The 126,595-nt window shown below is 42.0% G+C and overlaps 3 protein-coding genes across 4 annotated transcripts; 1 reads left to right on the top strand and 2 right to left on the bottom strand.

Annotated features, from left to right (window-relative positions):
• The first annotated feature begins 779 nt into the window (after positions 1-779).
• On the top strand, positions 780-4,694 carry LOC135696914 (glutamyl aminopeptidase-like). Its single transcript, XM_065216450.1, has 3 exons — positions 780-1,415; positions 1,819-4,286; positions 4,355-4,694. Exons 1-3 carry the CDS (start codon positions 780-782, stop codon positions 4,602-4,604), a joined length of 3,354 nt encoding a protein of 1,117 aa, XP_065072522.1. The 3' UTR covers positions 4,605-4,694.
• A 495-nt stretch (positions 4,695-5,189) lies between these two features.
• Positions 5,190-8,774, bottom strand: LOC135696928 (titin-like). Its single transcript, XM_065216470.1, has 6 exons — positions 8,725-8,774; positions 7,950-8,029; positions 7,821-7,883; positions 7,598-7,760; positions 6,478-7,540; positions 5,190-6,416 (listed from the first exon to the last, which is right to left on the bottom strand). The coding sequence occupies exons 2-6, from the start codon at positions 8,024-8,026 to the stop codon at positions 5,227-5,229; spliced, it is 2,556 nt and encodes an 851-aa protein (XP_065072542.1). The 5' UTR covers positions 8,027-8,029; positions 8,725-8,774; the 3' UTR covers positions 5,190-5,226.
• A 15,823-nt stretch (positions 8,775-24,597) lies between these two features.
• On the bottom strand, positions 24,598-122,530 carry Klp98A (kinesin-like protein 98A). Of its 2 annotated transcripts, XM_065216468.1 has the most exons (9): positions 121,312-122,530; positions 51,309-51,559; positions 47,952-49,738; positions 32,015-32,137; positions 31,741-31,863; positions 31,506-31,684; positions 30,316-31,439; positions 30,067-30,239; positions 24,598-26,113 (listed from the first exon to the last, which is right to left on the bottom strand). In XM_065216468.1, exons 1-9 carry the CDS (start codon positions 121,356-121,358, stop codon positions 25,868-25,870), a joined length of 4,053 nt encoding a protein of 1,350 aa, XP_065072540.1. In that variant the 5' UTR covers positions 121,359-122,530; the 3' UTR covers positions 24,598-25,867. The 2 variants fall into 2 exon arrangements, with proteins under 2 accessions (XP_065072540.1, XP_065072541.1); XM_065216469.1 differs by lacking the exon at positions 32,015-32,137.
• Positions 122,531-126,595: the final 4,065 nt, after the last annotated feature.

Here is a 126,595-nt window from a genome sequence, read left to right as displayed (position 1 = left end):
AAGCCTTGACTCCGCCATACTTCCACCTTCTGGCATACGTAACGATACCAACTGACGTTCAACATGTATTTTGCTCGAAAGAGATGCCCGCTTATGACAGTCCTTCAGAGCATCCCACATCTCCATTTTCAGCAGCTTTTCACGCGTCAATAGCAGCCGCATCTTGAACTTCCAGATGCCATAATTGTGATCGTTCAGTTTCTCAATCTAGACTTTCGTATCCGCCATTTTGTTTCCGGCACTACAATACTGTTCTTCTCGATATTTTTTAATACACTTCGGGTCGAACAACTAAACTATCGCACTTTCACGTTTAACTGGGCCCATAACCTATTGGACTTAGGATTACAGTGTAATGAAAGGCCAGGTTTAGAATACGAATATTGACTTAAGATGTTGTCACATCGAGAGCACATTTACGAATAAACAAAATGGTTCTTTTGCACTTTCTTCTCTCTGCTACGCAGTCGACCCTGCTGACATACCGATAGGGATGTACACGCACCACACGTATACTGTAGGGGTGGCACGATTGTTGCCTCTCCAATACTTTAGAGAAGCCCATAAATGTTTGAACTTAAGAGCACTGACGATAAATTTATAGATCTTCAGGGAAGCAACTTTAAAATTCACATTCCATGAATATCACTAATATCTCCAAACTTCTCAGATTTTCTATTCTATTTGTGGCATTCACTACTGTAGTTCATACCGAAATCCCAAAATCGAGTAGTATGTAGCTCCAGGAACACTGCGAAACCATCGGAAGCATTCTTCAGATGGATCCAATCTACACCAATGACCTGGATCGAATCGCTTCCCACAAAACCGTCTCGCTAAAACAGAAGAATAAAGCCCTTCTCGGTATTTACGTTCGGATAGTGCTCGCCGAACTAAACTACACCATCGCCGCCAAATACGAGCAGTACGGAGATGTAGCGATGAAACAACTGTTCAAGCTGAACAACACCCACTACATCTTGAAGTCGCTTCAACGCTCGAACCTAATCGACGTTGCTGCCCTTACGGAGCACGATTGCGAGCAACACTACCAGAAAATGACCCAAGACCTGAAGAAAGCCTATCTTAACTCGTGGTCCAAGCTGCTGTCATGCATCGCCCCACTGGAAGACGTTCTGAAACCGATCGGCGACCGGGTGAAAGACAAGGAACGAGCTACTATCAAGAAGCGGTTTTCCTCGTTCAACAAGGAACTGGACGAGGTGGTACGGACGCAGCGTGCCATCTCCGTACCGGATGGGCTGCTGCGGGAGGGCATCAAGCGGGACAACACCGAGCACATTATTCTGCAGTACAATGCGTTTTTTGAGATCTACTCCAAAGTACAGTTCAGTAAGAATCCGGATAAGTATGTCAAGTATCGACCGACGGATGTGACCGCGATACTATTTAAGGTAGTTGAAGTAATGGTTAAATTATGAATATTTAAAATACAGATTTATAAGGGCAGAGAAATAATTAGTAAAGGAATGTCATTTTTAATTATACCAAATTCCCCTGACTTCTTCAACAGAATCGATCAAAGCAGATAACACCTATTGACATTTTAATCTAGAGTTGAAAAACTGGTTGCACATTGAAAAACCTCAAACCTCGTCGGATCTACAAAGTAAACATAATCGTAAACAGGGATTCTCCACGCATAACTGCAGTTATTACTCATTTAATCACCGCTCTAATAGGAGGTGGACGTCCACCATAAATATTGCTCCATAAAACCCACCTTACCTGCCAAACGGTTAGATTTACGATCTCACCATCAGCAATTAACACCGCAACTAAACTTCCTTTAAATAGTCCATCACTTGCATTCAAACGATCATTCCCGTGACGATCAAGATGATCTTCCTGTTGACACTAGTGTCGCTTCTAGCGACTGATTCAACCGCCACGGAGCAAAATTTAAGCCGCCAAGGCTATCAGCTACCGTTCACCACCTATCCGGTACACTACAGTCTGCGGCTGGAGATGCCCGTTAATCTGGACTCGGTTGACCTCTACACCGGACAGGTCATCATCAGCATCAACGCCCCGTTCCCTACGAATCTCATCGTGCTGCATTCCGATTCCGGTATTGCAATCCATTCCGTCGATCTCAAGTGGGGCGACTCAGATGTGCCCATCGCGGCTGTAGAACGGGATGCCGCAACCCAGTTCCTCAAAATCTACACCTCAAATCCGATACTGAGCCTGGTGGACGGAGAGTACCAGTTGCTGATCGACTTCAGTGGGAACTTGGAACACCACGAAGGTCGAGGTTTCTTGAAGAAAAGCTACACGGAAACTGCAGAAGGTGACATTCTTATGGAGAAGCATTTCTACGCGATGACGGCCTTTGAACCGACTTTCGCTCGGAAGGCATTCCCATGCTACGATGAACCGGAGTATAAGGCGACCTTCGACATAGAAGTCATATCCAGTAGGAAACACAACGTTCACTCCAACGGGGACTTGATGGAGGAGCAGGAGTTGGACCAAGCTAGAAAGCTGGTTCGTTTCAACCGGACACCTCCGATGGCCAGCTATCTGGTGGCGATCTTGGTATCTGAGTTTGAAGAAACAGTTCGGGAATCTGATGGAGTGAGGATCGGGATACTGATCCAACCGGTTGACGGTGACGATGGAGCTTTGGAGTTTGCATTGAATATGACGGAGAAGTCGCTGCAGGCTTTGCAAGACTACACCGGGCAAAAGTACTCCCTTCCGAAGTTGTGCCAAGTCGGCATCGTAGGCTTCAGTGGGGGTATGGAGAACTGGGGATTGATTCTGTGTGATGAGGATTATCTGTTCGTAGACCAGCAGGCGGACATCTTCGAACAGATAGATTCGGCCAGATTGATCTCCCACGAGGTGGCTCATCAATTCTTCGGTAACCTTGTCGGAATTACCTGGTGGGATCATTTGTGGTTGAAGGAAGGATTTGCCACGTTCATGTCGGACAGGTTGACCTTGCAGTTCCTTCCCGAAGCCTATTGGACAATCAGATCCGAGTACGACCAGCGTACGTTGGCAGTACTGAACTACGACTCCAGTCCCCTAACCCATTCAATGCTCTACAGAGTTGAACATCCGGATGAAATTCAGGCGCTGTACTATGACGGAAATTATATGATTGTGTACGAGAAAGCTTCCCGAGTAATTCGCATGATGGAACAGGCACTGGGACCTGACGTGTTTCAAGCCGGAATTCAGAAGTATATCGCCACTAATCAGTTTACATCAGCCGATCCCTCTAGCTTGTACCAAAGTTTACATGAGCTTGTAGCTGCCAGTTCGATTATTCTGCAGGAAACTCACGTGGCCGAGATGTTCAACAGCTGGGTATACCAAGCCGGTCATCCTATAGTCGACGTTCAGCGTATTGGAAACTCGAACAAATACCGCTTCACGCAGCGCCCCTTTAGAGCATGCCCCAGTAGCCCTGGCAGTCGCTGGTGGATACCGATTTTCTACAGTTCGTACGAGTTGGATGAAGATTTCGGGGAAACGCCAGCTTTCTGGATTCCAGACAATACAGATTCAGTGATTGTGACCCTAGACGGAATGCTGCCGCTGGTGAACGTTGGATCGTATGGCTTTTACCGAGTCAGCTATTCGCAGCAGGGATGGAACGAGATCCTTGATAACTGGTACAGGATAGGCGGTTCAGCGCGAGCCAAGCTACTGGATGATGCCTTCAGTCTCCAGTGGGACCAGGAGGCGTTCTTTGAGCCTCTCTTTTTGATGTTGGACAAGTTGTGGAACGATACCGATCCACTGCCGTGGATAGCAGCGATGGCCGACCACAATCTCTGGCAGTTGGTTCGGCTAAGCTTGGGAAGGATGGATGTGGAGCAGGACATGAAGATTGTAGCCAAACGATTTACCTCGAATATGTTGAGGTTGTTCCAGAACGCTTCGAGTAACGGTGGCATGGAAGCTCGAATGCTGGCGCTGAAGTGGGCTTGCCGACTGGAGATGTCCAGCTGTCAGAAAATTGGAAAATCACTTAACAGTTACGATACCTGCTATCAGCTGTTGTCTCCGGAGTACGTGTCTGGATTGCAGTGCCATCTAAGATCGTTTAGGAAGTTGATCGACGCTGTTGACTTCGAAAGATGCTTCACCAGTTCGGAATTCTTCCAACAGTTCGTGGACAACGTGTTGCAGAACTTTAGGTGCCCCGCAATGCTTGATCTGTTCGTCGCTGTGATTAACACAGGAGTTCCTTACATAGACGAGCTTCTGGAGATATTGACTGCTGAAATTGGCTACCTCCAACTTACGTAAGTTTCCTTTAATCGATAACAAAATAAGATCTATAGGCATAACACAGCCAGGGAATTCATTACAGCATCGGAGGTCAGCATCTGGAAGTGTTCCTTCGAACGGCAGCCTATTACATCTACGATCCATACCAGCAACAGTTGATGATACGGTTCATGGAACACATAGAGGTGATCAGCGATGAGCAACGGATCGTCATTCAAAACCTGATGGCAGCTCACCTAGCCAGGGTTGCCGGAGTTTCGACTAGCTTGAAGCAATACCTGAACAACGCGGTGACTGTGGCAGACAAAACTGACTATCAATATGAGTATTGAAACCGTTTGCGTCAATGGCAGAAGACTTGTGGCAACTTGTATAAACGAATAAACGAATGCGGATGATCGAGGAAACGTTGTTGTGGATGATTTCTTAAGTTGAGATCCTGCAAACTGACCGTAGAATTCTTTCGACATCCTTTTGGAAGTTTGGCTAGTTTCTAAATTTTCTCAAAGCTCTTCCAAATGAATATCTATACTTTCCTAGGAAGTCTGTTGAGTATTGAGGAAGTCATCCACGGCAAGTTCAGAGGACTTCCGGAACAAAAATTGATAAATTTTTAAATGAGATGGAGAACCTTCTGGTTAGGTTCCAACAACCTTCAGATCCAGAATTCAGGGGAAGATTAGAGCGCTTCCTAGGAAATCACAGATTTCTTCTATGGCAAGTTCCGCAGACTACAGCCCTTATTACGAGTGTCACTTCACGATGAAAACGAGGTGAAGAGACCAGTTATCACGTGCCAGACACAATGGCTGTCAAAAGTTAAGCCACAGTTTCAGGGCTTTCTTTCCCATTCAAACCATCCACCATTCTCCGAAAGTGACAATTAAATTGCATTCGCCAAACAAGTACTTATATATTCAACAATCTAAACAAAGCACACTTACCTTGCCCGTCCTACTGCGTGGAAAAATCAAAGTCACTTTCATCGTTCGCCGAACTGATGGTCGTGTCCTCCTTCCCCGTTACCCCCTGCTTGACCGGCGACTCAGACTTCCCATCCGATTCACTTGCCATCTCTTCAACCTTCTCCTCCGTTGATTCAACACCGGCAACACTTACCGAACTCATCAGCGTCGACGAGGGCTCTCGTTGCTCCACTCGCACCTCCTCCTCATCCTCCTTACCCTCCTTGACTTCTTCCTGCACAACTTGCGGAGCAACGTCTACCACTTGCCCGTCCCCCTCAACGGCCGTGGCTTCATAATTAGCATATTCTTGCTGTTCTTGCGATTGATCATAGTACGCTTGATCCGATTGCTGCTGCTGATTCTCTTCGCCGTAGTACTGCTGCTCCACAGCATTGGGATCCTCGTAGTATCCCTGCTGTTGTTGATCCGACTGCTGTTCCTGCGGTTGTTCGTCATAATAGCCCTGCTCGAATACGTACTGCGTTGGGCCGGGATACTCCGTCGCTTGCTGGTACTGGTTCGGATCGACATCCGCGTACTCCTGGTACGGCTGAACTTGCGAAGGATCCTGCTGTCCGGATTGATCGTCAGTGGCGTACTGCTGTTGGTAGTACGTCTGTTGATCGACACCGTCTTGCTGTTGGTGCTGATAGTCTACGTTCGGATCGTACTCTGGCTGGTACTGAGAGTAGTCGTACTGCTGCGGATCTTCTGGGGGTGGTTGTTCCGGTTCGGGATCGACCGGGGCTGCCGAGTGAATTTCCGTCGCGGACAGGTTCTCCCCGGTTGGAGATGTTCGTTTCGATCCGGAAGGTGTAGAACGCTTCTCGTGGGGACTTGTCTCGCCGTTGCTGACGACTTCGTCGATCGTTTCCGGAGTGCGGGATTGGTTGGTGGTGGCATAGCTTTTGGTTCGGACGGCTTGGCGTGCCGTTGACCAGTGCGTTTCGTTTGACTGTGCGACGTCGGTTGGACCGTAGTCGTAAGCGTATTCTACGGGTTCTTGGGCGGTGTACTCTGGCGGTGGAGCTTCCTGGCAGTCTTGCGTTGTCGGCGGATAAGCGTCATCAGGGGGTAGATAGTGTTCCTGTTGGTAGACAACTTCCTGGTCGTAGCTCGGCTGCAGATATTCAGGTTGCATTTCACCAAATGCAGCTGAAGTGCTGGCAAGTTCGTCTAAAGAGAAGTAAAAATGGATTTGAGTCTAATGGGTAATCGCAAACAACAAGCAACCTACCCTGTTCAGACGAATGTGGAGCATCTTCTTCTTTCGGTAGCTCGCGGACATCAGTTTCCAAGTCGTCGGAAACTGCCGGAGCTTCGCGTCGCTCTTCTACTTCGGAGATTACCCCGCGAAGTGTTCGTGTTATCACATCCTGAAGCGGCGGCGATCTGATGAGTAGTGGTTCTTCAACAGTGTCCTGTGGTGGTACCGCCGAAGGCGGACGAACACTAGAGTTCACCTCAACAACTTTCTCCCAGCGTTGATTGATGACAGCGTCGTCCGATACCTCAAGAGACTGTATCTCGTCCAGTGGGAATGACGAATCATCGTTCAGCTCGAGATTAGCAGTTGCCTTCACGATCTCTTCGATGATGGGCGAATCGTCGAGGAAGCGACTCGTTCCCGGTGGTGGTTGTAGAAGATCTTCGTCTACGTCGTTTGTGAAGTCTTCCAGGTAAGCCACCGGAAGGGGCGTTGAAGCAATGGTTGGCGGTTCGATTACGATGTCTGGTGGTGGATCGTTGCCGGCTACCGCTGAAGCGGTAGTGGTAGATCCTTTCAAGATTTCGTTGTCGATGTATTGGATGAATTCTTCGTTGGATAGATCGAACTTCTTGGCGACTTGTGGAACGGTTGAGGGTGCACGATGAGGTGTTTGAGGGATTGGGGCGGGTTCCGTGGGTGGGTTGAGGGTGGTGATGTTCGGCGAAGGTGGGATGTCCCGAGGAGGAGGTCGAAGGAATGGATCTTGCGTGAAAGTTGGAGTAGGTGCCAGGAAACTTGAAGTGTACTGCTGGTGCATCGGAAGCTGCTGATGGTTGATGTAGTTGGACAGAGCCGTTGGCGGAGGGATGGGGTTGTAGGAAACCGTCTGTGCGTGGGTCATGTCGGACAGATATCGAACAAATTCCGATTTAGGGGACTCGGATGCTCTGGGAGGGAACTGGAAGGGGGTTGTTTGTTGAGGTGCCGGGAAAAACTGTGGCTGGAGAGAGTACATGGATGGAACGGGAGAGCAAGGTGGAAGAGCTCGCTGGGATGACCAGGATCGAATCAAGTACGATTCGTATTGAGTCTAGAAGAGAAGAGGATATTAGTCGAAGAGATTACATTCGACAAGCATCCGGATTACCTTCAGCATCTTCAGGCGATCGGTTTTGGCCGCAAGGGAAGTGGCCTGTTGATCGATTTTGTGCAACATCCGCAGTAAACTTTCGTTTCGATCCGCTCGCTGCCGGTCCAACTCCATCATGCGTTTGTACTTCAGTTTAAGCTGTCGAGCTGCAGCCCTTTCGCTGAAATTTGTTAACACTGTCTAGTAATTACGCTCGGGAACTTCAAACATAACCTTTTACCATTCCTGTCGCTCTCGCATCAATTGACTGAAACGTTGCTCCAGCTCGGCTCTTTCCAGTTCGCTGTAAAAAGGAACCGGTCAGTATAATCTCAAACCACTGGGAAGAAGTTCTAATAGCTAAACTCACCACTTCTTGATCTTATTCTCCATTTCCATGAACCGCAACTGGTAATTGTGGCGATTGATGTCCTGCTCGGGAAACATTTTCTGAAAAGACCAGTAGACAAACTAACACGGACTATCCTAGTCTCATTTAACGCCCCATTCGAAAAAGTGAGGTTAGGAAAGTCCTTTGAGGTCAAACGAAAATCTGCAGTAGTATGACCTCGCGTCACGAATCAGGTAAACAATAATTGCAATTTCTCAACCCCCACGCGATATAAATTCAGGCGCATCGTCTCCCCCTCATGGATATATGTAGTACCATAAACGGACGCAATACAAGGGTGGTAATAAATGGAAAATCGATTCGTAGCACTACCGTAGCGGAATTCGGTGACGTAGTCGAGCGCAAGGAAAACAAACTTATAAACCATCGACTATCGCCGTCATCATCATCATCAAAATGTTAATCAAATGTGTGTATGTAGGAAAGAAGCACATTCATCGTTGCACAGATGGACCTGCATTGTGCAGCGAAAATTTCGTTACGCTTCGAAGGGCATGCACGCAATGGCATAATGACCTTTGCTCCGAGGGGTTGTTTGGTTTGTCTCCTATGAGTAGGCCTTGAATTATTTTTATATGTTCCAGAAAAGATCGATTGCTTTGCTTGAATCGTAGGTCACCGAGATCCGTTACGTAACAGACTATCGTAGTTTTACAAAATTAAGAAACTGGTCAAATTCGTATTCTAATCTAACACTACCGCGTCACAATCAGTTCGCATTTGTCTTACTTACAAAACAAAACAGGCACAATTTGATAAATTACGCGCTAGCGAATGTGTTATTTCTGACAGCCACTATCCTCTGTCGCCTCCTGCGAAAGACTAACTTGAGTTGAGACTAGAACTTCCGATCGTCACCCACCACGGGGAACAGGATAACTGTTGGTCGGTCGGGAAGGTCCCCTCGCTGGTAGAATTACTTTCCGGCTCAATGCTCCTCCTCTGCCATGTCGCAGGTTTAAGCAACGGTAGTGGAACAACGTGGCGGTGGCGCGAAGGTCCTTGGTGGTGGCGAGGAAGTTACCAAGGCAACAGCAATCTATTGTTTACTTGTGCGCTCATCCAGTGGTGGTCTGGATCGTTTTGGATTTTTTTTTTAAATTATACTAAAGAAGGGGAACATGAAAAAATTGTCACAATTAATTTATTTATTTATTTATTTCGGAAAGAGCTTAAAATTCTCAATTATCCTGTTGATACTCTTAAGCTGGGTTTAGACAGGGCAAGCCAATTGATCAAATAAGTTGAATTCAACTGACTTGAACGCGAATTGAACGTGTAAACCATGCCATTCAACTGACTTGATCAACTCACTTGAATTGAAAAAAGTTGAACCAGGCTCAACTTTTCAAGCCAATTGAATTCAACTGAGTTGATCATTTGACTTCCCTAGTTTAAACCCAGCTGACTTGATCAATTGACTTGCCCTGTCTAAACCCAGCTTTATGGTTATGATTCTCGGTACAAGATGTTGTTACGTCAACAAGAAGTCAGAATTATAATTTATTTTTAAATCCTGGATGTCAAATTATTTTTCTGTGCCCAGGGTCTCGAAAAAATATCACCGCTTGGAATTTTGACCGAATTCATTTGATTTAATTGTAATCCTCCATAACATACCATTTATGAATTCTCCGAAAACTCCCATGGAACTCCCAGAATCATCTTCTTGTTATCCTCAATATGTCCATAGATTTCTTTTATTTATTAACTTGGAGTTCTCCTTAGAATTATCATGGTATAATCCTCTTTCTCGTTCAAATTTTCTCATATTTTCTTAAGAATTAACGTCAAAAATTGTTATAAATTTTCATTAAAATTAAAATTCAGGGTTGCCTAAGAATTCTACACAAATTTACTTTCGTATTCTTCTGAACTACCTCGAAAGCAGATTTCACGTAACAGTTCCTCCCAGAACAGTATTGTAATGAGTTCATTAAAAATTCTCATCAAATTCCACGACCCTTGAAATGTTTTTACAAGGTCCATATTTTTTTTTTTTAATAATTTTATATTCTCAAAAATGTTCTGTTTACCTTCAATCCATATTCATGAAAATGTCTACGAGCATGGCTGTTTTGACGTCCAGAATTTAAAAAAAAAAAGTTTAAAATTTGTGAAACCTGAAGTGAACTAAATAACAATCATTGGAAATCCCGTTGCGCGAATCGCCAGGATGGGATTTCATTTTCCCTTTGATTATTTGGACAGGCTCAACTCCAATTAATTTAGTCAATTCATCTTTGATCTGATCCAAGGATTCACCACTGGGCAGACCTTTCAAGACAACCTTGAACAGACGTTCAGTTTTGGTGTTGTAAGTGAAAAATGTGTGTTGCTTCTCAGTAAGGTACTTGAGAAGACGTTTGAATCCGTCTAAGGTTTCAGCCAATACACGGCATTCACCACGACGGCCAATTTGAAGTGAAAACTTAAATTGAACAAAGCTCAAAAGTTCCTTGCGAAGAGCATGGAAATCGGAAGTGCTTACAACGATAGGGGATGAATTTCATCAGAAGGAGGATCAAGCGATTGCACTTTTCATTTGCGCTTAGGCGCCATGGCGGCAGAACCAAGTTTCTCCAAATCGTCTTCCAAACAGATTACTATAAGAATCCCGAAGAATCGAAGAGAAATTTTCCAAATCTAGCCAAGCAGGATTACATCAGGTGGGGTCCAAACAAGGATCGAAGAGGAATAGGAGTCAAACAAGGTAGAAATTTTACAGGTTGAGCACTGAAAAGTGCTGCTTAAATTTGTTGTAGTTTTAGGTAGCAGTAACACTTCCTTCAGCAAAAATCAAATAGATCCGCACAGCAAGAGAGCACGATGCGGACTGATCAACTCATCGTTCATTGTTTGAATCCAATGATCTCTGTCAGGCCGTCGTAGAACTTCTTCGTAAGTCGTTGAATCATGCATCGCACATTCACCATTGGTTAAATCAGGAGGTAACTGGGGGGAATGGTATCACCAGAGTATGCTCCAAAGCTAATGTAATCATTGTATTTGCCTGGATAACTGCGCTCCCGATCACTGCGCCTTAACCCTTTCTGCGTATCAGCTGGTTTATTCAGTTGCAATGGGAGCACATTTTCAGCTGCATCCACAACCTCTTTAAGGTCTTCATCTTCATATCAAAGAGTATTATCATAGAGGTAACTCTAAGACTAGTAGGTCCCGAAATAACGTGCTCAACTTTTTGGCTCAGCTCTGGTACTATCTTCGGTCCCAAGCTAATCGATTCACCCCTCGAAACATAGGAAAATCCACGAACCCATCATTATATCTGTCAAACTTTCATAGCGAATCAAAACAAACATAGTGTAGTACTCGAATTTCGACTAGAATGGTGTACGTTAATCGATTTGCTTGGGACCAATATTCTAGTCAAGTAGTGAGCCAATTTTAAATCGTTAGTTTCGAATTGATTGTTGGTATTATCACCATCACATGGAACCGAGGGGGACTACTCTATCTACGATGCAGGAAAGATTGTGGTTTGCTGTGGCTAGCTGCGAGTACGCTATTTCAGATGACGATTCTGAAGCTTTCCTGCAAAAAGATGATGCGCGATGTAAGAAGATGCGAGAAATGAATCAAGAATTTTAGAAAATTGATTCGCTAGTGTGAGATTTTTCGAGCATATAGAATTTAGATTTAGATGTGTCATCCCCCTCGCAAGAAACAGCAGCGACTTCGTCTTGCTGCTCTTCACTGCTTCCATCAGCAGCGCTAACTGGTACAGTACTTGTTCGCTAACTGGGCGTTCTTTAATTGGGCTACGTCAAAAATATACGTCACATTATGTTTGACATATCGTTGTCAAAATTGGCCAAGGGCATTCGAATAGAATATTAAGTGTTAATATAAATAAATTTGAAATTATATTCATTTCACACTGAAATCAGGACAGGAAAGCGTTTTTAGCGCAATCGTTAAGCCTTTTTAAACTCGTAAAGTTGAATGCTGTGAAAATAACAGCAAAGTTTACGTTGCTTCAATTCAATGCATATTAATTTTTGTAACGCCGATCAAATAATCCTTTGCAATTCCCCTCAGTGTTTTTTTTTTACGTTTGACAAGCCAGCTCAGTTAGCGAGTGGAATTCGATAACTGGGCTGCACTTTTAGCCTCATTAGCGAACAAGTACTGTACCAACAGCTCTTCAAAGTGTAGCTCCAAGAACTCCACTGGCTGTGTATTTTGTGACAGTTTGAAACCGAACTTTTTGTCAGTGCAAACCTCAACCTGAGGTAGGTTTTAAAAACAAACGATCAAACTGAAGTTTGTCAGACAGGTTGAAATTGAATAATAAAAAAAATCGATATTAGATTCGGCTACTTCCAGACCACGCCTCTTCTGACGTCATGTTCTCCAATGACCGCGTTAGACATCGATTGACCAGATAGGTAGCTGTTGAAACTGTTTCCGCCCAAAATTGCTTACCAAGCTTTGCATCGTTGAGCATGCACCGTGCTTTCTTCATCAATGTACGATTCATACGTTCTGCAACACCATTATGTTTGGGTGTATACGGACACGTGGTTTGATACCGTTTGATCCGCACGCAAAACTTTCAACTTCTTTTCGCTTTGTCTTTCGGCTCTAGCTTTGAATTTCTTGTATGCTTCAAGCCTTCCTTTCGAGAAAGAACACCACTACCTTCTTACTGGCATCGTCCACGAAGGTAACACAATAGTGACTTCCTCCAAACGATGGCACCTCCATAGAGCCACACAGGTCGAGTAATTCCTTCGCTCTTGAACCACTGGTAGGAAACGAAAATAAGGGCCTGCTTGCCCGTGAGACACAATACACAATTTGTGAGTGGTTCATTCTTTCATTTTCATTTTGAGATGTACAAGGGGGTCAGGGGCCGTGTCACCGATGTGAATATTCACAGCATCCATAATACACCAGGGAAGGGGAGAGGAGTGAGCAACACAGCATTTTTACCCATGGGGGTTAAAAAAGTTTTGCGAGGTACACTTATGGTGAACCAGCTGCTCAGGGAATGTAGAAAGGAAAAGGGTTGGGTAGGTTTAAAATGCAGAATTACATGCCGTCGCGATTGAATGCGCATGTTTAAATAACGTTGATCCTGGTACCTTCATATAAATTTGCATATCATCCAGTTATGATTATTGTCAATAATACTTACATTTCGTCATGATGCTACCTACTTTACCTGTTATGTGATACTTATCACCACAGAATCCTTCCTTGAATCGCAGACCAGGTCCACTAACAAAACACTCGTTCCGAGAAGGGGCTCATGGTCATCTACTTCTTCTTCAGGTTCGCTCACCACCCGGAATGAAGGCTCGGTGCGGTTAGTAATATCAAACAGTGTTACATGCAAACGAAAAAGAGATACAACCAGGATTAGTTTTTAAAAGTAATAGTTTCATCTGAATACCCAATTATCTCAGCGACATTGTCCCGCTCTGAACCCACACCTAAAGCTATTTTGTGATTACATGGCTACTTTGGTACTCACATGAAATGTTGTGCAAGTACCACAAGTTCAACAACCCCCAACTATGGACAGCTCAATGTTAATACCATTTACTCTTTGAATCAGCGTACATCAACATGATAATCTACTAAGAAACACCTAAGAATGAATAGAGATAAAGCTCGAAAATACAATTTTAACTGATGGTACTTTATAAACATCAAACTGTCCAATATTGGACCCTGCCAACACACGGCGGTAGGAAGGTAATTTGGGCCGTCAAAATGGTTCATCGGTTGCGAAGTGAAGTGCTTCTCAAACTTAAGCGATACATTTCTCAATTTTTCAACGTTATCCTAACGTAAACTTAATATTATCACCCATATGCCCGTCCACGCCCGAAACCCATCCACCACACAAAATCAAATAAAAACGTTTCTGTATGACAAACACGCCCAGACATAAACGAGATTATGGGTGTATATCTTCACTGTAACAACTACGGGTAATCATCGAAAGCACTTGCATTCCACTCAGGCACTTTTGAGCAAACTGCAATCACTCTCTCATGCTCGAAATGTGCCACGACCAAATTGGCACAACGACGCCCTATACGCTATCTGACCAAAGCGCAGGGTACAATCGGCGAGTGGTTCATTCTTGAACTCGATTCCACTAGCCACTTCCTTGAGTTTCTTCAAGTTTTCTTCATTCAAATGGCTAAGACGTCTGAGCCACACGCGATACAGACTGCCTTCTTCAGCAGGTTGATTGCTTGCTAGGTCCGGAATGTTCAACACATTAACAACTTCCACGCTTCCTTCTTTAGTTCCCATAGAAACCGTTCCCGTTGCAACGGGCTTGATGTTGCTGTTGTTTGCTGTTCCGACGTCATGGTCCATGGCAACCGCGTTAACGAACGATTGATCCGAACGTGCCATGTGGCTGGTGGCACCGGAAGAGATACCACTCATCGGTTCTTACATCTCTAATAGTGAAAATACAGCAGAGCTCTTTTGACTTGCTTGTTTTCAAAAATGACTCATTGGCATTTCTTCCAAGCTTCCTTTGCAGTTACCGCATCCTGCACCAGGCTGTAGTTATAGCTCTCTAGAGTAAGGCATATCGTGGCCAGAGCCTACAACTTCACATCCTCACCGTCTCCGTCAATGCCAGACCAGCTTCCTTCACGGATCGGAATCATCCGCATCGCAAGTGCCAACGTCGTATAGTTCTCCCTTCCTTTTAGCTTTTCAATAGCTGGCAGCGCCACGTGATAGGAAGAAGAAGAAGAAGTTCAACGGAAAATGCCACCGTTGTGGAAAAACTGGCCACATGCAGAAAGACTGACTGCTGGCTCCTCTCTGCCTTCTGTTCGAAATGTCCCTCTCCGGTGGGGTGTTTCCTTCCTGCTGGAAATCAGCTGAGATGTTTCCAGTGCATAAGAAGGGATGCAAAAGAAACATCGACAACTATCGCGGCATCACATCGTTGTGTGCCATATCTAAACTGTTCGAGTTGGTCGTTATGGAACCATTAGTCTCTCACTCCAAGCAGCACTTGAGCGAAGACCAGCATGGTTTCATGGCAGGGCGGTCGACTAAGGCCTGTACCCGAAAAAAAAAATGCACCAGACAAAAGTGTTCGCCAAAAATTTATTTTAAGTCCAATTTTCTTGAAACTTTCAGGGAATGAACTAATACATATGGATTATGTTTCGGCATAATTACTTTATTCAATTTCCTTTCCATCGCTGAAATCCCGCACCTTTCCCTTAAGACCCCTCATTACATTTTGTGCAATGGTGGAGCCGACCTTTTTGGTCACTTTCATCCATTCTTTCTTCAACTCCAGCTCGTTCTTAAACATCTTGGACGATTTTCGAACTTTGGCCTTCATTATGACCCAAAATTTTTCCACCGGACGAATCTCTGGTGAATTTGTTATTGTCTCTGTACCAATCCAACGTCGATCGCGCGTAATGGCATGATGCCAGGTCAGGCCAAAATAATGTCTCGCCTCCGTGGGACCGCAGGAAGGGCAACAGATGCTTCTGGAGGCACTCGATGCGATAAATTTCGCTGTTGATGGTACCCATTGTGATGTACGGTTTACTCAGTTTACCGCATCGGCATATGGCCTGCCAGAGCAAGTATTTTTTTGGCGAATTTGTCCACTTTCTTCTTCCTTATGTCTTCCGGAACATCAAACCGTGATTTGGCAACGTAGAACTCCAGCCCCAGTATCTGCTTTGCGTCTGCCTTGATGTAGGTTTCGTCATCCATAACCACACACATCGGTTTCGTTAACCACTCTCGATACAGCTTCCTTGCGCGGGATTTGGCCGCCGTGTTTTGTTGATCACGCCAGTTCGGTGCCTTCCGGTCCTTGAATACATGCAGCCCAGCTCGTTTCATGGTTTGCTGAACGCACCAGGCGGAACACTTTGCCTTCAGAGACGCGGCTCGAAAGGTTCGGATTACGCTTGAAATAATCCAACACCTTCCGGGCCTTCACAGGCTCAGCTGTCTTCGATTTTCTTCCACTTCGAGCCCGCCACTCGGTCGTCTGGGACTCCTTAAACGATGTTACCACCCAAGACACAGTTGTATGGGTGATTCCCAGTTGTCTTCCGATCCATCTCAAGGTCGCAGTCGGATTTTCCATGACGGCGCGCAAAATTCTCCGGCGATTTTCTTCTTGTTTCGATGACATCTCAATAACCACTGAACCGATTGTTATGAAATTTTGCACATGTAAACAATTCACTCCAAACTAGTTATACCCAGATTTTCGTCAATTTTTCATCACGGATAAAAAAGTTACACACGGATAAAAATTGTACATTTTTTTCGAGTACAAGCCTTACTTCCAACCTTCTGTTGGAAGTTCTCACCTTGTACATTACGGAGAGTATGACAGACCATATGCAAACAGATGTCATCTACACTGACCTATCAGCCGCCTTCGACAAGTTGAACCATCCTATAGCGATCGCCAAACTGCATAGGCTCGGGATAAACGGCAGTCTCCTACGATAATTCGCATCCTGTCTATCTGATCGTTAGTTGGAAGTTGCAATCGACGACTGCCGATCTCCTTCGTTCCCTGCCACTTCGGATATTCCGCAAGGTAGCCGCTTCGGCCCGTTGATATTTCTTGTGTATTTCAACGACGTCAATTTCGTCCTCGACGGTCCACGACTGTCGTTCGCAGACGACATGAAAATCTATCTCCGAATCCGAGCCATCGCTGACTGCCACCTTCTCCAACTCCAACTCAACGCTTTTGCTAATTGGTGTCAAATGAACCGCATGGTTGTAAATCCAACAAAATGTTCAGTAATCACGTTCTCACGGAAGAAACATCCTAGAAACAGTTGTATCCTAGAAGGCGTTGACGTACATCGTGTGAATCACATTAAGGATCTGGAAATCATCATAGATTGTCAACTCACATACAGCCAGCATATATCGTACGTGATCAACAAGGCATCCAGAACGCTCGGCTTCATTTTCAGGATAGCTAAAAGTTTCACGGACATCTACTGTTTGAAGTCGCTTTACTGCTCCCTCGTCCGGTCGGTGTTAGAATACTGCTGTCCTGTATGGAACCCAAATTACACTAAGAGTAGAGTTTATTCAACGACGATTCATCTGGTTTGCCCTTCGATGATTGCCTTGGAGGGATCCTCATCGACTTCCAAGCTACGAAAGTCGGTGCCAGTTGATTCACCTGGATCCCTTGTGGAGTCGAAGAGATACGACAAGGGCCCTGTTTGTGGCAAACATTCTACAGGGCAGAATCGATTGTCCTTCTATTCTACAACAAATCGACGTTAACATTCAACCACGAGCACTCCGTAACAACGCAATGCTGAGGATACCTTTTCGCAGCATGAAAAAGTATGAGCATGATTGACCGCCCACGGTTGCTGCTCTGTTATTACCAGATCAGCTGCAATTACACAGATAACCAACAGATGATGTTTGGGACTAACATTCATCCTCAATGTGTAAGAACTGGTGATCTAATATTTAGCAATACCAGCGCCGGCCGTGTCCGAATGCAGGTCAACTAGGGAATGGGAAGGAATATGTTGACGTGGTACTCGCTGTGAAGGAAACCGAGAAATCCTCTGCGCTTCCACGAGAAATCACTGGGATGTTGGATGTGGGGAAAGGTTGCACACGCACACGCAGGGATCGTTTTTGGTAGAGCGATTATAATACACAAACACACACACACACACACACACACACACACACACACACACACACACACACACACACACACACACACACACACACACACACACACACACACACACACACACACACACACACACACACACACACACACACACACACACACACACACACACACACACACACACACGCGCGCGCGCGCACTCATCCAATTTCTATTTTTAGACAGGACCCACACTGTGGTAAGTGATGCGATCGGTGTTCAAGAAGAATTTGTTTTCATTAAAATCTAGTGGGTATAGAATAAGGTAAAGTGAAAAATTGCAAGGAAGGGAACGGGCCTGGGATTGAACTCCCGACCTTCTGCTCAGTAAGCAGAAACGGTAACCACTGAGCTACCGAGCCTCGTCACGCAATGCTGAGGATACCTTTTCGTTGTACAAACTATAGTTCGTATGGTGCTATCAATGGGCCACAAAGGGTTTTCAATCGTGTTGCTTCCTTATTTGATTTTCCACATGGCACGCGAGACGCTGCATCAGTGATTCCGTGATATTTTTTTAAGAATTAGGAATTAAGTTGGGCTTCACGGCCTTTTCAGCTTCTTGAAGTAACAAGCTGCAAAGGCCGTGAAGTCCAACTTAATTCTACTGACTATACATATTGTATTTCCTAGTATTGTTTAATCCATCATTAGGACTAAACCCAGTCTGTTGATGTAGAACCAAATAAACAATAAACGTGCTGGAATCCGATTTGGAATCTGGCTTCGAAGAAGAATTGTATTGCTTACGCCGCATAAAAGCAGATCCACCGATACACAATCCGGTTTTGAAAATCCTGGTGCGCTCCCTTCGCATCAAAGAAGTGTAGACTGTGAGGAGTCAATCACGAGGCGCAGCGAACGGGAGCGCAAGCTCCCAGGTAAGTTCCTGTATTACTTAACTGGCTTTCGAGCAACGTCTGCTGGTAGTGTTTCCCCTTTCACAGAACCACCGGGTGCGTACGACGAAATTCATGATCGCGACGATCGTGAGTCTTGGTTGGAAGCAGTCAAGAACGAGCTGGCTTCCCTGAAGTTGGTGAAGCGTCCGGTGTCAGCCAAACCACTGAGGTCCAAGTGGGTTTTCCGTGTGAAGGAGGATGAACATGGCAACGCTATCAAATGCAAGGCTCGGTTGGTCGTCAAGGGTTATGTGCAAAAGCCTGGGATGGACTACCAGGAAACATACGCACTATTTCTTCCAAAAGATGGACGTGAAAACGGCATTTCTTCATGGCGAGTTGCGTGAGGAAACAAGCTCTCTCTGGAATGGTGTGCCGTTTGCAGAAATCGTTGTACGGGCTAAAGCAGTCTCCCCGCTGCTGGAATGAAAAATTCAACGACGTACTTTTGAAGCTTGGTTTCGTGCGCTCGAAGCATGACTACTGCCTGTACACATGGTACAGCGAGGACGGCAAAGATGCAGTGTTTATCGTGCTGTACGTCGATGATTTATTGATAGTAGGCACGAATCTGAAGACGAACCAGGCGCTGAAGAAAGAACTATCTCATGTTTTCGAGATAACGGATTGCGGTATGTTAAAGCATTTCCTAAGGATTAGGATCAACTACGATCGCAACGCCAGCACCATGCAACTGTCCCAGGCAGTAAACATCACAAATCTCCTGGCAAAGTTTGGCATAGCTGATTGCAATCCGTCAAACACACCTATGGAAAAAGGATTGAAACTTGTTGTGAATGAAGGACAAACAACTGCAGAACCTTACCGTGAGCTGCTTGGAAGCCTCATGTATGTTATGATGTCCACCCGTCCTGACATATGTTACTCGGTTGGCTATTTGGGCCGATTTCAACAGCAACCCGGCCAACAATCGAAGAATTTTATGCTGGAGCTGAAGAGGAACGAGCAAGCCATGTGGCATTGAGTGCTTCATCGGATGAAGCTATCCTTCCATAGGACTATTAGGCGATCTTGGCTTGAAGACCGTCGAACCTGTTCCTATTTTCGAGGACAACCGAAGATGCCTCGGAATGGCGAAAAACCTCGGGTGCAAACGGGCCAAGCACATTGACATTAAACACCACTTTGTACGAGACCACATTGCTGCTGGAAGTCTGACTGTGGAAGTCATTCCGACTTTGGATCAACTAGCAGACATCTTCACCAAATCATTGGATGCTGATCGATTTGAAGCCCTAAGAAGGAAGATTGGACTAGACGATCGAGAGGTGGTGAAAACGCAGTAGGCGGTGTTTTTATTTGAATCGATCGCCTTGGCACCTGCTGGGTCACTTTTTAATTCGTTCTAATAAACCTTTTAAGTTACGTTTAATTCCACGTGTTAGTTTTTTTTCTGTGTTCCGGAAGACCGAAGTCCTTTTAAAATGAAACAACATCAACGAAAGCAGCCAACAATGTCTTCCAAAGTGGATCATTCATACACTTTTCCCGAAATCGCCGGCGCCGGTGGTGTAGTGGTAAGCGTAACTGCTTTCTAACACCCCAATGGGTCTGGGTTCAATCCCAGCCGAGGTCGGTGGGACTTTTCTGAGGCATAAAAATCTCTGGTCACGTCTTCCTTCGGAAGGGAAGTAAAGCCGTTGGTCCCGGCCCATGCATGTTATGAATGGGTACGATATCCTACGCAGGTGTGGAAGACTTTTCCCGAAATTCACTTTTGGCTATTAACTGCGCTTTATTGTTTATTGTTTATTGTTGTTTTGGCTGAATGAAGCCCAATGATGTTAACCATATCAACTATGGTAAAAAAATACATTCAAGCATGGTCATAACATAAAAAACATTAAAAAACATATATCTTATAGTCAGTTACTCCTGCAGGCAAAACTTTCGACGAAGTGCATCACGGGAGCGATGAAAGTCGAAAACAGATGCAACTCTGTTTAATGTTCTCTGCAGTCCGCAAATCGCACCGTGTGCTCCATAATTTGAGCGACGTAGAGGCAGTCTTAGCACAGACAAACAGACGTAACACTTTGAAAAAGTTTTTCTTGAAAACATAGTATCTCAAAACATAGGACCTCAGTAACGACATCTCTCTGGCTTCTCGCGGAAAACAAGATTGCTCGCTAACTCGCAAACAATATTGCATAAAAGTTCTATAGAATGTATAGAAACGTCAAAGTGATCCGATGCCAGCGCTACGACGAGTAGTTCGCGGAACTGATAATATTCAAATCAACCGTTAAATGCGTGAACGAAGATACACAATGAAGTGTTACGTCTGTTTGTCTGTGGTCTTAGCATAAGGTTATTACGAAGCGGTCAGGGTTGAACATTTAGGTCAATTTGCCTCAGGATAGCCTCGCAATCTGTTCTTCCTTGCAGGACATCGGCCACGGTTAGGACTCTGCTTGTGTCTCTTCTAGTCCGGAGAAGTTCTAGGTCGATAAGTTGACAACGGCTTTCGTAGCTGGGTAATCGAAACGGATCATTCCAAGGCAATCTACGCAACGCAAAACGAAGAAAGCGACGTTGAACAGATTCAATTATCTCGGCACCGTTGTTGTAGTTTGGGTTCCAAACCGCTGAACAATACTCAAGCGTCGATCGAACAAACGAACAATAGAGAGATTTTAGACAGTAGATATCAGTGAAGTTTTTAGCTATCCTAAAAATGAAACCTAAAGTCCTTGACGCCTTATCAACAACATATGCAATGCGTTGCTTGAATGAAAGCTGTGAATCCAAGATCACATCCAAGTCTTTCACCTGATTCACGCTTTCGATTGTCGAGCCAAGCAGGTCATAGCTAAATATTATCGGTTGTTGTTTTCGTGAGAACGTAATAGCGGAGCATTTGGCTGGGTTCACTACCATTCTGTTTAACCTGCACCAACTAGCGAATACATTCATTTGACGTTGAAGAAAGTGACAGTCAGCAATGGAGCAGATTCGTAGGAAGATTTTGAGGTCATCTGCATATGATAACCGAGGAGCTTCGATGACCAGATGCACGTCGTTGAAGTACAGTATAAAAATTAACGGTCCCATGTGGCTTCCCTGAGGTATTCCTGATGTGGCGAAGAAGCTAGCTGATCTGCAATCTCCTATGGCAACCTTTAGTTGCCGACCGGTAAGATATGATCGAAACCAACTCAGAAGATTACCGCATACACCGAGCAATCGCAATAGCATGGTTCAACTTGTCGAATGCTGCGGATAGGTCTGAATAAATAACGTCCGTTTGAACCCGATCCGACATGCTTTCGGTTATATACGATGTGAGACACAGCAGATTGGTGGTTGTAGAGCGGCCGACAGTAAACCCATGTTGATCAGCAAATACTGCTTGCAATGGGACAGCAACGGTTCCATAATCACTAGCTCGAATAGCTTCGAAACGGCACTTAACGATGTAATTCCTCGATGGTTATCCACAGCTCGTTTCCTTCCTTTTTCAGCAAGATGGATGGCAGCAACTTCTCCATTGAATTCCATAGACGATGGGGGACCGGATTCCCTGCGTCGCTCGTTCACGTAGTATCAAAAGGATTTCGGGTGTAGCTTAAGTTTGCGCTGGATGCCTCGTTGGAAACTTGAAAAGCATTCACGACTGACTCGCTGGTACATGTGATTCAGCCTCACATAATGTAGTTTCAGAGGAAGCGTGCGATACTTTGTAAATCTTCTCAATGCTGCTCTCTTGATTGACTTCACCCTACGTAGCTCTCTCGTCTGCCAGGGAGGGTGAGACACTTTGTGGTGAGTTCTTTTCGGGACGTGTCTGTCAATGACATATGCCAAGACATGTGAAAAGGTTTGCGCTGCAGCCTCAACGTCATCTGGATCAAGGATGTTCTCCCATACCATGCTAGACAATACATCTATGATGCTACGGTGGTCAGCTTTACGGAAATCATAAGAAACCGGAGCAGGATAGTCGTCGAAATCACGTACGAGCAGTGATAGAAAAGTTCGCGATAACTCACTATGACTCGCGATCTTTTCCCATGGTGAACTTCGTTAAATATCGCGAACTTTTCCAACACTGCGCACGAGTTTGTCCTCAACAGTGACAATAAGAGGAGGGAACTAGCTTAGTTAGTAACAAGGAGCAGAGGAAATTTATGGAGCCCTGTCCTGTGTGCTCACGAAGCAGAGGTCCAAACTACGATTATTTTCGTTAACTACATGGTTAATTTGAGAAAGCGTCGCTGCGCTGTAGTTGTCGAGAAGGCTAATAGCTCCTGCGTGAAATGTAGAGCTATCAGGATCTGGGTACAGGAATCCGCTATGAGATGGACTCCACGAAACGCCAGGCAGATTGAAGTCACCAAAAATGAATATCTCATCAACTGGAGTGGCACATTCGATAACTGTGAAAACTGACCGACAGTGAGTATCGATGAGTTCATTGTCGCGGACTCGATCAGCTGGAATGTACAGAGCGCATAGAACCACTGGATCTTCATGTCCGCTATGTGTCACTATTTGCAAAAATATCTAATAGCAATTACCTTATACCCCTACCGTAATACTTCCTTTAACGAAAACAAATGTTCTTGCATTGCCATTGTCATTTGGGAAGAGGTTCGCGTCTAGTGCTTTCCCCAGGAACCGTTCGTGGTCACCAGCTACCACCCGTCCAGTCTTGGGCGTATCCAGCGAGGCATCCTTCAGATTGCTCGCAATCTCCGACATCGGTGAGGGACCAGCAGCCGAGCACTCCTGCAAGCGAAAAACTTGCTGGTTCACGGCTACGTCGGCCACCGAATCACCACCGAAATTCGCGATGGACACATTATCAACAATTTCCCGGACTAATTCGCCAACAGGTTTCAAACTCGGCCACGGTGACGAGACTTTCGATAGAACTACACGCCGAAAGTGTGCCATCCGAACTCGGAGAACCGGCCTCCCAGGAGGCAATCCACTATAGCACAATTTCATGATCACTTATAACTCAATTACAGCACCAACAAATGATTAGGCCTATTCTGCGCGGCGTGTGAGGTGAGGTGACAGTGAAGTGATGGTGAAGTGACAATTGTCATTTTACCATCACTTCACTGTCACCTCACCTCACACGCCGCGCAGAATACGCCAAGATGTGTAATGCAAAAAGTTCCAAATCCACGTAAGAAAAACACGCAACAAAAATAAGCGCGTCAGCTACCGCCCGTCAAGCGCGGCTTACTACGATCATCGACAAAATGTTGCTGGCTGGTTGATTGTCGAAACTCAGCCCAGTGGTAGGCGCGTAGGCAACATGTTATACGGTGACAGCGGGCCCAGCACAGCAAAATAAATGATTTTAGCGCGGGACATGCTGCCAACTGTCAAACGCTGCTGTTGGTATAGGCCTTGTCACTGGCATGTCGAAACTTGAAGAAGTTGTTCGAAGTGTTCAAACCAACATTTCAGCTGGTCAGTGGGATCGGTAAGCAACTGACCAGTCGCATCTTTCACAGGCATCCACTCAGACTGTTAGCTCGAACCTTCGAAGAGGCAAATGGCGAGATCCATCATCAGAAATGCTGATGGCACGAACCACAACTCACCAATCGGTTCTCGCCCAGGCAACCAATCAAACTAAACGAAAAAAAAAAAGAACAGAAAACGACCCGTTCGGTCGCGTGCCGAAAGCCAAAATCATGCGACATTCTAACCTAAATATTTTGCAAACACTTTTGCTGCATACAGAGGGGGTTGTTCGGACAGTTTTAGCCAACAAAAACCAACAACCAACTCCATCACTGAATCATCGAGAAACTATATTACTGTTGTGTTGATGTTGTTGTTGTTGTACAACATGAAACTCTTATTGCAATCGCCGTTTGAATTGGAGTTATATCTTGTTTGAATGAAATGTGAGTGTTCCTACTATTTTGACGATTCATTTGATTTCAACATCAAATTCGCTAGTTTCCCCCAAGGGGTTTCTTTTTTTTTCTAGCTAATAGTAAGATTTTCTTTTGTTTAATTGTTAGACGACCATTGGTTGTTACATTGTTTAGTACCTGTCATTTTTCGTTACTATTATATTTGTCGCTACCTTTTTCGAAGAATAACGGTTGTCAACACTTACAAATACACTAACTAACGGGTTTGCCTGTGTCTGGAACAAGCTCTGTTTTACATTCTTCACCTACCAACTAGAATACATCATTGTGTTTTTGGGGGTCTTGTTGTTCACTTTAGTAACTATATAACGCGGATTCGATTTATCTTCTGCAGTTTAGCTCTAAACAGTAACTAGTTTTGATTAAACTCGTATATTTACCTAATTTCTATATGTCTCTCAGGTCTTTGTATGCGCAAATTCATGGATTACCCTCGGGTCCTTCTCTCGACACGTCGACAATCGTTCCGAAACAGAAAATTTAGTGATATGAGGGACAATGGGGGCAATGGAAAATCACAGCTGTTTCCTAAATATGTGTGTTAGGTGTCTAAATGATCACAATGGTCACGCAAAAAACATCCATATGGGTGTGTGTGTGAGAGTCAAGGCAATTGTGTGTGGGAGGGGGGGGGATGATAACTAACGACTACTCAGTACACGAACGAATATATGAAAAATTGACTTATCCGTCGTAAATATAATTTGTCTCTAAATGATGCTTTGTTAGCTTTGAGTTAATTGATCACTAGGCTTTGAATTCGCGGTTTTGAGTTCCGACCAAAACTGGATCAAGCCCGTTTTTAACCGTGACGATGTTTTAGACATGTGAATTTGATTCACAAATCCACTGAAAGAATGCGGTTGGGGGGGGGGGGGGGGTCAATCTCTGTCAACCAAAATGCAGTTGAAATCGAACAAGAGATTGTTGCTGTTGTTTTCAATTGAGTTGCTGTTGTTGTCAATTGAGTTGCTTTATGGTGTATTCCTGCTACTCAGGGATCTTCTCTTCATCAAAACGCGGGGTTTATTGTCGTCGATATTCCTGCTGCTGCTGCTGCTTGCCATCCTTCCTCCTATTGCTTAATCCTAGCAAACATTTTTTTGTTTTCTTTATACAATAAATAAAATCTGATAACGGGAAACGAATCTTCCGAGAACTACTAGCTACTAATTACACTGTTCCTCATGTTTAAAAAATCAGCCTTACATTTCTTGGTTGGCGCTTACCTTTTCTAAAAAAAACACACCCTTTCCTCAAAACCAAAAACAAAACCCTACGACGAGAGAAAAAAAAGGAAAGCCCAAACGCCCAACGACAACTCTTACCTCCTCTCTAGCCGGTTCCGTGTTTGCCCGTCTCGAACAGGCCCTTCTTGAAGAAGCCCGAATGCAGCTCGATGAGGGTGGCCTTGGTCAGACCGGGGCGTCCTTCGCCCTCGTAGATCGGACTGTGCGGAATCTTCGAACAGACGACCAACAACCGGCGGAGGTAGATTTCCAACTGCCGGCGGCGGGTTTTCGCCACCGATTCCGTGTTGGATGAGAAGAGCTCGCGCCGCGGGAACGGGATGGTGGCGACCTGTACGGAATGGTGAATGTTGGTGTTAGTCAAGCTTATTTTTGAGGAGTAGCAGTTTTGTTCAGAGAATCCAGGGGGGTTACCCTGGAGCTGGGTTGCAGGAGGAAATGTGAATGACCTCGAGAATTACAGTAGTAAACAGGGATGACAGGTGTATTTAGAAACAAAATCTTCAACGAGATGACCAAAACGTCTTCACGTATCTTCACCGATACCGGGAACTTCGTAGAAGTTCAGGAAGCTTTGTAGAAATTCAGGAAACTTCATATAAATTCTGGAAACTTCGAAGAGCTTCGGGTGACTTCGCAGAAATTCCGCGAACTTTGTAGAAATTCAGTGAATTTCGGAAAAAAAAAGAGAATTTGGTAGAAATTCAGAGAAATTCGTTGACATCCGGGGGTTTTTTTTTAAATATCAGGGAACTTGTAGAAGTCCAGGAAGTTTCTTAGAAATTCAGGAAATTTCATATGAATTCTGGAGACTTCGTAGAAATTCAGAGATCCTTGTATAAATTCAGAGAACTTTAGAAAAAAAAATGTGACGTTTGTAGAAATTCAGAGAAATCCGCTGACATCCAGAGATTTTTCTTTAAGCTACTTTGAACTTTGGAGAAGATCAGGAAGCTTCAAAAAAATTCAGGAAATTTCATATAAATTCTGGAAACTTCGTAGAAATTCAGAGAACTTTAGAAAAAATAGTGAATCTTGTAGAAATTCAGAGAAATTCGTTGGCATCCAGGAATTTTTCTTTAAGCTACTGCGAACTTTGTAGAACATCAGGAAGCTCCAAAGAAATTCAGGAAATTTCATATGAATTCTGGAGACTTCGTAGAAATTCAGAGATCCTTGTATAAATTCAGAGAACTTTAGAAAAAAATAGTGAATTTTGTAGAAATTCAGAGAAATTCGTTGACATCCAGGGATTTTTCTTTAAGCTACTGCGAACTTTGGAGAAAATCAGGAAGCATCAAGGAAATTCAGGAAATTTCATATAAATTTTGAAAACTTCGTAGAAATTCAGAGAACTTTAGAAAAAATAGTGAATTTTGTAGAAATTCAGAGAAATTCGTTGACATCCATGAATTTTTCTTTATGTTCCTGCGAACTTTGGAGAAGGTCAGGAAGCTTCTAAGAAATTCAGGAACATGAATTTTTCTTTATGTTCCTGCGAACTTTGGAGAAGGTCAGGAAGCTTCTAAGAAATTCAGGAAACTTCATATAAATTCTGGAAACTTCGTAGGAATTCAGAGATCCTTGTAGAAATTCAGAGAACTTTAAAAAAAATTGTGACGTTTGTAGAAATTCAGAGAAATTCGTTGACATCCAGAGATTTTTCTTTAAGCTACTTTGAACTTTGGAGAAGATCAGGAAGCTTCAAAAAAATTCAGGAAATTTCATATAAATTCTGGAAACTTCGTAGAAATTCAGGGAATTTTGTAGAAATTCAGAGAACTTTAAAAAATAGTGAATTTTGTAATAATTCAGAGAAATTCGTTGACATCTAGGGGTTTTTTCTTTAAATTTCAGAGAACTTCGTAGAAGTTTAGGAAGCTTCGTATGAATTCAGGAAACTTCATATAAATTCTGGAAACTCTGTAGAAGTTCAGGGAGCTTTGTAAAAATTTAGAGAACTTTAGAAAAAAAAAATAATATATTTTGTAGAAATGCAGAGAAATTTGTTGAAGTCCAGGGATTTTTCTTTAAGCTACTGCAAACTTTGAGGAAAATCAGGAAGCTTCAAAGAAATTCAGGAAATTTCATATAAATTCTGGAAACTTCGTAGACATTCGGAGATCCTTGCAGAAATTCAGAGAACTTTAGAATAAAATAGTGAATTTTGTAGAAATTCAGAGAAATTCGTTGACATCCAGGGATTTTTCTTTAAGCTACTGCGAACTTTGGAGAAGATCAGGAAGCTTCAAAGAAATTCTGGAAATTACATAAAAAGTCTGGAAACTTCGTAGAAATTCAGGGAACTTTGTAGAAATTCAGAGAACTTTAAAAAATAGTGAATTTTGTAATAATTCAGAGAAATTCGTTGACATCTAGGGGTTTTTTATTCAAATTTCAGAGAACTTCGTAGAAGTTTAGGAAGCTTCGTATTAATTCATGAAAGTTCATATAAATTCTGGAAACTGCGTAGAAGTTCAGGGAGCGTTGTAGAAATTTAGAGAACTTTAAAAATAGTATATTTTATAGAAATTCCGAGAATTTTGTTGACGTCCAGGGATTTTTCATTATGCTCCTGCGAACTTTGGAGAAGATCAGGAAGCTTCAAAGAAATTCAGGAAATTTCATATAAATTCTGAAAACTTCGTAGAAATTCAGAGAACTTTATAGAAATTTAACGAATTTTGGAGAAAAAATTGTGAATTTTCCAGAAATTCAGAGAAATTCGTTGACATCCGGGACTTTTCTTTAAGCTACTGCGAACTTTGGAGAAGATCAGTAAAGTTCAAAGAAATTCATGAAACTTCATATAAATTCTGGAAACATTGTAGAGCTTCAGATAATTTCGGAGAAATTCATTTAAATTTGTATAAATTCAGCAAACTTTGGAAAAAATAGTGAATTTTGAATAAAATTAGAGAAATTCGTTGAAATTGAGAAATATTTTAAGGACTACCGTACATGTTCAGAAAACTTCATAGAACGTCAGAGAGCTTTGAAGAAATTTAACGAGAAACGTAGAAGAGCAGCAAACTATTAAGATGCACAGCGATCTTCGTATTAGTTCAGCGAACTTTGTAGAACTTTAGCGAATTGCATACCCAAGTGACAATTTTGGTTTTATGAGAGTTCTGTTGAATGTTTGTTGAATGCTTTGAGATCTCGATGAATCTTGCAGTATTACTTGGGAAGCAATTTGAGGAACTACGTTAAACTTCATAGACGAGTAGGGAATATTATAAAAATCAGAAAACTTCGTAGAAGTTTGGCAAACTTTGTAGAAGCTCTGCAAACTTCGTAGAAGTTCAGGAAATTTCGGAAAAGCTAAACAAAATCGTTAAAGTTCAGCAAATTTCTTAGAACGTTAGTTATCTTCGTATCAGTTTAGGGAGTCTTCGAAGCAGTTCGTCAGAGATCTTACTTAAAAAAAAGAGCTCAATGAATATTCTAGAAGATTTGGAAACTTCATTTAATTTCAAGAAACTTCCCAGATATTCAGGAATATTCTTAGAATAGCTTCCGGGTATTTTCTGAAGTTTGAAGAAGTTCACAGATGTTCTGAGATCTTGATTGAATTAAGAGAGCTTGGGTAAAATATGGAACTTAAAACTTCGTAGAAATTGAGGAATATTTTCCTAGAAGTTAAAGGAATTTTGTAGATATTCAGAAAATATTGTATAAATTATAGGGAAGTCGTACAAGTTCAGAAAACTTGGTTGAAACCCAATGAACTTCCTAGAAGTTTGGGAAATTTTATATGAACTATGGAAAAATCGAACTTCACAAAAGTTGACGGACTATTCAGAAGTTCAGAGAAGCTCAGGTAAGCTTACAGAGCTTTGTAAACCCTTTTATCTCCCTAAATATGGCTTTAATCACGATTTGAGAAGTGTTTAGACGTTCGAAATTTCTCGGGTAATTTTGCCTAAATCATAATTTAGGTTTCCCAAATCTTTCTACCCATTTATCTCCGTAAATAAGACCTTAATCGCGATTGAATCGGGTATTTAATGACTTACAACATTATTTTTTTTTTTAATCTTTATTTAAGAGATTTTTAGCCTTAGGCTAGTTCATCTCTAAACAACTTTAAAAATCCTGTCGCAATAATTCCTACTTCAGGCTCACACACAAATTGTATCGGTGAGGCCTCAAGTTATTCTTAACATTCCTAGCACAGACGTCAGAGGGAAGCATCTGGAATATTTTCAAAGTCCACCCTCCCCTAGCACAGCCATTAAAATCGAGTAGCAAACTATTCCCAACACAGCCATCAAAACCTACCTTATCGCCATAAATCTTCTTCATCCTGAGGTGCAGCTCCCGGAACCGACTGTACCGCCTAAGCAGCGTCCACCTATCGTCGGGCAGGTTGAGCTTGACTTCGTATTCGTAGTGGGTCTGCTTGCCGGCTCCTCGGATGATGTACGTAGGAATATTGATCAGATGCTCCGAACCTGTTGCAAAACAAACAAACAAAAAAAAAGGCATTCTCAATCAAACACCCACTAGCGGTTCGTCGTTACTACTTACGCATCCGCTCGATCGACGCACTCTCGAACGACGGCAGCGAGCGCGTCACGCTCGGCGCATAAATACTGGTCTGGTTCCGGTGCCGCAAGTACTCCGGATAGATGCACGAGTTTATCCGACTGTCGTCACTGTCGGTGAAACTGCCCGGCAGATCCCGGATCGAATCGATTCCGCCCTCGTCCGACAGGCAACTCTTCTCCACATCCTGAACCTTAATCTCCAGCTGCACGATCCTCTTCTGCAGGTCCTGCAGTTCACTGATCTTGCCATCCAGGTTCGACTTGTCCTCATTGGTCTCCAGGATTTTCATGATTTCTGCCTTCTTCGTCGCTATGCTCTCCCGCAGCAGGTTCATCTCGCAGAGAATCAAATTCGCCGTCGACGAGGTTATCGAGCTGTTGTCCATCGAAGACGCGTGCGAGTGCCTCTCGTCTTCTTCGTCGTCACCTTCATCCTCTCCGCCACTCCGACTATTCAGCCGGAGCGGATGAATCCCGTGTCGGATATCGAAAATCTCCGTCCGCACACTGCTCTTATTACCGACTGCCAATCGATTGCTCCGGTTGCTGCTTCCTCCCTTGCCGCCATGATCCGAATTCTCATCCGACTCATCGCTGGTTGAACCATGCGCCAATTCCCCACCGCGACTTATTTCTATAGCGGTGCCGTTGACGATCAGCGTCTTGTTGGCATACTTCGGATTCGGAGTCGACGAAGTCAGTAGTAAGCAATGGTCATCCGATTGGAACAGGAGCTTGCCTCCGTTCAGCTTGCCGTCCCCGATCTTGTTCGTCTCGAAGCTAACGCCACTGTCGCTCATGCCTTGCACATGGCCGGCTTCCTCGTAGTAGTCGGATTCGTGATCGGCACCGGATTCCGTTCCCTCGGTCGAACTGGGCGTCGGGATCAGCTGCTGATTGAGGGCCTCCAGCACCGGGGTATTCAGGGCCGATACGAACGAACAGTCCGAATTGGCCGTGTGGAAGGTGTCGCAGGTTTCCAGGGTGCGGGACGCTGCTGCATCGCCGTTCGCCACCCGGAGAGCAAGTTCCTCCGGGTTTCCGCTCGCGTTCGGGTCCGTTTGAGCGTTCGAATCGGTCGTTCGGGTCAGGTTCAGGGTCATGCTGGAAAGAAAGAGAGACGTCGATTTCAAAAACATCTTCTTCGGAAGCATCTTTGGATCTACTTACGATTGTTTCTTCTTCTGCATATCCTCCATCTCTAGCTGCGTTCGCTGCTGCAGCAGTTCCTGATTCTGCCGTTCCAGATCGTCTATCTTTTGGTCTAGGTCGGCGATCTTGCGGGTGCTCTGCTCCAGCAGGGATTCCTTCTCGCCGAGCTCGCGTTCGTATTTGACCAGCTCCTCTCGCTGAAACAACCAAAATCAGTTAGGAAACAAATTTGGTTAACTCATGTTAAACTCACATTCCTCCGGATGTACTCCCGGATGTATTGTGCGGAATAGTTGTCCAACGATTTGGAAATGATGAGCAATATCTCCGAATAGTCCTCCGTCTGGGGAGCCTTCTGGATCAGCTCTATGCTGGCCTATTTTCCGGAGGAAAAAAATGAGCATGTGAATTTTCAAATTACAACTATTTTTTGAAGACCATACTTTCAACAACAGACCCAAAACTGAAACTGAACTAGAACTAAACTAGAAAACTAAATTAGCAGGAAAAAAAGAACAAGCAACTACCTCGTCCAACTTGCCGCAGTCCTGCAGCTCCTGCAGTTCTTTCGCAACGTACTCGTAGAAATCGCGCTTCTTCGTGTCGAGCTGCGTTTGCAGGGTCGATAGCTGTCTAACTACAATGTCCACCTGTTTTTGCGGAACGTACGTGAAAAGGGCAGGAAAAGGTGCGCGCAGCAAAACGGAAGATTATGTGGAAAAGAAAAACAAAACAGAAGAAAACGTAAAACGGTGATACATGTGGTATAAAATGAATGAAAAATAATGCGACATAACCAAAATGCGAATCAATAACTAAGAGTGGCCTACTGCTGCAGGACATATGAAAGCTGATTGTAATCCAATTTGGGACTACTTTACTGCCCATAATCGCATGGCAGTCCCATTCGTTACTGGGTTTCCTATCCATGTGGGACAGTCATACGATTATCGGCAGTTTGGAGCTTACTGAAGTCGTTCAGAATGCAAATTTATCGTGACGGAAAGAACTGCGCCCTTCCCCCGAAGACAATATATGAAGAAGACTGGCAACTTTGCTAGAATGCAAGCGACAGATACCGGAGCGCTGCGCTTGTGCGAAGCTGGAAGCAACGCATAGACAAATGGACGAATACACAACCAGGGGTGGGAAACTTTGCAATCAAATTTGTTCGGAGCATTTCACAATGAGCGGCGGATGACGCCAGGGATGCCAGGTGTATATTGAAAAAATCTTCAACGAGATCGACGAAATGAATTCACATATCTTCACCGCTACTTTTCGAATATGAGATCGGAGGTTGTTCAATATTTTAGATTTTCAAAACTGAGTCTTTACCCTTCCTCGGATATTAAGAAAAAGTAACACATAAGACATTAGGGTCATATTGACCCGGATTTCAACCTCTCGTAAAACTGTGAAATCTTAACCGACACGCAATATTTATAAGACAACTAGCTGAGTGTGCCCGGTCTTGCCCCCCCCCCCTATTATCTAAGGGGCTACCTCCTATTATTATCTCCTTATACCCCCACATGCCTAATTTGGTTGCATTTGCTTGATTAGTTCTCGAGTTATGCAGACAGACAGACAGACAGACAGACAGACAGACAGACAGACAGACAGACAGACAGACAGACAGACAGACAGACAGACAGACAGACAGACAGACAGACAGACAGACAGACAGACAGACAGACAGACAGACAGACAGACAGACAGACAGACAGACAGACAGACAGACAGACAGACAGACAGACAGACAGACAGACAGACAGACAGACAGACAGACAGACAGACAGACAGACAGACAGACAGACAGACAGACAGACAGACAGACAGACAGACAGACAGACAGACAGACAGACAGACAGACAGACAGACAGACAGACAGACAGACAGACAGACAGACAGACAGACAGACAGACAGACAGACAGACAGACAGACAGACAGACAGACAGACAGACAGACAGACAGACAGACAGACAGACAGACAGACAGACAGACAGACAGACAGACAGACAGACAGACAGACAGACAGACAGACAGACAGACAGACAGACAGACAGACAGACAGACAGACAGACAGACAGACAGACAGACAGACAGACAGACAGACAGACAGACAGACAGACAGACAGACAGACAGACAGACAGACAGACAGACAGACAGACAGACAGACAGACAGACAGACAGACAGACAGACAGACAGACAGACAGACAGACAGACAGACAGACAGACAGACAGACAGACAGACAGACAGACAGACAGACAGACAGACAGACAGACAGACAGACAGACAGACAGACAGACAGACAGACAGACAGACAGACAGACAGACAGACAGACAGACAGACAGACAGACAGACAGACAGACAGACAGACAGACAGACAGACAGACAGACAGACAGACAGACAGACAGACAGACAGACAGACAGACAGACAGACAGACAGACAGACAGACAGACAGACAGACAGACAGACAGACAGACAGACAGACAGACAGACAGACAGACAGACAGACAGACAGACAGACAGACAGACAGACAGACAGACAGACAGACAGACAGACAGACAGACAGACAGACAGACAGACAGACAGACAGACAGACAGACAGACAGACAGACAGACAGACAGACAGACAGACAGACAGACAGACAGACAGACAGACAGACAGACAGACAGACAGACAGACAGACAGACAGACAGACAGACAGACAGACAGACAGACAGACAGACAGACGAACTATACGTTGTATTCAGGGTACTCGTATGCAACGTATATTCGCTATAAGTCAGACAACACAGTAGTGGTAATGGCCTCAATAGTACCCAACATAATTGGAACTGGAATTGAAATTGTTGCTGGCCTAATATCGTGGACGTTAGGTATGAAAGTGGACAGTTTGGTTCGGAATTCTGAAACTACGTGACGCTAGTGTGCATGTAAAATTTAGCATTTTTGGATTTATTTTATCTCGTGTTCGCGTCGACTTAAAATGTTCGAGTCTTCAGCAAAGTTGTTCAGAAGACCAAGGGCGTCCGGAAGATGGTCGGTATAGCTCGGAATTCTCTCACTATGAGCATTTTTTAGATTGTTTTATCCTGCGATTCCGACCACCTAGTAAGTTCGAGTCTTCAGAAAAGGGACAAGGGCGTTCAGAAGGTATTTCAGCTTGGTTCGAAATTCTAACACTACGTGGCGCTACTGGGCATGCAAAATTGAGCATTTTTGAAATTATTTTATCTCGTGATTCCGACCTGATAGAAAGTTTGAGTTTTGAGCAAATTTGTTTAGAAGACCAAGGGCCTCCGGAAGATGATTAGTATTTGTTCCATCCAAGTAATCACTATGTTCCATTCAAGTAATCGCAGCGACCGAGATGGAAAAATTTGTGATTCGAAGTGTAGATGTCAACCTGAATAAACGTATAGTTAGAAGCACTCAAACTTTCTTTATTCTTTGAGAAGAACACTTCAGTTGGCGACGAGGATTTTTCTCGAAGCTCACAAGTTCAAGAAATTCCAGAATCGAACCGAGGAAGGATGGCGGCGACAAACGAAGAACTCCAAGCAGCGATTTTGCAGCTTCTCCAGCGGTTGGCCGTTCCACAAGCAACGAACCCAGAGCAAGTTTTGGAATCCCTGTCGACGAACATCAGCGAGATCTGCTTCGATCCGGAGAACGGCACCACATTCGAAAAATGGTTTGCCCGTTACTCGGATTTGTTTGAAAGCGACGCACGAAGTCTGGACGACGCAGCAAAAGTTAGGCTTCTGCTCCGGAAGTTGGACACGTCCTCTCACAGTCGCTACGTCAACTACATCCTTCCGAAACTACCAAAGGACGTCACGTTTGCCGATACCGTTAAGACACTCACAAAGATCTTCGGCAGACCGACCTCCGTATTCCACGAACGCTACCAGTGCATGCAGCTACTCAAGTCCGAGGCCGACGACATAATCACCTATGGCGGAAAAGTCAACAGGGCATGTGAAGGGTTCGAGTTCCAGAATTTGAAGATTGATCACTTCAAGTGCTTGATTTTCGTCTGTGGTCTCAAAGCACCACGCTACGCGGACATTCGAGCAAGGCTTCTATCCCAAATTGAAGGTGAAACGGCTGATGCTCCGGTGACAATTCAAACTCGGATCGACGAGTTCCAGCGGCTCATCAACATCAACACAGCAAAAAAATAATTTTGATATCACATCAAAGTGGATGCACTACAATCATGTCGAAAATTTCATGTAATTTTTATGACCACATAAATAAACAAATGCAGTAAAAGCAGCGTAATGTCAGTTCATGCATTGTATTAATGATAATTTTGTCCTTTTTAGCAAGTAATATTACACCATATTTTCGACATGATTGTAGTGCATCCACTTTGACGTGATATCAAAATTATTTTTTTGCTGTGAAGTCGGACACTACGATGATCGAACATCCATCAAATTCGAAGAATTCGGTCCATAGCATTTCGGAGAAGAAACCCGGAAACCAGCATCGTCCACTGAAAACGGAAAGCAAGTCCACTCCTCGTACTCCATGCTGGCAGTGTGGTCAGATGCACTACGTCCGTGACTGTCCATTTTCTGATCATCTCTGCAAGGTATGTAACCGCATCGGTCATAAAGAAGGCTACTGTAGCTGCATCAGGAAGTCTTCAAGCGACTCTTCAACTCAACCTCGAGAGAAGAAGCAGTTCCAGAAGAAGGCCGGTCCCAGATCTCAAGCCAAGGGAATTTTCGTGAAGCACATCGCAAACAGCAACCGGAAACGCAAGTATGTGACCATCAACATCAACGGTGTCATGACTTCGCTACAACTGGACTCTGCAAGTGATATCACGGTGATTTCCAAGAAAACTTGGCAGCAACTGAGACGACCAAAGCTAGCTCCATCATCGATCGAAGCCTCCAACGCATCTGGTGGACCACTCGCTCTCATCGGAGAATTCCCTGGTCAAGCGTGGTCAGTGTTTCGTAACGTCATCACCAGATCTCAACGTAATGGGTATTGATTGGTTCGACATGTTCAACCTGTGGTCGGTTCCGTTCGATACTCTCTGCAATCAAGTTTCTGCTGTATCCAGACCATGTTTCGCCGAAGCTAGAGCACAGGATGCAAGCCGAGCATCCGGCGGTTTTCGACGACTCGCTGGGCCACTGCAAGAAAACCAAGGTAATGTTATTCCTCAAACCTAACGCCAAACCAGTTTTCTGTTCGAAGCGACCAGTTCCGTTCAACAGGATTCCGCTGGTGGATGCAGAATTAACACGTCTTCAGTCTCTGGGAATCATCGAGCCGATCGATTTCTCAGTGCGAACTACTCCACGGGACTCAATGAAGCGCTTGAAGCAAACCACTATCCTCTACCTAACCCGGAGGAGATCTTCACACAGCTCAACGAAAGCACCATATTCAGTATCATCGACCTTTCCGATGCATACCTGCAAGTGGAAGTAGATGAAGAATCGAAGAAGCTCCTCACCATAAACACGCATCGAGGCCTCTTCCAATTCAACCGGCTCGCTCCAGGGGTGAAGTCAGCGCCTGGAACATTCCAAAGACTGTGGTTGACAGCATGATAGCCGACATTCCTGGTGTTCGGTCGTTTCTCGACGACGCTATCATCTTCGGAAGAACCTGGGAGGAACACAAGGCGTCACTAGACAAGCTACTACAACGTCTAGGGGAAAATGGGTTCCATGTCAAGCTGGAAAAGTGCCATTTCTTCCAAACCGAAATCAGATATTTGGGGCATATCGTCGATTGAAACGGCATCCGTCCGGATCCAGAGAAGCTTCTATTCCGGCACCCACCAATGTTTCCGAAGTGCGATCGTTCCTGGGAGCCGTTAATTTCTACGGCAGATTCGTGCGCAACATCCATGAACTTCGTCATCCTCTCGACCAATTACTCAAGAAGGATTCGAGGTGGCAGTGGAATTCCGATTGCCAACGGTCTTTTGAGCAATTCAAGCAAGTCCTGCAGTCCGATATGTTGCTGACTCATTATGACCCGAAGTTACCAATCATCGTAGCAGCGGACGCCTCCAGCACGGGCATCGGTGCAGTCATCTTCCATGAATTTTCGAATGGACATCTGAAGGCAATCCAGCACGCATCAAGATCCCTCACTCCAGCGGAGAAAGGTTACGGGCAGCCGGAAAAACAGATGAGCAAAACAAGCGTTTCAACAAGAAGCATGGAGTGATTTCGAGGCAGTTCGTTCCGGATGATGCTGTATGCTCAAGTCCATCAAGCAAATTCCTGGAAATGGCAGGCTGCCACAGTAATCGAGCGTGTCGGAAAAGTCAACTACAACGTTTTCCTGGAGGATAATCAGCGGCTCATCCGTTCTCATGCCAATCAACTGAAGCAACGTGCGGTCGAATCTGGTCCAGATCCTAGTCCAAGCCAACGTCCTAGTCTGTTATCGGTATTCTTCGACGGTTTTGGCCTAGACGTACCATCCGTTCCAGGCTGCAGTGCCCGACGAACTTGGTCCAGTTGATGAAGAGCTTGGAAGTGATGAGGCGGAGTATTTTTCGGATAATAGCGAGGCAGACAATCCACCACAGCAAGATCCAGTACCAGTTCCGCCAGCAACAAGGGAACGCCGGCAGACTCGTTTACCAGCTAGATTCGAGGAGTACTAGATGAATTAAGAGGGAGATGTTCCATCCAAGTAATCACGATGTTCCATTCAAGTAATCGCAGCAACCTACAGCTGCGACTGAGATGGAAAAATTAGTGATTCGAAGTGTAGATGTCAACCTGAATAAACGTATAGTTAGAAGCACTCAAACTTTCTTTATTCTTTGAGAAGAACACTTCAGTATTGTTCTAAATGCTGTCACTACGTATCGCTAGTGTGTATGAAAAATTGAGCATTTTTGTAATTATGTTATCTATCCACCTAGAAAGTTCGAGTCTTCAGTAAAGTTGTTCAGAAGGCCATGGCTGAGCTGATAGTACTTAGTTAATTTCGGAATCATGTCACTCCATGGCGCTAGTGTGTATGCAAGAATGTGAAATGTACCGGATCTGACAAGTGTGAAATCGCTTCAATATGATTTTTTTTTAATATGAAGTAAATCAGATCGGAAAAGCTTGGAATCACTTGAGCATGAAGTGATGCAGATCTGAACAGTTTAGATCCACTTGAATGTGAAGTGACCTGACAAATTAAGGGACACTTTTTTTTTCTTTATTAACGAGACTTTCAGCCTTAGGCTGGTTCATCTCTAAACCTCCAGATGGGAGGCTCTCAAAAAAGGTAGGGATGGATGTTCCAGATGGGAACTCCTGAAATCAGATTTTTACAGAGTATTTTTAAACAGAGTTTTTTGTTTTGTTCCTGTCTCGTTTCAGTTAAGGGGTTTCTGATTCCGATTGGTCCGTTTACGTTGCGTTAGGTCTGGTGTATAAAGGGTTTGTGTTCGTTCGGGTCGTGGTGATATGTTCGTTCCTTAGCTTTCCATGTTCGTTACGGTTGGTCATGATAGGGATTTTAAGTGTTATATCTGGTTGAAGAGTCCGGCTTCACGTAAAAAGGCGAGCAGGGCCGCTATTCTTGTTGGCTCATTACCTAGAGCATCGCGGATATTCTCAGGAATGTCGTAGCATGTTCTAGCTCCTTCATACTTTGAACAATGACAAATGAAGTGTTCCACAGTTTGCGGCGTGAGGCATAGATCGCATATCCTTCTAAAACGCCCATCTCCCTTGTAGTTGTGGGAGATGTTTGTATAACCAGTTCGGAGACGGGATATCACGACCTGCTCTCGGTGCAGTGATGGATCGCCCCATCTAGTAATATTCTCTTTTAATTTTCTAATAGCTGGTGTTCTAGCTGCTATCCAGTCGCGGCTCCAGGAATCCTCGATAATTTTCGTTACCCATTTTTTTAGATCTGGTCCTGGTACCTCTCGCGTATATTTGGCCATGTGCCGACCAGAGGCTGCGAGATGGTCCGCCTCTACATTCCCCCGAACACCACAGTGCCCTGGGATCCAAACGAATGTTGTGTTATTTGGTGCATGTTCCTGGATCGCCTGGATCCAGGGGTGTCTACTCGTTTCGGACTCAAGGGCAGCAACCACGCTGGCGGAGTCGGTGAAGATGGCTATCGGTCGTTCATCGGAGGTGGTGGCAGCGATGAAAGCCGCGGCGGCTTCGGCGGAGAATATCGAACACTGGTCTGGCAGTCGATGACATTCGCTGAGATTGGGACCACAGATCCCGATCCCCACCTTCCCCTGAGCGACCGAGCCATCGGTGTATCTAATTGAGTATCCTTCGTATTTTCGTTTTTGAAGGTCTAGGACCGTTTGTGCCACTGCTAAAGGGTTGGAACCTGCTTTAAACTTATTTTTGATTGTAGGGTCGGTTCGAATTTTTGGCAGGCTCCAACCCCTGGCTCCACACCAGTGGACCCTGGACACCGGTGGGAGTACTTGGTTGGATGATTCTCTGAGGAGTTGGTTAGCCTCAACGAGGAGGAAACCTTCCTTCCTGCTACCGGACGTGTTTTCACAATGGCTGATGGCTCGATGGCAGATTGTTTTGGTTATGTACCTGTTGAAGGGGAGCACTCCGCCCTCGATACAGGCAGCTATTCCAGGAGTACCTGGGAGGAGGCCCGATGATAATCGTAAGGCTTGCTGGTAGACAGGTGCAAGTTTTTCCACCAGCAGAGGCATTGCGAGGTAGGTTGCTTCAATCCCGTATGTTAGGCGTGAGTTTATGATAGCTTTTGCAACGTTCAGACGAGTCTGCCGGTTGGCATTTGGGTGGCGCCCAGCCAGAGTTTTCAGCAGGTTGATTCGCTGTTTACAACTGCTTTTAACCTCGTTGAAGTGCGGGTCGAATGTGAGGTGACGGTCGAAGCAGACTCCGAGGATTCGAATGGTTTTATGGAATGGGACCGGTTTCCCGTTGATGAGAATCTTGGTGCTCAAGACCTTGTGATTGGTCGAGCATACGTGTGTATACCCGCTTTTGCTTGCGGAGAGCTGAAATCCAGCTGACGAAGCCCAGGTTGATACGTAGGCGGTGGCTTGTATAAGTTTTCTTCGTAATGCTCTGACTGTTGCTCGGACCACCATGAGAACGATATCATCAGCATATACAAATATAAGGACTCCTTTCGGCAACCGCGAGAAGACACCGTTCATCCTTATGAGAAATAGTGTAACCGCAATCACCGATCCCTGGGGTACCCCGGTTTCCTCGTTGAAGGTCTTTGAGTGGCAATTTCCAAGGGTAACTTGGGAGGTACGGTGTGACAGAAAGTTTTGTATAAATTTCAGAACCTGGCCCTTAAGTCCCCATTTCTTGAGCTGTTCTAACACCCCCGGCATCCAAGCACGGTTGTATGCCTTAGATATATCCAGGGTGGCCAGTTCGACGTGGTGATTTTTGGCGAATGCATCCTGAAGTGCTTCACTTAGGGTCCCAAAGTAGGTGTTGGTCCCATGTCCCGGTCTGAAGGCATGTTGTCGGCAATCGAGTAACCTTCCAGTTTCCAGAAAATCCATGAGCCTTCGGTTCACCATCCTCTCCATCAGTTTAGATGCGCAACAGGTCAGCGAGATTGGTCGAAATTTATCGACTCCGTGTCCTGAGGTGTTCGGTTTTGGGATCGGAATGGTGAGGCTGTGCCTCCATTTTTCCGGAAAAGAGTCCTGCAGCCATTCTTGATTGAGCAGTTCCAGGAATTTTACCTGCTCGGCCATGGGAAGGTTTTGAATAAGAGGGTATATTTAGGATCACTTAATGAGGTGAATACGAACTGAAAAGCTTGGAATCACTTGAATATGAAGTGAACCAGACTTGAAAAGTTAAGAATCACGTAAAAACACTAAAGGGCCACCCACATTAGATCTGTTCGCGTTGCGTTGACGTAAATTTCACAGTTAGACAATAGATTTAGCTGTAACTTTGCCGCAACGCGTCCGATCCGGATCTAATGTGCGTGGGCCTTAACAGTCATAAGTACGGAATAGCTTAGAAAAGTATTGCACCACACACTAGCATGACCCAAATCAGTAAACCCACTTTGGAAAGTACTGAATAACTTCAGGCAAGTACTGAATCACTTCAGGAAAGTACTGAATCACTTCAGAAGTGTTCAGGATCATTTAAAAAAATACTGGAATGACTTAAGAAATGATGTCAATAATTTCGGAAAGCACTGATTCACTTCAGAAGAGTTTTGAATCACTTCGGAAAGAGTTGAATCGATTCAGCAAAGTTTAGAATCACTTCTGTAAGTACTGAATCTCTTTAGCACTGTTCGGAGACACTTCGGAAGTACTGAACAACTTTGGGAAAGATTGGAATTAGGTATTTCAGAAAATTTTCTGAAGAGTTTAAAATCACTTCCGCAAGTATAGCATCACTTTGGAAAGCACTGAATTATTTAAGAAGAGTTTGAAATCACTTTAGAAAGAACTGAATAACTTTGGAAAAGTTCGGAATCACTTTGGAAGGTACTGAATCAATTCATAACAGTTCGTAATTACTCCGGAATGTACTTATTCAATTCATAAAAGTTTGAAATCACTTCAGAAAGTACTGAATCATTAAAGAAAAGTTCGGAATCACTTCAGAAAGTACTTTAGAATTTTTAAATCACTTTGGAAAGTATTGAATTATTCCAAAAAAGTTTGTTATCACTTCTGCAAGTACTGCATCGCTTTGGAAGCACTGAATTATTCGAGAAGAGTTTGGAATCATTTCAGAAAGAACTGAATAACTTTGGAAAAGTTCGGAATCACTCCGGAAGGTGCTGAATCACTTCATAAAATTTCGTAATTACTTCAGAATATACTTAATCACTTCAGAAAAGTTTGACATCATTTCAGAAGGTCCTGAATCCCTTCAGAAAAAAACGGGAACACTTCGAAAAGTGCACTGAATCGCTTCATACATGTTTGGAAGCACTTCAGAAAGTACTTTAGAAATTTTGGACTCACCTTGGAAAGTATTGAATTATTCCAAAAAAGTTTGTTATCACTTCTGCAAGTACTGCATCGCTTTGGAATCACTGAATTTTTCAAGAAGAGTTTGGAATCACTTCAGAAAGAACTGAATATCTTTGGAAAAGTTCGGAATCACTTCGGAAGGTACTGAATCACTTCATAAAATTTCGTTATTACTCCGGAAAGTACATAATCAATTCATAAAAGTTTGAAATCACTTTGGCAAGTACTGAATCACTGCAGAAAGTACTGAATCGCTTCACAAAAAGTTTGAAATCATTTCAGAAGGTCCTGAATCTCTTCAGAAAAAAATAGCGGTAACACTTCGAAAAGTACTGAATCGCTTCATACAAGTTTGAAAGCACTTCAGAAAGTACTGAATCACTTCATAAAAGCTCGGAATCACTTCAGAAAGTACTGTAGAAATTTTGGAATCACTTTCGAAAGTATTGAATTATTCCAAAAGAAGTACTGCATCACTTTGGAAAGCATTGAATCATACTAAAAGAGTTTGGAATCACTTCAGAATGAATTGAATAAGTTCGGAATCACTTCTGAAAGTACTGAATCACTTTATAAAATTTCGTTATTACTCCGGAATACTAGCCGGAATATACTTAATCACTTCAGAAAAGTTCGGAATCACTTTAGAAAGTACTTCACAAACTTTGGAATCACTTTGGAAAGTATTGAATTATTTAAAAAAAGTTTGTTATCACTTCCGCAATTACTGAATCACTTTAGAAAGCACTGAATCATTTCAAAAGAGTTTGGAATCACTTCAGAAAGAACTGAATAACTTCGGAAAAGTTCGGAATCACTTCGGAAGGTACTGAATCAATTCATACAATTTCTAAATTACACCGCAAAGTATTAAATCAATTCATAAAAGTTTGAAAACACTTCTGCAAGTACTGAATTACTTCAGAAAGTACTGAATCCCTTCAAAAAAGTTTGGAATCATTTCAGAAGGTCCTTAATATATTCAGAAAAAAATCGGAAACACTTCGAAAAGTACTGAATCGCTTCATACAAGTTTGGAATCACTTTAAAAAGTACTGAATCACTTCATAAAAGTTCGGAATCATTTCGGAAAGTACTTTAGAAAGTTTGGACTCACTTTGGAAAGTATTAAATTATTCCAAAAAAGTTTGTTATCACTTCCGCAATTACTACATCACTTAAGAAAGCACTGAATCATTTAAGAAGAGTTTGGAACCACTTCAGAAATAACTGAATAATTTTGGAAAAGTTGGGAATCACTTCGGAAGGTACTGAATCGCTTCATAAAATTTCGTTATTACTCCGGAAGTACCGAATCACTTCAGAAAAGTTTAGAATCACTTCAAAAAGCACTGAATTGCTTTAGAAATTTTGGACTCACTTTGGAAATTATTGAATTATTCCAAAAAAGTTTGTTATCACTTCCGCTAGTACTGCATCACTTTGGAAAACACTGAATTGTTTAAGAAGAGTTTGGAATCATTTCAGAAAGAACTGAATAATTTTGGGGGAATCACTTCGGAAGGTACTGAATCGCTTCATAAAATTTCGTAATTACTCCGGAATATACTTAATCAATTCATAAAAGTTAGAAATCACTTCTGCAAGGACTGCATCACTTCAGAAAAGTTTGAAATAATTTCAGAAGGCCCTAAATCTCTTCAGAAAAAAACGGAAACACTTCGAACAGTGAACTGAATCGCTTCATACAAGTTTGGAAGCACTTCAGAAAGTACTGAATAATTTGAGAAAAGTTAGGAATCACTTCAGAAAATACTTTAGAAATGTTTGAATCACTTTGGAAGGTTTAAAAGTTTGTTATCACTTCCGCAAGTACTGCAGCACTTTGGAAAGCACTGAATCATTTAAGAAGAATTTCAAATCACTTCAGAAAGAACTGAATAACTAAAATTATTCAAAAAAAAGTTTGCTATCACTTCTGCAAGTACTGCATTTTTTTGGAAAGCCCTGAATCATTTAAGAAGGTTTGGAATCACTTCAGAAAGAACTAAATAACTTGAGAAAAATTCCGAACCACATCGGAAGGTGCTGAATCACTTTATAAAATTTCGTAATTACTCCGGTAAGTCCTTAATCAATTCATAAAAGTTTGAAATCACTTCTGCAACTACTGAATCATTTCAGAAGGTCCTGACTCTCTTCAGAAAAAATCAGAAACACTTTGAAAAGTACTGAATCGCTTCATACAAGTTTGGAATAACTTAAAAAAAGTACTGAATCACTTCAGAAAAGTTCGAAATCACTTAAGAAAGCACTGAATTGCTTTAGAAATTTTAGATTTACTTTGGAAAGTATTGAATCATTCCAAAAAAAACTCCCGCAAGTACTTAAGGTGATACTCTAAGGAAGCCTGTGCTACCACAAACAGAGAGTAGCAATTTCAAATTTGTATGTTTTGTGGAAGCTGACATTTGTGCCTTTGAAGTTTCACGCTAAGGCTTCCTTAGAGTATCACATTAATCATTTCGGAAAGAACTGTTTAATTTCAGAAAAGTTCGGAATCACTTCTGAAGGTACTGAATCACTTCAGTAAAGTTCGGAACTGCTCCGGAAAGTATTGATTAAATATATAAAAGATTGCAATCACTTCCGCAAGTACTGAATCACTTCAGATAAGTTTGGAATCATTTCAGACGGTTCTGAATCTCTTCAGCAAAAAATAGGAAACACTATTCATCACTATCCAAATTGTCCGGCCGACAGGTCAATCGAAATCTTGTTCGATGTTCACTAAGATTTTTTGAGCATTTTGAAATTCTGCAGCTTCAACAAGATATGCGATGATTCGACTTACGATAAACATTCGTGAAGCCCCATAATATCATTGGTTTGGTTTATTAGATTTGCCAAGATGCCAGGAGTTCAAATCTTTATTTTTAATATTATAGTCATACTAAAATTTACTCTGTAAGCTATCGTGGTAGGAATAACGGCAAAATCGTTGTTTTGTTTGAGAGAAAAATGTGCAATAATGTTGAGGATTTTTTGATACTTTACCACACCGAAAAACCGGTTTTTTGGATCACCCTAATGAGAAAACAAAAAAAAAATACAAGTCTAATATTTGGCAATAAAGAACAAAACTACAAATTTTAACGAAATTCAGAGCACCCCTATATCGCTTTGCTATGGAATGGCTGGATTGTAAGGTATTCGACAGATTTTATAGAACAGATTGTCGCCATCTTGGATTTCAAAATGGTGCCTAGCATAATTTTTTGACCTTTACACGTCGTCCCCATTCCGGAAATACCCATTTTGTAGGGTATTTTGCAGTGTTTCTAAAACCGATGGCCACCATCTTGGATTCCAAGATGGCGTCCAATAACGATTTTCGACCTCTTCACATCACCAAAAATACAAACACACAACAACATCCTACATAGGCAGGTTTTCGAGACATAGCATATGCCGGAAGCCATATGGCCATCAACCGAAAGGACTTGGTCACCTGAACAACTTTGCTGATGACAGTAGCCTTCTATATGGTCATGATCTCGAGATACAGCGTATACAGGAAGTTCATGTGCAAACTGGCGCCGCATAGTGTGAGAGTTTTGAACTAATATGGACACCATTCGGAAGCCCGTGGTCATCTGAAGAACTTTGCTGAAGACAGTAACCTTCGATATGGCCATGATCTCGAGATACAGCTTATACAGGAATTTCATTGGCACTCGAGTGCCGCATAGTGTGAAAGTTCTGAACTAATATGGCAACCAACAAAAAGGACTTGGTTATCTGAACAGCTTTGCTGATGACAGTAACCTTCTATATAGCCATGATCTTGAGATACAGCTTATACAGGAAGTTCATTGGCACACGAGCGCCGCATAGTTTGAGAGTTCTGAACTAACATGGCCACCAACCAAAAGGACTTGGTCCCCTGAACAACTTTGTTGATGACAGTAACCTTCTATATGGCCAGGATAACTAGATATTCTATATTGAAGCCCGTCATAAGCAGGCATGGAAAATCATTTGCATTCATTTCGTGCATTCATTTACATTCATTTACCCCTAACTTTTTTCATCAACATAATTTCGCAAAATGATGTATTGAGCTTTTGTAGGTTTTGTTATTAGTTACAACTTTTGTTAAGAACTCAAAAATGTATTTCTTATACATGACGAACCAGAGCAACCAGAATCCACTACTGTTTTTCAGTGAATGTATTTTACATTCACTGAAAAACAGTAACGAGTTCTGCCCGCTCTAATTCGTGATGCATAAGAAATACAGATTTGAGTTCTTGGCAAAAGTTGTAGCTAATCACAAAACCTACTAAAACTCTATACATAATTTTGCGGAATGCTGTTGATGAAAAAAGTTAGAGGCAAATGAATGTAAATGATTTTTCATGCCTGGTCATAAGTAAAATGAAAGTGAAGCGCCTCTAGTGGCTTATTTCCCAATTAAACCTGAATCTAATGGCCCAGGCTTGTTGGTCTAACCCAGTGCAACAACTTTGTCCAAGACAGTATAGCTGTATATATTGAAACAAATAAGGTAATCCCCCCTATTAGTGAAAATCCCTTAAGCTGTGGGTATCTTTATTCGCGGATAACCCGGCAATAAGGACCCAACAAGAAGGATTCCTGGCTGCATTCTCCCAACATTTCTGGTTGGAGCTGATCGAAGATTTCAATCATGTCCTCTGGATGTTTCTCCGAGATTTTTGCAGTTGATGATAAACTTTTGAACATTTTCAACTGACGTCCACAGATATTCTCCCTAGACGGCAGGGTGATCGATTCGAGAATTCGAGAGATCCGCAACTGTTCGAAGATTTCTGGATATTTTTCCCAGGCATTATTCTGAAGATATCCAGCATTTTAACAATTCAAATTATGTTTGTAAGATATTCCCTAGTCGGCAGGTTGATCGAATATTTCAGTAAAGTCCTCTACATACCGCAAAGTGTCATAATTCTGCGCAGCGCCAAATTCCGCGCATTTCGCTAAAATGTTGCACCAGGGGAAATGGCTCTAATGTAGGCCTATTGATCTAAGATTGGGCCTATCGCTAAAAATTAGCTATTTATCAATTTTATCAAGATGAACGCGTCATTGGGACGGTACTAATGGATATTTTTGGTCGCTATTGAAAATTTAGTTGATTGCTGAATTTATGCATTGGCCCAAATTAGGGGCATTTAAGCCGAAATTACGTCCATTTCCTCTAACTCTTCTGTTTTAAGTTTAAAAAGCCTTCAAAATGTCAGTGGAAAAAAAAATTCTTCGCAGAATTTCAAATGTCTCCAAATCTGGCATCCCTGTATGAGACGATTGTGCCTGTCTTATATCGATCGCGGGAAAACGTGAGAGTTGCCAGTCTTCTTGATCCGTTGCCTTCGCCTCCCCCCTAAATATTTGATTCTAAAATGCCACGCTAAATTTGCCCGCTGAACCGAATAGTTCAAAAACCCCCCACTAACCTGCGTCTTCTCGTTGCTCTTCTCCCACAGTATCATCTCCCGCCGGGCCATCAGCTCGTCTATCCGGCAGTCCAGGATCATCAGCTTGTCCCGCTTGGTACTCTCCAGCCGGTCCAGCTCATCCCGGCAGAGTTTGATCTTGTTCTTGAACTGCTCGTGCATTCGCGTCCGCTCCAGGTTCAGCTGCTTCAGGGCGTTCTCGATCGTCTGCAGAATCTTCCGGTGTTCGTCCTGCAGTTCCGTATCCTCCCGGCTGGGGGTGTACTGCCGGAAGCGGAGGGGATTCTGCGGGGAGGCAATATTGTCATCATCGCTCAGGAAGCTGCTGCAGAGGTTTTCCCGCGAGGCTGCGATCAGCGACAGACGGGACAGGTCGAGCCGAGAGGACCGTTGCGCGTGGTTGTTGTCCTGGCGCATCTTGGCCGCCTCGGCAGGGTTGTTGTAGCGGAACATGTTCGTACGACCGAGCAGCAAAATGTCCCCCTGGCTGATGGCCGTGGGGTTTTCGATGATGTTGGCATTCAGCAGGCAGGTGGCTGACGGGTTCGGGTAGATTGTTGCGTTTCCATTGTCCAGTACGATCCGGCAATGCTCCGGATGGATGCCCATCCCGTTGAGGGCAATGTCCTGTGGGTAGGAAGCTTCCGCCGTACCGATGGTGGTTTCACCTTCCTTCAAACTGTACAGCGTCACCCCGGTACTGATGTCGTCGTGGATTCCAATGAGATGTGGCATTTCCGAATCCAACACAACCCCCACACCGGACTTTCTCAACCCAAGGGACTTTTGTTCCCTCAGAATCGACTGCGCCTCTCGCCACTTCTCGGCCCATTCCTCGGTCAGAACCTTCTCCTGTGCTTCCTTCTTGTGCAAATCTTCCAACACCTTCAGCGATGGTTCCAGCGAAGACCCATCCGTCGACAGCATCATCTTGAGCTTGAAGATCTCCTCCCGCAGCTCTCGGATCAGCTTCACGTTCGGATCCTCGTTGACCGTTGGCTTGTTGATGATATTCTTCGCCCGATTGGCATACCTCAGAGTGCTCAGCGTTTCACTGTAGTTCACATCCGCCGGAGAAATGGCCGCTATCATGATGGTTTTACTGTTTCCACCCAGACTGTCCTTTAGTAGCCACGTTAGGATCGAATCGCGATAGGGAATGTACAGGATTCGCTTGTTGTGTGTGGGATTGGTCTGCTCGGCCAGGGCTGAGATGACACTGCCTAGTGTAACCAAGGATTTGTTGATATGTGCTCCCTCCTTTAATCGCTGCCCGGTTGCGCCGGTCGCGTTCGCCCTCTCACTTCCGGCCAAATCCACCAGGTGAATCTTCGACACCGTCTCGCTGGGCATGTCGTTCAGATACCTTGCCTGAACGAACGTGATCGTGAAGATCGCATGACTCCGACTGCTCGTATCGTTCATATTGGTGCTGGCCGTCGTCCGCAGGATGTTGCCCTGAACCATGCAGTTTTGAATCTCGCCGTAATCCGACACCGGATGCTGCGACAGGTTTTCCACGTACGGTCCCAGAGTCCGATGCTCCCGAACGCGCAGCCCGTGTCCGGCGCCACTCGGTCCCAGCAGATCCTTGACCCGTTCGTTGTAAATTTCCAAGTACGAACACTGGGTCTTGTAGCCGACACCTTCGTCCTGACCCAGTTTCATCCGCCCGAATAGTGAGCGGCAGATCCGTGGGATGAGACCTTGAGCTTCCGCCGTGCCCATCATGGTGAACGTTTTACCACTTCCGGTTTGGCCGTACGCGAAAACGCACGCATTGTAACCTACAAACGAGAGAGAGAGAGGGAGAGAGAGAAATGATGAGAAATTGAAGGTTTTCAAGGTTTGCTGCATTCGGGCGGGAAAAAGGTGAGTTTGATGGTTTCGATTTACCCACGCTATTTGCATACAGAAAAATGCAAATTTCAGTTGTTGCGGCAGTTCAAGTCGAAGGGACTTGCAATATTTTTGTTCCATTTTATTGCATTGCAACGCCGGTCGATCCGAGACCGAGAGCGCTTAGAGGTCGAGAGCGTGAATAAGGTTTGGCCTTGGTCGAGTTTGCAATCGAGTGGAAAATGATGTCTGTGATTATGTCGGCGGTGCGGGAAAATTAGAGTTTTTAGATGTTGGGGTTTCGTTTGTTCAAACGGTTAGATGAGTCTAGCTTGATGATTGTAATGCCATCATGATGGGTATGAATGAATTTACCTTCAGCAGGAATTCCAAAATTGGAGGTGTTGGGTATTGAGGTTATGTCATATTTGTGATCTGTATTGAGTCGAACCTCAAAATTGCACTGAAATTGAAATCAATTTCAAAATTAAGAAACTCATTATCGCACCTAGAGCTAGTTGGCGACCGACTAAGAGTAACATGGCGACCAAAGAGATTTAATTTGAAAGCTATCCTTCGATACAAAAGCTGTGGAAGATTTGTTTTGAGTTTTCGTTTCAAGACCAGTAAAACTTCTAAGCAGTCTAGAAGACTGTCTTAATTAGACATTTTAAATGGAACCGCTCAGTTACCTTTACATTGGAATCAATTGTCAACTATACGACAGGAGTCGAAAAGTCGAAATAGAATTAATCTAGTGGCAACCCACCTCAAATCCTACAAGAAACTGCACGTTCAATTTCCATAAAACCCCTCCAAAAACCTTGATCTTCACTTAACGAACTCATCAACAAACTTCATCAAACAACCGGTTCGCTGCGGCACGTGCGTTTCCCAATTCGATGTGCTATTAAATCGAAAATTACAGCTCATCATGAAGCGACCGAACCGAGCCTTTTTCGACGCGAGTCATTTCCTATTCAGACGAAAATCGTTCCAAAACGTTCCATCATCACAGCGCGATCGACCACCTGCCTCTCACGTGGATACATGACAATCACCGCCATCACCTTCGTGCAGAAGAAATGGACGAAGAAGACGAAGGTGCCAATTAGCCGTCTAAACAACATCATTTACTACATAGATACACTCTGGAGATTGGTTCGAACGAGGCTTCTTTGTTGTCCGAGCAGTTAGTGCAGTGATCGCGGGGCGCTCGTCGAAACGATGATTGATTGATGGTTTCGATCAGCTGATCCGAAAGAGCCGTCGACCTGATACGAACCAAATCAACTAGCGCCGCAATTTCCCGACTCATTTTACGCTTCGCGTTTCATCAGAGACTTGACCGGATTGCCCAAAAACAACGCAACCATTCGCAACACAGCCTCAATTTTCTGGGTCAGCAGCTTCACTTGTGCCCATTATGACGAAATGCACACCCAGACCCCTGCCAATAATGATTGCATCGGTGGATAATGATGATGATGATGATGACGGTGGTGATGGAGCACGTACCTTGAAATGCGCAGTCCACAATCTCCGTGCCGAGGTCCTCGAAGACGCTGTCCTGGGGGGTGTAGTGCGGGTCGCCCTCGTCCACCGACCAGTACGAGTGATCGAAGGTGAAGTCGTTGAACGGTTCCGGACCGCCACGGGCCGCCAGCAGTTCGCCGCGGATCGCCGCCGGACCGGTGAGCTTCGGTTTGACCAGTCGCGTCTTCTTGCCGTCCATCTGGACGATGAGCTTGGAGCCGAGTTCATTTTCCCTGCGAACAAAAGAAATGGAAGGAATTGTTAGTTTAAAGAATTTATGTGGGGTGCCTAATATTTAAAACTTGAAGACTGATATTGAGATCTAGAAGCCTCCACAATTCGATAGCTGTTGCAGTTGGAGTTCGAAACATCAAATCCAATGCGTATATGGTTTCCACAGAAACAGAAAACCTGTCATTAGGTATCATATGACGAATAACCCAGTTCAGATGCGTTCCAAACTGTTTCCCAATGCAAAAATGTTTGATTTTCTGTGCCATATGCCTCTTTGAGTGGTACGTTGAGCTGCATTTCCAATAGGGTATTATTTTCCACCATGACTGCGTGCCTGCCTGTGTGGGATTTCACTCTAACGGGGGGACTCAACAATTGACAATCATCATAGTGTTATGCCGTGCCGACTCGAAGAGAAACGTGGTGTCTGTAGTCATAAATATTAGAGCAGAACCTTTAGCATATACCTTCTACCAACGAACGAGGCCGCGATTGTCACTGCAGAGGAGCGTTCGTAGCGTGTGTCTGTTCTTCATGTTTGACACCCACTCTTCTACCATATGTCATGCCAGTCTTTATCTGCTCCCCAACCCTCTCTTGGCTACGTCCGTCATTTTGTATGAAGGGAACATGATGCATATTTTGGTTTGGTGCCATTCGATAAGCTTTGCAACAGAGCGGTGCAACAAGTAAGAATGCACGCATGAGAGGGCACTCATACTGCATCGTTTGCAAGAGCTCTTTATAGTTTAAGATGATTTCAATGGTTGATGCCGAGATAGATAATTTCAGCACATTTCGATGTTGACACAAAGGAACCTGTTTCAATCATCGGTTTCATTTCAAAGAGTTAAATCTCGATGAACCTTTCAAATGGTCCTATCTGCTTTGATCGATTCTCTTCATCGACTTTCTCTTTTGGTGGTTATCATGCAAACAGATTTCGCGGTAATTTTACAACACAGTGCATCCAAAACGTCAAATACAATAGGGAAATGTTTTGCAGCTAAGTTATTAACGGAAGAGAAAGTCGATGAAGAGAATCGATCAATGTAGATAGGACCTTTTGAAATGTTTAAATTTTAAGTACTCAGAGACGCACAGTGGTCGGAGATGGCAAAATCAAGAACTTAATTCAAGCTGAACATTGCATTAGGTCCTAAGTAACATTGATCGATTCTCTTCATCGACTTTCTCTTTCGTTTATAACTTGAGCACTTAACCGTTTCTTGATCTGGTTGACGTATTAGATGCTACTAAAATGCTTCTTTTATCGAACTGTGAGCTGAAAATAAGTGGGATTGTCTTTACATGGCCATGGGGATGCAAAGAGAAAGTCGACGAAGAGAATCTGTCAATGTCACTTAGGACCTAATGCAATGTTCAGCTTGAATTAAATTGAGTACAGTGCCAGATTTAGGATCCGGGAGGCGATCGGCATACTATTTGCTTTCGCAATTTTAATTTCAAATGCGGGATCGATATTCTCCCTAACTCGGTGGAAATCCAGACCACTTCAACCACATTTCCAATGTAAAATTCCAAAATTTACCACCGTAACTCGAAAATCTTTCCTAAATCGTTGATCGCAAATATCTATTTAAAATTAGTTTACTGTAATAAGTTTTACCTTTAAGCTGGGTTTAGACAGGACAAGACAATTGATCAACTCAGTTGAATTCAATTGGCTTGAAAAGTTTGAAGCTGGTTCAACTTTTTTCAATTCAAGTGAGTTGATCAAGTCAGTTGAATGGCACGGTTTACACGTTCAATTCGCGTTCAAGTCAGTTGAATTCATCTGACTTGATCAATTGACTTGCCCTGTCTAAAAATAGCTTTATTTCACTCTCTCGATTTCTTCCTCTCTCTCTATCTTTTTCTCATTCTCATATTTACCTAAGAGAAGAGGTGACAATACGGGGGCGAAAATGAACCACTTTTCTGTCAAACGTGAACCAGCTCCTGATTGGCCGATTTCATGTGCGTAAGATAGAGATAGAGCTAGCTAAAGATAGAGATAGCGATAGAAATAAAAGAGGAAGAAGCCAATTGTCACCGCTTCCTCTTAGATATTTACTCACGATGCAGATCTAGAAATTTGCGTTTAAGGCCATTGTTTACGTTTGGTTGTTCCGCCTATTTCAATTGTTGGTCTAGATATAGCACTGCAAGGATGGTGATTGTGATACATCAATATGCAAGCGAAAGTCCATGTGCGGGAGCCTCGTTTTGCCATATTTAGATAGAGCTGGAATTAGGGCGTAACAGCTTTTGTAAACAATGGCTTCTCTCGATAATTTCTCGAAAGGCATGACTCTCCCTGGCAAATCAACATTACTATCGAATAGGGGAAGACTTCCTCGACCCGTTGGATGTGCTGGTTTGGTAGGCGTGCCTTGAGTTGCTAGAAATCAACGAGTGAAGTCATTGTTTACAAAAGCTGTAATGCCCTAATTCCAGCTCTATCTAGATATATCTCGAGAACGAGTGAAGATATCGTGAAGAAGACAACATTTTCGCGCTTAAGGGTCACATAATCACGAGTTTACTTAGAAAAGCATATGTTTTATTTGATGAAGCTCATCGTTCGACAATTTGAGTCCTTGCGCTAACTCCTAATGTCAACGAAAAATGCTCAAATTTTGATATGTTACATAATTAGTCCCAATAATCATTTTCCACATGGGAACAAATTATTAAAATAAGCCACACCCTAATGGTAGGTGCTTGGAGTATTTAGAAAAAAATAATTAAATTGAAAAGTGATATTTCGAATCGCATTGGGGTTTGATGAACTTGACGGAAGTTCTATGAACATCTCGGAAGTTTTATGAACAGTTCAGAAGCTGTATTAAATTCTCGGAAGTTCTATGAACTGCTCGGATATTATATGATCATTTCAGAAATTCTATGCTCATGCTGGAAGTTCCATGAACATCTCGGAAGTTCTATGATAGTTTTGGAAGTTATAGAATAAACTTCTCGGAAGTTCTATATACTACTCGGAAATTCTATGAACATCTCTGAAGGTCTATGAAAATTTTTGAAGTTCTATGAACACTTTGGAAGTTTAAGAAACATCTCAGAAGTTCTATGAACTACTCGGAAGTTCTATGAACATCTGTGAAGATCTACAAACATCTCGAAAATTCTATGAATTTTTCGAAAGTCCTGTCAACTGCGCGGAAGTCCTATGAACAGGACGGAAGTTCTTTGAGAGGTTTGGAAGTTCGAAATAAACTTCTCGGAAGTTCAATTAACTGCTCTAAACTTCATTGATCATCTCTGAAGTTCTATGAACATCTCGGAAGTTATATGAACGGTTCAGAATCTTAATGTACTGCTCGGTAGTTCAATTAAATTCGTGGAAGTTCTGTAAACTTTTGCGAAGTTCCATGCTCATCTTGGAAGTTCCATGAACATCTCGGAAGTTCTATCAGAATTTTGTAAGCTATAGAATAAACTTCTCGGAAGTTCTATGAAGTGCTCGGAAATTTTATCATCATCTCAGAAGTTCTATGAACATCTCTGAAGTTCTATGAACACCTAGTAAGTTCTATGAAAAAGTGTGAACTGCTCGGAAGTTCTATGATCATCTCGTAAATTCTATGAACATCTAGGAAGTTCTATGATCATCTCAGAAGTTCTGTAAACTGCTCGGAATTTCTATGATCAACTTGTAAGTCCCATGAATATCTCGGAAGTTCTATGAGAGGTTTGGAAGTTCAAAATAAACTTCTCGGAAGTTCAATTAACTGCTCTGAAATTCATAGATCATCTCGGAAGTTCTAAGAGAATCTCTGAAGTTCTATGAACATCTCGGAAGTTATATGAACTGTATAGAAGCTCAATGTACTGCTCGGTAGTTCTATTAAATTCTCGGAAGTTCTATGAATTGCTGCCAAGCTCCATGCTCATCTTGGAAGTTTCATGAACATCTCGGAAGTTTTATCAGAGTTTTGGAAGTTATAGAATAAACTACTCGGAAGTTCTATGAACTGCTCGGAAATTCTATGATCATCTCAGAAGAGCTATGATCATCTCGGAAGTTCTATGAGAAGCTCTGAAGTACTATGAATACCTCGGCAGTTCTATGAACATCTCAGAAGTTCTACTAACTGCTCGGAATTTCTATGATCATCTTGTAAGTCCCATAAATATCTCAGAAGTGCTATGAGAGTTTTGGAAATTCAAAATAAACTTCTCGGAAGTTCAATTGACTGCTCTGAAATTCATTGATCATCTCGAAAGTTTTATGATAATCTCTGAAGTTCTATGAACATCTCGGAAGTTATATGAACTGTTCAGAAGCTCAATGTACTGCTCGGTAGTTCAATTAAATTCTAGGAATTTCTATGAATTGCTGCCTAGTTCCATGCTCATCTTGAAAGTTTCATGAACATCTCGGAAGTTCTATCAGAGTTTTGGAAGTTATAGAATAAACTACTCGGAAGCTCTATGAACTGCTCGGAAATTCTATGATCATCTCAGAATTTCTATGAACATATCAGAAGTTCTAAAAGAAGCTCTAAAGTACTATGAACGTCTAAGATGTTTTGCGAACTGCTCGGAATTTCTTTGATCATCTCGGAAGTTCTATGAACATCTCGGAAGTTCGATGAATACCTCGTAAGTTCTATGAACATTTCAGAAGTTCTGTGAACTGCTCGGAAGTTCTATGACCATCTCGGAAGTTCTATGAACATCTCAGAAGTTTTGCGAACTGCTCAGAAATTCTATGATCATCTTGTAAGTCCTATTAATATCTCAGAAGTGCTATGAGAGTTTTGGAAGTTTGAAATAAACTTCTCGGAAGTTCAATTAACTGCATCTCGGAAGTTTTATGATAATCTCTGAAGTTCTATGAACATCTCGGAGGTTATATGAAATGTTCAAAAGCTCAATGTACTGCTCGGTAGTTCAATTAAATTCTCGGAAGTTCTATGAATTGCTGCCTAGTTCCATGCTCATCTTGGAAGTTCCATAAACATCTGGGAAGTTCTATCAGAGTTTTGGAAGTTATAGAATAAACTTCTCAGAAGTTCTATGAACTGCTCGGAAATTCTATAATCATCTGGGAAGTTCTATGAGAAGCTCTGAAGTACTATGAACATCTCGGAAGTTCTATGAACATCTCAGAATTTCTGTAAACTGCTCGGAATTTCTATGAACATCTCGGAAGTTCTATAAACTGTTCAGAAGCTTTATTCTCTGCTAGGTAGTTCTATTAAATTCTCGAAAGTTCTATACACTGCTACGAAATTCCATGCTGGTCTTGGAAGTTCCATGAACATCGAATACGAATATCTCTGAAGTTCTTTGAACTACTTGGAATTTCTATGAACTACTCGGAAGTTATACGAGCATTTCAGAAGTTCTATGAACTGCTCGAAAGTTCTATAGGATACAGGCCCTTATTACCGATTTCACTTCACGGTGAAGTGACAACTTCTCACGGTGAAGTGATTCCCATTTGATTTACACGACAATCACTTCACTTCGTTTTCACCGTGAAGTGACGCTCGTAATAAGGGTCACAGTTACAGGAACATCTAGAATGCTATATGAACACCTTGAAAGCTCTATGAACATCTCGGAAGTTTTATGATCATCTCGGAAGTACTATGAACTGCTCGGAAATTCTATGATCATCTCAGAAGTTCTATGGTCATCTAAGAAGTTCTATGAGAAGCTCTGAAGTACTACGAACATCTCGGAATTTCTATCATCATCTAGGAAGTGCTATGAACATTTCGGAAGTTCGATGAACTATTCAGAAGCTCTATTATCTGCTCGGTATTTCTATTCAATTCTCGTAAGCTCTCACTGCTGCGAAGTTCCATGCTTATCTTGGAAGTTCTATGAACATCTCAGAAGGTCGATAAGAGTTACAGAAAAAAACTTCTCGGAAGTTCTATGAACCTCTAAGAAGGTCTATGAACTACTCGGAAGTTATACGAATATCTCTAAAGTTCTTCGAACTGCTCGGAAGTTCTATGAACTACTCGGAAGTTTTACGAACATCTCAGAAGTTCTATGAACTGTTCGGTAGTTGTATGAACATCTAGAAAGTGATAGGAACATCTAGAATGTTAAATGAACACCTTGGAAGCTCTATGAACATCTCGAAAGTTCTATGATCATCTCGGAAGTTCTAAGAACTGCTCGGAAATTCTATGATCATCTCAGAAGTTCTATGATCATCTCGGAAGTTTTATGAGAAGCTCTGAAGTTCTATGAACATCTCAAAAGTTCTGTAAACTGCTCGGAATTTCTATGATCATCTCGGAAGTTCTATGAACATCTCGGAAGTTCTATAAACTGTTCAGAAGCTCTATTCTCTGCTAGGTAGTTCTATTAAATTCTCGAAAGTTCTATACACTGCTGCGAGAATTAATGCTCATTTTGAAAGTTCCATGAACATCTCAGAAGTTCGATGAGAGTTTTTGAAGTTACAGAAAAAAATTCTTGGAAGTTCTATGAACATCTCAGAAGGTCTATGAACTACTCGGAAGTGATACGAATATCTCTGAAGTTCTTTGAACTACTCGGAAGTTCTATGAACTACATACTCGGAAGTTTTACGAACATCTCAGAAGTTCTCTAAACTGCTCGAAAGTTCTATGAACATCTAGACAGTTATAGGAACATCCAGAATGTTATATGAACACCTTGGAAGCTATTTGAGCGGCTTGGAAGATCAATGGACATCTCAGAAGCTCCATGCACATCTCGGAAGATCTATGAACATCTCTGGAGTTCTATGAACATTTCGAAAAATTATGATTTTTTCTAAAGTCCTGTGAACTATACGAAAGTTCTATTAACTGGTTAAGGGGATGCTGAAACGAAATGAACACAAAGAAAACACACAGGGGGCGACCCCGGCGTAGTGGTTAACATCCATACCTCTCACGCCAAAGTCACGAGTTCAAATCTTACCCCCGGAGAAGTCACGAATGACCCAAGAGTGTTAAAGTGACTATAATAAAAAAAAGAAAACGTAAAAGCAAAGAGATTCTTAATAGCGTTGGAGTTCTGTGAACTTGTCGAAAGTTCTATGAATATGTCGGAAGTTCAGTGAACCTTTCAGAAGTGCTGTAAACTTGTAGGTAGTTCTGTGAACTTGTCTGATGTTCGGTGAAGTTGTAGCAAGATTAATGAATTTGTCGGAAGATCTATGAACTTGTCGGAATTTTGGTGAACCTGTTGGAAGTTCTGAAACTTCTCGGAAAATTCATGAACACGTCGGAAGTTCAGTGAACCTGTCAAAAACTCAGTGAGATTGTCGAAAAATCTGTGAAGGAAGATCTATGATTTTGTCGAAAGCTCTGTGAGCTTGTTGGAAGTTCTACGAACTTGTCGGAAGTATTGCGAACTGGACGGTAGTTCTGAAAACTTGTCGGAAGTTCTATGAACATGTTCGAAGATCTGTGAACTTGTCGCAAGTTCAGTGAACTCGTCGGAAGTTTCATTAACCAGTTGGAAATTCAGTAAACCTGCCGAAAATTCTGTGAAATTGTCGGAAGTTCTATGAACTTGTCGGAATTTTAGTGAACCTGTTGGAAGTTCGGAGAACTTCTCGGACAATTCATGAATATGTCGGAAGTTCAGTGAACCTGTCAAAAGCTACATATGTGAGCTTGTCGAAAAATCTGTAAAGGAAGATCTATGATGTTGTCGGAAGTTCTGAACACTTTGCGAAATATCTGTGAACTTGTTGGAAGTTCTGGGAACATGTCGGAAGTATTGCGAACTTGACGGTAGATCTGTGAACGTGTTAGAAGATCTGTGAACTTGTCGGAAGATCAGTGAACTCGTCGGAAGTTTCATTAACCAGTTGGAAATTCAGTGAATCTACCGAAAATTCTGTGAAATAGTCAGAAGTTGAAACACCGACAAACCGACATGCCACAGGAGCATTTCGTTTGTCCACAATTCGATTTGTCAAACGAGCGATTTGTGTCCTCATGCTCATGCTACGACGCGATTGGATGATTAGATGCCGGTAGTGTTTAACGTATTTTAAATATGGCGTCTTGGGCAAGAATTTGAATGTTGCTGGTATGAGCCGTCACGTCGGTTCGTCTGTGGTTGAAAGTTCAGTGAACCTAACGCAAGGTCTGTGAACTTGTCGGAAGTTAAGTGTATTCATTGGAAGATCTATAAACACGACGGAAGTTCTGTGAACTTGTCGGAAGATCTATGAATAGGTCCTTCTAAAAAATTAGTAAAAAATATGTGAACTTATCGAAAGTTCTGAAAACTGGACGGAATTTCTGTGAACTTGTCGAAAGTTCTGTGGAATTGTGGGACATTCTGTGAACTTCCCTGATGTTCCGTGAACTTCTTGAAATCAGGATCAATTCTGAAGATTTTCGGCTGTCCAATAATTCAAAAAATGACTCTCAGATATAGGGGCCTCCCTTAGCTCAGCTAGTAAAGGCGCAGCTACAAAGCAACACCATGCTGGAGGTGGCTGGGTTCGATTCCCGGTCCGGTGTAGGAATTTTTCGGGTTGGAAAATATCTCGACTTCCCTGGGCATAGAGTATGATTGTACTTGCCACACAATTATACTAATGCAAAAATGGTACAGGCATCGAAAGCTCTCAATTAATAACTGTGGAAGTGCATCTAGAACACTAAGTTGAGAGAAGGCAATAAGCTAAAATGCGATAAGCATTAAGCTTGAAATGCGAAGAAGAAGAAGAAGAAGAAGAAGAAGACTCTCAGATATTCGCTCAAAATGTCAGGTTGATCCGAAATTATTCCAAAGTCCTTCAGTTAATCAAGAATATCCTATAAATCCTTTGAATATTGGATATCAGGTTGATCAGGTATTATTCTGAAGATCAACAACCGACCAACACTTTACCTAATGGCTCTCAGATATTCTCTCAAGATATCAGGTTGACCAGGAAATATTCCATAAGCTTTCAGTTGAACAAACATCCCCATAAAGTCCTTTGGATATTGTTTCAAGACTTCAGGTTGATCAGATGAAGATCTTCAACTGTCCATCGATTCAAGTCACGTTCCAAAGATATTTTTTTAAAGATATCAGGTTTATCAGGAAGTGTTTCAAAGAACTTCAGTAGATTAAAGATATCCATAAAGTCCATTAAATATGTTTTCAAGGCTTCAGGTTGATCAAGCGTTATTCTGAGGATCATCAACTGTTCAAAAATGCAAGTTACGTCTTTCAGATATTATTTAAAGATAGCAGGTTGATCATAGAGTCCTTTGGATATTGTTTTGAAGACTCTAGGTTGATCATGCATTATCCGGAAAATTACAAAATTATGTCTCCTGGATATTCTCTCAAGATATCTAGCTTATCGTAAATTATTCCAAAGATCTTCAGTTGATCAAAGTCCTTTGGATACTTTTTGATTAAGGTTAACGATTTTTCAGTCAGTAATAATAGTTTTTATGGACAAGCTAAAAGTTACTGAGATATTCTCTTAAGATAGCAGGTTCATCAAGAATTATGTCAAGACCTTCAGTTGATCAAAGATCTGCATAAAATCCTTTGGAAAATATTTTCAAGACTACGGGCTTATCAAAAATTATGCTTACAACCTCCAGCTGTCCACCAATTTAAATAATGTCTTCCGAATTTTCTCTCAGGATATTAAGATCATCAGAAATTATTCCAAAGATCTTCATGAAATCCTATGGATATTTATTTTAAACTTCATGTCGATCAGGTATTGTTCTAAAGATCTCCAATTGTCCATCAATTCAAATCAAAATATACCAGGGTGATCAAGAATTATTCGAAAAACTTTCAGTTGATCAAAGATCTTAATAAAATCCTTTGGATGTTCTTTAAAGACTTCAGGTTGATCAGGTTCTGTAGATCTCCAATTGGGGCCTCCCTTAGCTCAGTCGGTAAAGGCGCAGCTACAAAGCAAGACCATGCTGGAGGTGGCTGGGTTCAATTCCCGATCCGGTCTAGGAATTTTTCGGGTTGGAAAATTTCTCGCTTCCCTGGGCATTAGAAGTAGGATTGGACTTGCCACACAATTATACCAATGCAAAAATGGTACAGGCATCGAAAGCTCTCAATTAATAACTGTGGAAGTGCATCTAGAACACCAAGTTGAGAGCACGCAATAAGCTAATATGCGATATGCAATAAGCTTGAAATGCGAAGAAGAAGAAGAAGATCTCCAATGGTCCAATAATTCATATCATATCTCCCAAATATTTCCTCGCGATATCAGGGCGATCTGCAATTATTCCAAAGACTATTACTTGATCAAAGATCTTCATAAAATTATTTGGGTATTTTTACAAGACTTCAGGTTGATCACGTATAATTCGGAAGATTTCCAACGGTCTAATAATTTAAATAATGTCTCCCGGATATTCTACCAAGATATCAGCTTCATCATAAATTATTCTAAAGAGCTTCAGTTAATCAAAGATCTCCATTGAGTCCTTTGGATAGTTTTGAAGACTTCTTGTTGATCAGGTTTTATTCTCTCAAACAGTTCAATAATGCGAGGTTCATCTCTAAGATATTCTCACAAGATAGCAATTTATCAATAAGAATTCCAAAGACCTTTAGATAATAAAAGGTTCAGAAAAGTTTACAGAACTTCAGAGAAACTATGAGCAGTGCTATAAGAGAATATGAAGATATTGCCAACGGAATACTAAGGACAGCTTCACGAGAATTCCAAGATAATTATAAAAGATTCTCTTAAGGAAATTTTAAGGTGATGTTTTTTTGAACATTGTGCTGATAACAATACATACGCCCTTTTAAAATATGACGTTTGAGTCGAAATGGTCTAAATATCTATGGAAAATTCAAAGTCTCCCCTGTTGAAAGCATGGACAGAGATTCATTTAAATAGGAAAGACTCAAATCTAGTAATTTACCTATTTCGCGTGGAACTGCTCTTATGTCACGTTTCATATAAATCACGCGAAATTTTGTTCTACCATAATATAACCGAAACTTTACTGCATTTGAGTGTCCTCTGCTTCCAAAACCTCAAGCAAATAAAATCATTCATTTGACTCATTTGAATAACCACAAGCTCGCCACTCTTCAACATCCTCCAACTACTTCGAGCAGTTCAATTTTATGAGACTAGCGAGATCAGTCATACGTTTTATAAACAATCGGATGTTTCCTGATTGTCCAGACCCAAAATGAGATACCCGAAAATTTCCTGTTCTTCCAGTTTCTTGTTTGTGGGTAGTCGATACCCTGTCAGCTCAACCGCTGGATTCGTTTATCGAAATAAGCCAATAAAAGTAACATTTACGTTATGGAAAAAACCGCAATTTCCAAAACCCCCCCAAGCTACCAGCAAGCCGCCTCCGTTGCGTCTTCTGCGATCGACCAACAAACGAAATCATTTTCTCTTTCGCAGATCCGATACTGACCAAACAACGCATTTCTGACTTATTATCATAACTGTGCCGCGAGAGAAACAAACAACGGTTACATCTGGTTGTAACAACACAGCTACTTCAATTATTAAACACATTCAAACTGAAATGCCAGTGGCTGATAAAGCACGTACCCATTTGACTACACAGAGTTCGCAATAACCCACACACACACGGCGAGCACTTTAAAAGCGAAAGCGAAAACCAAACAAACATTCAAAACAAAGCAGCAACGGCAGTTGGCCTGCACTGGATGCGATAAAATTGCATAAATATTTCAAACCAACCTGCAGGGGACTCCCGTTTCGCGTCTGCCTTGTCTAAAGTGTCAGAAATTCAATCCATCTTCTCCTAGAACTAGGACAGAATTTCCCACGGGTTTTAGATTCCCAACGCCCAACTCCCACAAAGCAAGCTGTGGTTGGTTGCAAAGCCTCGAATTATGCAACGTGGCCTACTGAGAGCTTTTCATTTCTTTGCTCAAAACTCATCCGATTATCGATTATCGCGTCACGTAACGCGTGAAATTGTAGGTTTGAAATCAGACAAAGATCACGGAGGCGGGAGCGCCTTCTTATTGTCGGTTTCAATCGATTCGCTAATGAGTCCGACATCACAGCCACGAGCAGCAGCAGCAGCTGTCAAAAGTAATCCATCGACTCCCTTCTTATTAGCGCTGCTGTTGTAAGATTGATAAAGCTGTGAAAGGGTGGCCGCGCATGATGCATTGCAATAGACTCACAGCGTCCGACGATAAATGGAATAAGAAAAAATAAACTCTCTAATCAAACGCGAGCTTTTCTTTGCTTTCTTTACACACAGACAAGGCTACCGGTTTTTGATTGATCTGCCAAACGCGTGTAATTTGTCCATTTGATGAAGCTGTCAGCTTGGTGTCGTAATTTCATTAGCCGCCTGGTTAATTGATAGGTGTTTAATGGGGTGAGATTCCGCCGGATAAAAAATTACAGTCATTTCACGTATCTACATCGAACGGAAACGTCAACTTGCTGTTGCTAAATGCATTTTTCTTTACTTAATTTGTTTTCCGTACTGATGCTACCGACGGCAGGGAGGCAGCTCCCACACCTAAACCATACCATCCTAAAAAAAATACCCTAAAAGTTCTTTTTACTTAATTTTGGGTAATTTTGAGTTTTGCATCCCACTCTCACTTTTTGTTGTTGTCAAGAACGGAACGAGAGATTCGACTTTCTCATGACTATCGGTCAATAAGCTACTAGTGAGTATATGAGATATTCTCAAATTTGAGTAAATTTAACTTAATTTTGGGTAGAAAATACACACGAGTAAGTAATTATTTTTGCCGTAGCCAAATGCAAACTACTATAAGCGGTTTACTGAAAATTAGCTTATTGAACGGAACATGAGAGATGAGTGAAAAGAACTTAATTTTGGGTAATTTTTCGGTTCCGTGTACCATTAAACATTGAAATTTATTTGTTTTTGGGCAAATTGCATCACGGAAAAAACGCTGTAGAAAATTACCCGTTGGGTATTTTCTCTTGAAAATTTGGGTAGAAGTAGTTTAGAGTGTATTGTTTACACTGTATTTTTATCGCTGTCAGTTTTTCGAAAGTTGGAAAAAATGGCGTCACCCGAAAAGCAACGTTGCGAATTGATTTTAAACTCTCTCATCGGGACATCGGAAAACAACTCGGAATCGTGCAGTCAACGGTGAGTCGTGTGATTAAACGTTACTAAGAAACTCTGAGCATCAAATGGAAGGAGAAATGCGGTCAGAATGGATGTTCTATTAGTGATCAGGATCCCAAGCGTGTCGTGAAAGCGTTTAAGCGGAATCCCAATGCTTCGGTGGGGGATGTGGCCAAAAAGATGAATCTGTCCAAGTCTTTCGTTCAGAGAGCCAAGGACCGGGAGGGGCTGCGTACGTATAAAAGTCACTGTACACCCAGATGCTGACGAAGCCTCATTGTCTCATCATGGATGATGGGACTCACGTCAAGGCGGACTTACGGTAGCTTCCGGGGCTACTGTTCTTCACCGCCCAGCACAAGTTCGATGTTCCTGAGGAAGTAAGGAAGCAGAAATTTTCATAGTTTGCCACGAAATACATGATTTGGCAAGCGAGCTGCTCATGTGGCTAACGGAGTGCGCCGTTCGGGACTACCGGGACTGAAAACGGGGAGATCTACCTCATGGAGTGTCTACAGAAGCGTCTGCTTCCTATGTTGAAGAAACACGAGGGCCCTACGATCTTCTGGCCGGATCTAGCCTCGAGCCACTATTTAAATGTTGTCCTGGAGTGGTACCCCCTTACCTACGGGAAAGTTATTTCGACTTCTCTAGGAAGTTTCTTCTGGCTTCGCTCAAAAGGTTCATCCGTCTTCTCCCGCCAGTTTTTTTCATCTTCCCCGGAACTTCAAGGATGCTTAAAGCATAGAGGTAACTCTAAGACTAGAAGGTCCCGAAGAAACGTGCTCAACTTTTTGGCTCAGCTCTGGTACTATCTTCGGTCCCAAGCTAATCGATTCACCCCTCGAAACATAGGAAAAACCAATAACCCCTCATTTTATCTGTCAAACTTTCATAGCGAATCAAAACAAACATTGTGTAGTACTAGAATTGCGACTAGAATGGGGTACGTTAATCGTTTGCTTGGGACCAATAGGCTAGTCAAGTAGTGAGCCAATTTAAAATCGTTACTTTCGTATTGATTGTTGCTTAAAGTGCTTTATTGCGGTTCTTTTAAGAAGTTCTGAATCTTCAGAATAGTCCAGATCTGTCAGGGTAAGTTCCGGTGAACTAAAGAAAGTTTCATTAAATTCTGTTAAAATTCGAGTACCCGGAAATTTCAGGAAAGTCCATAGAACTCCAATGAGCCTAAAGAAACATAAGAAATATTTTGGAAACTTCACAAGTGCAAAGCACTTCAGGGAAATTTAATGGTTTTCAGGACTGTTCAATTTTTTTTCCGGGAGAATTCAGAGAACTTAGAGAAGCTCTGAGAACATCAGAACAGATCAATTAATTGAATGGAAATTGCTAAAACTTTAAAGGAGTTCCGAGAAACTCGGGGAATTTGCGAGAACTTGAGCAAAGTACCGAGAGGATCATGCAAATTTTATGAAACGTAAGAGAAGTAATATGAAGATTAGAAAATTGTGAGATCACATTAAGGGAAGTATCCAGAACTTATATGTAAGAAACTCCTTGAAGTTTCTTTCGACTGATCCGTAAGCCCTCTGATTTCCGACTTTCTCCAGAAGTTTCTTCTAACCTACTTTAGGAAGTTTCTTCCATCGTCTCCAGGAAGTTCACTTAAACTTATACTAAATGTATCTTCCATAAATTCCGTTCCTCTTCCTCTGGAACTTTCTCCATAAGCCATTCTCCATAGGTTTTTTTTTCGGCTTCTATTAAAAAGTTTTTCTGAGCTTCTTCAGGCTTTTGGGGGGCGACCCCGGCGTAGTGGTTAACATCCATACCTCTCACGCCAAAGTCACGAGTTCAAATCTCACCTCCGGACAAGTCACGAATGACCCAAGTGTGTTAAAGTGACTATAAAAAAAAAAAAAAAAAAATCTTCAGGTTTTCTCTGAAAATTGTTATTCCTGGAAGTTGTTTCTGGTTATTCATATTGCTATCCAGATAATTTTAACTTGGATACTATCAATTATTTTTCTATCCGGATAGTATCCGGATCGACTCCGAACAGTGTATGTTTAGAATAGGGATGTTTGATATCAAATACCCATTAATATTGACTATCTACAAGACGCTGATTAGACCGGTGGTCCACTACGGCCATGAGACCTGGACTATGCTCGTAGAGGACCAACGCGCTCTTTTTGTTGGGCTGGGCACGTCGTAAGAATGCCGCACGACGACCCAGTGAAAATGGTTCTCGAAAGCGACCCAACAGGAACAAGAAGAAGAGGGGCGCAGCGGGCAAGGTGGATCAAGTAGAAGGCGACCTGCGGACCCTTTGCAGAGTACGAAGCTGGCGAAGTTTGGCCATGGATCGAGTAGAGTGGAGACGACTTCTTCGGACAGCAGAGGACAACAAGGCCTTAGCCTGATTAGTAAGGTAAGTCTCTCTCTAATCGGTATTTAAGGGACCATCAAGTTAGGGAGAATATAGTTAACAACAAGGTCGTCAAGTACCGCTACCAGCTATACCTGGTTCACCTTGAGAAGAACTCAACAACTTTGATGGACCTCCAGGGCATCCGCGTCCTGTTCAACATAGTGGTGAAGTGGGAGCGGTACAAGCCGGTCAGCCGTAGAGTCACCCAATGCTCGAACTGCTGTTCCGGCATGGAACGAAGAATTGCCATATGGTCAGCTGCTGCATCAAGTGTGGCAAACAACACAAACCCGACGCCTGCGACAGACTCGATGAAGCCGATCCCATTTGCGCCAACTGCGGTGCTGCTCACAAAGCAAGGTCTGTCCGAAGCGCGCCGAGTACATCGAGATCCGGAAGAAAGCATCGACGAGAAACCAGCCCGGCCGCAAGAAGGTGCCGGAAATGAATTCCTGGATTCCCTCTCGTGAGGCTAGATCGGACAAGCTGTGGATGTGGTGGAGTGGCCATCACTACCAAGAACAACATATGCTGCCGGCTGCTACCCAGTTTCCAGCTGAAAATGGTTGAAGCATTGGGATTTGAAGCCTTCACACCCGTCGGCCCCGTCACCATCATTGCGGCCTACTGCCCGAAACAAGCAAACGCCAGGGATGGATCCGAGGCAGACCTGCGGAGGGATAATGTCAAGATAACACGACGCCGTAGAAAATTCATCATCGCTAGCGACCTGAACGCCAAACATCAGAGGCGAAACCTGTGACGCACCAGGAGCAGAGTTCGGACCACTATCCGGTGGTGGCCGAAGTGGGCTCATCCGTCAACCGATTCCAAGCTTCCCGACGCAACTACCATCGCGTCAGCTGGGATCAGTTCCAGCACTGTGCCGACTCCACTGTCGACCGGTGTCTGCATTCCATCGAGGAGGTGATATCCCGGGCCAGGGAACAACACGTGCCAGTATCCAGACAGGTGAGCAGATCTGATAAGACTCCGTAACACCAACCGAAGGCAGTACTGTAATCGCCCAACAAAAACCATCCAAGCCAGGATGGTGGACCTCAGAAATCAAGACTTTGCTAACAGGATCCGCTCTCTCCCAGATTGTGCAAAGCCCTTTTGGAAACTAACCAAAATTCTTAAAAATAAGCCAAGACCCATTCCACCACTGACCCAACTGGATCGTTACGGTGACCCAGTGGACCATCTGATAACTCCTGAAGAGAAGGCTGCCGCGATAGGTCAATACTTCGTCAGCTCCCATAACTTCGGACAAACCATCGTCAGCCCTCACGAAGCTGAGCTTGCTGAAAACGCAACCAACCTCCATCAGATTCCCAATATTGTTTCCGAGGAATCCGAGATAACGGCTGATGAACAGTTGGCCTATATCAAATCATCTAAAAACATGAAGGCCCCAGGTTTTGACAACATCCTGAATCTGGAACTCAAACACTTGAGTTCCAGATTCTACAACCATCTGGCACTGATTTTTAATCTGTACCTCCGACTTGGCTACTTCCCCTCGTGCTGGAAGTCAGCTAAAGTCATAACCAACCGGAAACCTAGGAAGGATCCGTCCTCTCCTTCAAGTTATCGACCAATCAGCCTTCTCTCAAAGGTTTTCAAACTGTTCGAAAGAGCAGTCTACCACCAGTTTGGTTTTCGTAAAGGTCGTTCGACCGTCCACCAGCTGACTCGAGTAACAAACATTCTCAGACGGAACAAGTCTGTGTCGAAAACATTTGCCATGGCGTTGCACTACGGTCTTCCGATCAACAGCACTACGGTCTTCCGATCTTCCTAGTGAAGATAATCAACAAGTATCTATCGAACAGGACGTTCCGAGCCGCTCTGAATGGCATCACATCGGATGCTTTCAACATCGGTGCTGGGGTTCCACAAGGAAGCATCCTTGGCCCCATTCTATTCAACCTGTTCACCTCCGATATGCCGGCTCTCGCTGATGGTGGATCATTGTCTCTGTTCGCAGATGACACATCCATCGTCTACAAGGGTAGGGTCATCGGAGCTCTGACTGCAGAACTTCAGAGAGGCCTGGACGTCATGTCTGAATATTTCAACAGCTGGAATATCCGTATCCCAGACTTGTTCCGTCGGTGAATAATAAGATCTGCCTGAACGACACAGTGGTAGAATGGTCGAAAGAGGTAGTCTACCTCGGCTTAACACTAGACAGCAAGCTGATTTTCAGCGAGCACGTTGACAAAATCAAAACCAAGTGTAACATTTTGATAAGATCACTGCATCCACTCATCAAGGTGGAGGTCTACTCTCTCCCTGAAAAATAAGCTTGCTGTCTACAAACAAATCATCCATCCCGTAATAGAATACGGGATGCCAATCTGGGAGAGTTGCGCCAAATGCCATCACCTTAAACTCCAAAGGATCCAGAACAAGATCCTTAGGATGATCCTAAACAGTACCCCGCGAACTAGAAATTCTGAGATCCACCTCCTGGCTGGAATTCAGACATTAGAAGAACGGAGAGTATTCATGCTGGAAAGATTCAGGGACACCCGCCTGAGATCAAATCATCAGATCATACGTGATCTAGCACGTTAGGTTAAGTTATACTCGTAGCTAGGTAGGTTTTCACTTTTTTCCATTCAAACAAAACACAACTCTCCTTATCACGAACTCGGCAGAAATCCACGCTATTGTAAACAATGACCAATTTATAATATTTACCATTGTTACTCACTATTCTCCCTGAGGGATCATTAACCCTTAAATGCCGATTTAGAGAGAGTTTACTGTACTAAGATTTATCTTTTTTCCCCTCTTTAAGTGCATTTCCTTCCTTATCTCTCATTCTCTCTCTCTCTCTCTCTTTATCTTAACTTTCTTCTGCCGCTTAAAGGCACAAGAAAAGGGCAATCTCTTGATCCCCCTTCTGATGAAATTTATTAGAGCCAGCAATTTTATATGCTCACGGATGATAATAATGATCCATCATCCAAGCAAATTTCCACTAAACATTCCCGATTTAACGCCAAGAAGGAAGAGGTCCCCCCTATTGTGATTACCACTGCCGATTTCCAGGCTCTTCGGACGGAACTTTTGAACTTCGTTAAATTCAAGTTTTCACTTCAAATTGACCATCGGGGTACGAATGCCATGTATTGGCTTGTGATACCTTGGATGGATTCCCAAGTAACATTTAACGTTCTATGAAGTTCTACAAGGCATCTATAAAACAGCATTCATAAAACCCTGGTTCAAATAGCTTTGCCTTTATTACATCCACCAAAACCTCATTGAGACCAGAATCTGTCTGTTGGCCCGCCCTGAAGAAGGTTCTTAAGAGTGCATTATCGAGACATTTCAAGAATGACTTTGCAGCAAAAAGGTTATATGAAGAATGCATTGAAAACCATTCGAAATCCTTATTAAAACTACAATAAAAGCCATTTGGCATCAATACTTGTGCCATTTGCCTTTGACGCTTGCTAAGCGCATTAAAAATAAAGCATAAATATCGTCCGATCTTACCAAATTCATTGTTCAAAAATGAATCTGTCAAAAATCGTCATAAATTTCCTCATCATTAAAGTGAAAAAAATACTAAAATTATCACTCATATTGTGGTCTATTTTTAGGCGACAGATTAAATCTAATGTGCAGCTTCGTAAAATCGAAAAAAATAGGTTTGCGTTCGGAAAACGTTGATTTGACTAATTATTCTTAATTTAGGAAACAAAATATAGTTATTTGTTACGTTAATCATTGCTCCCAGCCGAGACAATTTGATGATTTTCGTGATTTCTATTACTGCTCATTGATGAATTGATGGGAATACAGTTATTTTAAAGGAAAAACATCTTGAAAAACGAAGATTGTAAAAAAGCAAATGGAATAATAACAATATGGCGATAGCAGAAACATTCTTTTTCAATAAGTCATTTGTCAAAAAGCTGTTTTGCTTTCATGAAATCGCTAACAAAAGCAAAACATTTTAATGCGGCTTTCATGAAGATAATTTTTAGCATGGATTGTTTTTATCTGAAACCATTTTGCTTGATGCTATTCCGTTCAGTTTTATGACGGCATTAATGGTGGCAAAGTTGCCTGGAAAAAGTTAAACTTCAAAATTTGTTTATCTTTCGATAGTTTTGTTGTGCGATCATTGCAACGATGTTCTACTCCAGCGCTGGATCTACAAGTTGCGTGACATCCATGATAAGGGCAATTCATCTATTAGAAGCAGTTTCTCAGGAAGTGAGTCTACGTAACTTGGAACAGGTTAGCTCAATCGTTCCCGAAAAGTTTTCCTTCTTCCGGATAAGTTTTCTGTCAGCAGTTTTCCGTAGTCCCAGTTTGGCACTGATGCTACTAGGATCATCATCGCAACGTTATTTCTGGAGAAGGCTGCCATTGACAATATGCTGTGTATTCAGCAGGGTGGCCAGTGAATTTTCATTTTGAAATTCCCGGTTTTTTCCCGGTTTTCCCGGTTTTTTCCCGGTTTTCCCGGTTAAAATCTTAAAAATTTCCCGGTTGTTAATATTCAACAAAAAGCTGGAAGGAATTTACTGAAAGGATAGAAAAATGTGATTTATGGAGATTCCCAAAATTCTGGGGCTTTGAAATTTGTGTAGAGTCTGAAACTAGAACTTTTCTTCAAAATTTGTGATAAATAACAATCTTCGTGATGCAAGATTTGGAGAAAAAATAATTAAAATGTGAGATTTTGAAACAATTTCAAGATCACAGATTTGAAGAAAAAAAATACTTACGAGTCGTGGAGTCATAATTTTCAAGCTCTTGGAAGCATTTTAAGGTTTATAAAAAATTACAGAACAATCTATAGAATCTTGCGGACAAAGCTTGGAATTTTTTGTAAAATTTATAAGAATTCAAAGTGTTGATTTCGAACATATATTGAGAAGGATTCTCACACCGTTTTCAAAGGAGAAGTTCTGAGCAGAAGTCCAAAATTAGAGTCCTTAAAAATTGTTAGCTGAATTTGGAGGGATTTCTGTGGAGAAGAATGCAAGTTCTAAATTAATTTTCAGGTAAATTTAGAAGATTTCACAAGGCGGCTTATTACGGATGTCACTTCACGCTGAAAACTTGTCACTTGTCGTCACGGTGAAGTGATTCCCATTTGATTTGTACGGCAATCACGGCTCTTATTCTGAGTATCACTTCCTTATCACCGTGTAGTGACCAGTATTCGGAAAATCATTCTCAAATCTCATTCATTGAGCCTCCCTGCGAGAATAAACTCGCGTGCGAATCTGGCAAACAAAATTCACGCTTGAGATTCTCATGCATATTCATTCACTCACACTCACAACGCCGAAAAATCATCAAATTGATATCATGCCTATGCATGTTGTGTTAGTTTTCCAACCCCTGATGCGCAAACAATAGTAATATCAATGAATAACGCCAAAATAGAAAGCAATGAATTTTTGAATCTGAAAACTCATCCGTGATTTTTGCGACGTTGAATTTTGCAAGGCAAAACTCATAGGTGCATAAACTCATGCATAAGATTTTAGTTTTTGAATTTTTCCGAACACTGGTAGTGACACCCGTAATAAAGCCCAAGGAGTTATGAAAAACAAAACTTTAAATCGTGAGAAAAATGACAGATGAATTTAAAGAAGAATTCCAAGAGAATTATGATCAGAATTCAACATGAAACAGAGTTCTAAGAGTGTTCTTGGGATACTTTCAACCCTATTGCGAAAGATTCATCACAGAGCTCCAACAAAATTGATTGCAAAACATTTGCTGATAATTAGAAAAAATTCTTTAAAATACTCCAAAGCGTTTCTAAATAAAATTTCGAAAGATTTCTGTTGTTTTGAATAGAGTTAAATTAAAAAAATTTAAAAGATTTTTAAAGGAATCAAAGTCTCCAAATAAGTTCAAGGGAATTCTAAGAAGGATTCCAACTAAATTCTTAGAAGGGGTTTCCAGTAAATTCCAAAAATAATTCAACGGTAATTATTGCGCGGAGTGTTTTCTGGTTAATTTCAGAAGAATTCCATGATAATTCAAAGCAGAATTCCAAGTTCATTCTGGAATTCATATCATGAGAATTTTGAACAACGAAAAATTGAAACCCCGGAAAAGAATAATTCAGGTTCGGTTTTTACAAATATTTGTTTCCAAAGTCCAGCATCTTAAATATTTTCTTTTAAGGACCATGCACTTTTCATCTGAAATTGAAACGACAAAAATCAATTTGCAATATTGCTGAGTGATTATATTCTCAAAACAATAAGACGGGAAACTGAAGAAAATTATGCAGCAAATAGAGCAAGACATTCATTTGGTAAAGGATCACTCTGTTTTAATGGTTTATTCTGAAATCCTGGTGTAAAACATTATTCCTATGGTATGGTTAATTTATTTTTCCCGGTTCTCTCGTCAAATTCCCGGGTTTTTCCCGGTTTTCCCGGTTACTTTTCAAATTCCCGGATATTTCCAGGTATTCCCGGTTTGCTGGCCACCCTGAGTATTCCCATCAATTCTAAGCGTCTAATTTGACGGCTTCCAGTGCTTCGTAAACCGCATTCACTTCGCTCCTCTCAGTCGGCTGCTCTGTTGTTGTTGACCGATTTTGTCGTAGCTGCCCATAAAGTTCTGGAATTGAAATCCTTTTCTCTTCCGTCAACAGCTTTGCTAGAATTATTACTCGATTATCGTTTGGCATTTCCTTGTGATTCTGCGTTTGAATGCCCCACTCGATTATGTTTTTCTCTGTCTCTAGGCGGATCCATCTTTTAGTTTTGTTTGAAAGCAGTGGGAGGTTTTGTGATACACTTCATTGACACCAAAACGCATCAATATATGCTTTTTGATCCCGTTTGAAACCGAATGGCTTGTATAATGATAAAACACCTTTATGGAGAATTTTGTCGTGACATCAATAACAAAAAAAAAAAATACAAATTGAGTTTAGTCAATAACAGTTTTATAAAGGGATAGAGTGCTGCATTAAATTCATTTTCAAAACCAGACACATTCTGATTTTCTCGTCAGACTTCAAAAGGTTTTTAAAACAGCATAAAGCTGAACTTCTAATCAAGAATGTTTTGCACTGCTCAATGCTGTATTTAAACTAAAAATATTGCTTATTGCCGTTATAAAACCACAATAAATCAGAGTGAAAGCCAAAAGGCTGTTAAATTGTTACTTGGGTTCAAACGTCTTCTCAAGTATCTTACTGAAAAGCAACACAAATTATTCAATTACGGCACCAAAACTGAGCAGCGCCGGTGGTGTAGTGGTAAGCGTGATTAGCTCTCACCCCAGCAGGCCTGGGTTCAATCCCAGTCGGCGCCGCCAGGATGTAGGGAAGTAAAGCCGTTGGTCCCCGGTTCATGAGTTGATGGGTCGATATGTAGGGTCAAGGTGTGGGAGCTACCTCCGTGGCGTTGGTAGCATTGGTGCTCAGCACGGAAAACAAGATCGACGGAAAACAAATCATGGGAAAAAAAGACACTAAAACTGAACGTCTGTTCAAGGTTGTCTTGAGTGGTGAATCCCTGCATCAGATCAAAGATGACAAAGTTGAGTCAGTTCAAGTAATCAATATGAAAATAAAAACCCGGCCTGGCGATTCGTGCAACGGGATTTCCAATGGATTTTACTTAGTTCACTTCAAGGCAACTATTTGAAAAATAAGCTGTTACAACTTTTGTAATACCTTGCTGTTTGTTCTGTGAGTACATCGAACAGACTTGTGTTTTCTTAATAGAATTCCGTAAACACAAAATAATTTTTTTTTTAGAGTTGATTGTTTCAATAATCTAAAGGACGACCTTCTTCCCCCGTCGTCACTCACGCCATCCAAGAAAATAATCCTAAGCGCGGGTCTACTTTTGGATTACGGCAGAGTTGCCAGTCTTCTTGATCTGTTGTCTTCGATTAAAGCTAAAATTACAACCAGAGAAATCGTTTCTCGATTCGACGCGGAATTTGCCGAACGGGACGGGATTGGTAATCGCTAAAAACGGTTGTTCATTCACAGTTATTTTGACGTAGAAAAAAAAAACAATCATGATTCTACGGCCTACGGCGGAATTGCATGCCATAATCCGATTTTGATTGCCAAGTTCTTGTTTGTACCATTATGTACTCTATAACACCACACAAACACAGACACCCGACTGTTAACATATATAGGAAATTGCCGCTCACTTCGTAGGCCCCAACAAAGACCGAGTAGGTGGTTGGCTCCGTGGGCTGATAAAGCGCAATTCGACTCAGAGATGATAACGAATTTCAACAACTCTGACAGCTAGAGGTTCAATATGCTGCTGCTGTTGGTGGTGCATCGGCAGCATGAAAGCGATGATGATGCTTCTCTGTGCTCGGAAACTGTCATGAACCGTTAAGCTTGCGAGACCCGGAAAAAGTCATGGGGCCCGTGTAGCGATTAAGCATTTTTCGAAAGTGAGCTTTTACGGGAAAACCACCCACCCGACCTCTACCACCTATTTAGGCGCTAAATGAAAATCACCACTTGAAGACGGTGCGCAGATCTCTTGTTTTAGGGCCTTCATGAATAATTTATTACCTTTTTCGAAATCGTCCGAAAAGCAGTCAGATTTCCTCGCGCCTCTGTTGGTGTACACGTATCGTTATAAAACGCATGTAAACAAGCCTCCTCCTCGTTTATGAAACCAAACAACAGCAGTGGAGCGGCAGTCGGTGGTCGGTAATAGCAAAACATATAAAAAAGGTGCGAAAACTACTTCCGATTTCACTTTTTTTTTGTCTTCTTCTATTTTTGAGGATTGGTTCACGCCTGCCAACACATTAATTGTGGACGTATGTACGTGCCCCGGTTGCGTTTATTGCACTTCGAAATGAGGCATAGGTGAAAATTGAGTGGTTTTTGCCTGTGAAAAGATGAACAACATCTGTTCGCTTTTACTCGCCGTGCTTAGGGGAAGGCGGGGTTGAAAGGAACGTTTTCATTGCAGGAGATGCGAGGTCTTGAAGCATTAGGAATTAACGTCAAAATAATGATGCAAATTCGGCTATAAGTGGAAATGACACTGATGAAGACTGCATATTGCAGTCGAAATACGTATCTGTTATGGATGAGAAGTTCCAGGCCAAATAGCGTAAAAATAAACAAATTTTAAATTTTACCTGACCGAAATGCCGTCTTCCGGTATTTTTTTTAAGAAGATGTTAAATATTCGAATATTTCAAAATGTGAAAAACACAAACTTTTTAAATATTGAAATTATGGACACTTGAAAATTTAACACTTTCTTATAATTTTCACTCAAAATTAATCATTTTGTTCGACCATTTTCCACAGAGATGGCGCTGTTCCGCTGGTAGGAAGTGATAAAAATTCCCATATATAAATTGAGACAAGTGGGAATAATTCGCTTTCGGTGCATATTCAGGTGAAAAAAAGTGAACGACAACCTAAAGAAATTAATCAGGGACTTTGTCGTTCAGTTTTTTTCCCGGAAATTAATACTAAACAAGCTACAATTAAATAAAAATTATTTTCCCCATGCAGTTTTATCTGATTTACTACCAGCTCCCAGAGAGCCAAGAAATTCAAATTAGAGAGAGAAAATTTGCTCTCACGACCTCAATCTCTCAACATGCCATGTATTTTGTTGACACTCGATTTGTGATTTCCCTTTCACAGATTACAAAATAGAGTACCTGACACTACAAAACATGTCTGGTACCTCTATATATGCATTTGCTTTAACATTTGAAGTCCCTCCTTTTTTACATATTCTGCGCAAAAGATACTTTATGCCCCGCCCCATGCATAAAATTCGGCGGGAAATTCTGTGAGGGGTGAGCTATTTTGTGTGCAGAATGTGTAAAAAAGGAGGGACTTCGAATATTAATATAAATGCATATATAGAGGTACCAGGCATGTTTTGCACTGCAGTGTCCTCTGTGAACAATTATAAGAAAACAGATTGTGAGTGGTTTCCAATAGATGTCACCGCAAACAACAGCTGTGACATCTGATGGAACATGAATGCAGAAGCTTGACAAAATGATCAATTACTAAAAAAAAAGTAGAAGGGTCTGTGCCTAGGGGCACGAACGGAAGCTGGACGTAGGACCGCTAGTGGACGGAACAAATGTGAACATTTAGTTCTTTTAATTGATCAATCATCAATTATCTTAACTCCTTCCGTTTTTTATTTGTAAGCGCATCAAATTTGTAGTATTTATTTCAAAGAGAAATTTGATGAAGAGAATCCAAGGAACTGTCAACTTGAGTATTTTCGATTCATCTACCCGGCTTTAAAAGGTGTATTTTGAAATATTTTATTATTTACGAATTTTTAAGTTTTGTGCATTTTGGTATTAAAGTGTATTCAATTCACCCCTCACAGGATTTCCTTCCGAATTATATGAATGGGGCGGGGCGGAAAGTATCGTTTGTGTGGGAGCTAATTTTCTCACAAATTTGATTGTATTGGCTTTCTGGGGACTGAATTATTTCCACTTCTCTCAAATTCTATATGGATTTTTAACACTTCCTACCAGCGTGTTCTGGAAAATGGTCGGACGATGATTTATCTCACCAATACATTCGGGCCTACAATTCCACACCTTCTATAGAGACCAGGTTGAGCCTTGATAGCTAGCTGCTTGCGGGAACTGATGGCCTTGACCAATGTCCAAATAATACTCTTAACAAATTTATGGTGGTCCTGAAAAGGACCGTTTTGTAGTGCTGGTTGAGTAATGCTGAGCTGAGCACGACGAGCTACTGATTCCGATCCTAGCCTAGCGATGGGACTTCTTCCTCCTTCTCTATGGTTGCTCATATGAGCTCTCCAGCTCGCTGCTTGCAGGCAACCTTTCGTTGTTGTTGTTGTTGTTGAAAGCACTCCTGCTGCTGCTGCTGCTGCTGGACTGGACACCACCACTTACGGTGATTGAATGAGCACCGTTCAATGGGACCGCATGGAATTCGATTTTTAAGTCTGTGTTAGGGAATGCGCTGTTTTCAGACATTCGGTGATAATTTTGATCACCATTGCAACAGTTGGACATTAGGTATTTTTCATTAGTGACCTATTGAAAATTAACTAAGTGTTCATTTTAGCAGATTGGTAGATAAATTTCCAATCGTTTGGCTTGTTTAGAATTAAAATCTATTTGCTATTGGTCGAAACCAGACCTCTTTTCGTAATGCTGTGCATTTTGGTTTTTTGAAATTGCGTGGATTCTATAGATCCTGTGGAGATCTATCTAGCCCTGATGTATGTGTTGGTAGAGGGAAAAATGTAAACTTCGCGGGAGACGATGTCTTAACACTTGAAAGCAATTTTGTGAAATACAAAGTAAAACAAATCCTAGCTAGTTCTGCATGATGATTTTCTTTGATTTTATTTATTTGTAAAGTCGCCGGGAAATACCAGCTAGCGATTTGTTTTTTTATGATAACTCCTTACTTGAAAACAGGCAAAAACTCACAAACAGACTGCTTTTTCATGGTATACAGTGTGATAATTCAATAATCAATTAATTATCTCAACATTTAGTGGCAAACCATTCATAAATTTAGGTAACATACAAAAAATTCTCTAATCCACATTAAATTTCATATGTAAGCGCCGATTGAAACAATCTTTTCGACGTCACTACAAGGGTTATTGAATCGTGTGGAATGAAAGCCGAGGAAAAACTAATTGCACCAATATATTCAGGCCTACAATTCCACACCTTCTATAGACAGGTTGAGCCTTGATAGCTAGCTGCTTGCGGGAACTGATGACCTTGACCAATGTCCAAATAATACTCTTTAACAAATTTTTGGTAGCCCTGAAAAGGACCGTTTTGTAGTGATGGTCGAGTAATTCTGAGCTGGGTGTTCAACACGGATGAGGCTGTCGAGCTGTATGTCGTTTGGAGCGAGGGTGACACGCTTGGCATAGATGACCGATCCGCAGCGACTCACGAAGAGCTACTGATGCCGATCCATAGCATAGCGGTGCAGCTTCTTCCTCCTTTGATGGTTTCTTATGCGGGCGCAGCAGCTCGCTGCTTGCAGGCAGCCTTTCGTTGTTACTGGAGAACAATTTTCAACGCCACACGCCGAAAGCACTACTACTGCTGCTACTAATTTCGACGACTGAACACAGTGGTGTGGTCGTTGGGAGCGTGTGGTTCTGAGCGTGTGGCGATGAGTGTGCAAAATATTACGCAATTCCATCCTCCCTATTCGCACGCGCCCGAGGATCGGAGGCGAATGCCACTTCGACTTATTTCGTCTACTTACTACTCTCTGACGACTGTGCTGGGGAAACCGCATATGCATGTAGGTAATAGGTGGATTTGTTAGTTAATTCGACGCTTTTGGACAATGCTGGACATTTACCAGTTTTTCAATAGTTTCTTGTTGAAAATCAACATTCGGAAGCATTGTTATCGATGCGTAGCCATATTTCTGATCGATTGGTGATAAAATTATTGAAATTAGACCAGGGGCAGCTGAATTATTATCGTTCAAAATCTTTCTTAATTTGTCACATGTTCCATTTTCGGTTTTCAGAAAGTGTATCCCCATATAGAAATCAAAGACGTAGTCCTACGTCAAAATTCCGTATATATTTTTTCCCAGCAACACTTTGTAATAATTCGTAAACCACTTTGTCTCAGACATCATTTCGATCAATAGTGATGTTTTCATGCTACAATCAGGGTTCTGCCTTTTCGAAACAAAGAAAAGAAAATGAACTCTCCGTAGAATCGCTTCACTTCGAGCAATATCATTTTCGGGTAAGTCATTGTGTTTCTTGTTATCAAGTCACGGTGATCATTCCTCCTGTCAAACATGACTTGACCATCGCTTGTTTCGTTCGTCAAGTGCATCAGTTCATTTCATTTGAAGCAAAGACTTGTTTCAATTGACGCAATGAATGACTCAAAAACTACTTCCTTCGTTTTTTCACTTTCACTTCAATTCGGGCGTAAACGAAAATTAAATTAACGAAATTAAGTTAAGTCCGAAAAAGTCTCAAATGCCCTACAATATAGGTATTTTCGGAATGAAGACGACGCGAAGGTGCCGAAAAACGATGTCCGTTGCCATTTTGAAATCCAATATGGTGGACATTGGGCTCAGAAAAAGTGTCAAATACCCTAAGATATGGGGATTTTCGAAACCATTTCGGAATCCAAGATGGTGGCCATCGGTTTTCAGAAAAAGTGTCTAATATCCTACTATATATATCCGACGCCATTTTGGAATCCAAGATGGCAGTCATCGGGTATCATAAAAAGTTTCAAATATCCTACAATTATGGGTATTTATCGAACGGGGGCAACACTTCTTCTTCTTCTTATTCGCATTTCAAGCTTAGTACTTAGCGCATATGAGCTTATTGCGTGCTCTCAACTTAGTATTCTAAATGCACTTCCACAGTTATTAATTGAGAGCTTTCAGGGCTGGTAGTGCTAATGCGATATAATAGTAGTGACTTTAGTGACTAAAATTACGGAAATAGTGACCAAATAGTGACTTGTAAATGCTAAATAAGTAACCATTTATATGGTAACTTAGAAATTCAAATACGGTTTGATATTGAAATAAACTTTTTATGTCATGAAACTTAAAATCAAATTTTATAAATTCTTCTAATTTAATCGAATCTCACAACGGAATCTCCTGGGAAGAGCATTTGGAGAGATTTGAATAATTCACTTTTGCTTACGTTGTTCATGATGACTAATAAATAGTAATTCCCATTTTTTATGATCTTGAATTTGATTCTGCGTTGGAAATCTTTAAATATTTGATATATCTAGGTAAATAACTTTGATAATTTGCTATGAACTTTTCACAGAATTTCTTCGGAATGATCTCAAGAACTTTTTTAGAATAATTCCCCTTCTCTTAAACTTAGAGGCTAATAATAATAAGCTAATACAAACAAAATAGCGCATTCTTGAAATTCTTTGCAGAACAATCAACAAAATTCTTAGAAATAGATTATTTTCGTAGTTGGAAATGCTGAACATCAAATATCAGGATTAAATTGGACATTTTATACGATAGATGAGGAGATGAAAGTAAAGAGTTTATACTTTCGTTATAGTGTGGCAGTGTGAAATTTGTGAATAGAGAGTAGAAAGCGAACAAAGGACTATTTTGAGGAAGGTACGAATAGGGTAGAGCGTCTCCTTTACCAAGCTCATCCGTTAATGAGGGATGGTGAGGGGTGTTTCCTCCTTGCCACCACTGACAAAAGGGATGATCGCCGATTTGCTCATGTACCTCCGATGTGCGGAAACTGTTATATCGATTATTTCACACACACTCAACTCATCATCCGACGTAAACAACTACCCGATTCGTACCTTCCTCAAAATTGTCCTTTGCTTGCTTTCTACTTTGTATATACAATTTTCATACTGCCGTACTATAACGGAACTATCAACTCTGTAATTGAGTCTCCTAATCGATCGTATAAAATTTCAACTTTAAGTCTGATATTTGACGTTAAGCGTCTCCGACTATGTAAATCGTTAAATTCACCCATGAAGTAATAGCACATGATTAGATAAAGTAGATTATTTTCGATTTTTTATTGATTCATCTAGGAACTCCCTGAAGGCTCCTTCCATAAATTCATCCTTAGAATTGCCATGCAATTAACCTTAAAAATTTCATAAATTTATGCTTAGAATAATCTTGGACTTCTCCCTTGCATTCAATTCGTACTCTCCTTAGAATCCCCATAGTATTTCCTCAGAATTCTCAAAACAAAAATCCACTACTGACTCCTGTAGAAAAAATCTAAGTGTGTATGTATGGGTATTTGATAGAATTTCCCACTTTTCTTAAACCGGAAGCCTCCATCATGGATTTCAAAATGGCGTCGGGTATCAATTTTCATTCTCTAGAAGTCATCGCGATTCCAAAAATACCCATATGGAGAGTATTTTACAGTATTTTCCACTTTTCTGTAATGGAGACCACCATCTTGGATTTAAGAATGGCGTCGCATATCTATTTCCTATCTCTAGACGATTCCATATTGATGGGTCGGCATTAGTGTTTTCCCTCTTTTTTCTCGGAAATCGGAAGCTGCCATCATGGATTTCAAAATGTCGTCGAATATCGATTTCCGGCCTCGAGACGTCACCCGACAGTGATAAATTTGACATCTACGTGAACGGATATATGCGCATGCGCTTAAATTAACCGAGCAATCAACAAAAGTCAGAAAAACTGCGCTAATTTGGATCGAACAGCTTCGCTTCAATGCGAAAGTAAGTTCAGTTGACAATGGAAGACGGAATGAACACGAGTCTAGCCAAAACAAACAGGACGAAAGCTGACCGAAAGTGGTTCTGTTGATGTTGAAGGGGATCTGCTCGAAGAGATGACAGAATGACTTTCAATTGAAAGTGATGGTTGACTGAAAGTGACTTTGTTGGACCCTGGCTACAATTGATTAAAAAATGAGAAAGACGCCATTTTGAAAAAAAAAATAAAATAAAAGATATAAAATGGCCGAATTTTAGAAAACGAATGTGAATGATTGACCATAACAAACAATGATGCAAAGTGTCATGCAAATCGGAGAAGGTCAAGTTTTATTGAGTCGTCATTTGGTGTGGAATTGCTCACTTTCCTTCCATTCATTCTGGCTAAAAAAAATGTTTTATGAAATTATGGAACAATAAGATATTATGATAATATTTTGTTTGTGTAAACATCAAGAAAATATTGTGAAGTTTGTGTTTGACAAATAATACCAATCAATTTGGCTACATGAGAGTCGCAATAAGCGATTTTGTCATTTATTTCACCCACTCTTCGCTCTTTACTCTTCGCGAAGAGGCGATCAGAAAATCGCTCATTGTGACTCTGTCAAAGCTAAATTTTCAGGTTGTATGTGTCAAACACAAACTTTACAATCGTTTCTTGTTACTTACGCATACAAAATATCATCATAATATCTTATTATTCCATAATTTCATAAAACATTTTTTAGTCAAAATGAATGGAAGGCACCCTGCTAGCGACCTTCGAAAAATTTTCATGATTCTCTGACTATAGTTGAAAACAGAATTCGTGGAAAAGTTGCTGAGTAGACACTTTAGGTCTGTTTTCACCACTCCCTCACGATGCTGCTGATATAGCATATATGTTAGTTAAGTCATTCCAAAATTTTGCGGATCCAACGGGGTCCGAATTGTCAAGAGTTGTCCTGGTCACTTGTGCAACGATGTTTGATTTCATATGATTTGACAACCAAAATATCACAGGCGTCAAATGAAAAGATTATCAAAGTCGAATAACTTGTTGAATGGATCCGAAATTCTATTTCACAATACAATAAACCAGGCTTAACACCATACTGTGTAGTTATAAAGCAACCTTTCTTGTATCTACGTCGCCGAGGAAGAGGAAATTCAATGACGTGCTGGTGGTGTGAACGTTTCAGTTCTCGACATCTAATTTGTTTCGATCCACAGGCTATGTGTTTGTAAATACGAAACAGTCACGAGCCGTAGGAAGATTGTATGTACTTGAAAGTTTCATACTTCTTTCGAGTGAAGGTGGGAAGCAGGAGGTTGCGGTTGGATTTGGGAAAGAGGTTAGGAATATGCAAAATCGTTTGCCAAGAAAGATACATAGAGTGTCACGAAATGAAAAAAAAGGCAATAATCAATGCTTGTTGTTGTTGACGATTTTTTGTTCTTGTTATCCGGAACGGAAGCGTAGTTTGAGAACTAGCGTCACCGTTCATTACCAAGGATTAAAAATGTGAATTTACGGGAGAGCTTCAGTACAATTTCACTTATCCGAATGGATCATGGCAGCTATTAAACTATTTCACGTGTTTTAAGGCCATTTCGGTTATAGCATAGCATAGCATAAACATAAACCAGGTTGCACAATGTCGTAGGTGGTACGAGCTCCAAACTGTTGTTAAGAAAGAGACTCACCTTCATCCGTTGCTGTTAGATAGTAATTTGTGATTAATTACTACCTCATAGATAAAAGATGTGTCTCCCTCCAACAGACCAGGCTGTCCTGGCCACGTCCTTGCATCTGGTGGGGAAGGGGAAGGAATGTTAGTCCGACACTTCGTTAAGAGCGATGCAGTGAACTCTACGACCCTTCACAAGTTTCACGGGAAGGCTGGAATTTTGTTAGTAGGGAGGGTTAGCCATAGGATATTCCCAGTCGGCGTTACTGGCAATCGTCATATCACGTATTTATTTTCTTACTAATTATATTTTAAAGAAAATAATGAATTTTATAATGCAAGCATTTAAGTTTTCTCGTTATTTTCATTCACACTTTGAACTTTATAGATCCACAGTGGACTAATCTTCAGTAACAAATAAATTTAAAAAAAAAACATATAGGCTTAAATCGAAAGATTGGTTTGTGAGTTTATAAAAATTCTTGAAGCGGCAATCGCAATCAACGAAAGATTGAAACCTTAACCATCAGATCAATGAATGTCACTATTGGTCATTTTTTTTAGTCTAGTCTAGTCTAGTCTAGTCTAGTCTACACATACACAGCCAGTACTTGAAAGAATCCTGGAAAATGATACATCTATCATTTTTCTTGTCATTATTAATGCCTGCTGCACATCAAGGATGTGAAACAAACAATAAAGCGGCCAGGCCTACTGTGTAGCGTTTAGTTAATTTTTGTGGAAGTGAATGTTTACCATGTCTACTTAATAAGTATAGACAGTGGTTAACATTTAATCCACAGGTAATCAAAGAGCGGGGACATACCGTACCAACCGCTCCGTATGCAGGATTTGAAAATAGGCTATATAAATCGTTGGGAGTGACCGAGCTAAGAAAGTTAATGTACACTCCTTGGTTGTCCGATCTCCTGGGATGGAACACAGGTATTTACCCCTTGTGTTCGAGCGTACAGTCCTCCCTCCGTACAAGCGTGGACGGCACCGCCAACCCACTGCCATCCCTCAATCGATCCAGCCGACCTCAGTCGAAGGACAACAGAGAGCGGTGTGCGGACGTAACCTATACGGAGGGAATGCTGTATTCGCCTAGGTTATAGCGCCCTTGCTCGCTCCCATTTTCTTCTAGAGGTTGGGACCTGAGCACTAACTCTTGTCCTAGCCCTATATGGCATATGGTTATAGCGCCATTACTCGCTTTCTGAAAAGAGAAGAAGGGAAGGGAAGGAGAGGAAAAGGACTTGGGAAAAGGAAATGCGGAATTCCTTTCCTCATTAGTATTTGTATCGTCAACTTTTATGAAAACTATATAAATCATTTTTCCTTGGTCAGAGGTATTATTACGACATTTGAATAAGATTGTCTTATCATTTGTTATTCTAAATTTAATGTTATAATGATCAACATAGCTTTGGATTATCCAATATAAATCGGTAACATTGTCCTGCAACCGATGATTTTTCTAATCCGAAAACTAAAAGTTACGAAAAAGCACTAAGGCCTTCATTAAGTTCCACTTTCACGCGACGTTCAATGTTTCGCGGTTTGCTCTTTACGCATTGTTCAGGCTATCATAACAAGCTATGACCGACGTGACGATTGCTTAAGCCCTGGTTAAACAAGTAAACAAGTTATTAAAATGAAATCATGTTCCCGAAAGCAGTCAACAATGTATCTTAAACCGGATCAAGCGTGCGCCCTATTTTTCTAAAAATTCCGACGCGTTCCGCCCAATATCTATCAATTACGTTTTTCTACAATAGTAGCCTGGGATAAATCCTAATTCGACCGACACGTGTTTGTTGAAAAATTATATTCTGCCTAATATCAGTAGTCAGTAGTCATTAGGAAACCTGTTAATATATAACCACATATGTATCCTTCTTTCATGAATTTGTTTTACGAACATGATCTAACACAACCTTTTTCTATGACAAAACTATATTCTGATAAAATTGGATCATTGCCTAGACCAACTATTGAAACTAAAGAACAAAACAATTGGCCACGTGTCTGGAATAATATCAACTTAAAGAACCTGAACTCAAATGAAAAATCTATTCTTTATTTACTTTATAATAGGAAAATTGATCACAGAGCTCATTTGTATCGCATAGGTATTGCTGACAACCCTAATTGCTTATCATGCGGATTCCTTGAAGATCTTGAGCATATATTTTGTAAACGTTTTTCGGTCAATCAGTCATGGAACTATTTTATTAGACATTTACTAAACAGATTTGATCCTCGTTTAACGCTTCTTAACCTTTTCCAGTTTGATAGCTCCAACCTTAGAAGAGTTTAGCAGGGATGACAAAATTATGATTCTAAGAAAATTTGTTCAGTTTAGTCAATATATTTTGGAAACAGAACGACATATGATCTCCTTGCCTAGCTTCAAATTCTTCTTAGCTTAGCTTGTAAGACATGTTTATATGTTAGGATTAGAATAAAAATTTTATAAAAAAAAAAAACAGACTAATTTTGACACATTTGACTGATGCAATTTTTCATTCGTTCAGTGGCAGTGGTATTATGTATAAAATCTACCTGTAACCATTTCTTTATGACTGCAAAAAGTTTGAACTCTGGAGTTCAAAGGTGACAGCTCCACCGTATACCCATTAGCCCATTTCAAGATCGCATGCTTCCGAAGATTTTGCTTACAATAAGCCCCGCTCCGGTACAGTATCTTTGCTGATAATGTACTGAAACTTTTTATAAAACAGTAGCGCAAAATTTGATTGACGCGTATTTAATGATTTAAAAAAAAATATTTACGATAGAATTACCACAAAAATTAAGGAACGAGCTCACCAAATTAGTATACAGAAAAGAACGGCACGGCTTAACAGGGTTTAACCAATGGAAATCTTTTCTTTCCATGCTAATTTCACGGTCTAAATCACTAACACTGGCACAACACGGTTACTGAATACGTAAAAACTGAACTGGACTATACATTTGGAAATAATTCAAACGAAAATTCTTCCGGATGGCGTAGCGCCACCAGCCAAAAACCTGTCACTATTGGTCATTTTTTTTTGTTTTTAAGTCACTATTTGGTTACTATTTCCGTTATTTTAGTCACTAAAATCACTACTATTATATCACATATCCACTACAAGGTTTTGAAAACATAAACCAATAATGCTTAGTGTTTTCAATACTCGCCACAATCAAAACGTTTATCCGTTTGAAACACATTTTGACAGTCCGTTTGGCACTGCTGGATTTATCTTCGCCAGTCTGTGTTTACTATTCCGTCTGAAACGGAATAACGGAAATCTCACGCAATTCGAGAATAGGCCCTATCATTGTTGATCGATTCCCTTTATCGATTTTCTCTTTCGCGAATAGCCCGACTGCAAATGAATTTCCCTTTCCGTGTGTTCAGGCGCAAACTAACATCATCTTCTGTCGACATGTGCTGCGAGCCTAGCGAGAAAATTCGTTTATGTTGCCGTGGTAAACCAAAGAGAAAGTCGATGAAGAGAATCGATCAACGAGGATAGGCCCTTTTTAAATGTTACGCGAGAAATAACAGAATGTAAAACTGGCAGATCTTTTCTATTCACTAATGCTTGACATGAGAATCCTAAAGAGCCTGAATTTATAAAGAGGTGACATATTATCCATTTGACAGGTCTTCTGTTCGATTGGAATGACTTTTCCTATGACTTTGACAGACAATAGATTGTTCCAATTTTGAGAGAATCCGACACTTTCGGTTTCACACTACTTAAAGTGCACTGTAATTGCTAGATGAACCGGAAGATATCGTGCCCAGTCACCGCCGGCCGCAGCAATTCGCTTTTGTTTCTGCGTCATTGACGAACGTGTCCCATCCATTGCCCACCAGATGGATGCAATACATCGGCCGAGAGAAAAGATCAAATATCTGCCCGACGAAGTCAATAAAGCGGAAAAACCGCAGCAAATGTTTAGCTCTGACCAATTCCACCTTCAGCACCACCACCATGACAAGAGTTGCAGTGCGAATCCGGAAAAATTGCCCAACGAACCACGGACCTGTCAAAAGATGTATTGCGCGGCGCTCGACTGTGACAAGGCCGCCCGCGGCAGCGGCAGCGACGGCGGTTTGCCGAATCGATGAGAAACCATATATGTATATCTAAATAGTCATTGGCGTTCGTTGTCTGCTAGTGTTTAGGACAAAACCATGTAGAATTAGTCGACGAACAGTCGTTGACCTAGAAATCGCCCGTATACGTACCCATTATTGTTGACGGGGAATCGATCTGGTTCGGAACAACACTAGGTACATTTAAGCCAATAGACAAATCGGTCAAATGAGTGCTAAACCGCAAAGAAAGGGAAAAGCGTCAATCACGTGTCACTTGACAGTGTAAAGCTGCTTTGCGGGTCAGGTTCCTCTGCCATTCTGCGCGGAAAAAAAGAGCCGCACTCAATTAGTCGAGTTAAGGTGAAACATATTACTACAAATCCGATTAGGCTTCCTGTTTACCTCGTGGAACTGTGTCGATTTTCAATAATGCATGAAGCTCATGGATTGTTATCATTCATGATATATTTCACAAAACGTAACTGATGCTTGATTTTCTCGGATGATCATTGAACGATGACGTAGGGTGCATCCAATGACGTTTATATAAGGTCTGGGGCAAAGGGCTTATTGGTGTTTGTGAAATGTGCAAATGTTTAGTGGTGTTCGTATTTTATTGCAATGTTTATCTTTTTACACGAAACAGCTGTTGGCAGTGACGTATTTCTATCTGTTCTAAGTATGTTGGCAGTGACGTATTTCTATCTGTTCGCAGATGTTCAGCAATGTTTACAACATTTTTGCTTCTAACACCAGCAAGCTGCATGTTGGCCCAAACCTTATATAAATGTCATTGGGGTGCATCGCTATGAGTGATTGTTCACTAAAATTGTGCTGGTTTGAAGTAGTGTAGAGTACTACTTCGGTCTAATCGCCCATTTTGGGCCTATCGAGCAGAAAACTTCAAATAAATCCATGATTTCAGAGCTAACAAGTCAATTATGCGTTTGGTACGATACTTTAGTTAATAAGCTACCGAACGAAGTCAATGACAGGGCTGGTAGCGATCACTGCTGTCAAAAATAGTGATTTTAGTGACCATGTTGAAGAAATAAGTGACCAAATAGTGACCTATAGTTGTTAAAATAGTGATTAAAAAGTGACCTAAGAAAAGAAAAGTAGTCGTAGTAGTAGACGAAAATTCCAAGGAATTTGTATTAAAATACTAAAAGGGGTATTGCAATGAAATCTGAGAATAACTCCAGGACATCTTCAAAGGAATTCAGAAATTAAATTCAGGAGAGTTTGCCAAACAAATTATGAGAAGGAATCAAAGAAATTTGTGAGGAGAAATGCCAATGAATCCTTAGGAGACTTTCAATACAAGTAGAATGCCAAGGGAAGGAGTGAGGTTCAAAAAGAAATCGGAAATGAATTCAATGAATATTTGGAGAACCTTTCCAAACGGTTCATATTGTGGAGAATTTCAAGGTAATTTTAGAGGAAAACAAAAAAAAATCGAAATTTTGAGGAATATTTCAATGGAAATCTCCGTTGAAAATGGAATGGACTATTCAGAGGTCTTCAGAACTACTTGAAAGTTCCCACATTTTTCTTGAAGTTAAAAATCTTCTTAAGCTCGTTAGATTTCTAAGAAGTTCTCGAAATGTTTCTGAAGACCACTGTCCTTCTGTAAAGTTTTCGAAGTTTTCTAAATTTCTGGAACATTTGTGCTCCCGCTATTTTCATGGAATTAGAACGAAATAATTAATATAGTTCTATGGTTTTCACTGAAGTTCTCAAGATTTTTCTGAAGATCATGAGCCCTTAAAATATCGACACTAATTCAAAACTTCTTCAATAGCCTAGACTGTCCTGGTGCTATTAAAACTGCCTAAACGATTACTGAATTTCTTTAAAGTTCTGTACCCAAGTAGCATTCCAGGTTTTATCGCGGTTTTATATCATTCTACAAGTCTAAATCATGGTCTACAGAATCCTCATAAAACCAAAATTGTTACTTGGGTAGCCTGCCCTGAATTTATCAGTATTTTTTAAGAACCCGCAATTTTACTGAAATTAATTGATTTGCCTTGAAGTTTCGACAATTTTCCTTTAGTATTATAACCATTTTACACACTCCCTCATTTTCCCTGAACTTGTCTATGCTTATCTGAAATTCTCTAAATTTGTTTAATAATCCGGGAAACTTCTGATATATTTTCTGAATTCCCTGACACTTCTGACGTTTTTGGATTAATCATAGAATTGTGTGGAACTCCAGTCACTGCAAATTTTCTTAAGTTAATGGAATTATTCTGAAGCTATCCGATCTTCCTCGAAGTACTTGGAACTTCGCTGAATATCATGGAACTATCTAAAAATAATTTCTGAAATTTCTTGAAGATATCGCACCTTGCTAAAAGTTCTAAAATTTGTCTTTAATTAATGGAACTTCGTTGATGTTCTCTTATCAACTTAGCTAATTTTGTGCATTTTTTATGTTCTTCTTCACCCTTAAAATACTCTCACGTTTTTCGAATGTTTATATAATTTTTATCACGTTCCAGAAATTCTCTCGGAGCTTTGCTGAAGTTTCCGGAAATTCCCTGAGTTTCTCGAAACTAAATTATTTGAACTGCCCTTTGATTCTCTGATCTTTCTTGATGTTCTCGAAGCTATTGAAGATCTCGGTTCTGATCGGCAAAAAATTGAATTCCCGTAAACACCTTTAAATTTCCCTGAAATTCTCTGGCCTTCTGTGAAGTTCCTGACATATTAGTTTGCATAAATTTTCTGAAGGTCTCTGTACTTCCCGGAAATTCTCGGAACATCTTAAAGGTTCTCGATTTTTTTTTCAGCGCATCATGGAACTATCCTGATTTTTTCTAAATTTACGATTATACATCTTTAAACTGCTCCAAAAGTCTGGACTAAAGTTACGTTAACTGCTCTTAAGTTCTGAAATTCCCCAAAGATCTCTAGATCTAGCTTTTCTAATGTGCTTAGAACTTATTAAAAATTTGCTCAATACCACTCAAGTTTTCTATATTTTTCAGGTTCGCTTGACACTTGTGAAGTTCTCTGACATTCTAGGAAGTTCATAAAAGTTCCTGAAAATTTTTGGATGCTAAAAGAACAGTAAGTTCCCCATATTTTCAGCGTGTTAACTTCCCTTATGTTCCAACAATTTATGGAGCTTCACTGAAATTCTCAGCATTTCCTTTCATTCATTAGAACTTCTCAAAAGTTCCTACAATTGTTGTGAAGTTAATGGGACTACAATGAAGATCTCTTATCATGCATAAAGTTTATTACGAACATGAAATAAATCTTCTTCTTTTTTTCCATAATTCTGGCACTTTGAGAATTTTTAATATCTTGAACTTGTACATGGAATACGAAACTTCAAGACATTGATTATTTTAAGATCTTGGACTTACTCAAATTAAGTAAGTTATTTTAACCTTTTGAAAGTGAGAAATTAAGAAAGCGTTAAACTTCAACATTCAATGCATTTCATTGTAAAGCTGTTTCTATAAAAACTGATTGCCATATCTTAAAAACGTTTGGGTTCATTTGTGCTATTTTTGATCTACCAAAAAGCATATTTTTAACGCATTTAAAAAAAATAGCTTTCTTATTACAAGCCTGGAACTAATCCGTTAAAGTTCTGGAAAAAACAGGAAAACTCAGGTAATTTTATTTAGAAAATCGAGTAGACATCCTGTAGACAGAGAAAGACGGTTAAACGTCACAAAGCATCAATCTTGAAATAAATTCACGCTAAAAAATTGATTACAAGAAAAAGTGACTTTAGTGACTTGGCCTTAAAAAAGGAGACTTTTTAGTGACTGGCTTGAAAAAAGTGACCAAGTCACTTAAAAGTGACACGCTACGCTACCAGCCCTGCAATGAGAACGGGTGATATGAAGGTTTGCACCCATTATTCCCAAAAACAAAGGAGCGCTCCGACCGAATCAATTTTTATCTTCATCCGATAGGCCGAAGTGAATTCATTGGCGTTTCAATGCTTTAGGCCGAGTTTGGCGTCAAGAAGCAGTGTTAGACTTTTGACAATATCTCAACGATTGGTTTCTCTTTATCAAATCTTACCGTACATACGGAAAGGTAAATAAATTTGGAAGCCATCAGTAATAATAACATTCCGTTTGGTGCTAAACTGCGCTAGATTAAGAAATACTAAGTGCGGGTTGTGCTTAATAGGCCGTAAATGGGGTAGTTAACCCTATAAGAGTTTCAAAATCGCTTCGACCACAATCAGAAAACCGACAAAACGAAAAATTTCGTTCTTTCGTTTCAAATTCTAACACAGCTTGTTGTAAACAAGCTCCCTGAGCTGTCAAAAAAGTGAGGTTAAATCATTCCGGGCAATGATCTGGTGCACATCTCATCTCATCATCTTTACGAAAATGAATGTTTCGTTACTCAGACTGCTTCGGTGTCCCAATTTTTACAGTAAAACAAAAACATTCTCATGTTAAAACGACGTCGACGACGACGACGGGGAGACAATGGCGCAAGTTTTTTTTTTACTGAAAAGCCATCATATCTTCCCGGTGCTCGTTACCGGTTTGGTGGGAACTGAAGGAAATTGTGTACGTGGTTTATCACCACTATGCCAGGCTGACTGACTGGCCAGCCGTTCCTAGAGGTAGACGAATCGGATTACGGCTGCACAATGTGAATTTTCATTTCCATGCCGTTTCCGTTGAGCTGTCGCCGGTAAAGGAAAAATGACTTCCTCCCTGATGGGAAATGACTGACTGAACAGTAATAAGAATTTCGCCGTTTTCGGACGTAGGTACCTGCAATTTTGACAGCAAAACAAAAGAAATGTGATTCAAAGTGAGTTTTGACTGAAATCTTTCATTGTTTCGCATAGAAAATCCAAATAACAAAACAATCTCCCTTCATCACAGTAGCCTGCATACCTACTTACTAATTGAATGTGCACGTCTTCGACGGTTACATCGTCTGCCCCTCGTCATAAAACTGTGATAATTTTGCGCCTAAAATACATTTTTTTTATTTTATTTTAGACATATATAGGTAGCCGAGGATGGCTTGCCAACTGTAGAGAAGTCTGCGAAAACGAACCGAAGTAAATCACAGCAAGAAAAAAGCCCTTCAAGCTCAGTAGGCAGTTGCAATTGTGTGCAGCACAGCTGAGTAATCAAAGAAAGCCGATTTTGTCTCGCTCGTCGACCGAGTAGCTGAATGAAGGTAGAAACATGAAAAATAGTATGTTGCTATGTACACATAGCAAGTGCATAAACCGCCGCAAAGTACGTCATACAAACAATGTGGACCAGGGTATCGCACGTTTGTGCGAACATTCCAACTGTTGGTGTGGGGTAGTATCTCAGACGTGCCTCCCTGAGTACGGTGGATCATAACTGTTGGAATTATTCGGACAATTTAAGCAAAAAATCAACTGAGGAATGCGAAAATGTACTGGCTGATCGAAAGGTGTGAAGGGCTTTCGAAATTATGAAATATCCGATGCCAGTATGCAATTATTGTGGAACATCAATTACTGACGTTTAAAGCAATAATGTTTCGTAGCGTGTTCTGCAGATGGCATTATGTTGACACTACCTGGGGGGGACGTGCTGTCAAATCAGCCTACTGATCATTCTTGTATGAAACTGGCTCCAAACGTAAACAATCGCTGTAGGTTTCTTATGGCTTGTTTACCTTTGGAACCAGTTATGCGAGGCATGCGAGGTAGGCGACGATTGTTCGTATTTGACAGCCACCTCCTCCCCTTGGACACTACATGCACTGAAAACGAATCTTACTCAGGGGGTACACACACTTTGAAATTACCGCCGACTTCGGTAATTTTTATCGAAATCTGAACAGCTGAACTGTTCGGTAATTTTTTTGCAATTCAATTCAATTGCTTTTCAGCTACTTTGAAACTAAATCTCCACTAAAATGACAAGAATTCGACAGTGAGCATTCATAAGGGCGAATACGCGATGATCGATTCTCTTCATCGATTTTCTCTTTGCATTGCTACAGCTAGGCGAAACAATTTTCTAGAATTTGTTCAATGCAGAGTAGTAACAGGTTGTATTGGCTATCAAAAGCAACAGCAAACGCATCGAGAAACGTTAAATCTAGCGAGTTATTAACAAAAGAGAAAATCGACGAAGAGAATCGACGAAGGGAATCGATCATCGCGTATAGGCCCTTATGCATGCTCACTGTCGAATTGATCATTTAAACAAGGTTGAACATGTTTTGAACTTATTTTCAAATTCAATAGCCCTTAAAATGAAGGTCAAAGTTTTACCGAACGTTCAGCTGTTCTGATTTCGGTAAAATTTACCGAACACGGAAACAAAATCTTAGTGTGCACACTTAGTTTTTTCTACCGAGCTCGGCTGTGCAAATCTCGGCAAAAAAAAGTTTTACTGAGATCTCAGCAACCATTTCATTTGTTTGGTGAGATTCAGCTAAGCATTACCCGAGACTCAGCAATCAAATGTCACTTTTGCTTAGATCTTAGTGAAACTTTTTTTGCCCAGATTTGTACTGCCGAGCTCGGTAGAAAAAACTAAGTGTGTAAGTCACTTTTACTCATTCGTATGGAGAAATTTATTAAAGCGTACGTTACTTAGTTACAGATAAATTTCTCCATACGAATGAGTAAAAGTGACTCACTCTCTGAGTTAGTTTCGTTATTCTTGGTTTTACTTACTATAGCCGAATAATTACTAATCCAAAGAGCATTGGTTGCTTTTTGTATAACTTGTTCTAAATGCACATTCCAATAGAGCTTACTATCTTACGTTACGCCTAAGTATTTAACTTCCGAAGAATATTTGAATTCTATTTCTACAACGATTCGCCTTTTACAAGGGTATAATCACAGACATTGAATATTTTTCAGTGTAAAACATCGTCGCTACAACATTACCTCCATCTGTTGAGTACACTGTACGCTGAACAGATGGCGATAGTGTGTAAACGTTAAACGCAAGGGAATTGACTATGCGCGCCACAGGTGGCGGTACTACCAACTACGATACCGATACCTAATTGACCGTTCAATGCTTGTTCGATGAACAACTTGCGAGTGTTATGTCTATTTGTCTGGGGTATAATCGTTGTCTTTCAAGGATTTATTTTCAATCCTTCATTTTTGCACCACAGTGTAGTTACATTTAATGCCGTCTGCATTATGCTTGAAATGATTTCATCAAATTTTCCGCGGACTACCATCACTATATCATCCGCAAACCCAATAATTTCAAACCCTAGCGATTCAAGTAGATATAAGAGGAGAGAGGACGCCTCCTTGAGGACAGCCTTTAGCAGCTGTTACCTTAAAGGGTGATACGGTCAAAATTTGGTCAATATCAACTTGACGTATTTCTTTCAATTTTGCATTTAAAAAACCTGAACACCCCTCATTTTGAAGGTGTGTGTGTGTAGAATGTTGCTCCTATTTTGATTTTGGAATTCACTCTTCAGTTGTCAAAATGCCGTCCAAGCGCATCGCGAAAATCCGAGCTACTCGCACGCAAAGTTGGCAAAATCGCTAAAAGTTGCCAAATCAACCGTTACAAATGTAATTAAAGTGTTTGGGGAACGTTTGTCGACAGCCAGGAAGTCTGGATCGGGGGGAAATCGAAAACCGGAAGCCGCTGAGACGACAAAGAGAGTTGCCGGTAGTTTCAAGCGAAACCCTAACCTCTCTCTCCGAGATGCCGCAAATAAGCTGGGTGTATCGTCTACAACCGTGCATCGAGCCAAAAAACGAGCCGGACTATCGACTTACAAGAAGGTAGTGACTCTAAATCGCGATGATAAACAAAATACGACGGCCAAAGCGCGATCCCGGAGGCTGTACACGACGATGCTGACGAAGTTTGACTGCGTGGTAATGGACGACGAAACCTACGTCAAAGCCGACTACAAGCAGCTTCCGGGACAGGAGTTTTATACGGCAAAAGGAAGGGGAAAGGTAGCAGATGTTTTCAAGCACATGAAACTGTCAAAGTTCGCAAAGAAATATCTGGTTTGGCAAGCCATCTGTACCTGTGGCTTGAAAAGCAGCATTTTCATAGCTTCCGGGACTGTCAACCAAGAAATTTACGTGAAAGAGTGTTTGAATAAACGTCTGCTGCCTTTCCTGAAGAAACACGGTTGTTCCGTACTGTTTTGGCCGGATTTGGCATCTTGCCATTACGGTAAAAAGGCCATGGAGTGGTACGCCGCCAACAACGTGCAGGTGGTTCCCAAGGACAAGAACCCTCCCAACACGCCAGAGCTCCGCCCAATTGAGAAATACTGGGCTATTGTCAAGCGGAACCTAAAGAAGACCAAAAAAACTGCTAAGGGCGAGCAGCAGTTCAAGGCAAACTGGCTTTCTGCGGCGAAGAAGGTGGACAAGGTGGCTGTACAAAATCTGATTGCAGGGGTCAAGCGTAAGGCCCGGCAACTCGGATTTGGAAAAGCGGAAGCCTAACTGAATATTTTTCCTGAATTTTATACTAATTGAACTTGAAAAAGAAATTTAATTTGATTTTTTAAATAAACGATTTCACCGATTTACACGCGTTTTCCCTTGACCAAATTTTGACCGTATCACCCTTTAGTTGTCTTTGAAGGATTTATTTTCAATCCTTCATTTTTGCACCACAGTGTAGTTACATTTAATGCCGTCTGCATTATGCTTGAAATGATTTCATCAAATTTTCCGCGGACTACCATCACTATATCATTCGCAAACCCAATAATTTCAAACCCTAGCGATTCAAGTAGATATAAGAGGAGAGAGGACGCCTCCTTGAGGACAGCCTTTAGCAGCTGTTACCTTAATGGTTGACTCTCCAAGATTTGATGATAGGGTAAATGTTGGCTTCGGCACCCATTGACTGTTTTCGGCAACCAAAATTTAAACGTTAATTTCACTATGTTTTCCCATCAACGCACTTCCCTGAATGTATCCAAACGATTGTTTAGCCTTTCAGCTTCAATCTGATTATATTTGAACGATCGAGCAATCCAGTAATGCTACATTTTTCTTCAAATAAAGCATACGCACTACAAAATAAGGTTGATTTCGAGTTGCCGATAATAGAACAGCTGGTTAACACGCAGTTCTAATGGGAAGGTTGCCGAAGAAAAAGAGACTGCCGACAATAGTCACACTCACCTGAGAAGTTTGGAGCGTTGTAAAAACGCTTTCAAAACGTTTTGAAAAATTCTGTCGATTGGAATGGATAGAGAAGCAAGCAGCAGATGAATGTAAACAAACAGACACATCATATATGTGCGTGACGCTGAGAAAATGCTAGTAGAAGTGCAGACACTGCTTAGATTGACGAGAATACGTAAATTCCCCTATATCACGATTCGATAACATTTCTACCAGTGCCAGAATCTCTATGGAGGTGATATATGTCCTCTATACTCAAAAGTGTATGCATTTTAGAAAAAATCGCGAATCTCTAGGACTACTTTTGAGAATAGGTAATTTTTCCGACGAATCCGGATATCCAGAAAGGTGTTCAATAACCACCGGGGGACCAACCAATGCCACTGAGATATATCTTCTCAACTGAGGGTTCTTCACATTGCTTAAAAATTGCGGATCTCTAGGTCTACTTTCTGGAATTCAGTGCCAACATTTCAAAGGGGCGTAATTGCTTTTGTAAACAATGGCTTTAGCTATCGATTTCTCGCAAATAAAAGTCCATCCCTCCAAATTAACAATGCTAGCTGGTAAAGGAAACATTCATCTGCCTGCTTGTGTCATTAATCTTCATGAGTAAGTTTTAATTCACGAGAAATCGACGACTAAAGTCATTGTTTATAAATACAATTACGCCCCTTTGAAATGTTGACACTGAATTGACTATTTTTCCTGTGATTCCGAATATCCAGAGGACCGTTTTCTGGCCAATTGGTTGCAGAATTGATATGGTTATGGAATATTTCCTCTATGCTCATGATTGTTTGCAAATTAGAAAAAAATGCGCAGCTTTAGGACTACTTTTAAGAATTGACCATTTTCCCGGTGAATCCGGGTATCCAGAAAGGCATTTAATGGCCACTGCGGGCCCAATTCAATATGTCATTGAGATATATCTTCTTAACTAAGGGTTCTTCACATTTTCTAAAAAAGCACGGATCTCCAGGTCTACTTTTAAGAATCGACTATTTTCCCGGTGATTCCGGATATCCAGAGGACCGTTTTCTGGCCAGTTGGTTGCAAAATCGATATGGTGATGGTATATTTCCTCTATGCTCATGATTGTATGCAATTTAGAAAAAAGAATCGCGGATCTCTAGGTCTACTTTCTACCATTTTCCCGGTGAATCCGAATTTCCACAGAGCCACCTTTCACGGGTTTTATCGTTCCGATTGGCCACCTACAACTCCAATCGGTTCCTTGCCTGTTCCGTTTGAAAGTAGATAGTCATACCTTTCAAGTAGTAGCTCAATCTTAAGATGTGGTAACCAAATTGCCGAGAACAAGTCATGTCTACATGAATCGACAGCCTTGGTACTTTGAGGAAGTTTCGATGGCTTGGGACTACATCCTTTGCTTCAAAGGATTTTTCGTTTTATGAGACAAGAGTGTGTAATGCTGTAATTGTTGATTTGCCTGGTTGATAAGCAAATTGAGCTTTACTGATGGCAATTTTTTTTTTGGGGCCTCATAGCCTAGTCAGTAAAGGCACGGTATTACCAAGCCGGAGGCGGCCCGGTCCGGTCGAGGGAATCATTTGGGTTGGAAATTTTCTCGACTTCATTTAGAACACTAAGTTGAGAGCACGCAATAAGTTAATATGCACTTAGAAATAAGCTTGAAATGCGAATAAGAAGAAGAAGTTATTGGAATTTTTGGAAGATTTTCAGATTTGACATGTTCATCTACATAACTTTTGCATTAATTTATGGAAAATTGACGACAAACTGATAGGTTTGAATGATTTGGGAGAAGACTTGTCTTTTTTATTAGTCTTTGGTATAAATACTACTCGAATTTGTCGCCCCGTTGTAGGAATATATCTAAACAAAAAACTTGCCTTAAGTAAACTTTCCTAGGCCGGAATCAATACTGTTTTACACATTTGAATTAAAATTGGATAAACTCCATCCAAACCGGGAGATTTGAATGGTTCAAAAGAGTCTCGAGGCCATGCAACTTTAGAATTAGTAAACATTACACTTGCTAGATAAGCAGCTACACTTAGTCATAAGCAGCTTATGACGACCACCACCACACACGGTTATTGAATAAGCACCGTTCGGCGAAATCTGTGTTAGGGAAAGCGCTTTTTGCAGGCAATCGGTGATAATTTTGATCACCATTGCAACAGTTGGACATTTGTGTAATTTTCTCCACCTATTAAAAATTGATAAAGTGGTCATTTTAGCAGATTCGTATAAAAATTTCCAATCGATTGGCTTGTTTAGAATTAAAATCCATCCGCTATTGACAGAGTTATAAGTGGTCAAAACCTAACCACTTTTCGTAACGCGGTCGATTTTGTTTTTTTTTATTTGCGCCCCCAATATGTGGAAGAAAGACGTAATCCTACGTCAAAAAGCGACTTTTTATTGACTGTCTTGAAAATAGTGAGCTGATCACTAAAAAAAATTACCGGCTACCAGTCCTGGAAGCGTTTAAAAGCAATGTTTTGAATAAACACGTAATTTTCAAATAAATAGACAATCGATTTTAGTTTGTTTTATGTTTAAAAAGCATAATCCACCCACAGGAATAAAAGACAATAAAAAAGGAGTTATAAAATAAGAATTACTGGAAGATTCAGCAACATTATTTTGCTGGAAAGTGTACTGATCTTTAATCAAGTTTAATCACCAAAATGCTGCTGATTTTCAGCGATTTTAACTTGGTGTGTAGATTCACCGTAGCTCACATGACTTACTTCTACAAGCTTGTGTATGACGGGAAAAATGTCACTGTTTTGCCAAATTTTACTTTCTATACATTGGAGTGGATAGTATATTTATTCTTATCTTATGATCTCATGCTATAAACTTGAAATATATCCGGTAATTAGCCAGAAAACAGCAATATCCCAAACAATACAAAACTGTGCCACCCACAAGCTGCGTCTCGCTTTCTGTGCGAAAATATAGTCGATAGGAATTTAACCCTGGGCCAGGTTGAAGCCAAAACGAGCAGACGCCCACGTTGCCCCCTTGCCCCACTGATGGTACCCTGGATACTTAAGTGAATAAGTGAGAACCACGCCCTTGTCCTTTAAGGCTTGATCCGATTCGAAACGAAATACCCATCTAGAAAACAGTAAACCCAATTGAAACGCTTGACCAGCCAAACATGAAGCCAATGACCGTCAAACGGAATTCTTCCTCAAAACGTATATGATCCTTCTTATATATTATTACTTCAAATGAAACGAAATGAAGAACGTATATAAAATATGTTCCGATATCATCGAAAGCATGGAACCATATGTGTTTAAAGACATGCAATAAACCTTCTCGTGTCGGAAATTGATATGTACGAACCGGAGTTGTATGGTCGTTGGACGAGAATTCCTGGCCGCAGCTGGCTGCTTCTGTCTGCTTGATTCCAGCCTGCGCGCAGCAAGGGTTGAACTAGAAGAACGAAACACGAGCAAAGCTGTGCAAAATAACAACAACAACAAGAAAAACAACTAAAACTGTGCCGAAGTAGCTGTAAAGAGGAAATTATGCAATTAGAGACCCCACTGCGCACTGGTGGGTAGCCATTGGCGATATTTACGATCATCATCGGTTACGTGCAAGCGCAGCCACCAAGTACCGCCACCGCTGTCTGGCCGGAATCGATAATGGACCGCTCTGGCGAGTTCATTCTTTGGAAATCTACGTGAAACGATCTGTTTGGGTTGTTTTTTTTTTTGTTTGCTCGATTGAAAACGTTCGACCAGTAGTGGAAAGCAAATTTAACTAAAACGGGGATCTATCTATCTGTCTATCTATCGAGCTATCTACTTTTCGATTTTTCGGATCGCCCTCACATAGAAATGGTCACCCTAATGACAAAATAAAAAAAAATACGGGTCTAATATTTTGCGATCAGGAAAAAAAACTACACATTACCACTATATCATTTTGCTATGGAATGACTGTGTATATCTATCGATCTATCTATCTATCTATCGATCTATCTATCTATCCATCTATCGATCTATCTATCGATCTATCTATCGATCTATCTATCGATCTATCTATCGATCTATCTATCGATCTATCTATCAATCGATCGATCTATTGATCCATCTATCTATTTATCGATCTATCTATTTATCGATATATCTGTCTATCGATCTATCTATCTATTGATCTATCTATCTATCGATCTATCTGTCTATCGATCTATCTATCTATCTATCGATCTATCAATCTATCTATCTATTTATCAATCTATCTATCGATCTATATATCGATCTATCTATCGATCTATCTATCGATCTATCTATCGATCTATCTATCGATCTATCTATCGATCTATCTATCGATCTATCTATCGATCTATCTATCGATCTATCTATCAATCGATCGATCTATCGATCCATCTATCTATTTATCGATCTATCTATTTATCGATCTATTTATCTATCGATCTATATATCGATCTATCTATCGATATATATATCTATCGATCTATCCATCTATTTATCTCTCGATCTATCCATCTATCTATCTATCGATCTATCTATCCATCGATATAAATATATATACACTGAAGTCTTTTTATACACGGTTTTTTTTTACGCGGTTTTTTTTTACACGGTTTTTTTTACACGGCTTTCCACGATTAACACGGTACGTTTTTAACGATTTCTCGACAACGATACAACCTATCGACTTGCTTCCAACCACATTATCCGTTTCAAGCTATAGGTAATCGAATGGCATACTTAAAAAAAATAACAATTTTTGGTGTAAATACAGAAATTTTTAAAATATGGACCATATCATGCTTTAATTACAAATGGCATCAAAATCCGATTTTTTAAAAACATTTAAACATGCGAAAAATCAAAATCTCGTAGGTTTTTTTTTACACGGTACGTATCCCCCGTGTAAAAAAAGACCTGAGTGTATATATATATATATATATATATATCTATCGATCTATCTATCTATCGATCGATCTATCTATTCATCTATCGATCTATCTATTCATCTATCGATCTCTCTATCGATCTATCTATATATCGATCTATCCATCTATCGATCGATCTATATATCGTTCTATCTATATATCGATCGATCTATCCATCTATCGATCTACCTATCTATCGATCTATCTATCTATCGATCTATCTATCTATCGATCTACCTATCTATCGATCTATCTATCTATCTATCTTTTTAGTAAGGTGGAAAGCTTCAAAAGCCTAGCCTGTAGTGAAGTTGGCACGGTGTGGTATCCACTCGTTGCCTAGTGCAGCTCCACTAAAAGCCATTCCTTACTATCTCTTCTGCCTGGGATCTCCCGGGACCACTGTGAAGCGACTATTTGGGGAGGGGGGCTGTGCTCATGCACTTCTCATACTCTCAGCGCTAGCTGGCATTGCTATATCGCTGCGCTCTGCTCCCCATTTACGCTGCATAATCTGCGTGACTGCTCTGATGACGGCATCCCCTCCTATCGACACATTTCATCGACGACATTCTCTACGTTAAGGAAGTCGAAGACCACATGCTCCGGCGTTTCATCCACGTTGCCACACTCCGGACAGAGGGGTGACGCTGCGTGTCCGAACCCCGAAGCAGGCACTTCCTGAAGCAGCCGTGGCCAGACAGGAACTGCGTTAGGTGGAAGTTGACTTCTCCGGGTTTTCTGTTCACCCAGGTCGTAATAATCGGTATGTGTCCATCTACCGTTCTCCACCGTGTTCCACTCCTATTGCCACTAAGTGAACGACTCCGCTCTTACTACTTTCCGTACTCGTCCGGCTTATCTCCACCTGTAGCACTCACTGTCCTCTGCCAGGGTTATGCTGATAGGGATCATTCCGGCGATAACGCATACTGCTTCTGACGAGATAGTTCTGTACGCACTCACAACTCGCGCGGCAATGAGCCGGAACGTATTGCTCAGATTCCTTTGGTTCTGCTTCGTTTATAGCGCTGCAACCCAGGCGGGACCTCCATACCTGGCCAGAAGACTAGAGTTGTTCAGCATATTCACAGGCATATTCGACGTGGCTGTTGAAGTTTAGCCGGTCATCGATCATCACACCCAGGTATTTCAACACGCGCTTCGAGGCTATAACGTGCTCCCCGACGGTGATTTCTGCACGCTGCACCGCTTTACAGTTACTGACCAATAGCATTTCTGTTTTATGGTGGGCTGTTTGCAGCTTCGCTCCTTGGATCCAGTTAACAATCATTTCCACCTCTGCCAGCGTCTCACCTGTTACCGTTAAGACGACGTCGTCCGCAAAGTTAACGATCTCAACTCCTTTGGGCAACTTCAGCGTTAACACGTCGTTGTACATCCCGTTCCAAAGCGTTGGATCAAGGATGGAGCCTTGTGGAACTCCCGCTGTGATCCTAATCGAACTCTGTCCCATGTCTGTCTCGTAAACCAGAACCCGATTATAGAAATAACTTCTCATAATCCTGCACAGGTAGTCAGGGACCCTAATTCTATGCAGCGCTTCGGCGATGGCCTCGCAGTATTCTTGACATCGATCGTTATCACGGCGCAATATCGATCTCCTCTTCGCGTGTGTTTGGACACTAAACTGATGCAAATTTTGACATTTTCGCTCCACAATGCTCAAACGGTTCCAAATCGGGTCCTGATTAGTCTCCCAAAATTTGAACTCATTCGATAAGAAACTGACTTGGCACAAACCATTTGAAGTTTATATGGAAATTACTATAGGAAAACCAAATGTTTCGTTCATATCCATCTAACAATTTACCATATCGTTCTACTTTAAAAAATGATAACTGAGCTCGTAGCAAATTTTCTCAGCTACAACTTTGTCCAAAACCACTTTTCAATATAATGGAAGCATCAAAACTTATCAGTAAAGGGTGTCCACGATTAAATTGCCACACTATGAAATTGCTCTAACTTTTTAACCGTTGGGTAGAATTTAATGAAAATTTGGGTGGATTTAGTTCATAGTGCATTATTTACATCCTGCAAGTTTTAAAGTCCTGTAATCAAAACTCGCGGAAATGGAGTCGAAAGAACAGATCGTGCGTGATAAAATCTTGCGCATTCATCACGAGAACAAGGATCTCTCGCATCGTTCCATCGCTAAAACGTTGGGAATCGCGAATTCCACGGTGTCGCGAGTGATTAAGCGGTTCGAGGAACGGTTGACCACCGATCGGAAGCCCAGAAGTGAAGGAAAAAGTATTCCGTACAACACCAAAAATCACAACCGCGTAGTTGGGGCCTTCAACCGAAATCCGAACGCCTCCGTTAGGGATGTGGCTAAGAAGCTGCACCTAAGCCGAAGTTTTGTCCAGAAAGCCAAAACTAAGGCTGGGCTTCGAACGTTCAAGGTACAAAAAGCCCCTAATCGCGACGAGAAGCAGAACAAGTCCGCCAAAACCCGTGCCAGGAAGTTGTACCTCAACATGCTGACGAAAGTTGAATGCTGCATCATGGACGACGAAACATATGTGAAGGCCGACTTCAAACAGATCCCCGGCAACCTGTTTTTCACGGCCAAGGATAAGTTCAGCGTTCCGGAGCATGTCCGCACTCAGAAGATGTCCAAATTTGCGAAGAAATTCCTGGTTTGGCAAGCCATCTGCACGTGCGGGAAGCGGAGTGCACCTTTCGTGACCCAGGACACGATGAACGGACAGGTGTACATAAAAGAGTGCCTCCAGAAGCGGCTGCTTCCTCTCCTGAAGGCCCACAACGTCCCAACAATCTTCTGGCCGGATTTGGCCTCATGCCAGTACTCCAAGGACGTGCTGAAGTGGTATACGGACAATAAGGTCAATTTCGTGCCGAAAATGTTCAACCCTCCCAACACTCCGGAGCTCCGCCCCATCGAGAAGTACAGGGCGATTATGAAGCAGCACCTTCTTAAACGACCTAAGGTAGTGAAGACAGTCGAGGAACTGAAGAAAGTATGGGTTTAAATGCAAAAAACGGTTGATTCACAGGTTGTGCAGAATCTTATGGCCGGGGTTAAGGCCAAGGTGCGGGCATTTGCGTATGGACTGTAAATAAAATACGAGTAAAATGGTAAAATGAAGTTTGATAGTTATTTCTCAATCCCTGAAAATGTGATGGCAATCGGATGAAAACTCGAATTTTGCGAATCAATTTTGTGTGTGGCAATTTCATCGTGGACACCCTTTAATTCAAGCCACTAATGTCTTATGATTATGCTCAATCAACTGTTCAGCAGGCAACATTGGTGTTTCTGACGCTTGGAATAGAGCACAAAAATCAAGGCTACTATGTCACACTGCAAGATACAGTGTTGCTCACAAAACAGCTGCTTGATCATGCCAAAAGATTGTCAATCTCTCAAACAATTAATAACTATTTTATTTGACGTTTGGCTCAACAACTATATTCGGCTAAGTTGAAGTTGAGAAATTTTTCCATAATTATAGTTTTTGAATTTTTGAACAGTGCAATATGGAAAAAGGTAAGAAGACAATGAACAAATAGTTTGGATTTCCTATAGTAATCTCCATATAAACTTCAAAAGGTTTGTGCCAAGTCAGTTTCTTATCAAAAGAGTTCAAATGTTGGGAGACTAATCAGGACCCGATTTGGAACCGTTTGAGCACTGTGGAGCGAAAATGTCAAAATTTGCATCAGTATATTGGACACCTTCTCGGCTCTCTCGACCACTGTCCGAATTGCATCAACCGTTGGTCTCCCTTTTCGGAATTCAAACTGCCTCTCCGACAATCCGTGCTCGGCAGCAACACTAGCTTCTGTATCTTCCACCTGTCAGGGAAGTGACCCTCGTCCAGGCAATTCTGCAGCACCATCCTGAACATGTCCGGGGACGCCTGAATCGCCGCTTTCAACGCCCCGTTGGGGATTCCATCCTGACCGGGAGCTTTCTTCACCTTCAATCCACTGCTACGAGTCCCTCGTTGGTGACTTCAACGTTATCTTCCTCTACCTATCCGTACGGTGTAGGTGGCCAGGTCGTTGGGTCATGCTTCGGGAAAAGTCATTCCACGATGACTTTCAGCTTCTCTGGGCACATTTCAGCGGGCATCGTTGGACCTCTGATCTTCGCCATCACGACTCGTTATGCATCACCCCAGGGGTTGGCATCAGCGTCTCGACACAGCTCCTTAACACAGTTTGTAAAATGTTATCTAGATGAACGCGTCATTGGGGCGGCACTGATGGATATATTTGGTCGCTATTAAAAATTTAGTCGATTGCTGAATTTATGTATGGGCCCAAGTTAGAGGTATTTAGGCCGACATTACATCTATTTCCCCTATTTATTTGATTTGTACACCGGAAACAATTTTCTGGACTAGAACATATGTTTTCTGAATAAATAGTTCATGTTCTACGATGTTGGTCAATTTTTAAATGTCCATTGTGTCCATTTTAGCAGAGTTTGCATTTTTGTTAAGCTTTCAAATAAACGAAAGTTTCAAAATCTTAAAATATGTACTTTTCTAGTTTATGTTTTTAACAGATTTTTTTTTATTTTCGAAGAAAATTTGTTCCAAACCTTGTGTTCTCAATTCCTACCCTGCCATCCATTTGTTACAATTTGTTAACTCTAACCTCGACATAGCCGCGAGTAATCGGTCCCGCTTTACTAACGTTAGTTTTAAGTAATTTTATGATCTAAACAATGAATATCGGCTCCGGAAAGCTACAGCATCTATGTTCTAACAAACGCATTAGAAAAAAAAAAGTGATTTTTTTCAGTCTGTATTTCATTCCGAAAAGGCAATTCAGTTACCTACACGGCCAACGTGAACAACCCAAATTTGAGTTTCGTTAACTCATAAATCACATAAAGTACAAGAACTCAGCGATGAGTAAATATGCCTCATTGTTTACCAGGTTTTACCAGGAAGAATTCCCGATTATGAGAAAAGTAAAGATTGGATTCACTCAGTCTATTGACTCCTAGACTGAGTGAAATTATCGTCAATCTTCCTCATTTTCCGACAGATTTTTGAGGTTTTCCTCAGGAAAACATGTGGCAAAATTTACTCTTCGCTGAGTTCCTGCACTTTTGGCGATTATGAGTAAACTACACTCAAATTTGGGTCGTTCTCATTGGCCGTGCTCAAATTTGTCTCAGACGTAATTTCGATCAGGTGAACCGTTTTCATGCTGTTTTATTTATAAATATCCAACATGCCATTTTGAAAAATTGGGCGTGAGAATTCCGCCACATTGGTTCATTGCTCCTAGTAAACAATTATGCAAAGTAACTGAGATCACAGCAGCCACGTACTATCAGCGTAAAATACAAACCTCATCTCGAGTCTAATTGAGCCGATCACACAAAACCGGAAAAGTTTCCTATTTATAACCTTCATTACCATTCTCTTCTCTTTTACATGGCTTGATTTGTCGTTGTTTCTGTCGGACCATCATACGTAAGTAATCAACTGAGTTCTCTTTTAACTGTCCGCGCAGTGGCGGTGCAAGTTGGTGACGGCTTGTTTACATTTACGACCGTTCACGGACAATGACGAAATCATTGAAGAAAGCTATGATGTGACTCATCGGTCGCCGCTGAGGAATTTGTTTCCTGCAGTTTTACTAGTTCAATCTAGACCAACAATTGAAAGAGGCGAAACAACCTTGGATGTTGTTTTGATTCTCGGGAAATGTGCGTTTAGAACCATTGTTTACGTTTGATTGTTCTACAAATGGTAAACAGTACGGGTTGTTTGTTTGGACGTACTATCAACAAATCCGACGCTCTTTGAAATGTAGGATTGTGGCAGTGGCGTCACGTAACCTTACTTTTTTCCTGTGCACCAACTTTCAAAACCAGATTTAATGCCATATTCATACTCGAATCGGTTGAAAAATACACTTAATCTTCTAGTTTACTCGATATCTATTCATTTATTTATTGTAATAAATGAATAAATTTCTCTTCTTCTCAATCGGTTTCGAAATGGGTTCGATGTTTCTCCGAATTCAAATGCTTCCTCCACAGCGGAGAATGCCCGAATCATCGCAGACATTGGCTCATGGTATCCATATGCAGTCCGATGGAATCTTGGTTGTAGTAAGGATGATTGCCGTAACATCCTTTGAGGAACACGGAAGTTCAATTGTGAAAGCAGTTGAGGGCAGTCCACATCGCCACTTAAAAGTTTCGCTACAAATAAGGCTTGTTGCATTTTGCGCAAAGTCAACCTCAAAAATCTTTTCTGAACACGTTCTATTCGGAGATTCCACACTAGCTCATATGGAGACCAAACCGCAGATGCATTCTCGAGGATAGGCCGAACTAAAGAGCAATATAGTGTCTTCAAGCAGTGAGGATCTTTGAAATCTGGTGCAATCTTCGAAATAAATCCCAGTTGACGATTCGCCGTAGAGATGATCGAGGAATAGTGAAGATTGAAGGGTCCAAAAGAACACCAAGATCTGTCGTACGTTCTACTCTGCGAAGCGTTACATTGTCAATGTAGTAGTCGTAAAGGATTGAACTCAACGTCATCACTGCACACTTTGGAACGCTTATGACGAGCTTATTGCGACGGCACCAATCCACAAACAAATCTAGCAGAGCTTGAAGACGATGACAATCCTCAATCGAGTGAACTATGACGTATAGCTTAAGATCATCTGCATAAACGAGTTTGCATTTAACTCCCAACAAAGCTGCTACATCGTTGAAGAACAACGTAAACAAAAGTGAACCCAGGCTACTTCTCTGAGGTACTCCAGAGATGCTGGTAAACGTAGAAAAGACACAAGATCCTAGTCGTACTCGAAGAGTTCGTCCAGTCAAGTAGGAATGTAACCACGACCTAAGTTGCTAAGACGCTCCTAGTCGGGTAAGCTTGCATAACAAAAACCTTCTGGTCGATTTAGTCGAATGTGACTTTCAAATTAGTATATAGGGGAATTTACGTATTCTCGTCAATCTAAGCAGCGTCTGCACTTCTACTAGCATTTTCTCAGCGTCACGCACATATATGATGTGTCTGTTTGTTTACATTCATCTGCTGCTTGCTTCTCTATCCATTCCAATCGACAGAATTTTTCAAAACGTTTTGAAAGCGTTTTTACAACGCTCCAAACTTCTCAGGTGAGTGTGACTATTGTCGGCAGTCTCTTTTTCTTCGGCAACCTTCCCATTAGAACTTCGTGTTAACCAGCTGTTCTATTATCGGCAACTCGAAATCAACCTCATTTTGTAGTGCGTATGCTTTATTTGAAGAAAAATGTAGCATTACTGGATTGCTCGATCGTTCAAATATAATCAGATTGAAGCTGAAAGGCTAAACAATCGTTTGGACACATTCAGGGAAGTGCGTTGATGGGAAAACATAGTGAAATTAACGTTCAAATTTTGGTTGCCGAAAACAGTCAATGGGTGCCGAAGCCAACATTTACCCTATCACGACGACTTGTGCCTTATCCTCCATCGCGGTGATGCATGTACTGGTGAAATCCAAAAGGTTAGTAGCTACCGATCTACCGGGAATAAATCCACGCTGGTCAGTTGAAATGTAGTTCCTCGAGCGATTCAGGACAAATTCGCTCAAGATGATCTCAAACAGTTTGGACGCTGCCGAAAGACCGGTGATACCTCGATAGTTCTTAATATCCCGTTTATTGCCAGCTTTGAAAACGGGAAAATATATACGACTGCTTCCACAATGTTGGGAATTTTTCGTGCTCAAAGGATGCATTAAATATGGCTGCTAAAGGTTCTGCCGGAATTCCATCTGGACCAGGAGAGAGTGAGGTGTTCAGTCTCCTTGCTGCTGAAAGTACCATATCCCGAGTTACTTCGAATGTGCTCAGTTCCACTAAGTCACTAGGCGTATCAGAGGCAGCAGATTCAGCTTCAACGTCACTTGTCAAATTTGTATCGAAGACAGATGCAAAGTGTTTAGCAAACATCTCACACGCTTCGCTAAGATAAGTGGACTCTTTCCCATCGAGTAGCATGTCGGACGGTATACTCGAATCTTTCCTTTTGCTGTCCTTTGCAAAGCTCCAAAAATTTCGGGGGTTACGCCGCAAATTCCACTGGACTCTGAGAACGTGAGATTAGTACAACGCACTGTTAAGTTTAATGTAAGCGATACTGGCACGCTTGAAGTCACGCTCCGTGTCAGCTGTTCTGTGACGACGTAGTTTTCTCTGGACTGCGTTACGCTCACGCTTCAGCATTCTAAGCTGAGGAGTACTCCAACATATGATTTCAACCAATGTTGAATAATGCTACCGAAACGCCATTCAAACACATCGGCCCAGTCTTGATCAAAAAGATACTGCAGTAATGGGACATAATCAATTTTCTTGAACTCTAGAAGCCCCAGCCAAGTTCATTTTGGACTGTATTGTGTTGACTGAGATTAATGAAATCCATTCCATCAACGAGAGCAATACTTGCTGTTTCGGTGAGGTAGACCCTGTTGTCATTTATTTATTAGTTTACATCAACAGTGTAGCCTCAATGATGTTCAAGTGAATAACATTAAAATACATAGTCCAGCTTACTAGAATACACAATACAATAAAATACATGGTCATTCAACGGTTTACTGCGTCAGAGAAAATACGGGAAAAGCGCCGGCGTAGCATCTCTCGTGTCAGGTTGAAATCGAACACTGAAGAAAGTCGATTGAACACACGTTGAAGGCCGTCTATAGCACCGTTCATGCTTTAGTTAGTGCGATGCTGAGGCAATCTTAACATAGCGTTATTTCACAGCGCTCGGGGTTGGACGTTCACGTTGATCTTCTCAGGGTTGTAGAACAATCAATTCTACTCTGTAAACTATCCGCGATGAGCAGGGCCCGCGAAGTGTCTCTCCGAGTACGTAGAAGCTCCAGATCAATCAGTTGACATCGACTTTCATAACTGGGCGGACGAAAAGGGTTTCTTCAAGGCAGCTTCCTCAGAGCAAATCGAAGAAATCGACGCTGAACGGACTCAACTCTTTCAGCACCATTGTTATAGCTTGGGTTCCATACTGCAGAGCAATATTCCAGGGTGGACCGCACCAGGGAACAGTATAGCGATTTGAGACAATATATATCGGAAAAAATTCTTTGCAATCCTGAAAATGAATCCCAAGGATCTTGACGCCTTGTCGACAATGAACGAGATGTGTTGCTTATACGCTAACTGGGAATCCAGAATAACTCCCAGGTCTTTTACGTGGTTGACACGGCTGATAGTTATTTCCTGAAGTACATAATTGAACATGATCGGGTTGACCTCCATTCGGTTCAAGTTGCACCAGTTAGCAAACGCTTCGAGCTGGAATTAGAGGAAGTGACAGTCATCGATAGTACGGATCCGGATATAGATTTTAAGATCATCTGCATACGATAGACGAGGGCCTTCGACGACCAAATTCACGTCGTTAAAGTACAACAGGAAAATCAACGGGCCTAGGTGACTTCCTTGAGATATCCCTGACGTGGCTGGGTAAGTAGCAGACTGACATTTGCCAACGGTTACCATCAGCTGGCAATCACTGAGATAAGAGCGAAACCATCGCAGGAGGTTGCCATTTACCCCGAGTCTATCTAACTTAGCAATCGCAAGTGCATGGTTCAGTTTATCGAATGCAGCCGACAAGTCGGTGTAAATTACGTCTGTTTGAGTCCGTTCTGTCATGCTTTCCGTGACATACGATGTCAGACAAAGTAGATTAGTGGTAGTAGAACGACCGGAAACGAAGCCGTGTTGATCACTACTTAGATACTGCTTACAATGAGAGAGCAGGGGCTCCATGATGACTAACTCGAATAACTTCGAAACTGAGCTCAACGATGTGTCATCGATTCCCCACTGAAGACGAGGCTGATTATAATCGCCACAATCAAGAATCTTATCATCGCCAGATGCCTTGTCGCACAACTCTTCGACTGAGGCAATATGCGCTTCCATAACTTCGACGTCGCGACTTCGGTCGGGTGTAAGCCCAGTGATACACAAACTTGTTCCAGTCTAGTACCGTGTCTGGCAATCGCAAATGAGCTGACATAACCTTGCGTCACAGCTATCAGCACGCCGCCAAAGCATCCGTCCGGTTTCAATCAAGATGATAACGTCATACTCGCAATCAGCAGCAGCCAGGAATAGATCATCAAATCCGAATACCTCGTACATTTTGGTAGTACACCCAGATCCGATTTTCAGTCGAACCAACCGGTTGTTGCTCTTGAGGCGGTGAGGCGCTGGAAGCAACGGACGAATGAAGAACGGAACTGGGTATGACACGAACATACTTGCCTTGAATTGTAGGTTGGAATAGCTATCCATTACAAGCAATATTTTGATAATTGATTAAGTTTTGAGAGTTGGTGCACATGTAGATTGAGGTTAAGGAAACGCCACTGGATTATGGTATCAAATTTGGCTCAATATTGTTTCTGTGATAATGCTGTCAGTTATTTGTTTTTTTTTTATAGACTTCTCGACGATCTGATTGTTGAATCTAAGCTTGATGCCGATGATCACGTCAATTGGAATGGAAACTTGCTTGAGTTCTGCAGCAGATGTCACTATGCAATAAAAAGTTACGGCAATGCATGACCGTAAGCTGTCAGTTTTGATTACACCACTACTGACAGCACTTTATGGCCAAAATCAACCAATTCAGTGCTTACTTGCCATGACTATCAAGTGCAGACAGACTAGCCGATAGCAAATCCCTAGCACGGACATCAGTTTCAGATACCAAAACACTTAGACTATCTTAATTTTAACCTGCGAACAAACTTAAAACGTACCGACCATAGCAAATAGATCGGGTGCAATGCACTAGTATCTGTGTATAAATTGTACTAGTCTGATCAGATCAGCCATTCCTTTCTCACACCGTCAATGCGGCAACAGCTCAACCACTCTTTCTCAAATCAATCATGTTATTAACCAGAACAACTGCAGTTTGGATCTTTGTTTTGTGACCGCCCAGGACATAGCTCCTTTCTTATGCGAGGCCCCCACTCCTCTGGTGAGACTGGATCGGCACCACCCGCCGCTACTGGTGACGTTAACTACTAAGCTGATGCATGATTTTAATATTTCACCTGCCTCTCCAGTTTAGATTGAGACGACTTATTGGACACCGTTGACATTGAGTTTGCCGCTCAAACTATTTCCAATGTCTTGGCATATGTCATTGACAGACACGTTCCGAAAAAGATTCATCATCATACGACCCATCCACCATGGCATACGAGCGAATTTCGTCGACTGAAATCCAGAAAGAGAGCAGCTCTTAGGAAATTCACCAAGCACCGCACACTATCCCTTCAACGTCACTATGTCAGGATCAATCACAAATACAAACGAGTTGCGAAACGGTGCTTTCTTCAGTATCGACGTGGATTGCAGAGAAAGCTTAAGTCACGTCCCAAGCAGTTTTGGAAGTTTGTCAACGAACAACGTCATGAAGCTGTCAGCTGCTTTCTGACATTTTTTCTAGTGTCTTCATGGGCGAGAGACTGAGTGACGACCATGCCCGACTGGCTGTCAGTTACGTACCACTCTCTGGTCAAACCATGAGCAGAATTGATATGAATGACGAGATGTTTTCCAGGGCTTTCTCGAAACTCAAGTCGTCGTACAATTCGGGTCCTGACGGAATTCCATCGGCATTTCTCAAAACGCACTTGGTCAGTTTGTTGTATCCACTGCTGCACGTTTTTCAACGGTCCGTCAACGTCGGCGTTTTCCCATCCTGTTGGAAGCTAGCACACATGTTTCCAGTACACAAGAAGGGCAACAAACAGGACGTTTGCAACTACCGTGGCTGACTTATCTGCTGCCTTCGATAAATTGAATCACCGCATATCAATCGCAAAACTGGACAGGCTTGGTATCAACGGCTGCCTTTTGCTATGATTTCAGTCATACCTCACCGATCGCTATCTTACTGTTGTCGTTGGTGATCACCAGTCCCGTATGTTCGCTGCCGCGTCCGGCATATCCCAGGGTAGTCACCTGGGATCGCTGGTTTTCCTGATTTACTTCAACGACGTGAATCTGGTAATTGAGGGATCACGATTAACTTACCGCAGATGACCTTAAACTCTTCCTTCGATTTCACTCAATTGAAGACTGTTGCTTCCTTCAACGTCAGCTGAATGCTTTTCCTGATTGGTGTATTCTGAATCGTATGGAGGTTAACCCGTCCAAATGCTCGGTTATCTCTTTTTCGCGCAAGAAAGAGACTATTATGTTCAAGTATGTTTTACTAGGCACTGAAATTGAGCGCGTCAGCCACCGACAAAGCTTCCAGAATTCTAGGGTTTATCTTAGGGATTGCCAAAGACTTCACGGATATCTACTGCCTTAAGCCGTTGTACTGGTCCTTGTCTCGCTCCACATTAGAATACTGCTCGGTTGTCCGGACTCCCCACTACAACAACGGTGTCGAAAGAGTTGAGTCTGTTCAGCGAAGGGTTCCTTAGATATGCGCTACGTAAACTGCCGTGGACGGATCCCTTCCGATTGCCTAGCTACGAAAGTCGTTTGCAACTGATCCATCTGGAGCCCCTGTCGGTCCGAAGAGATACAGCAAGGGCATTGCTAATTGCAGATGTTTTGCAAGGACGCACCGAGTGCCCTGTTCTCCTTGAGCAAATTCCAGTTCAGTTGAAAATTAACCAATGGAAGCCGCTTCTGCAATGTATGGGGCTTGGTAGTTTTGAATCTTTAGCATGTATGGAAATGGTTAATTTACTCACCACGCAGCGCTTGCTTAACTTGACTTCTAGAAAAGGTAAAAGGTTGTTGTCCTCAACCAAGTTGTTCAAATGGACTTGACTAGAGAGGGTCTAGTATAACAGAGGAGCGGACTGACTGGTCTTGAGCCAAACGAACTGTCAAAGCCAGAGCCAATCGAGCAGCGCCTATCTTGATTGCATTGGCAGTGTTGCTAGAAATCACCTAGGCATAGGTTGCCAAGGCAGTTTGTTTTGAATCCACTCTTCTCTTATACTAGACCCTCACTAGACTAGACCTATCGGATGGTTTAGAGAGTTCTCTCACCAGGTGACACTAGTGTACCGTTTGACATCTTTACAGCTCGATTAGAAGGTTGATGGCCAGCAAAATTGTTTCGATTTATAAGAAATTTTTAATTATGAGTAGGTCAAATCAGAATTCATGCACCAGACGGCGATAGAGTGCCTTTAGAAGGCAGGTGCCATTGTCAAACGTCTCCAGATTGGTAAATCTCGATTAGTTTTTCATGGTTCAAGGTTATTTTGTCTCAATTAGAACTTCGCACTTGCCTTAACCGATTCGATCCCACGGGATCATATATGACCCCTACACCTACAAATTACCTGTTGTGTTGTCAAAATGTCTCTGGTCCTACAAATAATCCTGAAGTTTAGCTCTTCAAGTCATACAGACTCAACGATGTCTTGTACAATGTATCAGTAGGTGTTTTTTACTCAACCCGCATCCTAGAGCCCCATAACATCATGTGAGGCATATGAAGATGTTACCAAAATTATATCCATTCCCCAAATTGTCCTGGAGTTCAGATCTTGAAGTTCTACAGATTCAACGAGGTATTGTAAGAATCTCGACCTGATTGGAAAACCCAACAAGCTTCTTGCAGCCCCATACAATCATGCGGGATATGTAGCTGTACTGGCAAAATATTTTGGGGACTCCAAGTTATCCCGGGGATTTGGGTCATGATGTTCTACAGGCTCAACAAAGTCGTGAATGATGTCCAGATGTATTATACGAATCCAGAAAGCTCCGGGGGGACCTCGTCACATCAAGTGAGATAAGAATCTGTATTAACAAAATATGTTCCGTTCTCCAAATCGTCCTGGAGTTCAGATCTTGAAGTTCTACAGATTCAACGAGGTATTGTACGATGTCTCGACTAAATCTGTGAACCCAAAAAGCTTCGTGGAACCTAATAATTTCATGCGGGATATGTAGTTTTAATGCTAAAGCATTTTGGAATCTGATAGGTTATGCAGAGGTTCGGATCTTGATGTTCTACAGGTCATTACGAGGAGAGTTTTCTGGTAAGTTTAAGAAAAATTGCATGAGGATTCTGAGCCAAAATCCAATTCTGTGGGATTAATACCATGGGACTTAGCTCGACGAGGTCGGGAAATGCCTGTATGTTAGTTGTTAATTTCTAAATCGGTCAACTGGTTCCGCTGATATGGCCTAAACAAATTCCGCTGAGTACGGATCGTTCCGAAAACCCCAGGAGGGGTGACCAGTATCTCACTTGGACCAAAATCCATCATGCGACACCTCAAATCACATGAGAATCCAAAAACAAGTGCAATGGTGGTTGTATGAAGTACCCATGGCCACATTGGACACATCCGGACATGTTACGAGTACCCCAGGCGAAGTGGCCAGTATCTGACTTGGACCAAAATCCATCATGCGACACCTCAAATCACATTAGAATCGAAAACCAAGTGCAATGGTGGTTATATCAAGTACCCATGGCCACATTGGACAATCCGAACAGGTTCCGAGAACCCCAGGGGCACTGGCCAGTTTATGACTTGAACCAAAATCCATCATTCGACACCTCAAATCACATTAGAATCGAAAACCAAGTGCAATGGTGGTTATATCAAGTACCCATGGCCACATTGGACAATCCGAACAGGTTCCGAGAACCCCAGGGGCACTGGCCAGTTTCTGACTTGAACCAAAATCCATCATTCGACACCTCAAATCACATAAGAATCCAAAAACAAGTGGAATGATGGTAATATCAAGTACCCATGGCCACATTGGACAATCCGAACAGGTTCCGAGAACCCCAGGGAAACTGGCCAGTTTCTGAATTGAACCAAAATCCATCATTCGACACCTCAAATCACATAAGAATCCAAAAACAAGTGCAATGGTGGTTATATCAAGTACACATGGCCACATTGGACAATCCGGACATGTTACGAGTACCCAGGGGAACTGGCCAGTTTCTGACTTGAACCAAAATCCATCATTCGACACCTCAAATCACATTAGAATCGAAAACCAAGTGCAATGGTGGTTATATCAAGTACCCATGGCCACATTGGACAATCCGAACAGGTTCCGAGAACCCCAGGGGCACTGGCCAGTTTATGACTTGAACCAAAATCCATCATTCGACACCTCAAATCACATTAGAATCGAAAACCAAGTGCAATGGTGGTTATATCAAGTACCCATGGCCACATTGGACAATCCGAACAGGTTCCGAGAACCCCAGGGGCACTGGCCAGTTTCTGACTTGAACCAAAATCCATCATTCGACACCTCAAATCACATAAGAATCCAAAAACAAGTGGAATGATGGTAATATCAAGTACCCATGGCCACATTGGACAATCCGAACAGGTTCCGAGAACCCCAGGGGAACTGGCCAGTTTCTGAATTGAACCAAAATCCATCATTCGACACCTCAAATCACATGAGAATCCAAAAACAAGCGCAATGGTGGTTATAGCAAGTACCCATGGTCACACTGGACAACATCTGGACATGTTCCGAGAACTCCAGGAAGGATGACCAGTTTCTGACTTGAACCAAAATCCATCATTCGACACCTCAAATCACATGAGAATTAAAAAACAAGTGCAATGGTGGTTATATCAAGTACCCATGGCCACACTGGACACATCCGAACAGGTTCCGAGAACCCCAGGGGCACTGGCCAGTTTCTGACTTGAACCAAAATCCATCATTCGACACCTCAAATCACATAAGAATCCAAAAACAAGTGGAATGATGGTAATATCAAGTACCCATGGCCTCATTGGACAATCCGAACAGGTTCCGAGAACTCCAGGGGAACTGGCCAGTTTCTGACTTGGACCAAAATCCATCATGTGACACCTCAAATCACATGAGAATCCAGAAACAAGTACAATGGTGGTTATATTAAGTACCCATGGCCACATTGGACAATATCCGGACATGTTCCGAGAACCCTAGGAGGGGTGACCAGTTTCTGACTTGAACCAAAATCCACCATGCGACACCTCAAATCACATGATAATCGGAAAACAAGTGCAATTGTGGTTATAGCAAGTACCCATGTCCACATCCGGACATTTTCCGAGAACCCCAGGAGGGGTGACCAGTTTGAATTGGACAAAATCCATCATGCGACACTTCAAATGACATGATAATCCAAAAACAAGTGCAATGGTGGTTATAGCAAGTACCCATGCCCACATCCGGACACGTTCCGAGAATCCCAGGAGGGGTGACCAGTTTCTGACTTGGACAAAAACCCTCCATGCGACACCTCAAACCACATGAGAATCCAGAAATAAGTACAATGGTGGTTATATCATGTGCCCAGCACCACAGTAGGCACATCTGTTCCGGGTACACATAAGAAGTGTCAGATCTCATCATAGATGGATTAATTCATGTTTTTTATGATTCATTTTAGATTTTTTAGGTGGTCAAACACTTTTTGTCGAATACTTACTGATATATTCAACAAAAGACTATGTCTTTCTCTTGTTTGGATTTATTGATTTTTCCTGGTCGAATTCCTGGGTTTTTCCCGGTTTCCCGGTTATTTGTCAAATTCCCGGTAATTTCAACAATTTCGGTAACAGCATTAACAACGACAATGCCGCCTATTCACCTAATTTTACGAGCTCCCAACCAACCAAGTAATTCCAATTCTGAAATAATAGCCAGATTAATACGCCCATTCATAACATTGTTTGTGTTGATTAGATTTTTCCCATTCACAAACGGCGCAGCATCACCATAAAGTGTATACCAATTTCGGATTGCACTGCTGCTTATGCTAGTCAATCGTTCCAGTCATAAAACCGCTTCCCGAGTAGAGAAATGTGTGTCGTATTCTGATCCTATACACAGTATCAAAAGTGTAGACTACATATTCAGTACTCTCTTCTAAACCGTTGTATAATTTCACGTTTCCAAATGTAGTTTCACATCTACATTTTGATTCGGCTTTCATCGCTCCACATTGAAAGTAACACCGGACAAAGAAACGACCAAAAAAACAAGTCTAAAGTGAGGCAATAATGGATTATAATTGAGTTTATGGTCTCTGCCTTCTGCTTGCTACCAGCACAAAACAAGCTTCGCTGGTCGTGTTGATGGTGATTTCCCGTCTTCTACGATGAGCAGAGTTCAGAGGTGACGGCAAATACAGCCACAAAGATACTACCATAGAGAATCAGTCGTGATTTTCAATTACCTCGTCGCCAATTTGATTCATGATGGTAATAACAGCAACAACAACAGCAACATCCGCGGAAAGATTTCGCGACAAAAAAAAAGGCAGCTGATGACTCAACCATGTCAAAAGTTGATGTCACTTTGCTCGCTCCGGTAGAGTTATATTAGTGAAAGAGCGTAGGCTTCTGGGAGCTCTGATTTAATGGATACTTTAACCTCCAGCAAGCTTCACCAAGCTCCAAGTTGATGCAGTTGCAAATCGAGCAACTTTCCATGTAACAGCAGTTTTTTTATGGTCGTGGTAGTTGAACAACGCGACTAGCCACCGCGAGGATATAAACAAAGCGAGAAGCCTATAATGCTTCATGGTTCGCTGGATGCGGCGCCGGCGACGACGACGACGACGACGATGTGGTTGCGATTTTTTGTTGTGACTACAAAGAGAGACTATTGGCGGCTGAAACAAAAAACGAAACTACCTATCGAGGTTAGAATTAACCGAGGATTGAGCAAAAGCCTGCCAACAGGGCCGATGTGGATTAATCTACCGGTGCGTGCAAATATTATGGTTGCACTTGAACGTTTATATAACATTGGATCACGCAACGGTGCTGGTACCATTTTATACAAATGTTCTTGCATGGCTTCAAAGCATTCAATGGTCCTTTGAAGCTTGCCCAATCCACGATATATTTAAAACTCAGTTCAAGTAGTTCAGATTCTCGGTTATACAAAGACATTCGCAGGTATTTTCAGCACACAAGCCAGTACAATTTTGGCATATATACCATACGAATCAGGCTGAGGCCTTGATGTCCTCTGCTGTCCGAAGAAGTCATCTTCACTCTACTTAATCCATGACCATACATCGCCAGCCTCGTAGTCTGTAGGTCAGCTTCTACTTGGTTGATCCATCTTGCCCACTGCACACCCTTCTTCTTGTTCCAGTTGGGTCACTTTCGAGCATAGTCTAGGTCTCGTTATTTTAATCGACCGGAGCGTCCTTTGCTTGCCATAATGCGTCTTTGAATTTCAATGCTGGTATCATTTTCGGCGGTCACCTATGAGCCAAAATACACGAACTCGTCGACCACCTCGTTCTCGTCACCATCAATCTGAACTCACGAGGCTAACATTGTCTTCCCTAGAACCTCTTCCTCTCATGTATTTCGTCTTCCTCTATTGAGTGGCCAGTACAATCTTACTCTATGCCCAGGGATGTCGAGAAATGTTTCAACCCGAAAAGTTCCTACACCGGACCGGGAATTGAACCCAGCATGGGCTTGCTTTATAGCTGCCCTTTACCGACTGTGCTAAAGGAGGCCCCCACGGGAAGCTAAGGGAATGCAATCTTCATCGTTTTTCGAATGCAGGATCCAGGAACTGCACGAGTTCTACCAGAAATTGTTCTAGATGTTCATCTTAAAGATTACTTGTAGTTGCTGATCGACGAATCGAGTTGGGATTGGCAAACCTAACCCAAATTTGAAATTATTCTAGAGAGTTCCTCGAGAGATTTTGACATGATCTTAACTGAGAATTTTTTCTCTAGAAGTTTCCACCGGAATTCTTCCAGTGCTATAAATCCAAGAAAGGGCCATGACTTAGAAATTCATATGTCTTCCGCATTTCATGCTAGGATTGCTCAAGAAGATCTCCAATGCATTTGCCCAAAGTCCTCTTCTAGAAATTACTCGTTAAACAGCACCTCCAGAAGTACTTTTGTGTTACTTACTCCAAAAGAACTATTTCTGCTTCAGATGTTGAATACATTTTCTGCTCGTTGGTAGCAAAATAAAACCAAACCCTGTTTCAGTCCATTTCTATCATTTATAAGCTTCACAATCCAGCTGTAACAAATCACCCAAACCCCCTTTTCCACTCACCTCTGATTGAAGGGTCGCACTCGGACCGCTACCTTGAGTGACGCCATCTCGATGACCGTGACCGGTGCGTGTGCCGCTCACTCTCTTTTCCAACCTAGCGAGTCTCGCTTGCACTCACAGAGATTGCAATTTCGATAGCCGCCCAGCAGAGGCTGTATTACAAAATCACTAAATACGTAGTAGGACCGTCCGATGGGAGGTTCTTAGGTAGCACCTAGATAGGTCAGCGACAGTCATACGAGTTGAAGCAATTGCAAAATGTAGCAGCAAATATCTAGGCCGGCCATGAACATCATCCAATAACAGCAACCAGCAGCAACCATCGCCTACTTTTCCATGCCATCTTTGGAGATTCACCTACTCCTCCTTCGAGATGATAACTATCTCACTCGACTATTGATTATGATTGCACCGTCGCTTGCTTCGTCGCCAGCGGCGCACATACGTACACTTTTGCTCCAGCACTAGTAACAGCAATTAGCATTATTTTTTTTTTCCTACACGGACTCTTCTTCACTCTTATTTTCTCCCTTTCCTATACACTATGTGCAGGAGGCATACACAAACGCGATATTTTTTCTTCACTTCAATTTTGCACAACCACTCTCTGGCCTCGAAGGGGGAGGCTTAATATTTCATGTCATTCTTCCTTCGCTGCTAGCATGTTATATTTTGGGTCGATGCTATTACCGACAATCTGCACGACAGCGAACTATTTCCACTCCATAAATTTTCCACGCACAGCTGTGCGAACAAATTTTCTAGGGCACAACTAGCACTGCCCACAAAAAAAAACCCCAAATTCTTTACGTATCACCAAGATGAGTAATCATCTGGTTGGTAGTAGGCGTCGTAGTAGCAAGCAAGCAATCGCGATCATAATCCGCCTCAGCAACCAGCGGAATTTGGACCACCCGAAAACAGAATCTATTATATTAGAATCTACAATCCAAGTAATTGCACCAAAATAGCTGCACTTTCTCCTCTCGATTTGATCAGAACAACAATAACAAACAAGAACACAACACACAGAAAAATGAAATTGCACGTAGTTTCGATTGTATTTTTTTCTAGATTTTGTCGTCTAGCACTTGTAAAAAATAGTAGGTTCACTAGCTAGTAAAACAAATCACGAGCACTTTTGGTTAATGTTTAGAAAATATGAACAAAATTCCGCACTATTTTAAGAAGCACTAGTCGCGACCCACCGATGCGTTCGAGTTCTCTTCGTAAAATGAAAACCGTTTTGATGGCTTGGCTCGCGAATCGCGAGCAGAGCGAAAACACAAAGAACACCTTTTGACAGTTCGATGGAATAAGAGGATCATGCTGTCAGTTTTCTGATGATGGAAGAGGCCATCATGCAACAAAACTGGCAGCATGTTGTTTTCACTCGTCCCACTCGCACTAGTCGTCCGCGGGTGCTGAAGGGTGAGCGAGAAAGAAAGTTGGATTTCTGATGCTGACACAGGCATTTGATTGAAATCTTTCAATGTGATTTGAAAAGCTGCGTCTTGCACAGTGATATCAAAACTTGAAGTGTTGCGGTCAGAATTGGGTTCTTTAGGGGTATTGAGGAAATTTCATAAAAATCGGTATGTTTTTCGAATCCAAACAACCCGATTATCGCTAATTTGTCGCATTCACAACATTCACTCCAAGCTACGATTAACTAAAATTATCGGTTCTTACCGATAAAAAAAAACGTTACTTTTAACGTTAAATAAGCTACACACTTAAATTTTTTCGTCGCGATTCGAACAGCCGAGTAGTTCTGCAATTTATTTTGCTGAGGTTCAGTAAAACAATTGCCGAGACTCAGCTAACAAATATCATTTTACTGATATATCAGCTAACAAACAGATATTTTGCTATATCAGCAAAAGTAAATGCCGAGGTAATCAGCTGTTGGAGATTTTACCGAGCTAGATTAAGTGTGTATATTTTACTATAAATTAGGACATTTTCAATGTTATTTTTTGGTAATCCATTATTACCGATATCTTAGGCACTGTTGGAGTAAATCGGTAACGCAGTGTGCTGATCACCTCCTTGGAGACCGAACGTCACCCCTAGCAACCTAAGTTTTCTTAAATAAACAACGGTGAAAAACTTTTCATTCCTGTTCAAGACTCCACTCAAGCTAGTCGTTAAATAAAATCCATTCTACTTTTAAACTTTGCTGTTCCGGTTCTTTCTAACCATCAAGAGGTTATGGGCGACTCACGCAAGGATTTGGTCCACGGGATTCCGCAGTTCTCGGGCACCGGTTTCGACAATTGGCAATTTCGAGTGGAGAAGTATCTGAAGTCCGTGAAGCTGTTGGATATCATCAAGAAGGATCCTCCGATGGAAGCGGCCGAGCTCACGAAGTTCCAGGAAGATGACGGTAAGGCGGCGTTCCTGCTGACGTCATTTGTTCATGACGATGTGCTGCATTTGGTGCGGGACAAGGAGACGTCCAAGGAGATGTGGATGAGCCTTGAATCCGCCTACGCCAAGAAGTCCGTCTTGTCGCAGACATTCGTCAGGAAGCAACTTGCGAAGCTACGAATGATGGAAGGTTCGTCTGTGAAAGATCACCTGAAAACCTTCGAAGAGTTGATCCGACAACTGAAGCTGGCCGGAGCGAAGCTTGAAGAGAACGATATTGTGTCCCAGCTGTTTGCTACCCTTCCCGAGTCGTTACGGCACTGGAAAATCTAGGTGAGGAAAACCTAAAACTGGATGTTGTTCGCGAGCGCCTTCTTGCCGAGGAGCTCAAGAAAACCGACCGGGCAGCGGATTCCTGCCAAGAGAAACCTGCAGCATTCCAAGGATCGACGCAGAAGCCTGGTAAGTTCACCGGAAAGTGTAACCGTTGCCAGAAGAAGGGGCACAAGGCCAAGGACTGTCGTGTGAAGTTGAAGACAGATGGGCGCGCTGAAGCTAACGCTGCTGCTGGAGGTAAGGCGGTGGCTTTTATGACCGGGAGATGCTCCCAAACAAAGGACGAGGGAGCAGTTTCCTTTAAGCTGGATTCCGGAGCCTCGGACCACCTTGTGAATGTGAAGCACTGTTTCGCCGACCTCACGAAGCTAAAGCACCCTGTCGTCATAAACGTGGCGAAGGATGATCAATCCCTGATTTCCCGGCACAGTGGCACGATCAACGGCGTCAACAAGGAAGGTAACTATATCAGCTTGAAGAACGTCCTCTTCGTACCAGATCTTCGAGCGAACTTGCTATCTGTGAAGAAGATGGCAAAAGCGGATCTTGATGTCACATTCACGAAAAAGGAAGCGATCATGAAGCAAGGTCGTGACCTGATTGCGAGATGTCCCATGCGGGGCGATTTTTACGAGCTCGATCTCCGTGTCGATACGGTGGCGGCCAACATGTGTGGAGCTGTGACTGGTAACCTGTGGCATCGTCGACTGGCTCATTTGGGGAGCAAGAGTTTGCAGACACTCGCGAAGCATGGCATGGTAACAGGTATTCCCGAGAAACCAGATAAATTGGATTTTTGTGATGTTTGTGTGCTCGGAAAGCAGTGCCGAGAACCATTCACGGGTACTAGAGTCCGTGCTACAAGACCTCTAGAACGAGTGCACTCCGATGTGTGCGGTCCAATTACACCAGCGGCTTGGGATGATTCTCGGTACTTCGTCACCTTTATTGATGATTACACGCACTTTGCAGTAGTATATCCCATCAAGAAGAAGTCCGAGGTGTTCCAGAACTTTCGAGAGTACGAGGCCATGGCGAGTGCCGCTCTAGGACATTCGATTTCGAAGCTGACTGTCGACCAAGGGCGCGAGTATTGCTCCAATGACCAGCGTGATTGGTACGTTTCCAAGGGGATCCAAGTCGAGCCAACCGCAGCGTACACACCACAGCAGAATGGAGTGTCCGAACGGTTCAATCGGACAATCGTCGAAAAGGTGCGTGCGATGCTGATTGAAGCCCAAACTCCGAAGAATCTGTGGAATGAAGCGGTTCTAGCGGCGGTATACCTGACGAACAGAAGTCCAACCACCGCGGTATCTGATTGGAAGACTCCTGCGGAAATGTGGACTGGTCACAAGCCGGACGTTAGTAAACTACGTGTGTTCGGCTGTAAAGCATTTGCTTGGGTGTCCACGGCACAGAGGAAGAAACTGGATCCGAAAAGCAAGCCTGCTGTGATGATCGGCTATGCGCCGAACGCCTACCGCCTGTGGAACAAAGAGAAGAAGCAGTTATTCCTAGCCAGAGATGTCAAGTTCGATGAAAACAGTTTTCCGTTTGCCACCCAGATCCGTGACGAAACTCCTTTGGTTGTTGCTCCGTACGAGTTCGAGGATCAATATGAGGAAGACGTGCAAACCCCTGAACAGTCCGTTCAACCCGATGAGCCGCTGGTGGCTCAACATGACGACATCCTGACTGATGATGAAGAAGGCGAGGTTGAAGACGACGGTGTTGAAGAAACCGGAGCGCTCCCTTCACAACTAGACCGTGGTTCAAACCTCGAAATGGAAACCCCGAGGCGCAGCGAACGGGAGCGCAGACTCCCCGGTAAGTTGAAAGAATTTCTGGTTGGAAAAATTTTCACTGCCGCGCAATCCCATTCTGCAGATGTTCCCCATAACGTTTCCGATGTACTATTTGACGGTTCCGTTGGACGAGATGAGGCCGAGCGTTCGATCTTCGATGTCCCGGAGGCGTACAAGGAGATCGCTGGACGAGCCGACGAAGCTCTTTGGCAGCAAGCGGTCCGTGAGGAACTGCAGTCGCTAGCGGACAACCATGCTTGGCGATTGGTGAGATGCCCTGCTGGTGTGGTTCCGCTCAAATCGAAATGGGTCTTCCGAATCAAGCCGGACGAGCGTGGCGAACCGATCCGTTACAAGGCGCGCTTGGTGGCGAAGGGATTCCAACAGAAGCCCGGAGTCGACTACAACGAAACATATTCCCCCGTAGCAAAGTTAGCCACGATACGAACCGTTCTTGCTGTAGCAACCCACCGAAGGATGCACGTTCACCAACTCGATGTGAAGACCGCATTCCTCTACGGTGAGCTTGAAGAAGACGTCTACATGGCCATACCCGAAGGAGTTGCAGCACCGCCGAACTTCGTTTGCAAGCTGGATCGATCGCTGTACGGACTCAAGCAAAGCCCCCGCTGTTGGAACAACAAGCTAAACGACCTTCTACTGGATTTCGGCTTTACCCGTTCCCGGCATGATTACTGTCTATATACCAGGATCGACGATCGAGGGCGGGTATACATAATCATCTACGTGGACGATTTGATCATTGC

The sequence above is a fragment of the Ochlerotatus camptorhynchus genome, unplaced genomic scaffold (assembly GCF_037179485.1).
Source record: "Ochlerotatus camptorhynchus isolate MF236.1 unplaced genomic scaffold, CSIRO-AGI_Acam_v1.1 ptg000063l, whole genome shotgun sequence".
NCBI lineage: Eukaryota > Metazoa > Arthropoda > Insecta > Diptera > Culicidae > Ochlerotatus > Ochlerotatus camptorhynchus.
Note: the sequence above shows the minus strand (reverse complement) of the source record. Positions and strands in the feature narration are given on the sequence as shown.

Excerpts from the sequence above, each read along its gene's own strand:
- LOC135696914 (XM_065216450.1), top strand. The coding sequence starts at position 780 with ATGGATCCAATCTACACCAATGACCTGGATCGAATCGCTTCCCACAAA. Across the intron at positions 1,416-1,818 it reads TGACCGCGATACTATTTAAG|TCCATCACTTGCATTCAAAC; the intron begins GTAGTTGAAGTA and ends TCCTTTAAATAG. Across the intron at positions 4,287-4,354 it reads ATTGGCTACCTCCAACTTAC|CATCGGAGGTCAGCATCTGG; the intron begins GTAAGTTTCCTT and ends AATTCATTACAG.
- LOC135696928 (XM_065216470.1), bottom strand. The coding sequence starts at position 8,026 with ATGTTTCCCGAGCAGGACATCAATCGCCACAATTACCAGTTGCGGTTC. Across the intron at positions 7,761-7,820 it reads ATGCGAGAGCGACAGGAATG|CGAAAGGGCTGCAGCTCGAC; the intron begins GTAAAAGGTTAT and ends AACAAATTTCAG. Across the intron at positions 7,541-7,597 it reads ATCGCCTGAAGATGCTGAAG|ACTCAATACGAATCGTACTT; the intron begins GTAATCCGGATG and ends CTTCTCTTCTAG.
- Klp98A (XM_065216468.1), bottom strand. The coding sequence starts at position 121,358 with ATGGCGTCACTCAAGGTAGCGGTCCGAGTGCGACCCTTCAATCAGAG. Across the intron at positions 32,138-47,951 it reads AGAGCAACGAGAAGACGCAG|GTGGACATTGTAGTTAGACA; the intron begins GTTAGTGGGGGG and ends CCGCAAAAACAG. Across the intron at positions 30,240-30,315 it reads TGCGTCGATCGAGCGGATGC|GTTCGGAGCATCTGATCAAT; the intron begins GTAAGTAGTAAC and ends GTTTTGCAACAG.